Raw genomic sequence first — 133,799 nt, 5'->3', positions numbered from 1 at the left:
TGCCAGCTCTCTCAGCACTCGCAGGTGCATCCCGTCAGGGCCCATGGATTTATGAATGTCCAGCTTGGCCAAGTGGTCTCTGACCCGGTCCTCCTCAACTACGGGAAAGTCTTCCTCTCTCCCGACCTTCCCCCTTGCCTCCGGGGTATGGGATTCGTGAGGGATGGCTTTATCAGTGAAGACCGAAGAAAAGAAGGCATTCAGTAGCTCTGCCTTCTCTGTGTCTTCCACCACTAGGGCACCCGTCTCATTCATCAGTGGACCTATATTTTCCCTAGTTTTCCTTTTTCTGTTGATATACTGGAAAAATCCCTTCTTGTTGTCTTTAACTGCAGTGGCCAAGCGGAGTTCTGATTGAGCTTTGGCCCTTCTAATCTTCCCCCTGCATAGCTTTGTTATATCTTGATAATCCTCATAAGTTGCTAAGCCCCTTTTCCAGAGAATGTAAGCCGCCTTTTTTTTCCTGAGGTCCAGCCAAAGCTCTTTGTTTAGCCAGGCTGGCCTTCTTCCCCGTCGGCTCGTCTTTCGGGACATGGGGATGGCCTTCTCCTGTGCTTCTAAGAGCACCTGCTTGAAGTATGACCAGCCTTCCTGGGCACCTTTGCTCTTCAAAACTGCCTCCCAAGGGACACTCTCAACCATGCTCCTAAACAGGTTAAGGTCTGCCCTTCGGAAATCCAAGGTGGCAGTTCTGCTGGCTCCCCGCCTCGCTTCACCAAGAATTGAAAACTCTATCATTTCATGGTCACTCTGTCCAAGACGACCTCCGACCTTTACATCCCCCACAAGACCTTCTCTGTTAACAAACAGTAGGTCCAGTAGGGCACTTCCCCAGTTGGTTCCTTCACCAGCTGTGTTAGGAAGTCGTCTTCCACATGCTCCAGGAACCTCCGGGACTGTTCCCTCTCTGCTGTGTTATATTTCCAGCAGACATCTGGGAAGTTGAAGTCCCCCACAAGAACGAGGGCGAGCAATCGCGAGACCTCTGCCAGCTGCTTATAGAATATTTCATCGGCCCCTACATCCTGGTGGGGGGGTCTATAACGAACTCCCACCACAATGTCTGGCTTATTGGCCTCCCCCTTGATTCTTATCCATAAACGCTCAACAATGTCGTCATGCACATTGTTAAGTTCTTGGCATTCAAAACTGCCCCTGACATAGAGGGCCACCCCACCACCTCTCCTTCCTTGCCTAGCCCTTCTGAAGAGTTGGTAGCCGTCAATCACCGCACTCCAGTTGTGCGTTGTCTTCCCACCGCGTTTCTGTGATGGCAACTATGTCATAGTTTCCCCGCTGTACAACGGCCTCCAGCTCTTCCTGTTTGTTGCCCACGCTGCGTGCATTCCTGTAGATGCACTTCAGCTGGGCTAATTGCCTTGGACTTCACTGGGGGGACAAGCCCTTATTCCCACCTGTCCATGCTCAGACACTTCTGCAGTTGCCAACCCGTCACGGCTCCTCATGTCTTTGCTAGCACGTGGGTCATCTTCTCTCACCTCCGCTGCAACAACAGGCTGCAAGACCCTGCCAGCGCTTTTACCCACCAGCGCTGGCGTGCTGCTCCCAGGCACCGCTTTAGTCTCTGGTTACATCCCCGTCCCCCTGCAAACCTCCTTTAAAGCCCTTTTGGTGAGTCCTGCTAACTCCTGTCCCAGAATCCTTCTTCCCCGTTGGGTTAGGCTTTCCCCACCTGTTGCCAGCATGCCTGCTGTCCTGTGTATCGATCCATGGTCCAAGTAACCAAAGTTCTGCCGGTTGCACCAGTCTCGGAGCCAGGAGTTAATCTCCTGACTCTTCCTGTTTATCCCCTCATCAATCCCTGGGACAGAGGAGAACACTGCTTGTGCTCCTGATCCCTCAACCAGCCGTCCCAGGGCTCTGAAGTCTCTCTTCATTGCCCTTAGACTTCTGGTAGCTATCTCATCGTCACCTGCTTGAAATATCGGCAGTGGATAATAATCCGAGGGCTGAACCAGGGTAGGGAGTTTCCTCCATATGTCCTTGATCCTGGCCCCAGGGAGGCAGCTGACTTCCCTGTGGGATGGGTCCGGTCAACAGACAGGGCCCTCTGTTCCCCTCAGAAGGGAGTCACCCACTGCAATTACTCTCCTTTTTTTCTTGGTTGAGGAGGTCCTGAGTCGTGGGGGTGAGCGATTCGCCCTGTGTGACTCACACAATGGACAATCCTCCCCATCCTCATTTGCCGAGCCCTCCGATTCCAGAGCCCCAGTGACTACAACCCCTCTTTTCTCCCTTGGGGCTGTGGTGATGGTACAGGCAGTACGCCTTTCTGACTGTGGAGAGGTCTCTAGTGCAGACTGCCCGTCATCCCCATCCTCACTCGACTGGCCTTCCTCGTTCAGTACCTCATAGCTGTTGTTCAGAGGTACCGGGGGCGACAGGGGCGGCAAGGAGAGGGTTCGCCCACTGCCCCGACCATGAACTCGCCTCCTTTCGCTCCCTTCATTTAGGCTTCTGCCTCCTGCGTGGCAGGAGCAGGGTACAGGGGCCTCTAGATCCCGGCTGCTCCCTGCTGGGTGCTCCTGTTGCTGTTTGAAGGAGGGCAGAGCCTGGCTCCACCAGTCTGTTTCTTCCTCAGCCTCCCTAACGCTTCTTAACCTTTCGGCTTCCTCTCGCAGCTCCGCCGCCAGGCCGAGCAGCTCATTTACCTGTGCGCAACGTACGCAGCGGTTCTCATAGCTGCCTCCCGTTGTGGGGATACACCAGATACACCAGTCACGAGCTCCAAATACATCATGCGAGAGTCCAGCGCGGCACGCCGTCCCTCCTGCCCTGAGAGACTGTTCGAGCAGGTGGAGCCCAAAGTCATGGACTGAACGGACTCAGTGGACATTTTGGAGGGACGGCCCATAGGCTGAGGGAATGATACCTGGGTGTGTCTGTGTCTATATGTGTGAGAGAGGGAAAAGTGGTGGTGATTAACTGGGAAGTGTAAGATCTGGGCGTGACGTAGATGGTATAGAAAAAGGGGTGGATAACGTCCTGGTTGCAGTGCTTTGCTCCCACAAACACAGCCCGAAGCCGTTCCTTCCCGCACACCCTCCTGCAAACGGCCGCCGCTGAAACCCCGGTGGGGGCGATGCCTTTTGGCCACCCAGCGCTCACCTTCCGTCTGCCCCGACTCCCAAGGAGGCCCGTGGTCACGGGCAGCCTGGCCGGCAGGCGGCTGGGTGCCAGGACAAGGCGGAGGTGGCAGAAGCCCCCCAGCAAGGAGGGATGAGGGGTGCTGCAGCTCCCACCTTGGACCTGCAGCTTCCATGGCGAGGGGTGGTGAGCCAGGACGAGCTGCGAGTCCCAGAGTGGAAGTTTCAGGGGCGCTGGGCTGCAGAGGTGGTCGCAGGGGTGGGGTGCTGGGGCTGCGCTGGTGAGCCAGCATGATCCTCTCATCCAAACACTGCTTCTAACAGCTGCTGAACTGGAAGGGCTTGGCCTCCGCTCGCCCTCACACGAGGGACAGATGCACCTCCTCCGGCGGGTCACACTCTGGCACCACCGGCAGATCCCGGCGCATCCTCTGGTGGCAATTCAGGTGATGCTTCTGGCTGTAGGTCTTGCTGCACTCACTGCACTTGTAGGGCTTCTCCCCGGTGTGGACCTGCTGGTGGATGGTGAGGGCCTGCTTGTCGCTGAAGGGCTTGGGGCAGTGGGCGCAGGTGAATGGGTGCTCTTCACTGTGCATCCTCTGGTGGGTGGCGAGGATCTTCTTGTCCATGAAGGCCTTGGGGCAGCAGTCACGGGAGAAAGGGTGGTCCCCAGTATGGACCCACTGGTGTTTGGTGAGGGTCAGCTTGTCCTTGAAGGCCTTGGGGCAGTGGTCGCAGGTGAAGGGGCAAGTGTACCCTTCGCTGGGTTAAAAACTGGCTGGATGGCCGTGCCCAGAGAGTTGTGATCAATGGGGTGAAATCCTCTTGGCGGCTGGTCACCAGTGGTGTCCCTCAGGGCTCAGTTTTGGGGCCAGTTTTGTTTAATATCTTTATCAGTGATCTGGATGAGGGGATTGAGCGCGCCCTCAGTAAGTTTGCAGATGACACCAAGCTAGGTGGGAGTGTTGATCTGCTCGAGGGTAGGAAGGCTCTCCAGAGGGCCCTGGACAGGCTGGATCCATGGGCCAAGGCCAACTGTAGGAGGTTTAATAAGGCCAAGTGCCGGGTCCTGCACTTCGGTCACAACAACCCCAAGCAACACTACGGGCTTGGGGCAGAGTGGCTGGAAAGCTGCCCGGCAGAAAAGGACCTGGGGGTGCTGGTGGACGGCCAGCTTGACATGAGCCAGCAGTGTGCCCAGGTGGCCAAGAAGGCCAACAGCATTCTGGCTTGTATCGGGAACAGCGTGGCCAGCAGGAGCAGGGAAGGGATGGTGCCCCTGTACTGGGCACTGGTGAGGCCTCACCTCGAGCGCTGTGTTCAGTTCTGGGCCCCTCTGTACAAGAGGGACGTTGAGGTGCTGGAGCGTGTCCAGAGGAGAGCGACCAGGCTGGTGAGGGCTCTGGAGACCAGGGCATGTGAGGAGAGGCTGAGGGAGCTGGGCATGTTTAGCTTGGAGAAGAGGAGGCTGAGGGGAGACCTCATTGCCCTCTACAACTCCCTGAAAGGAGGGTGCAGAGAGGTGGGGGTTGGCCTCTTCTCCCAGGGGAATAATGACGGGACCAGAGGAAATGGGCTGAAGCTGCGGCAGGGGAGGTTCAGATCAGCTATTAGGAAGAATGACTTTACTGCAAGAGTGGTCAGGCACTGGGACAGCCTGCCCAGGGAGGGGGTTGGGTCACCATCCCTAGAGGCGTTGAAGAAACGTCTGGATTTGGTACTTCAGGGCGTGCTCTAGTGGCAGAGATCGTAGGGGTTTGGTCGGACTCGATGATCTCAACGGTCCTTTCCAACCATGGAGATTCTATGATCCTATGAAGCCACCACCAGTTTAGTAAATTGTTCAGGTTTAGCGGGTCACAGAGTCTCTAAGAAGGCCGCCCAGGTAGCAAACGGGGAAGTTGGGTATCTGGGTTTCAAGGTATCAAAGCACTTGCAGAAGAGAGAAAAGCGGCTGCATGCAGGGTGGCAGTGCCAAAAACTGAGACACAACTGAAGGCATGTTTGAGGATGGCTGGATTTGGTCGGGTTTGGATCCCAAAGTTTGTGCTAATAACTAAATCGCTATACAACGCCATCAAAGGACCCGGAGAATTCTTAGAACGGACCCTGGAGTGTTGGAGGCGCTTTGACGAAAGCAAGCAGCAGCTGATGGAAGCCCCATCCCAAGGCCTCCCAGACATGGCAAAGCCCTTCCAACTGTGTGATTCCTGCCTCGGTCCCTCCTCGGCAGCAGCCGTCACCCAGTGGTCTCTGCAGGCGGGCAGCAGTGGCAGTGATCCTGCGTGGGGAACTGCTCACACACCCTCCCTGCTCATTCTCCCCAAACTAAGACTGCAACTGCAGAGCTGCATCCTCCGAGAGCACGTTCCCAGCTCCGTGCTCCCTGTGTCAGTCGATCCCTTGCGTCCGCACCGGGAAGCGCAGGGTCTGTGTTGGCTGACTTCCTAAAGCTGCTCAGGGGTCAGGCTGTTGTCCCGAAGTGAGGGTTCTTCACCCGCTGTGCGAGGGCCAAACCACCCACTCAGTCGAGAGATTTGGTTTTATTTCAGTTCTGCAGAATCGCGTGCCGGGCATTTAACAACAGCCAGCACGCACAGGTTTCAAACCGCCCAATATTTATAGTGATAAAATACAGCTGATTGATTAATAATGATTCATTCATCACTCCGAACTACACATATGCATCTAAGCTCATGTTTAAAACATTTAGGGTTTAGGTTACCTGGTGAGCACGCTCATTATTCACAGAGGGTGTGTGTTTTAGCGTTACAATAGCCCAGGATTGCCTTGGGATACACTCTTGGCTCAACTTCGGTCCAGAAGTTGCATTTTTTGCTGTCTTATGGCTAAGTCGGCAACTGCAAAAGAACACGTAAGACACGTGGTTTCCTTTCACATCCTGCTCAAGGACAGGCACCTTCTGGGACGTCTCAACCACGTCCCAACCCAAACTGCTTGACAAATTTTTACCTTTGCTCTTTCAGCTTCACAAATGCCCTCTTTGTCTTGGATTGCTTCCCATTCTTCCCAGTTGCTTTTTTCTTCCGAGCTTACCTCTCTGTCTAGTTGAGCCCTATCGGGTCTGCTCAGTCCCTCCAGGTCTCGAGTCATGAGCGCGAGAACTGGCCCCTGCTGTCTAGTGCTGCTTCGTTGCGGCATCAACTCAGGCATTTCCTCGCGCGGCCGGATCATCTTCCAAGCCGTGTGCCGCGCAGTGTCACGAGCCCATCTCTAAGTCGCATCTCTTGATGGCCTGAGGTGTCAAGGGCCCACCAAGCTATGAATAATTCACCATTATTTTGCCAGTTCAGATCCACCTGGGCCACTTCAATCTTAGCAGCCCGATACACGTGCTGGCTGTTTTGATGTTGCTCAGTGGCTCGACTGTTGGGTATACGGGCATCTACGTGACGTACTTTTACAACCAGCTTCTCTATCTGGGCAGCAACATCTCGCCACAGTGGGGCAGCCCAGGTGGGTTTGCCTCTGCGCTGCCAGTTGCTCTGCTTCCACTGCTGTAACCGCCCCCAGAGCATTTGCCACCATCCGTGAATCGGTAAAAAGCGCTGGCCATTTCTCTCATTCAGCAATGTCTAAATTCACCTCTGCAAACCGGCTCAATTCACCTTGTCCTTCAGCGGCTTCTGCGACTCATTGTGTAGGACTCCACACAGCAGCCTTCCACCTCCGACGCTTCCCCACAATGTGACAGGACCCATCAGTGAACAGGCTCTTCTCATTTTCCGGTAATTTATTATAGAATGGGGCCTCTTCAGCACACGTCACCTCCTCTTCTGGTTATATTTTGAAATATTTGCCTTCTGGCCAGTAGTCCGTGATCGCTTCCAGAATTCCTGGGTGACCGGGGTTTCCCATTCGAGCCCGCTGTGTGATCAGCGCGACCCACTCACTCCAGGTAGCATCAGTTGCGTGACGTGTAGAGGGGACCCTCCCTTTGAACATCCAGCCCAGCACCGGCAGTCGGGGTGCCAAGAGGAGCTCTGCTTCGGTGCCAGCCGCTTCCAAAAAAGCTTGAACCCCTTTGTATCCTGCCCATCTCTCTTTCTCAGTTGGAGCATAGTGGCCGCGGATCCTCTGTATCCCCAACTCCAAAACCCCAGGGGCTGACCTCGAGTCTCCCCTGGTGCTTTTGGCCAGAGGCTCCAGGTAGGGCCGTTCTCCCCTTGCTCTGCCCGGACGGGCCCCAGTGCTGCCGCATGAACTATTTCCCGTTTAATGTGGTCAAAGGCTTGTCATTGCTCAGGGTCCAACGTAAAATTGTTTTTCTTCCAGGTCACTTGAAGGAGAGGGCTCACCATCAGACCGTAATCAGGAATATGCATCCTCCAAAAACCCACAATGCCCAAGAAAGCTTGTGTTTCCTTTATACTCATCAGTGGAGACAGATTTTGTTGATCACTCCCATTGGGATCTGATGGCTTCCATCTTGCCATTTTACTCCTAAAACCTAGATGTCCTGTGCAGGTCCCTTGACCTTACTTCATCTTATGGCAAAACCGAATTTTAGGAGGATTCCAACTATTTTATTCCCTTTCTCAAAAGCTTCTTCTGCTTTGTTCCCCCATATGATGATGTCATCAATGAACTGCCAAGGTTCCGGAGCTTCACCCTTCTCCAGTGCTGTCTGGATCAGTCCACGGCAAATGGCGGGGCTGTGTTTCCAGCCCTGAGACAGTCGATTCCAGGTGTACTGGACGCCTCTCCAGGTGAAAGCCAACTGTGGCCTGCACTCCGCTGCCAAAGGGATTGAGGAAAACACATTAGCGATACCGATTGTGGCATACCACTTGGCTGCCTTGGACTCCAGTTCATATTGGAGTTGTAGCACATCCAGCATGGCAGCGCGCAGCGGTGACGTGCCAGGCCATGGAACCCACACAGTCCAGTAAACCCGGTTGCCCCTTTCCTCCAGCTGGCCAGAGACGGGGCCCCTCTAGTTCTGATCATAGTATTTGCTACTCACTTCTTGCAAAAGTGACTTGCAAGTCCCTTCAAGAGGATCAGAAGCGAGATCAGGCCTTCTGCTCTGTCTGGGGAACTGCCCACTGGAAACTGGAGCGGCATTTCTCCTGGAAGAATCCCCTTTTGTGACTGTGTTCCTTACAACTCATGTACTTGTGCCTGTGGGGTCGAGGTAGGTTTTCCACTCCACTTCCTCATGTCCACTCCGTGGTCGCGTAGGTAAAACCACAGGGTGCCTTGTGGTGTGTACTCTCTGTGTCCTCTCTCTTGAGCAGAGGGATGCTTTGATGACACCAAACTGGGTGGGGAAGTGGACGCTTTGGAAGGGAGAGCCACCTTGCAAGAAGACCTGGATAGGCTGGAGAAGTGGGCTATCAAGAACCTTATGAAGTTCAACAAGGACAAGTGTAAGGTCTTGCACCTGGGAAAACATAATCCAGGAGTGCAGACCAGGCTGGGATCTACGCGGCTGTGGAAAGGGACCTGGGGGTCCTGGTGGACAACAAGCTCGACAGGAGTGAACAGTGTGCTGCTGTGTAGTTGGCTCCCAGCTGTGGCTGCGCACATGCTCAAGCGCACGTGATCCTCTGCAACGGTCTCTGCTCCCCACGGCAGACAAGCGGCCAGGCAGCACCTTCCTCTTCAGGACAAACGCAGCCCGAAGCCGTTCCTTCCCGCACACCCTCCTGCAAATGGCAGCTGCTGAACCCAGCATGGGGGCAATGCCTTTCGGCCACCCAGCGCTCACCACTCATCTGCACCGACTCCTGAGAAGGCCCATGGTCACGGGCAGCCAGGCCAGCAGGTGCCTGGGTGAGGTGGAGGCAGCAGAACCACTCCATCAAGGATGGTCGAGGGGTCCCGCAGCTCCACCCTCAGACCCGCAGCTCCCAAAGACGAGGGATGGTGAGCCAGGGGGAGCCGCAGGCACCTCAACAGCAGTTGCGTGGGGCACCAGGCCGTGGAGGTGGCCAGATGCTGGGGCTGCTGTGGGTGAGCTACCATGTTCCCCTCATCCAGAAAAGACTCAGAGCTGACTCACGAGAAGGGCTTTGACTCTGCTCGCTCCTGCACTGGGGACGGACCCCCTTCCACCCGCTGGCTGCCCTCTGGACATGCAGTCAGGCCCTGGTGCACCTTCTGGTGGCAATCCAGGTCCTGCTTCTGACTGCAGATCCTGCTGCACTCGCTGCACTTGTAAGGCTTCTCGATAGTGTTGTCCCCCTGCTGGAAGGTGAGGGCGTTCCTCTGTTTGAAGGTCTGAGGGCAGTGGGTGCAGGTAAATGGGCGCTCTCTGGTGTGGACACGTTGGTGGAAGGTGAGAGCATTCTTGTGCTTGAAGGTCTTGGGGCAGTGGGGGCAGGCGAAGGGGCGCTCCCCAGTGTGGACCCGCTGGTGGTCACTGAGGGTCTTCTTGTGCCTGAAGGCCTTGGGACAGAGGGCACAGGCAAAGGGGCGCTCCCCAGTGTGGACCAACTCATGGACGGTGAGGGCTGTCTTGTTTCTGAAGGCCTTGGAGCACTGGGAACAGGTGAAGGGGCGCTCCCCAGTGTGGACTCGCTGGTGGTTGGTGAGGGTCGTCTTGTCCTTGAAGGCCTTAGGGCAGTGGGTGCAGGCAAAGGGGCGCTCCCCGCTGTGGACCCGCTGGTGGATGGTGAGGGTCTTCTTGTCCCTGAAGGTCTTGGGACAGTGGGTACATGCGAAGGGGCGCTCCCCAGTGTGGACCCGCTGGTGGTCGGTGAGGGTCTTCTTGTCCTTGAAGGCCTTTGGGCAGTGGGTGCAGGTGAAGGGGCGCTCCCCAGTGTGGACCCGCTGGTGGATGGTGAGATCCATCTTGTTCCTGAAGGTCTTGGAGCAGCCAGCGCAGGCAAAGGGGCGTTCCCCAGTGTGGACCCGCTGGTGGACCATGAGTGTCTGCTTGTTCCTGAAGGCCTTGGGGCAGTGGGTGCAGGCAAAGGGGCGCTCCCCAGTGTGGACCCGCTGGTGAACGGTGAGGGCATTCTTGTGCCTGAAGGCCATGGGGCAGCTGGCACAGGCAAAGGGGCGCTCCCCGGTGTGGACTCGCTGGTGGATGGTGAGGGCCGTCTTTTTCCTGAAGGCCTTGGGGCAGCGGGCGCAGGCAAAGGGGCGCTCCCCAGTGTGGACCCGCTGGTGGTCAGTGAGGGCATTCTTGTGACTGAAGGTCATGGGGCAGTGGGAACAGATGAAGGGGCGCTCCCCGGTGTGGATGCGCTGGTGGCGGACCAGGTGGTACTTCTGCCTGAAGCGGTGGCTGCAGTGGCTGCAGGCGAAGGGCTTCTCACCGGTGTGTATGCGCCGGTGGATCAGCAGTTTATGCTTATGACTGAAGCGCTTTCCACAGTCGGCACATCCGAAGTGCTTCTCTCTGCCATGCACCTTCTGGTGTGTCACCAGGATCTGCTTCAGCTGAAACCGTTGGCCACACTGTGGGCAGGAGAAAGGCCACGCCACTGTGTGCATTTGTTGGTGCTTCTTCAGCCCCCACTTTTCCTGTGGCAAGGGGCACCTCAGGCCAAGGGGATGGTGCTGCGGAACCCGTCCAACCGGCCCCGCAGCCGCCTGGTACCCACCTGGCTCAGGGCTGCGGTGCCTCCGCCGCGCCCCAGGGCACTCTGGCACACACGGCGTCTCTTCTCGCTCCATCTTGCAGATGATCTCCGGCTTGACGGCGCACCAGCCTGTGCGGGCAAGAGAGAGAAGCACCCTCTCCCGCACTGCCGGCACAGCGGCACCGGCTCCCCCTGCCCACAGGCCCAGCATCTGCCCCCGCTCCGCTCCTCTCTCCTCACCCTGCCCGCACACGCCTTCGCACCCCCCTGCCCTGCGCCTCCAACGCCATCGTCAGCTTTATTCTACTCCGCTCTCTGCCATTCCTCTCCGCTCTCCTCAACACCACTCCAGCCCACTCTCTCTCCCAGCACCGCTCTCCACAGGAGGCTGCCGGGCAGGGGAAAACCTGCAATCCCAACCGCTCGGGCAGCGCTCGGGCAGCAACACCAACAGCAACAGCTGGCCTTTGGCTTTCAAGGGCTCCAGCTCAGCTCGAGAGGGCGATTCCAGCTCCAGCCCAGCCCGGCGGCACCGCACACAGTCCTCACCCAGCCAGGCCACCGCCTGGTAGTTCTCCAGCATCACCTCCCGGTAGAGCCGCCGCTGCCAGCCCGCCAGCTCGGCCCACTCCTCGGGGCAGAAGTAGATGGCCACGTCCTCGAACGTCACCGACATCTGCGGCAAGAAGCTGCAAGGCACGGCACCGTGACACCAGGCTTGGCCCGAGGCGCAGCGAGGACGGACGCTCCCTGCCAAGCACAGCGTTTGCAGGAAGAAATGAGGGGCAGAACTTCACTCACCTGCCAGCCGCTGCCTGCCCTTCCACCCACAGCCTCAAAACCCCCCGGGAAAGGGACCCACCGAAAGAGCGTCGCTCTCCTGCTTTAGCCCCAGCCAGAAACAAAGAACCACACTCGCTCCACACCCCCGAGGACCCGCTCGCTCCTCACCCTTTTACCAAAGGCTAAAAGGGGCCAGGCCGCTGCTCACTTATTCACCCCCCGTCCCCTGTTGCATGTGGAGGAGAATCAGAAATAAAAGGCAAAACTCGTTTAAACAGATGATTCAGCTGCATGCTAACGGTATTTAAGGTTCTATATTAAAAAGCACTTTGGTAAAAGTAAGACTAGCGAGCTGCATGGGGGAGGTATGGCAACATAGAGAAGTGTCAGAGCAGAAAAGACAATTGTCAAAACAAAGACAAAAGTGGGAAACATCAAACCAAGTTCATGGCAGACTAAAAGGTCATCTTTTCTACATTAGGAAGAACTTGCACACCCCGAGGAAGTTTCCGTAAGCCAAAGAAGACAAAAGGTTCCTGCTCTTTCCTGCATCCAAGCCTCACTGAGAGCCCTGACAGCATCTGTGTACCCAGCTTCCTTCCGGCTCCCGACTTCACACACACCTCAGCTGAGGCCCCTCTCCCTGATTTGGGGCCACTTCTTGGTCCCAGAATTACCATGTACCAAACACGGATGCTGGGGAAGAAGCAAGATGAAGGACCCGTACGGGACGACAGGAAAAGGGGCAACGGTCACAAACTGGAACACGGGAAATTCTGTCTGAACCTAAGGAAAAACTTCTTTCCCCTGAGGGTGGCAGAGCCCTGGCACAGGCTGCCCAGAGAGGTGGGGGAGTCTCCGTCTCTGGAGACATCCCAACCCCGCCTGGACGCGTTCCTGTGCCACCTGCTGTGGGTGACCCTGCTCTGGCCGGGGGTGGGATGGGATGGGCTCCAGAGGGCCCTTCTGACCCCGGCCAGTCTGGGATTCTGTGATACCGTGGAAGCAGACGGTGATGAATAAGCTCGACCAGTACAGCGAGACAAAACTCCAGATAACTTGGATGGAATCTTTCCTGCAAAACAGGAGATGGGGGAACAGCAGGACTAGGGATAACTACCAGGAAAGAACAAGGTGGAAGCGCCAGGCCTGCGATGTCCGGGTGGGACCGTTCTGCCTTGGAGGCCAGAAAGACAGTTTAGTGTGAGGTGGCACCTTCTGAGGAAGGAAAGACTCGGGACGGACATCAACGTTCTCTTCTGGGCAACGGTGACACGTCGCAGGTGGGACACAATTTGAGCCTCACGAGGCTTTAGGAAGTTCTCTTCCTCCCGCCGCTCCGTTTTACGAAGCGAGCCGTGCCGTGCTACGGCTAAGCCGGCGCCAGCGCTCGGCGAAGCTCAGGGCTCCCACCCCACACGGCTCTGCGCAGACACCAACCACCAACGCGCAGCCCGCGGGCGGGAAGGGGTGCGGGTTCCCCCAAACCGGGGACAGGACTTCGGACGCGTCGGGCGGCTGGTTTTAGGCCCCGGCCATGGGAAAGACGAGCGCTGGCAGAGGATGGCGGCCTGGGGAGGGCGCTGGCTTTCCCAGCCCCGGGAGAAAACTCCTTTTCCCCGTCACCGAGCTCACGGGCGCGGGGGAAGGCAAGCGGCCCCACCGGAGCGCTCGGCCAGGCCCCGGGCGGGCGGAGGGAAGGCGGCCCCGGGCAGCGCCCGCCGGCAGGAGACACCCCGGCGCCGGGCCGCGCTCCCCAGCTGAGCCCCGCCGGGGCACGACCGGCGAGAGGCGAGGCCGGGGACCCCCCCCCCGCCCCCGGGGCGACCCAGGGAGGTGACCCCGCCGGGCCCCGCCCGCCCCATCCCCGCCCCGCCGTACCTGCCCGCCGCCGCCGCCACGGCCACGGCCGCTCCGCCCAGCCCCAGAGCCCGCCGCCGGCCCGCCCCCTCTGCCCCTATTGGCCCGCCCGCCCCGCCGCTCCGCTCCCATTGGGCGAGGCGCCCGCTCGTCTCGGCCGCCCTCCCCTCCCCGGGAGTCACGTGACGGGAGGGGGGCGGGGCTCCGTGTGGAGCCGGTGGGTCCCGGCCGTTCGTTGCCGGGAGAAGCCGAACGGCCCGGAACGCCTCGGGAACCGGCCCCGCTCCGCAAAGGCCGCCCGGCCTGGCCCCGCCGCCGCCGGTCTCCCCTGGGGCGGCGGTTCCCAGCGCTCCCGTTCAGCCTCGCTCCCACCCTCGCCCCGCAAAGCGCCGCTCGGGCTCGGCCGCCCCCGCAGAAACGAGCGTGCCCCGGCTTTGTCTTTTTTTCGGCGCGGAAAAAGCCCGCCGCAGGGTGTTTCTGGAACTTTCCTCGCCTTGATGTGTGTGAAGCAAACTCTTCACCGGCCCCCCCCGTGTCGCGGCAGGCGCTGAGGTGCCCCGTGCCCGCCGCGGGGTGACAGCGCACGGGGGGTCCGCGCTGTGTCCCACCTCCCGAGAAACGGCGCTTGGAAGCTCTCCGGACCCTACATCCAGAGCGCGTGGCGCCCCTGGCATTTAGACGCCTCTTGGTGGAGCCAGGAGCCAAGTGATTTTTGTGCACCCTCAGCGAGTTTGCCGATGACACCAAGCTGTGCGGAGCGGTCAATACGCTGGAGGGAAGGGATGCCATCCAGGGGGACCTGGACGGGCTGGAGAGATGGGCCCATGCCAACCTCGTGAAGTTCAACAAGGCCAAAGGCACCTGGGTCCGGCACCTGGGTCGCGGCAATCCCAGGCACAAATCCAGGTTGGGCGGAGAATGGCTTGAGAGCAGCCCTGAGGAGAAGGACTTGGGGGTGCTGGTGGGCGAGAAGCTCAACACGAGCAGGCAATGCGCACTCGCAGCCCAGAAAGCCAACCACATCCTGGGCTGCATCAGGAGAAGAGTGGCCAGCAGGGCGAGGGAAGGGATTCTGCCCCTCTGCTCCGCTCTGGGGAGACCCCACCTGGAGTCCTGCGTCCAGCTCTGGAGTCCTCAGCACAAGAAGGACATGGACCTGTTGTAACCAGTCCAGCAGAGGGACATGAAGATGATCAGAGGGCTGGAGCCCCTCTGCTGTGGGGACAGGCTGAGAGAGCTGGGGGGGTTCAGCCTGGAGAAGAGAAGGCTCCGGGGAGACCTTCCAGCCCCTTCCAGTCCCTCAAGGGGGCCTAGAGGAAGGATGGGGAGGGACTCTGGATCAGGGAGTGTAATGATAGGACATGGGGGAACGGCTTCAAACTGAAAGAAGGTAGATTTAGACTGGAAATCGGGAAGAAAGTCTTTACTGTGAGGGGGGTGAGCCCCTGGCCCAGGTTGCCCAGAGAAGCTGTGGCTGCCCCATCCCTGGAGGGGTTCAAGGCCAGGCTGGATGAGGCTTTGAGCAGCCTGGGCTGGTGGGAGGTGTCCCTGCCCATGGCAGGGGGGGTTGGAACTAGATGATCTTTAAGGTCCCTTCCAACCCGAACCGTTCTGTGATTCCTGTGGGGGCTCTGTCTGGGTTCCCAAATCCATTCTGGCTGAGGTTGAGAGCACGACCTTCTGCGGCGTGGAGACCATAGCTAAGCTCCTTCGGAGAGGGTGACGACCACCAACAGAACTCACCTGTTGAGTTGGCAGAGCTTCAGTTCCTTCCTGCATGCCCTTCCCCACGCCCGGCTACACCCCACGCTGTCTGACACCCACACGCTGTTCGCCCGCCCGGTGCCCGGTGAGCTCCCTGAGGCTTCATTTTAAGGGCATGGCCGCCATTGCCCTGGCCAGGTGCATCCTCATCAATGTCTCTCTCTGGAGCTGCCGGCTCCGGAAACCCCCCTGTACACGGAGATCTGCAGCTCCGGTTCTGGCCAGGCAGGTTTCCTGGACGAGTCGGCAGCCTTTCCGTGCTCTCCTGTGCAAACTGCCGTGCAAACTGCTGCGCGCCCTGACTGTCGTGCCGTGCCCTGTTCGCCCGGTCTGTTCGCCCACCCATGGAGCCTGCCCTTGTCGTGGTGCTCCCAGGTGACATCCACCCGCTGCTTGCTTATTCAGCTGACTCCCAAAAGGCTTCTTTCATGAGGGGGGAGCGGTCCCAGCGAGTACGCCTCCTTTAGACCTGCCGCCGGGGGTGCTGGCTCCCCCCACGCCTCCTCAGCAGCCCACCCACAAGCTGCCGGTTTCTGGCACAGGCTGGCTGCTTCCCCTGGCTTCAACAAGCCCCCAGAAGAGCCCTTTGCCAGCCCTTTTTGCCGCGATTTCCTTCCCCAGTGTGGACTTACCTGCACTGGAGCTGGTCTCCTCGGTGAGGAATTAACTCCCTGCTTCCCCTCGTCAGGCGGGTGTTCAGCCACGTCCAGGAAAGCAGGGCTCCACCGCGCGTAACGGTTACTTGGGAAGGCAAACTCCACGACTCCGAATGTCCCCGCTTTCCTTCTTCTTCTTCCCATTTTATACGCTGAGCGTGACGTCAATACGGCATGGAATATTCCTCCGGTCATTTGCGGTCAGCTGTCCTGGCTGTGTCTCCTCCCACGTTCCCGCGCACCCCCAGCCCGCTCGCTGGCGGGGTGGTGTGAGGAGCAGAAAAGGCCCCGATTGCTTGGGGACAACCCAAACCACCAGTGCGCTATCACGCTATTCCCATCCCAAATCCCAAAGAGAGCACTATACCTCTACATATAGGATGTGGGTGCCCGCCAGAAACAGCCGTGGGAATGCAGGCACCTTTCCATGCCTTCATCAGTGGGGATGCGCCCGCCCACCCACCCAGTTGCGGGATGCAAACACCCAGCAGGACAACTGCCAGATAACTGCCGTCAGGACGCAGCACAGTGCAGCGAGCTGTGCCTCTCCGGAACAGCCACGGCCTTTCCCTTTCAAATATTCCACCATTTTATCAGAGTCGTGCCGTTGTTCGGGGGTGAAGTCCCAGAGCACCGGGAGTGAGGAGTGCCCTGGATCCCTGCCCATGCTGTCCCTCGTGCCGTGCCGCCCCTGACGATCCAGCCTCGGGGCACAGCTCTGGATGGTGGTCTTAAATAGTTGTGTAACCCCAAACAAGACCCGAAGCCCATTCAGGAGACACAGCAGGGGGATCGTGCTGGTTTGAGCACCCCAAGGACAAACAAAGTTCTGAAAAGCCGTTGTACCTGGCCCGGAGGAGGAAAGGGAGGCGAAAGATCTGGGGAAAGCATCGCCCCCTGTTTCCCACCTAGATTGGGTGCGATCGTTAATAAATCCCGAGAGGTGGTGCCCGAGGTACGGGCAGGACAGCAATGCCGCATAAACAGCCCAACATAACCATCTGAACGGTGCTGTTATTGTATCATAAAGTTATGTTATTGTATCATAAATTGATATTACACAGGACAGCAAGATTATAATCCCGATCCCTCTCCCAGAGGCGACAAACAGCACCGTGGGGGGTTTACAGGGCATACAAGAATGTACGTAACACAGACATGAGAACAAACAAAGCAACGCTGTGACCAGTGACTATTTAACTAATACAATAAATACATACAAGAAATTTCATTTTAACATGCTCTGGTCAGATCTGTTGTTATCTCAAGCCTTCGAGCGCCTCGTTGGGCATCAAAACGGACTGTCATGGTTTTGCCTCAGCCGGCAACAAAGAGCCACGCGGCCGCTCTCTCACCCCCACACACCAGTGGCGGAGAATTGAAACAAAAAGGCAAAACTCATCAGTTGAGATAAAAGTAGTTTAACAGAACAGCAAAGGGAAAACAATAATATTGATAGAGGAATGTACAAACACGATTACGGCACCACCGCTCACCCACCAGACCCAGGACGCCCCAGCCCGCTCCAAGCAGCTGTACGGAATACCCATGTCCCATGCCAGTTCCTTGGGAAAATTAACCCTATCCCCAAGGGAACCAGGAGAGCAACACAAATCATGGGTTGCACCGATTTAAAGGTCTTTCCATTCCAATCCCCAGCCCGGGGCCCTTTGGGCCAGGTTACGGGGTTTGACGTTGCAGGGAAATCCTCCCCTTGCTCCCACCCGGCTCCAACAAGGGGCTCCTGCTCGAGTAATTCCCGTAACACGCAACTCAAGTCCCGGGTTTAACTTTACTCCCCGGTTCTCCGCCTCCTCTGCCCCAGCACAGTCGCACCCGGCTCGGTGCAAAGGGGAGAAATAGCAACGAAAATAGGATTTTTGGCAGCTCCTGACAGCAGGAGCCTCCAGTACCCAAGAAGAGCACTTACATTTCCTTACACTTTAGTTTTCTATTATTATTTCTTTTTCATTATTAAGGTATATTCATCCCAACCCACCAGTTTCGCCCTCACTGTTACCCTCCCCGGGCTCTGCAGCCCTGCCGGCGGCTGCTCCTGCTGTACGGCCGCTCTCCCGTGTGCCAGCCCGTATCGGCTGCAGCTCGGCCTCGCCGTGCTCCAGCGCTGAGGAGCGGGGCCAGGCGCATCTCCCGGGCCAGGGGCCGGCCCTGCCTCCCGCCTCATTTGAAGTCCCTGCTGTCCCGGCAGCTGGCAGAGCCCCGCTCCCCGCCGGCGCTGCCGGCAGAGGGTGGCCGTGCCCAGGACACGCCTGGCCTTTGGTCCATCTCCTGGAGGATGCAGAGCACCTGCTTGTGCCCCCGTGCCATCCCTGGGCAGCTCGGACACCCCCAGGCACCCAAGTGGCACTAAACACCCAGGTGGGGGCAACTGAACAGCGCGGCAGTTCTCCTCCAGTGGCTGCGATGGCAGGTCTATGGTGACTGTGATGGCAGCTCTGCAGTGACTGCGAAGGGCTTGGCCTCCGCCCGCCCTCACACTGGGGACAGACCTTCCCCCTGTTGCTGCCCACCCTCCACCACTGTCGGAAGGCTCCGATTCACCTGCTCGTGTAAATGCAGATCGTGCATCTGGTTGAAGGTCTTGGGGCACTTGTAGGGCTTCTCATCAGCATGGACCAGCTGGTGGGTGATGAGGGACTTCTTGTGCTTGAAGGCCTCGGGGCAGAGGGTGCAGGCGAAGGGGCACTCCCCAGTATGGATGCGTTGGTGGACTACCAGGGTCTTCTTTCGCTTGAAAGCCTTGGTGCAGTGGGCGCAGGTGAAGGGGCGCTCCTCGGTGTGCACCCGCTCATGGACTATGAGGGTCTGCTTGTCCTTGAAGGCCTTGGGGCACTGGGTGCAGGCAAAGGGGCGCTCCCCGGTGTGGACCCGCTGGTGGTTGGTGAGGGTCTGCTTGTCTCTGAAGGCCTTGGGGCACTGGGTGCAGGCGAAGGGGCGCTCCCCGGTGTGGACCCGCTGGTGGATGGTGAGGTTCCTCTTGTCCCTGAAGGTCTTGGGGCAGCTGGTGCAGGCAAAGGGGCGCTCCCCGGTGTGGATCCACTGGTGTTCAGTGAGGGTCTTCTTGTCCCTGAAGGCTTTAGGGCAGTGGGCACAGGCAAAGGGGCGCTCCCCAGTGTGGACCCGCTGGTGTTCAGTGAGGGCATGCTTGTCCCTGAAGACTTTGGGGCAGTGGGCGCAGGCAAAGGGGCGCTCCCCAGTGTGCACCCGCTGGTGCATGATGAGAGTCTGCTTGTACATAAAGCTCTTGGGACAGCGGGTGCAGGCGAAGGGGCGCTCCCCAGTGTGGATCCGCTGGTGGATGGTGAGCTCTGTCTTGTTCCTGAAGCTCTTGTGGCAGTGGGCACAGGTGAAGCGGCACTCCCCGGTGTGGACCTGCTCATGGATGGTGAGGCCATTCTTGTCTCTGAAGGCCATGGGGCAGCGGGTGCAGGCGAAGGGGCGCTCCCCGGTGTGGACGCTCTGGTGGCGGACCAAGTGGTACTTTCGCCTGAAGCAGTGGCCGCAGTGGCTGCAGGTGAAGGGCTTCACGTCAGTGTGCACTCGCTGGTGGCTCAGCAGCTGATGCTTCTGAGCGAAGTGCTTCCCACAGTCAGTGCAGCCAAAGGGCTTCTCCCCGCTGTGCACCTTCTGGTGGGACGCCAGGATGTGCTTCAGCCGAAAGCTGCGGCCACACTGCTGGCAGGAGAAGGGCCGTGCACCTGTGTGTATCTGCTGGTGATTCTTCAGGTCCCAGCTCTTCTTGAAGCTCTTCCCACACTCAGTGCAGGTGTGGGGTCTGTTGGGGGCTGGGGGGCCAGAGGGGGGTCGGGCTGACAGCAGCTTTGCTGAGATGCCTCCCCTCCGCTTCCCGCCTCGCTGAGGAATCCCCGGGAGCAGGGTGGTGGGGTCTGGCAGCCCCCTGGGGACCTCCCCATCCTCCCTCCACATCGGGACATCACCGTCTGCTGGGGAGGAGAGGTCGGGGTCACTGCCGGGGATGGCATGGACACATGGGACCCCTCCCCACGGGCAGTGGCACGCGCAGCCCAGCAGCCCCCCACCCTCCCTGGGGCACGGAGCAGCCGGGGCCAAGGGGATGGTGCTGCCGGAACCCCCCAAGCTCCCACGCAGCCGCCTGGTACCCACCTGGCTCAGGGCTGCGGTGCCTCCGCCGCGCCCCAGGGCACTCTGGCACACACGGCGTCTCTTCTCGCTCCATCTTGCAGATGATCTCCGGCTTGACGGCGCACCAGCCTGTGCGGGCAAGAGAGAGAAGCACCCTCTCCCGCACTGCCGGCACAGCGGCACCGGCTCCCCCTGCCCACAGGCCCAGCATCTGCCCCCGCTCCGCTCCTCTCTCCTCACCCTGCCCGCACACGCCTTCGCACCCCCCTGCCCTGCGCCTCCAACGCCATCGTCAGCTTTATTCTACTCCGCTCTCTGCCATTCCTCTCCGCTCTCCTCAACACCACTCCAGCCCACTCTCTCTCCCAGCACCGCTCTCCACAGGAGGCTGCCGGGCAGGGGAAAACCTGCAATCCCAACCGCTCGGGCAGCGCTCGGGCAGCAACAGCAACAGCAACAGCTGGCCTTTGGCTTTCAAGGGCTCCAGCTCAGCTCGAGAGGGCGATTCCAGCTCCAGCCCAGCCCGGCGGCACCGCACACAGTCCTCACCCAGCCAGGCCACCGCCTGGTAGTTCTCCAGCATCACCTCCCGGTAGAGCCGCCGCTGCCAGCCCGCCAGCTCGGCCCACTCCTCGGGGCAGAAGTAGATGGCCACGTCCTCGAACGTCACCGACATCTGCGGCAAGAAGCACGCCCGCCTCAGCGCCTTCCCCCGCACACTCGCCCAGCGCCTCTGCCCAAATCCTGCCGCTGCTGCCCCACGCCACCAACCGCGGCAACGCCAGCCCCTGGCGTCCCCGCAGCCGGGGCGCGTGGGGAGCGCGCGGGCTGCCACGGCTGCAGCTCTGCACAACCTCAGCAAGGGCAGAGCAGGGCGAGCAGACGGGTTGATGGGGAGCGCCGGGGCGGGCGCCCCCTCGCCCTCACCCCCACCTTGCCGCAGCAGCCTGGAGCCCGGCGCGCCGCTGGCTCTCCACGGGGAGACGGAGGCCCGCACAAGGCCTTCTCCGGGGAGATGCAGGTGGGATGCTCCGCGTTCCGCAGCAGATGCCCGCCCGGCACCAGCCGCAGCGGCGCAGCGAGGACGGACGCTCCCTGCCAAGCACAGCGTTTGCAGGAAGAAATGAGGGGCAGAACTTCACTTACCTGGCAACGACCCAGAGCCTGAAATACTACTTGACCCAAAGAGCGTCGCCCAGGGAGCCCGGCGGCGCAGCGCAGAGGTGACAATGAATATACAGTTTTGGGGAGGTCCTGAGAGCACCCAGATCAGACACAATGCACGGCATTTGCGCAGCAGCATCGGGCCCGAAAGTGACAGGCCTGGGCAGGAGGAAGTGGGTTTCTCCACTTCCGGGGCGCCGGGCTCCGGGGCGGGGACGGGGGGTCCGTCGGGGCTGCGGGGCGGCCGGCGGAGGGCAGAGGCCGTCGGGGCCGGGGTCCCCTCCCGGGGTCCCAGCCGGGGGACCCCGCGGCAGCCGCCGCCCCCCGCCCCTACCTGCGCCGGGGCCGCGCCGCCAGCCCGGCCGGGCCGCGGGCACGGAGAGAGGCGGCCCCGGCAGCCGCCCGCCGCCTCAGCCCGGGAGGGCCGCCCGCCGCCGGGGCAGCACGGGAGGTGTAGTCCTGCCGCTCCGCCCCGCTCGGCCCGGCCCGGCACCGGGCGGCGGGTGCCCCCCCGCGTCCCCATCGGCGGGGCTGCGGGTGCTCCCCTCACACCCCAAACCCCGCAGAGGCGGGTGCCCCCCCCCGTGCCCCAAAGGCCCAAAGGCTGGGAGGGGGGTTCCTCCCGTGCCCCCCCCGGCTGTGGGATGCGGGTGCCCCCCTTATATCCCTCGCTGCAAGGCTGCGGGTGCCCCCCGATGACCTCACCTGTGGGATGCGGGTGCCCCCCTTATGTCCCCCGCTGCAAGGCTTCGGGTTTTCTCCCCCGGTGGCCCCACCCTGGTTGTGTCGGCCTAAGAGGGTTGGCTCTGGAACTACAGACTGTTGCACGCCCAGGGCCTTCACGCAGCTTTCTTTCAGCTCGAGCAATTGGCTTCCCCCTTCCAAGCATGCGTACCATCGCCCAGCTGCGCCCTTCTGGGCTACTCCCTCGGGAGGGCAGGATCCATTTAGGATTGAGTTTGAGACGAGGAAAGGGCCCTGCACTGTATCATCATCAGGCGTGCGCGTCTTCTCAGCCTCTTGAACCGCTCCTGTGAGGGAAAGGACCCCCTTTTCCCAATCCGAATACCATCGCTCAGTCTCCTTAAATGCAGCGGAAGAGAAGAATAAAGTCGTCGCGGTCCCCTCAGTCCCTTTTGAACACGCCGCAGTACGAAGCACGGGTGACAAACCCCCACTCCGCCCTTAACGGATCTCACAGGTGCAACGCGCTTAGCCTCTGATAAGTCCCGAGTTCATCCTTCGGGATCTTGTGGACCTCCGTATGCTGCGGAGTCCAGTCCCATTCCCTGTTCTTCTCAAGCAAGTCATACGAACAGCGGGCAGTCACTGGGAGCTCTGTCGTATGCCGGTATGATACCCAGCGACCCAAAGGACTTAGGAGCTGCTGTAACTTTCTCTTCTTACCCGGTGTCCGCCCCTTCTCCGTAGCTGACAGGGTATCATCGGGTACCGCAACTGCTGCAGCTTCCCACCAAGCTCCTAGAAATTTAATTTCTTGTCCGGGACCCTGATATTTGGAAGGCAGAATTCAGAGTCCAGAGTGGCATCAGCCACTTGCCCTACCTGTTCTTGGCTATTTGACCCAACGCGGATGTCATCTATGTAGTGATATATACGGCTGCCTGATGGCACCTCCACCGCGTTGAGAAGTTTGGCCAAGGCCTTATGGGCAATACTGGGGCAGAGTTTATATCCTTGGAGGAGTTGGTTAAAGGTGTCTTGTATTCCTGCCCAAGTGATGGCAACCTAGGGCTTATCTTCTTTCCTTAGAGGAATCATAAAACACATGTCCTTAACCTCTAGGGCGGCCATACGTGGGCGGGCGGCTGCCTGTACTGCTGTTACTTTTTAGGTTATGTTTTGGACAGCAGCAGTTAACGGTGGGGTGTTACTGTTCAACCTCACGGAATCACGGAATCACGAAACGGTAGGGGTTGGAAGGGACCTTTGGAGATCACTCAGTCCAACCTCCCTGCCAGAGCAGGTTCAACTAGAGCAGGTTGCGCAGGAACGCGTCCAGGCAGGTTTTGCGTATCTCAAGCAGGAGACTCCACAGCCTCTCTTGGCAGCCTGTGCCAGGGCTCTGCCACCCTCAAAGCGAAGAATTTTTTCCTTATATTCAGACGGAATTTCCTGTGTTCCAGTTTGTGACCATTGCCCCCTGTCCTCTTGCTGGGCTCCACTGAAAAGAGCCTGGCCCCATCCTCTTAACACCCCCCTGTAGATATTGATAATCATTCGTGAGATCCCCTCTCAGTCTTCTCTTCTCCAGACTAAACAGCCCCAGGGCTCTCAGCTTTTCCTCATCAGAGAGACGTTCCCTTCCCTTGATCATCTTCGTAGCCCTCCACTGGACTCTCTCCAGTAGTTCCTTGTCTTTCTGGAACTGGGGAGCCCAGAACTGGACACGGTACTCACTAGGGCTGAGTCGAGGGGGAGGATGACCTCCCTCAACCTGCTGGCCACGGTCTTTTTAATGCATCCAAGGATACCATTGGCTGGAGGAATTGGGGTTGTTCAGCCTGGAGAAAAGGAGGCTGAGGGGAGATCTTATCGCTCTCTGCAGCTCCCTGAAAGCAGGGCGTAGCCAGGGGGGGTCGGTCTCTTCTCCCGAGGAACGGGCGATGGGACAAGAGGAAACAGCCTCAAGTTGCGCCAGGGGAGGTTTAGGATGGATATGAGGAAAAATTTCTTCACCGAAAGTGTTGTCAAGCGTTGGAAGAGGCCGCCCAGGGCAGTGGTGGAGTCGCCATCCCTGGGGGTATTTAAAAGCCAGGCAGACGTGGTGCTGAGGGACATGGGTTGGTGGTGGGCTTGGCAATGTTAGACTGATGGTTGGAGTCGATGATCTTAAAGGTCTCTTCCAACCTAGACGATTCTATAATTCCATGATCCATGGACACATTGCTGGCTCATCGTCAACTTGCTGTCCACCAGGACTTCCAAGTCCCTCTCTACAGAGCTGCTTTCCAGATCAACCCCTGACCTGTACTGGTGTGTGGGGTTACTCCTCCCTAGGTGTAGGACCCTACACTTGCCCTTGTTAAACTTCATTATGTTCCTCTCCGCCCAACTCTTTAACCTGTCCAGGTCTTGCTGAATGGTGGCACAGCCTTCTGGTGTGTCAGCCACTCCTCCCAGTTTTGCGTCATCAGCAAACTCACCGAAGGTACACTCTGTCCCCTCATCCAGGTCACTGATGAACAAGTTGAACAAGACCGGACCCAGTACTGACCCCTAGGGAACGCCGCTGGTCACAGGCCTCCAACTAGACTCTGCGCTGCTGATCACAGCTCTCTCAGCTCTGCCATTCAGCCAGTTCTCCATCCACCCCGCTGTCTACTCACCTAACCCACACTTCCTAACCCTAACTATTAGGATGTTATGGGAGACAGCGTCAAAAGCCTTGCTGAAGTCAAGGCAGACAATGTCCACTGCTCTCCCCTCATCTACCCAGCCAGTCATGCCATCAGAGAAGGCTGTCAGATTGTCCAAGCGTGATTTCCCCTGGGTGAATCCATGATGACAACTCCCGATGGCCTTTTTTTTCTTCTACATGCTTAGAGATGACATCCGGGATCAGCTGTTCCATCACCTTTCCAGGGATGGGGGTGAGGCTGATTGGCCTGTAGCTTCCCAGGTCCTCCTTCCTGCCCTTTTTGAAGACTGGCATGATGTTGGCTTTCCTCCAGTCCTCAGGCACCTCACCTGTTCTCCAGGACCTTTCAAAGGTGATGGAGAGTGGCCAAGCAATAACATCTGCCAGCTCCCTCAGCATTCATGGGTGCATCCTATCAGGGCCCATGAATTTGTGGTGCTCTAACCCGATCGTCCTCAACCAAGGGAAAATCTGCCTTTCTCCAGACTCTCTCTCTTACCTCCAGGGTCTGGGATTCCTGAGGTCCAGCCTTAGCAGTAAAGACTGTAGCAAAGAAGACATTTAGTAACTCTGTGTTCTCTGCATCCTCCATCACCAGGGCACCTACCTCATACCTACCACCGTCCATGTTGCTAACAAAGATGTTAAGCAGTACAGGTCCCGGCACTGACCCCTGAGGAACACCACTCGTCACTGGTCGCCACTTGGGACATTGAGTCATTGACCGCAGATCTTTGAGTGCAGCCATCCAACCAATTTCTTATCCACCGAGAGGTCCATCCATCAAATCCATGTCTATCCACTTTAGAGACAAGGGTGTCATGCAGGACAGCACAAGTCCAGGTAGGTGATGTCAGGTGCTCTTCCCTTATCCACCAACGCTGTAATGCTGTCATAGAAGGCTACCAAATTGGTCAGGCACAATTTGCCCTTAGTGAAGCCATGTTGGCTGTCACCAGTCACCTCCTTATTTTCCATGTGCCTTAGCAGAGTTTCCAGGAGAATCTACTCCATGATCTTGCTGGGGCACAGGGTTGAGACTGACAACTGACCAGCCTGTAGTTCCCTGCGTCTTCCTTTTTTCCCTTTTTAAAAATAAGGGTTAAGTTTCCCCTTTTCCAGTCAGTGGGAACTTCACTGGATTGCCGTGACTTCTCAAATATGATGGGTAGTGGCTTAGCAATCTCATCCACCAGTTCCCTCAGGACCCACGGACTTGTGCACCTTCTGGTTCCTTAGATGGTCTTGCACCTGATCTTTACCTGCAGTGGGTGATTCTTCATTCTCACACCTCGCGCCGTTGAGCACACTTGAGCACATGGACCTGTTGGAGCACATTCGAAGGAGGCCATGAAGATGATGAGAGGGCTGGAGCACCTCTGCTATGAAGACAGGCTGAGAGAGTTGGGATTGTTCAGCCTCGAGAAGAGCAGGCTCAGGGGAGACCTTATAGCCTCTTCCAGTACCCAGAGTTTTAGTACAGGGCGTAGTAGGAGAAGCAAAGAGAAGTCTGACTAAACCATTCTTAGTGACTTTTGGAAATAAGAGTGCACGGGCAAGATCTGTGTCTCCTGGGGAGAGACCTGTTGCAGGCTCTGGATGTGGACACCATGTGACAGGAGTCACCAGTGAACAGGCCCTTCTGAATTTCTTCTCATTTTCCGGTAATTTATTATAGAATGGGGCCTCTTCAGCACACGTCACGGCCTCTTCAGCACACGTCACCTCCTCTTCTGGTTATATTTTGAAATATTTGCCTTCTGGCCAGTAGTCCGTGATCGCTTCCAGAATTCCTGGGTGACCGGGGCTTCCCATTCGAGCCCGCTGTGTGATCAGCGCGACCCACTCACTCCAGGTAGCATCAGTTGCGTGACGTGTAGAGGGGACCCTCCCTTTGAACATCCAGCCCAGCACCGGCAGTCGGGGTGCCAAGAGGAGCTCTGCTTCGGCGCCAGCCGCTTCCAAAAAAGCTTGAACCCCTTTGTATCCTGCCCATCTCTCTTTCTCAGTTGGAGCATAGCGGCCTCGGATCCTCTGTATCCCCGACTCCAAAACCCCAGGGGCTGACCTTGAGTCTCCCCTGGTGCTTTTGGCCAGAGGCTCCAGGTAGGGCCGTTCTCCCCAGCTGCGCTGTAGAGCACGTTTCTAACATCTTGTCCTGCCCTGAGGGGCCCCACCAGTGCTGCTGCGTGAACTATTTCCTGTTTAATTTGATCTGAGGCTCGTCGTTTCTCAGGGCCCCACGTGAAATTGTTCTTCTTCCAAGTCACTTGGTAGAGAGAGCGCTCACAATCAGAGCGTGATTTGGAACGTGCATCCAGCCGAAAGCAGGAGAGTATCAAAGATGGAGCAAAGTGGTGGCGAGTAAGTGGCGAGGGCAGGCCCTGGGCACGAAGGAGCCGGCGTGGGATCATGGGGGGGGGCGGGGGGGGAAATGTCCTGGTTTCGGCGGGGACGGGGTTAATTTTCAGCAGAGGCTGGGAGGGGACCCAGCCGGGGGAGGGCTGACCCGAGCTGGCCAAGGGGATATTTCCTGCTGTGTGATGTCAGGCTCGGTACGGAGCTGGGGGAGGTGGCGGGGGTGGGGGAGGGAATGGCTGCTCGGGAGGAGGCGGGGAATCGGGTGGGGAGCGAATTGCACGGCGCATCACTCGTTTTGCATATCCTTTAATCAGCATTGTTGTTGTTTTCCTCTTTCATTTGCTATTCTCTTAAAGTGTCTTGATCTCAGCCCACGGGGTTTGACCTTTTTCTTCCGATTCTCCTCCGCGTTCGACCGGCGGGGGGAGTGAGCGAGCCGCCGCCTGCTTCTTTGTTGCTGGCTAAGATTAAACCGCGACAGCGACAGCGACAGCCACAGCGACACCGTTTCGGTCGGTCCTTTTCCCGGGGGGGTGGGAGGCTGTGGCTGGAAGGGCAGGCAGCGGCTGGCAGGGAAGTGAAGTTCTGCCCCTCATTTCTTCCTGCAAACGCTGTGCTTGGCAGGGAGCGTCCGTCCTCGCTGCGCCGCTGCGGCTGGTGCCGGGCGGGCATCTGCTGCGGAACGCGGAGCATCCCACCTGCATCTCCCCGGAGAAGGCCTTGTGCGGGCCTCCGTCTCCCCGTGGAGAGCCAGCGGCGCGCCGGGCTCCAGGCTGCTGCGGCAAGGTGGGGGTGAGGGCGAGGGGGCGCCCGCCCCGGCGCTCCCCATCAACCCGTCTGCTCGCCCTGCTCTGCCCTTGCTGAGGTTGTGCAGAGCTGCAGCCGTGGCAGCCCGCGCGCTCCCCACGCGCCCCGGCTGCGGGGACGCCAGGGGCTGGCGTTGCCGCGGTTGGTGGCGTGGGGCAGCAGCGGCAGGATTTGGGCAGAGGCGCTGGGCGAGTGTGCGGGGGAAGGCGCTGAGGCGGGCGTGCTTCTTGCCGCAGATGTCGGTGACGTTCGAGGACGTGGCCATCTACTTCTGCCCCGAGGAGTGGGCCGAGCTGGCGGGCTGGCAGCGGCGGCTCTACCGGGAGGTGATGCTGGAGAACTACCAGGCGGTGGCCTGGCTGGGTGAGGACTGTGTGCGGTGCCGCCGGGCTGGGCTGGAGCTGGAATCGCCCTCTCGAGCTGAGCTGGAGCCCTTGAAAGCCAAAGGCCAGCTGTTGCTGTTGCTGTTGGTGTTGCTGCCCGAGCGCTGCCCGAGCGGTTGGGATTGCAGGTTTTCCCCTGCCCGGCAGCCTCCTGTGGAGAGCGGTGCTGGGAGAGAGAGTGGGCTGGAGTGGTGTTGAGGAGAGCGGAGAGGAATGGCAGAGAGCGGAGTAGAATAAAGCTGACGATGGCGTTGGAGGCGCAGGGCAGGGGGGTGCGAAGGCGTGTGCGGGCAGGGTGAGGAGAGAGGAGCGGAGCGGGGGCAGATGCTGGGCCTGTGGGCAGGGGGAGCCGGTGCCGCTGTGCCGGCAGTGCGGGAGAGGGTGCTTCTCTCTCTTGCCCGCACAGGCTGGTGCGCCGTCAAGCCGGAGATCATCTGCAAGATGGAGCGAGAAGAGACGCCGTGTGTGCCAGAGTGCCCTGGGGCGCGGCGGAGGCACCGCAGCCCTGAGCCAGGTGGGTACCAGGCGGCTGCGTGGGAGCTTGGGGGGTTCCGGCAGCACCATCCCCTTGGCCCCGGCTGCTCCGTGCCCCAGGGAGGGTGGGGGGCTGCTGGGCTGCGCGTGCCACTGCCCGTGGGGAGGGGTCCCATGTGTCCGTGCCATCCCCGGCAGTGACCCCGACCTCTCCTCCCCAGCAGACGGTGACGTCCCGATGCGGAGGGAGGATGGGGAGGTCCCCAGGGGGCTGCCAGACCCCACCACCCTGCTCCCGGGGATTCCTCAGCGAGGTGGGAGGCGGAGGGGAGGCATCTCAGCAAAGCTGCTGTCAGCCCGACCCCCCTCTGGCCCCCCGGGCCCGAAGGGACCCCACACCTGCGCCATGTGTGGGAAGAGCTTCCGCAAGAGCCAGGACCAGAAGAAGCTCCAGCAGACGCACGTGGCAGCGCAGCCCTTCTGCTGCCGGCAGTGCACCCGCCAGTTTCAGCTGAAGCAGAACCTGGTGTCCCACCAGAAGGGGCACGGTGGGGAGAAGCCCTTCAGCTGCGCCGAATGCGGGAAGCGCTTCATTCAGAAGCATCACCTGCTGAGCCACCAAGGCATTCACACCGGCGAGAAGCCCTTCGCCTGCAGCCACTGCGGCCGCCGCTTCAGGCAGAAGTACCACCTGATCCGCCACCAGAGCATCCACACTGGCGAGCGCCCCTTCGCCTGTTCCCGATGCTCCATGGCCTTCAGGGAGAAGACGGCCCTCACCATCCACCAACGGATGCACACCGGGGAGCGCCCCTTCGCCTGCACCCACTGCTCCAAGGCCTTCAGGGACAAGCAGACCCTCACCAACCACCAGCGGGTCCACACTGGGGAGCGCCCCTTTGCCTGCACCCACTGCCCCAAGAGCTTCAAGGACAAGATGGCCCTCACCGTCCACCAGAGCATCCACACAGAGGAGCGCCCCTTTGCCTGCACCCAGTGCCCCAAGGCCTTCAAGGACAGGAGGACCCTCAGTGACCACCTGCGGATCCACACTGGGGAGCGCCCCTTTGCTTGTTCCCACTGCCCCAAGGCCTTCAAGGACAGGAAGACCCTCAGAGATCACCAGCGGGTCCATACTGGGGAGCGCCCCTTTGCCTGCGTCTGCTGCCCCAAGGCCTTCAAGAACAAGAAGGCCCTCACCGAGCACCAGCTGGCCCACACCGGGGAGCGCCCCTTCGCCTGCACCCGCTGCCCCAAGGCCTTTGGAAACAAGAAGGCCCTCAGTGACCACCAGCGGGTCCACACCGGGGAGCGCCCCTTCACCTGCACCCGCTGCCCCATGGCCTTCAGGTGCAAGATGTCACTTATCGACCACCAGCGGGTCCACACCGGGGAGCGCCCCTTTGCCTGCGCCCACTGCTCCAAGACGTTCAAGCACAGGAAGGCCCTCACTGTCCACCAGCGGGTCCATACTGGTGAGCGCCCCTTTGCCTGCACCTACTGCCCCATGGCCTTCAGAGACAAGCAGACCCTCACCATCCACCAGCGGCTCCACACCGGCGAGAAGCCCTACAAGTGCGGCGAGTGCGGCAAGACCTACAGCCGTAAGGAAGGCCTGAAATGCCACCGTCGGGTGCACCAGGGCCCGCCGGCCGTGCCGGAGGGTGGACGTTGCGAGGAGGGCAGTTCGTCCCTGGCAGAAGGGGTGAGTGGAGACCAAGACCTTCCCGTTCAGCAGCTGTGAGAAGCAGTTTCGGGATGAGGGGATCATGCTGGCTCGCCTGTGCCCCCCCAGCACCCCCAGCCTGCGGCCACCTCTGCAGCCCGACACCCCTGAAACTGCCACCCGTCTGCGTGGAAGCTGTGGGTCCGGGGTAAAAGCTGCAGGACCCCTCGTCCCTCCCTGACTGGGGGTTTCTGCTGCCTCCGCCTTGTCCTGGCACCCAGCCGCCTGCCGGCCAGGCTGCCCGTGACCCCGGGCCTTCCCGGGAGCGGGTGCAGACGGAGGGTGAGCGCTGGGTGGCCAAAAGGCATCGCCCCCACCCCGGGTTCAGCGGCTGCCGTTTGCAGGAGGGTGTGCGGGAAGGAAGGGCTTCGGGCTGCGTTTGTCCTGGGGAGGAAAGCGGTGCCCGGGAGCTTGCCTGCTGCGGGGAGCAGAGACCGGCGCGGAGCATCACGCGTGTTTGAGGACCCGTGTAGCCACGGCTGGGAGCCAGCTCCGTCAGACACCTGCGGTGGCCTCGATGAAGTAAAAAGCATCGTGTTTTACACTTCTGTTATGGTTTGAGAAAACCCATAACAATTTGTTGTCGTTTAGACAATTATTCTATCACCCGATGACCCCTCCCCACACGGAAAGGGGAATCGGGGAAAGCAAGGAAACACAAGGGTTGAAATATAAATAGATTTAATAGGATAAGACTAAATAATTAACAATAATACTAAAGAACCAGTATTAATCCCGATACTAACATAAGATATACAAGAATTATATTCAGCCAATTCTATCAGCAGGAGCTGTGCGCTCCCAGCAGGGGACGGTAAACGTCGGACCCTGCGAGCGCTGCGGCTTCAGGAGGAAGGGAAGGGCTCAGGGCTCCGGCACCGGGGCAAGGAATTTCTCTGGACCGCCGCCATCAAGGGAAAGAGAAACTACACCGCAAACTTTCTAATTTGTGTAGAATGTGACGTTCATGGTATGAAATAACCCTGTTGGCCAGCCTGGATCAAATGCCCAGGCCTTGCTCCTCCTCATCCCTGCACCTGGCAAGGCTCGAAAACACTGAGACCTTGAATCCCAGAGAGCCTAGCTGGCTATAAAGTAAATATTTTCACAAATTCAGACACTAGAGTCTTCCAAAAGTGGAGTTTTCCCCAGCATTAGAAGAGAAATTAGTCCTGTGTCGCTCCACCCAGGGTAACTTCGTAGTTTAAGCAGTGTTCACACCTTTATAAAAGCTTTTGGAAAGCAGCATGCAAGAGGTGTGGGCTGATGTGTTCCTGCAGGCAGCAAAGGTGCCGTTGTGTCACCTGAGGGGGCTTGTGGGTGACCCACACACCCACCAGTAGGTGTCTGCATGTGGGTGCCTCAGCTGCCACCATATGGTCACCAGGGACCTGCCACCGCGGTCACCGGAGAGTTGCCATCGCAGCCACTGGAGGAGAACTGCCGCACTGTTCAGTTGCCCCCACCTGGGTGTTTAGTGCCACTTGGGTGCCCGGGGGTGTCCGAGCTGCCCAGGGATGGCACGGGGGCACAGGCAGGTGCTCTGCATCCTCCAGGAGATGGACCCAAGGCCAGGCGTGTCCTGGGCACGGCCAACCTCTGCCGGCAGCGCTGGCGGGGAGCGGGGCTCTGCCAGCTGCCGGGACAGCAGGGACTTCAAATGAGGCGGGAGGCAGGGCCGGCCCCTGGCCCGGGAGATGCGCCTGGCCCCGCTCCTCAGCGCTGGAGTCCGGGACACGGGGGCTCCGCGCTCCCACACCACCCGAGGTGCCAGAGCTCGGCTGGAAACAGGCCGGGTTGGCACCGCTGGCCACGCTGCCGGCACCACGCTGTCCCCGAGAGCTGTGCAGCGGGTTGTTGTGCCGTGGGGTCTGGCGTACGGACCCTCCTTTGCTCATCTGCTGCCTCTTCATGCTTTAGTGTCTGTCGTGGTTTAACCCCGTCCGGCAACGAAGCAGCACCCGGCCCCCGACTCGCTGCCCTCCCAGAGGGACGGGGGGAATCGGAAGGGTAAAAGTGAGAGTGAGATCTCGTGGGTTGAGATAAATACAGTTTAATATTTAATAGGAAAAGAAAAAAAAAACAACACACAGAGTGGGAAATAGAACCCAAGAAAGAGAAGTGATGGAAATGAAAACAACTGCTCACCACTAACCAACCGTTGCCCAGCAGCCGCCCTCCCACACTGTCCCCCCAGTTTTGTGGCTGCACACGACGCCCCGTGCTCTGGGATATCCCTTGGTCGAGGGGCTCAGCTGTCCCGGCTGCGTCCCCCCCAGCTCCTTGTGCCCCCCAGGCTGCTCGCTGGCGGCAGGGCTGAGGAGCAGAAGAGCCCTTGGCGCTGTGCGAGCGCTGCTGGGCGATAACGAACACGTCCCGGGGTGATGGACGCCGTTTGCAGCACAAACCCGAAACGCGGCCCCGTCCCAGCTGCCGAGGAGGAACTGGACTCTGTCCCAGCCACAGCCGGGCCATTATCCCCCGGGGCCATCGCCAGCCTGCGGGGACGGGGAGCAGAGTGCGGCCCCCCCCAGGACCACGCTTGCGTGGCCGACCCCGAGGGGCCGTCGCCAGCCTCCGAGGATGCCGCTCCGCCGGCAGGGAATGGGGGAAGCGGGGACAGCTGAGTCGTGGTCCTGGCGCTGGTGGTCCCCAGCACAGACAGCGCCCCCCAGTCCTGCATGCAGCGCCCCCCCACTCACCCCCCAGAGGAGTTACCCCCAGCACTGCCGCCCAAAGACACCAGGGCACCCGCATCCCTGTGGGAGGGGGCGTGGGGGGGCACCCATCTCCCTGCAGCCTGGCTGGGGGGTGCACAGCCAGGTGGGGGCACAGGAGGGCACCTGTATTCCTGTGAATGTGGTGGGGGGCACCCGCTTCCCTGGCACCCCAATGCAGGTGGGGGCGGCGGGGCAGCAGGCCCGCAGCACGGGGATGGGCGCTGCTCCCCACAGAGCTGCCGAGGGGTCCCGGTGCTCCCCCAGTGCCCGGTGCCCCCCCCCGCCCCCCAGTGCTCCCCAGATGCCCAGTGCTCTCCCCTGCCCGGCCTTTCCCTGTCTCCCCTCGGGGTCCCCATGCCAACATACACGCTGCTCCGTGTCCCACCTGCCCAGGCCCCCCTGGATCTGGCCCTGCCACCACCGGCACTGGGAAGGGATCAGCTCACCCCAGGATGAGCGCTCAGACCCCCCGGGACACCCCTGCACGGCATCCTCCTGCTCTTCCTTCTGGGGAGGAAGAATGCCAAACACCAGTATAGGTTAGGGGCGGACATGCTGGGAAGCAGCTCTGAGGAGAAGGACCTGGGGGTCCTGGTAGACAGCAAATTATCCATGAGCCAGCAGTGTGCCCTTGTCGCCAAGAAGGCCAATGGCATCCTGGGCTGCATAGGGAAGACTGTGGCCAGTAGGTCGAGGGAGGTCACTCTCCCCCTCTGCTCTGCACTGGTGAGGCCACAACTGGAGTACTGTGTCCAGTTCTGGGCTCCCCAGTTCAAGAGGGACAGGGAACTACTGGAGCGAGTCCAGCGAAGGGCAACCAAGATGATTATGGGACTGGAGCACCTCCCTTATGAGGAAAGGCTGAGAGAGCTGGGACTCTTCCGCCTGGAGAAGAGAAGGTTGAGGGGGGACCTGATTAATGTTTACAAGTATCTAAAGGGTGGGTTTAAGGAGGACGGAGCCAGGCTCTTTTCAATGGTTCCCAGCGACAGGACAAGGGGCAATGGGCACAAGCTGGAACATAGGAAGTTCCGTTCAAATACACGGAAAAACTTCTTTACGGTGAGGGCGACAGAGCCCTGGGACAGGCTGCCCAGGGAGGGTGTGGAGTCCCCTTCTCTGGAGACTTTCAAGCCCCGCCTGGACGCAGCCCTGAGTGACGTGCTCTGGGCAATCCTGCTTTAGCAGGGGAGTGGGACGAGGTGATCTCTAGGGGTCACTTCCAGCTCTGAAGATTCCGTGATTCCGTGATTCCGTGATTCTTGGGTACCCCTGGCCAATTTGGGTGCTGTCAGGAGCTTCCAAAACCCCTATTTTCATTGCTGTTCCTCACCTTTGCACCGAGCTGGCCACCTCTGTGGGCGACTGCGCTGGGGGAGAGGAGGCAGAGAAGTTTTCCCATCAGCTTTTTCAAAACTTCGTTTTTCAATCAGACAGGAGCACAAATCCACCCGTGCCCGAAGTTTCCCTGTGTTCCCCTAAAGGGCTGGAGTCGGGGTTGGTGGCCGTGTCAGCCAAAGCCCGGCTCTCAGGTTTGGCTTCAGGCGTGCCAAGGCACCTTGATGTTTCAGGGGTGCCCAGGGCATGGGAGGGGGGGGGCTGCTGAGCTGGTGGGGGGGCTGTGAGGCCCCGGTGGGTGTCGAGGGCTGCCCCCTCCCGCTGCCCCGGCCGGAGACTGCTGCAGGGGTTGGTGCAATAGGGACCAGCAGGTGTCCCCCAGGTGCTGAGGTGCAGAGGGATGCTCCAGGGAGGCGCTGAGGGACACGGGATGAGGCAAATGCTGCGTCTCCCCCCAGGAATCCCCAGCCCCCCTTGCAGCATCCCAGCCCCCTGTGGCGCCGGGCACAGGCACCCCCGCGCTCGCTGCCCTCTCCTGCAGGGGCACCGGGCAGGGCTGGGGCAGGCAGGCGGGGGTATGGCCGGGTGCCCGTCCCCCGCCTGACGCAGACCCCCTCCTGCCTCATCCCCGTGGCTGCGAGGCTTTCCCGGACACCGGCTCCCTCCCACGGGTCTCAGCTCCCCCAGACACAGTCGGTCGGAGTCTGACAATCCGTCGGTCTGACGGTCGCTCCTTACAATACACGAAACCATTAAATTCCTCGCGGTGTATTAGACACCCCAAAAGGGATAGCAATGAATGCCCCAGTGCGTGCAACGAACGCCGCGACCAGGACCAAAGCCCAATATGTCCCTTCAGTTGCCTGTGGGCCCGGACACCCTGATACCCCCAAGCCCCGCTGGCGCTGGCAAGAAGGTATGTCACCTTCTCTGGCAAAAATCCTCCGCTCTGGGACTGCCAGGTGGAAACTGGTTGTAAGGACTAACTTGGGCACTAGCCGTACTCTCGCTCTGTCCATCTATCGGGAAGGACCCATGCCACACAAGCGGTGGGATTGTAATCCAAGGGATTTACGGAAGGGGCGTCAGGAAGCCCCAACACAAGTTGGACAGTGGATGGAATCAGTAGTCGGGCTAGGAACCACTCCAAAACAAAAGAAGCATCAGAAGAAGCATGGCCAGAGGCTCGAGGGAGGGGATTCTGCCCCTCTGCTCCGCTCTGGGGAGACCCCACCTGGAATCCTGCGTCCAGCTCTGGAGTCCTCAGCACAAGAAGGACATGGACCTGTTGGAGCGGGGCCAGCGGAGGGATGCAAAGATGATCCGAGGACTGGAGCCCCTCTGCTGCGGGGACAGGCTGAGAGAGCTGGGGGGGTTCAGCCTGGAGAAGAGAAGGCTCCGTGGAGACCTTCCAGCCCCTTCCAGTCCCTCAAGGGGCTCCAGGAAAGCTGGGGAGGGACTCTGGAGCAGGGAGGGGAGCCATGGGACGAGGGGGAAGGGTTTTGCACTGACAGAGGGGAGACTGAGATGAGATGTGAGGCAGAAATTGTTGGCTGTGAGGGGGGTGAGCCCCTGGCCCAGGTTGCCCAGAGAAGCTGTGGCTGCCCCATCCCTGGAGGGGTTCAAGGCCAGGTTGGACGGGGCTTGGAGCAACCTGGGCTGGTGGGAGGTGTCCCTGCCCAGGGCAGGGGTGGCACTGGGGGGGCTGTAAGGTCTCTTCTAACCTGCACCATTCTATGATTCTATGAAAACTGACAGGGCGTTCTGGAACTAGACCTGCAACTGTCAGCCTTAGCCAACGCTACGTCTGGTAGCCTGCGGCTCTTAAGCAACCAACTGCAACAGACCAGTAAAGTGACCCTCCAAACCGAGCCGTATCGGATTTGATGCTCCTAAAGGAGAGAGGCGTGTGTGGCGTCCTGGACCTGTCGGTAGACGGGGGCTGTATCCACCCCCGAACCTATCGGTGCCGCTCAAGGACCAGATCAACAAGATGACGGAGGTGGCAAGGGACTCAGAGGCGACTGTTGCGGCATTAGGAGCTCACGGGCTGGGGAAACTGGTTTTGACACGTTCCGGTTTTCTTCGTCAGGGTGACCAACTAGCCTCCTCCAATCTTTGATAATCATTATAGTTGTGATTACTATGATTTGCATTACAGTGAGCTGCATCTAGCACACAATGGCGGGATCTGTATCGATCGTGGAATATTCTCCCTTAAAATCTGTCTGTGTAGTTGATGCCCCGATACAACCTTAAGGCCTCGGCGACGGGGGGGCACACTCATCCCTGCGGGTGTCGGGGGGGTGTCCTGGTTTAAGGTAAAACAGAACCAACTTTCTGTTTGGTGATTGTACTTTTTAGCTAAGCCTCTTCTAACTGACCGACCTCGGAAATTAACAGCACGTTGTGCAGAAACCGTTCGCTCCCGGAGAGATAACACATGATTGTTCTAATTTATGCCAGGTAATGGTATGCGGAGAGGCTCTGGCTTATACTTATTGCTATAACAACCAAGGTCAGCTCGCTGTTATGTGCCACGGCTGAGGGTCGGCAGCGGAGAAGCGCAGAGGGGTCGCACCTGCGGGGAGGAGCAGACGGGGCAGGTGACCCCAAACTGCCCCACGGGGTATTCCAGCCCACCCGCATCACGCTCACTACAAAAGCTGAGGGACGAAAGGATCGGCCTCTTTCTTTCACGGCTGGCGTCCCGGGAGGACTCTGTCTGTTCCGCTGCCTTTGATCCCGATCCGTGCATTCCTGACTCCAGATCTGGAATCCAGCTCCTGTCCATCACTGGGTCCATTCTGGGACTTCCCCAGTGCCTGCCGGTGACGCGATCGACATCCCGGGAGCTTGGCACGGTTTTGTATGTATTTTATGTATTTAATTATTTTCTCCTTCTTCTTCTTCTTATTCTTATTATTGTTATTATTGTTGTTGTTGTTATTATTATTGTTATTATTATTGTTGTTATTATTATTATTTTATTAACTTATCAATATTTTCATTAGATCAGTTGAGGTTTTTTCCTAACCCAAAAATCTCTTTCTCTCTATCCCGACTGCCCTTGGAGACAGGGGGAAGGGAGAGCATCTGTTGATGGCTTCAGCGGTCAGTGCGGCCCAGACCCCGACAGGGGGGCGCCCACATCCCCGCTGGCCTTTGGGGGGGCACCCGCATCCCCGCGGGTGGGGTAATCGGGGGGGGGGAGCACCCGCAGCCTTGCAGCGAGGGATATAAGGGGGGCACCCGCATCCCACCGCCGGGGGGGGCACGGGAGGAACCCCCCTCCCAGCCTTTGGGGCGCGCGGGGGGGGGCACCCGCCTCTGCGGGGTTTGGGGTGTGAGGGGAGCACCCGCAGCCCCGCGGGAGGGCGGCGGGGGGCGCCCGCCCCCCCGTGCCGAGCCGAGCCGAGCCGAGCCGAGCCGAGCCGAGCGGGGCCGAGCCGAGCCGAGCCGAGCGGGGCCGAGCCGAGCCGAGCCGAGCCGAGCCGAGCCGAACCGGGCCGAGCCGAGCCGAGCCGAGCCGAGCCGAGCCGAGCGGGGCCGAGCCGAGCCGAGCCGAGCCGAGCCGAACCGGGCCGAGCCGAGCCGAGCCGAGCCGAGCCGAGCCGAGCGGGGCCGAGCGGGGCCGAGCCGAGCCGAACCGGGCCGAGCCGAGCCGAGCCGAGCCGAGCGGGGCCGAGCGGGGCGGAGCGGCAGGACTACACCTCCCGTGCTGCCCCGGCGGCGGGCGGCCCTCCCGGGCTGAGGCGGCGGGCGGCTGCCGGGGCCGCCTCTCTCCGTGCCGGCGGCGCAGGTAGGGGCGGGGGGCGGCGGCTGCCGCGGGGTCCCCCGGCTGGGACCCCGGGAGGGGACCCCGGCCCCGACGGCCTCTGCCCTCCGCCGGCCGCCCCGCAGCCCCGACGGACCCCCCGCCCCGGAGCCCGGCGCTTCCCGGGTGCGGCTCCCCCCCGTCTCCCTGGTGCCCCCCCGGTGCCCGGTGCTCGCCGCCGCCCGGCCTTTCCCTGTCTCCCCGCGGGGCCCCTGTGCCAACACGGACGCGCTGCTCCGTGTCCCACCGCCCGCACCCCCCGGATCCGGCCCTGCCGACACCGGCGCTGGGAAGGGCTCGGCTCAGCCCGGGCCAGGTACTGAGACCCCCCCGGGGCAGCCCCGCGCATCGTCCCGCTGCTCTTCTTGGGGACTGCAGGCCGATTTCTGTGCTGTCAGGAACTTCCAGAAATCCTATTTCCCTTGCTATTTCTCCCCTTTGCACCGAGCCGGGTGCCACTGTGGGGGACGCTCTTTGGGGGGTCCTTTTCCCGGGGGGGTGGGAGGCTGTGGCTGGAAGGGCAGGCAGCGGCTGGCAGGTGAGTGAAGTTCTGCCCCTCATTTCTTCCTGCAAACGCTGTGCTTGGCAGGGAGCGTCCGTCCTCGCTGCGCCTCGGGCCAAGCCTGGTGTCACGGTGCCGTGCCTTGCAGCTTCTTGCCGCAGATGTCGGTGACGTTCGAGGACGTGGCCATCTACTTCTGCCCCGAGGAGTGGGCCGAGCTGGCGGGCTGGCAGCGGCGGCTCTACCGGGAGGTGATGCTGGAGAACTACCAGGCGGTGGCCTGGCTGGGTGAGGACTGTGTGCGGTGCCGCCGGGCTGGGCTGGAGCTGGAATCGCCCTCTCGAGCTGAGCTGGAGCCCTTGAAAGCCAAAGGCCAGCTGTTGCTGTTGCTGTTGCTGCCCGAGCGCTGCCCGAGCGGTTGGGATTGCAGGTTTTCCCCTGCCCGGCAGCCTCCTGTGGAGAGCGGTGCTGGGAGAGAGAGTGGGCTGGAGTGGTGTTGAGGAGAGCGGAGAGGAATGGCAGAGAGCGGAGGAGAATAAAGCTGACGATGGCGTTGGAGGCGCAGGGCAGGGGGGTGCGAAGGCGTGTGCGGGCAGGGTGAGGAGAGAGGAGCGGAGCGGGGGCAGATGCTGGGCCTGTGGGCAGGGGGAGCCGGTGCCGCTGTGCCGGCAGTGCGGGAGAGGGTGCTTCTCTCTCTTGCCCGCACAGGCTGGTGCGCCGTCAAGCCGGAGATCATCTGCAAGATGGAGCGAGAAGAGACGCCGTGTGTGCCAGAGTGCCCTGGGGCGCGGCGGAGGCACCGCAGCCCTGAGCCAGGTGGGTACCAGGCGGCTGCGTGGGAGCTTGGGGGGTTCCGGCAGCACCATCCCCTTGGCCCCGGCTGCTCCGTGCCCCAGGGAGGGTGGGGGGCTGCTGGGCTGCGCGTGCCACTGCCCGTGGGGAGGGGTCCCATGTGTCCATGCCATCCCCGGCAGTGACCCCGACCTCTCCTCCCCAGCAGACGGTGACGTCCCGATGCGGAGGGAGGATGGGGAGGTCCCCGGGGGGCTGCCAGACCCCACCACCCTGCTCCCGGGGATGCCTGAGCAGGATGGGAGGCAGTGGCAGGTCCTCCCGGCAAAGCTACTGCTGGCCCAGCCTCTCCATGGCCCTGCAGCCCCCAACAGACGCCACACCTGCACCGAGAGTGCGAAGAGCTTCAGCAAGATGCAGGACCTGAAGAATCACCAGCAGACGCACATGGCGGCACGGCCCTTCTCCTGCCGGCAGTGCGGCCGCCGCTTTCGGCTGAAGCAGTTCCTGGTGTCCCACCAGAAGTTGCACGGTGGGGAGAAGCCCTTCAGCTGTGCCGACTGTGGCAAGTGCTTCGCTCAGAAGCATCACCTGCTGATCCATCGGCGCATACACACCGGCGAGAAGCCCTTCACCTGCAGCCACTGCGGCCACCACTTCAGGCAGAAGTACCACCTGGTCCGCCACCAGAGCATCCACACCGGGGAGCGCCCCTTCATCTGTTCCCACTGCCCCATGACCTTCAGGCAAAAGACGGCCCTCACCATCCACCAACGGGTGCACACCGGGGAGCGCCCCTTTGCCTGCTCCCATTGCCCCATGGCCTTCAGGGCCAAGAAGACCCTGACTGTCCACCAGCGGGTCCACACTGGGGAGCGCCCCTTTGCCTGCACCCACTGCCCCAAGGTCTTCAAGAGCCAGACGGCTCTCACTGTCCACCAGAGCATCCACACCGGGGAGCGCCCCTTCGCCTGTGACCGCTGCCCCAAGGCATTCAGGGAGAAGAACACCCTCACCGTTCACCAGCGGGTCCACACTGGGGAGCGCCCCTTTGCTTGCGCTCGCTGCCCCAAGTCGTTCAAGGACAAGAGGGGCCTCACCGAGCACCAGCAGGTCCACACCGAAGAGCGACCCTTCACCTGCACCCACTGCCCCAAGGCCTTCAGGCACAAACAGTCCCTCGCCGTCCACCAGCGGGTCCACAGCGAGGAACGCCCCTTCTCCTGCGACAGCTGTCCCAAGGCCTTCAAAGACAAGAAGGCCCTCACCATCCACCAGCGGGTGCACACTGGGGAGCGTCCCTTCACCTGCGCCCACTGCCCCAAGGCCTTCAAGGACAAGAAGACCCTCACTGACCACCAGCTGGTCCACACCAGGGAGCGCCCTTTTGCCTGCACTTACTGTCCTGAGGCCTTCAGCAACCAGTCAGCCCTCATCATCCACGAGAGCATCCACACTGGGGAGCGCCCCTTCGCCTGCACCCACTGTCCCAAGGCCTTCAAGGACAAGAGGACCCTCACCGGCCACCAACGCATCCACTCTGGGGAGCGCCCCTTTGCCTGCCCCCACTGCCCCAAGGCCTTCAGGAACAAGACGGCCCTCACCGTCCACCAGCGGGTCCACACTGGGGAGCGCCCGTTCGCCTGCGCCTACTGCCCCAAGGCCTTCAAGCAGAAGCATGCCCTCACCAGACACCAGCGGGTCCACATTGGGGAGTGCCCCTTCGCCTGCGACCGCTGCCCCAAGGCCTTCAAGGACAAGTTGACCCTCACCAAACACCAGTGGGTCCATACTGGGGACCACCCTTTCTCCCGTGACTGCTGCCCCAAGGCCTTCATGGACAAGAAGATCCTCGCCACCCACCAGAGGATGCACAGTGAAGAGCACCCATTCACCTGCGCCCACTGCCCCAAGCCCTTCAGCGACAAGCAGGCCCTCACCATCCACCAGCAGGTCCACACCGGGGAGAAGCCCTACAAGTGCAGTGCGTGCAGCAAGACCTACAGCCAGAAGCATCACCTGAATTGCCACCAGAGGATGCGCCGGGATCTGCCGGTGGTGCCAGAGTGTGACCCGCCGGAGGAGGTGCATCTGTCCCTCGTGTGAGGGCGAGCGGAGGCCAAGCCCTTCCAGTTCAGCAGCTGTTAGAAGCAGTGTTTGGATGAGAGGATCATGCTGGCTCACCAGCGCAGCCCCAGCACCCCACCCCTGCGACCACCTCTGCAGCCCAGCGCCCCTGAAACTTCCACTCTGGGACTCGCAGCTCGTCCTGGCTCACCACCCCTCGCCATGGAAGCTGCAGGTCCAAGGTGGGAGCTGCAGCACCCCTCATCCCTCCTTGCTGGGGGGCTTCTGCCACCTCCGCCTTGTCCTGGCACCCAGCCGCCTGCCGGCCAGGCTGCCCGTGACCACGGGCCTCCTTGGGAGTCGGGGCAGACGGAGGGTGAGCGCTGGGTGGCCAAAAGGCATCGCCCCCACCGGGGTTTCAGCGGCGGCCGTTTGCAGGAGGGTGTGCGGGAAGGAACGGCTTCGGGCTGTGTTTGTGGGAGCAAAGCACTGCAACCAGGACGTTATCCACCCCTTTTTCTATACCATCTACGTCACGCCCAGATCTTACACTTCCCAGTTAATCACCACCACTTTTCCCTCTCTCACACATATAGACACAGACACACCCAGGTATCATTCCCTCAGCCTATGGGCCGTCCCTCCAAAATGTCCACTGAGTCCGTTCAGTCCATGACTTTGGGCTCCACCTGCTCGAACAGTCTCTCAGGGCAGGAGGGACGGCGTGCCGCGCTGGACTCTCGCATGATGTATTTGGAGCTCGTGACTGGTGTATCTGGTGTATCCCCACAACGGGAGGCAGCTATGAGAACCGCTGCGTACGTTGCGCACAGGTAAATGAGCTGCTTGGCCTGGCGGCGGAGCTGCGAGAGGAAGCCGAAAGGTTAAGAAGCGTTAGGGAGGCTGAGGAAGAAACAGACTGGTGGAGCCAGGCTCTGCCCTCCTTCAAACAGCAACAGGAGCACCCAGCAGGGAGCAGCCGGGATCTAGAGGCCCCTGTACCCTGCTCCTGCCACGCAGGAGGCAGAAGCCTAAATGAAGGGAGTGAAAGGAGGCGAGTTCATGGTCGGGGCAGTGGGCGAACCCTCTCCTTGCCCCCCCTGTCGCCCCCGGTACCTCTGAACAACAGCTATGAGGTACTGACCGAGGAAGGCCAGTCGAGTCAGGATGGGGATGACGGGCAGTCTGCACTAGAGACCTCTCCGCAGTCAGAAAGGCGTACTGCCTGTACCATCACCACAGCCCCAAGGGAGAAAAGAGGGGTTGTAGTCACTGGGGCTCTGGAATCGGAGGGCTCGGCAAATGAGGATGGGGAGGATTGTCCATCGTGTGAGTCACACAGGGCGAATCGCTCACCCCCACGACTCAGGACCTCCTCAACCAAGAAAAAAAGGAGAGTAATTGCAGTGGGTGACTCCCTTCTGAGGGGAACAGAGGGCCCTGTCTGTCGACCGGACCCATCCCACAGGGAAGTCAGCTGCCTCCCTGGGGCCAGGATCAAGGACATATGGAGGAAACTCCCTACCCTGGTTCGGCCCTCGGATTATTATCCACTGCCGATATTTCAAGCAGGTGACGATGAGATAGCTACCAGAAGTCTAAGGGCAATGAAGAGAGACTTCAGAGCCCTGGGACGGCTGGTTGAGGGATCAGGAGCACAAGCAGTGTTCTCCTCTATCCCAGGGATTGATGAGGGGATAAACAGGAAGAGTCAGGAGATTAACTCCTGGCTCCGAGACTGGTGCAACCGGCAGAACTTTGGTTACTTGGACCATGGATCGATACACAGGACAGCAGGCATGCTGGCAACAGGTGGGGAAAGCCTAACCCCACGGGGAAGAAGGATTCTGGGACAGGAGTTAGCAGGACTCATCAAAAGGGCTTTAAAGGAGGTTTGCAGGGGGACGGGGATGTAACCAGAGACTAAAGTGGTGCCTGGGAGCAGCACGCCAGCGCTGGTGGGTAAAAGCGCTGGCAGGGTCTTGCAGCCTGTTGTTGCAGCGGAGGTGGGAGAAGATGACCCACGTGCTAGCAAAGACACGAGGAGCCGTGACGGGTTGGCAACTGCAGAAGTGTCTGAGCATGGACAGGTGGGAATAAGGGCTTGTCCCCCCAGTGAAGTCCAAGGCAATTAGCCCAGCTGAAGTGCATCTACAGGAATGCACGCAGCGTGGGCAACAAACAGGAAGAGCTGGAGGCCGTTGTACAGCAGGGAAACTATGACATAGTTGCCATCACAGAAACGCGGTGGGAAGACAACGCACAACTGGAGTGCGGTGATTGACGGCTACCAACTCTTCAGAAGGGCTAGGCAAGGAAGGAGAGGTGGTGGGGTGGCCCTCTATGTCAGGGGCAGTTTTGAATGCCAAGAACTTAACAATGTGCATGACGACATTGTTGAGCGTTTATGGATAAGAATCAAGGGGGAGGCCAATAAGCCAGACATTGTGGTGGGAGTTCGTTATAGACCCCCCCACCAGGATGTAGGGGCCGATGAAATATTCTATAAGCAGCTGGCAGAGGTCTCGCGATTGCTCGCCCTCGTTCTTGTGGGGGACTTCAACTTCCCAGATGTCTGCTGGAAATATAACACAGCAGAGAGGGAACAGTCCCGGAGGTTCCTGGAGCGTGTGGAAGACGACTTCCTAACACAGCCGGTGAAGGAACCAACTAGGGGAAGTGCCCTACTGGACCTACTGTTTGTTAACAGAGAAGGTCTTGTGGGGGATGTAAAGGTCGGAGGTCGTCTTGGACAGAGTGACCATGAAATGATAGAGTTTTCAATTCTTGGTGAAGCGAGGCGGGGAGCCAGCAGAACTGCCACCTTGGATTTCCGAAGGGCAGACCTTAACCTGTTTAGGAGCATGGTTGAGAGTGTCCCTTGGGAGGCAGTTTTGAAGAGCAAAGGTGCCCAGGAAGGCTGGTCATACTTCAAGCAGGTGCTCTTAGAAGCACAGGAGAAGGCCATCCCCATGTCCCGAAAGATGAGCCGACGGGGAAGAAGGCCAGCCTGGCTAAATAGAGAGCTTTGGCTGGACCTCAGGATAAAAATGGAAGGTTTACATTCTCTGGAAAAAGGGATTGGCAACTTATGAGGATTATCAAGATATAACAAAGCTATGCAGGGGGAAGATTAGAAGGGCCAAAGCTCAATCAGAACTCAGCTTGGCCACTGCAGTTAAAGACAACAAGAAGGGATTTTTCCAGTATATCAACAGAAAAAGGAAAACTAGGGAAAATATAGGTCCACTGATGAATGAGACGGGTGCCCTAGTGGTGGAAGACACAGAGAAGGCAGAGCTACTGAATGCCTTCTTTTCTTCGGTCTTCACTGATAAGCCGTCCCTCACGAATCCCATACCCCGGAGGCAAGGGGGAAGGTCGGGAGAGAGGAAGACTTTCCCTTAGTTGAGGAGGACCGGGTCAGAGACCACTTGGCCAAGCTGGACATTCATAAATCCATGGGCCCTGACGGGATGCACCTGCGAGTGCTGAGAGAGCTGGCAGATGTTGTCGCTAGACCGCTCTCCATTGTCTTTGCAAGGTCATGGGGAACAGGAGAGGTGCCTGAGGACTGGAGGAAGGCTGACATCACTCCAATCTTCAAAAAGGGCAGGAAGGAGGAGCCAGGGAACTACAGGCCGGTTAGTCTCACCTCTGTCCCTGGGAAGGTAATGGAGCGACTCATCCTGGATGTCGTCTCCAAACACGTAGAGGAACAGGAAGTCACTGGAAGCGGTCAACATGGATTTACCAAGGGCAAATCATGCCTGACCAATCTGATAGCTTTCTATGATGTTATAACGGGTTGGCTGGATGAGGGGAGAGCCGTAGGTGTCATCTACCTTGACCTTAGCAAGGCTTTTGACACTGTCTCCCATAACATCCTCATTAGGAAGCTGAGGAAGTATGGGCTAGATGAGGTGACGGTGAGGTGGATCGAGAGCTGGCTGAGTGACAGAACTCAGAGGGTTGTGATCAGCAGCACAGAGTCCAGTTGGAGGCCTGTCCCCAGTGGTGTCCCCCAGGGGTCAATACTTGGTCCAATTTTGTTCAATATATTCATTAATGACCTAGATGAGGGGACAGAGTGTATCCTCAGCAAGTTTGCTGATGATACCAAGCTGGGAGGGGTGGCCGACACTCCAGAGGGCCGTGCTGCCATCCAGCGTGACCTGGACAGGCTGGAGAGCTGGGCAGAGAAGAACCTCAGGAGGTTCAACAAAAGCAAGTCTAGGGTCCTGCACATGGGAAGGAAGAAGGCTAAGCACCAGTATAGGTTAGGGGTGGACCTGCTGGGAAGCAGCTCTGAGGAGAAGGACCTGGGGGTCCTAGTAGACAGCAAATTATCCATGAGCCAGCAGTGTGCCCTTGTCGCCAAGAAGGCCAATGGCATCCTGGGCTGCATAGGGAAGACTGTGGCTAGTAGGTCGAGGGAGCTCATCCTCCCCCTCTACTCTGCACTGGTGAGGCCACAACTGGAGTACTGTGTCCAGTTCTGGGCTCCCCAGTTCAAGAGGGACAGGGAACTGCTGGAGAGAGTCCAGCGTAGGGCAACCAAGATGATTATGGGACTGGAGCACCTCCCTTATGAGGAAAGGCTGAAAGAGCTGGGACTGTTTAGCCTGGAGAAGAGAAGGTTGATGGGGGGACCTGATTAATGTTTACAAGTACCTAAAGGGTGGGTTGAAGGAGGACGGAGCCAGGCTCTTTTCAATGGTTCCCAGTGACAGGACAAGGGGCAATGGGCACAAGCTGGAACATAGGAAGTTCCGTTCAAATACACGGAAAAACTTCTTTATGGTGAGGGCGACAGAGCACTGGAACAGGCTGCCCAGGGAGGGTGTGGAGTCCCCTTCTCTGGAGACTTTCAAGACCCGCCTGGACGCAGCCCTGAGGGATGTGCTTTAGGCAATCCTGCTCTAGCAGGGGAGTTGGACTAGATGATCTCTAGAGGTCCCTCCCAACTCTGAAGATTCCGTGATTCCGTGAACTGCCACCTTGGATTTCCGAAGGGCAAACTTTGGCCTGTTAGGAGCATGGTTGAGGGTGTCCCTTGGGGGACAGTCCTGAAGGGCAAAGGTGCCCAGGAAGGCTGGTGTTACTTCAAGGTGGAACTCTTAAAAGCACAGGAGAAGGCCATTCCCAAGTCCCAAAAAACGAGCAGACAGGGAAGAAGACCAGCCTGGCTAAACAGAGAGCTTTGGCTGGACCTCAGGACAAAAAGGAAAGTTTATGATCTTTGGAAAAGGGGGTTGGCTACTTATGACAAATACCAAGCTGTAGTGAAGCTCTGCAGGGCAAAAATCAGAAGGGCCAAAGCTCAAGCAGAACTCATCTTGGCCACCACGGTTAAAGATAACAGGAAGAGGTTCTCTCAGTATATCAATAGAAGAAGGAAGACTAGGGAAAACGTAGGCCCACTAATGAATGAGATGGGCGCCCTAGTGGTGGAAGACACAGAGAAGGCAGAGCTACTGAATGCCTTCTTTGCTTCAGTCTTCACTGCTAAAGCTGTCCCTCATGAATCCCAGGCCCTGGAGGCAAGGGGGAAGGTCTGGAGAGAGGAAGAGTTTTCCCCAGTAGAGGAAGATCAGGTTAGAGACCACTTGGCCAAACTGGACATCCAAAAGTCCATGGGCCCTGATGAGATGCACCCACGAGTGCTGGGAGAGCTGGCAAATGTTATTGCTTGGCCACTCTCCATCATCTTTGAAAGGTCATGGGGAACAGGAGAGGTGCCTGAGGACCGGAGGAAGGCCAATATCACTCCAGTCTTCAAACAGGGCAGGAAGGAGGGCCCAGGGAACTACAGACCAGTTAGTCTCACCTCCGTCCCTGGGAAGGTAGTGGAGTGACTCGTTCTGGATGTCATATCCAATCACGTTCAAGAGCAGGAAGTTATTGGAAGTGGTCAACATGGATTTACCAAGGGTAAATCATGCTTGACCAATCCCATGGCCTTCTATGATGTTATAACAGGTTGGCTGGATGAGGGCAGAGTAGCAGATGTCATCTACCTTGACCTCAGCAAGGCTTTCGACACTGTCTCTCATAACATCCTCCTTCGGAAACTGAGGAAGTGTGGACTAGATGAGGGGAGAGTGAGGTGGGTTGAGAGCTGGCTGTGTGACAGGACTCAGAGGGTCGTGATTAATGGAGCAGGGTCGAGTTGGAGGCCTGTAACCAGTGGTGTCCCCCAGGGGTCAATACTTGGACCAGTATTGTTTAACGTATTCATCAACGACCTGGACGAGGGGACAGAGTGTACGCTCAGCAAGTTCGCTGATGATACCAAACTGGGTGGGGTGGCTGACACCCCAGAGGGCCGTGCTGCCATCCAGCGTGACCTGGACAGGCTGGAAAGCTGGGCAGAGAAGAACCTCAGGAAGTTCAACAAGGACAAGCATAGGGTCCTGCACCTGGGGAGGAAGAACGTCAGGCACCAGCATAGGTTAGGGGCGGACCTGCTGGAAAGCAGCTCTGAGGAGAAGGATCTGGGGGTCTTGGTAGACAGTCAGTTATCCGTGAGGCAGCAGTGTGCCCTTGTCGCCAAGAAGGCCAATGGAATTCTGGGCTGCGTAGGGAAGAGTGTGGCCAGCAGGTCGAGGGAGCTCATCCTCCCCCTCTGCTCTGCCCTGGTGAGGCCACAACTGGAGTATTGTGTCCAGTTCTGGGCTCCCCAGTTCAAGAGGGACAGGGAACTGCTGGAGAGAGTCCAGCGGAGGGCAACAAAGATGATGGAGGGGTTGGAGCATCTCCCTGATGAGGGAAGGCTGAGAGAGCTGGGACTCTTTAGCCTGGAGAAGAGAAGGCCGAGGGGAGACCTTATTAACGTTGACAAGTATCTGAAGGGTGGGTTGAAGGAGGATGGAGCCAGACTCTTTTCGGTGGTTCCCAGTGACAGGACGAGGGGTAACGGGCACAAGCGGGAACATAGGAAGTTCCCATCAAATATGAGGAAAAACTTCTTTACGGTGAGGGCGACAGAGCCCTGGGACAGGCTGCCCAGGGAGGGTGTGGAGTCCCCTTCTCTGGAGACTTTCAAGCCCCGCCTGGACGCAGCCCTGAGTGACGTGCTCTGGGCAATCCTGCTTTAGCAGGGGGGTGGGACGAGGTGATCTCTAGGGGTCCCTTCCAGCTCTGAAAAATTCCGTGATTCCATGGTGCGGCCCATGCCCACCATCTGCACGGCACACATGGGCTGCATCGTGCGCACCCCCAGCCCGCTCGCTGGCGGGGTGGTGTGAGGAGCAGAAAAGGCCCCGATTGCTTGGGGACAACCCAAACCACCAGTGCGCTATCACGCTATTCCCATCCCAAATCCCAAACACAGCACTACGCCACTACATGTAGGGTGTGGGTGCTCCCCCCAACCCCAGTGGCCGTGTGGGTGCCCCCCCCAAACAGCTGTGGGCATGTTGGTGCCTTTCCGTGCCTTCCTCAGTGGTGGTGCGCGGGCCCCCCCCCCCCAGCTGTGGGATGCAGGTGCCTTCCTGCAGTGACGCAGGTGTTCCCCCCATAACCCCAACCGCGGACATGTGTGTGCACCTCCCCATGCCCCCACCCACAGTGATGTAGGTGCCCACCACACCCCCAGCTGCGGGGATGCGGCTGCCCCTCCTGCCCCCTCCAGCTGTGGGATGTGGGTGCCCCCCTGCACCCGCTGCAGGGATGCGGGTACCCCCCGATGACCTACTCATGGGGACATGGGTGCCCCCCGTGCCCCCACGCACAGGGATGTGGGTGCCCTGCGCTGCTGGGACAGGGAGAGGGTGGTCGTGCCGAGGACCCGTCTGGCCCTGGGTCCGTTTCCAGGAGAACGTGGGGCACCTGCTTGTACCCCCGTGCCACCCCTGAGTAGCACCGACACCCTCACGCGCCCCAAGTGGCATTAAACACCCAGGCGTGGGCAACTGAACGGTGGCAACTCCCCAGTGACTGCGGTGGCTCCCCAGGCACCCGCGTGCAAACACCTACTCGTGGGTGTCCGGGTCACCCTCCAGCCCCATCAGGCGACACAACGGCACCTTCGCTCCCCGCTGTCCCGGTCCCAGCGGGGATGGGGTTAATTTTCCCAAGGAGCTGGGCCGGGACACGGCTGGGTTGGCTGACCCGAACTAGCCACAGGGGTGTGGGGTGGGTGGCCGCGCTTACACTGGCGGGGAGGGGGGCGGGAATGGCAGCCCAGGAGCCGCCTGGGCTTCGGGCTCGGTGGGTGAGCGGGGGTGCTTTAATGGTGTTTTGTCTGTGCCTCTGTCGGTGTTATTTGTGCTGTTTTCCTCTTTCCTTCACTGTTCTGTTAAACCGCCTTTATCTCAACCTGGGAGTTTTGCCTCTTCCTTCCGACTCTCCCCCACATCCCGTCGCTGGGTGCGGGGAGTGAGCGAAAAGACCACCTGGTTCTTTCTTGCTGGCTGGGGCTCAACCACGACAGATGGGCCGTGGGGCTGGGCCGTGGGGCTGGGCCGGGATGCGCAGCTGGGCTGAACTGTAAGGCTGGGCGGTGGGGACAAGATGGGATGGGATGGGCAGGTTGTTGGGAACGGAATGAATCTTAATTAGTGCAATCATGTGCTTCCGTCAGCTGGATTTGCGAAGCCTCAGGGCACAAGCTGTAACCTATTGTACCACGAGCGGGCAGGGGGGCGAGGGGGGGATTCTGCCCCTCTGCTCCGCTCTGTGAGACCCCCCTGCAGTGCTGCCTCCAGCGCTGGGGCCTCAGCACAGGAGAGACACGGAGCTGTTGGAGCGGGGCCAGAGGAGGCCCCGGAGATGCTGGGAGGGCTGGAGCCCCTCTGCTGTGGGGACAGGCTGAGAGAGCTGGGGGGGTTCAGCCTGGAGAAGAGAAGGCTCCGGGGAGACCTTCCAGCCCCTTCCAGTCCCTCAAGGGGCTCCAGGAAAGCTGGGGAGGGACTCTGGAGCAGGGAGGGGAGCCATGGGACGAGGGGGAAGGGTTTTGCACTGACAGAGGGGAGACTGAGATGAGATGTGAGGCAGAAATTGTTGGCTGTGAGGGGGGTGAGCCCCTGGCCCAGGTTGCCCAGAGAAGCTGTGGCTGCCCCATCCCTGGAGGGGTTCAAGGCCAGGTTGGCCGGGGCTTGGAGCAACCTGGGCTTGCTGTCCCAAAGCGGGGTGGTTTACCCAGCGTGCAGACCCCAGTGTACCCAGAGAGCAGAGGTATTATCTGTTTATTTCACTTCTGCAGAGATGGGCGCTAGGTGGTAATCCACAAAGCTGGCACACCGGCCTAAAAACTCTTGGGAATATTTCTATGGTTCAAAACGCAGAAATACACACCCTGAATTATAATTATTGGTTAGTACCTTATCTTAACAATTTCCAGCGGTTAGTATAGTCTCTCGCTTCCATTTAAAGGTACAAGGTCCTTTAATTGATGTGCGTGTGCTCCAGCACCGTGGGGGAGGCGAGTCCAATTCGGTCTCCAATTGAGTTGGTGGTGGCCATCTCCCACTGCCACCTTTACCCTTCCCCCCAGTTACTGCAGATTTTTGTTGACTTTATGCCTTATTCATCAGCTGTCAGCCGGTTTTCAGGTGGTTGTGGCACCATCTGTGGCAGGATGTTCCTTATTATCAGCCTCCTGTTCTTCTTCAAGGGTACATTCATTCGCAAGTCAATCAGTTTCCAGCTTATTTCCGTCTTGTTTATACCAAGTGTCCAGCTTGACGGGGCCTTGGGACCTTTTTACCGCTCTTTATTGTCACTTAATGAGGGATGGCACCTTCTACATTTTACCTTTTTAAAAGTACATTCTGCCTTGGGCTAGATGAGGTGACGGTGGGGTGGATCGAGAGCTGGCTGAGTGACAGAGCTCAGAGGGTTGTGATCAGCGGCACAGAGTCCAGTTGGAGGCCTGTCCCCAGTGGTGTCCCCCAGGGGTCAATACTTGGTCCAATTTTGTTCAATATATTCATTAATGACCTAGATGAGGGGACAGAGTGTATCCTCAGCAAGTTTGCTGATGATACCAAGCTGGGAGGGGTGGCCAACACTCCAGAGGGCCGTGCTGCCATCCAGCGTGACCTGGACAGGCTGGAGAGCTGGGCAGAGAAGAACCTCAGGAGGTTCAACAAAAGCAAGTCTAGGGTCCTGCACCTGGGGAGGAAGAAGGCTAAGCACCAGTACAGGTTAGGGGTGGACCTGCTGGGAAGTAGTTCTGAGGAGAAGGACCTGGGGGTCCTGGTAGACAGTAAATTATCCATGAGCCAACAATGTGCCCTTGTTGCCAAAAAGGCCAATGGCATCCTGGGCTGCATAGGGAAGAGTGTGGCCAGTAGGTCGAGGGAGCTCATCCTCCCCCTCTACTCTGCACTGGTGAGGCCACAACTGGAATATTGTGTCCAGTTCTGGGCTCCCCAGTTCAAGAGGGATGGGGAACTGCTGGAGCGGGTCCAGCGAAGGGCAACTAAGATGATGGAGGGACTGGAGCACCTCCCTTATGAGGAAAGGCTGAGAGAGCTGGGACTCTTCAGCCTGGAGAAGAGAAGGCCGAGGGGAGACATTATGGCGTACGAGTATCTAAAGGGTGGGCTGAAGGAGGATGGAGCCAGACTCTGAAGTTTCTCTGTGTGTGTGTGTGATTCTTGAAGTACATCAGTCCGGTGGGACGTGTCCCTGCCCTGGGCAGGGGGGTGGAACTGGATGATCTTTAAGGTCCCTTCCAACCCAAACCGTGCCGTGATTGTACGAACCGGAGAGGTCACAGAATCACGGAATCTTCAGAGTTGGAAGTGACCCCTAGAGATCACCTCGTCCCACTCCCCTGCTAAAGCAGGATTGCCCAGAGCACGTCACTCAGGGCTGCGTCCAGGCGGGTCTTGAAAGTCTCCAGAGAAGGGGACTCCACACCCTCCCTGGGCAGCCTGTCCCAGGGCTCTGTCGCCCTCACTGTAAAGAAGTTTTTCCGTGTATTTGAACGGAACTTCCTATGTTCCAGCTTGTGCCCATTGCCCCTTGTCCTGTCACTGGGAACCATTGAAAAGAGCCTGGCTCCGTCCTCCTTAAACCCACCCTTTAGATACTTGTAAACATTAATCAGGTCCCCCCTCAACCTTCTCTTCTCCAGGCTAAAGAGTCCCAGCTCTCTCAGCCTTTCCTCATAAGGGAGGTGCTCCAGTCCCATAATCATCTTGGTTGCCCTTCGCTGGACTCGCTCCAGCAGTTCCCTGTCCCTCTTGAACTGGGGAGCCCAGAACTGGACACAGTACTCCAGTTGTGGCCTCACCAGTGCAGAGCAGAGGGGGAGAGTGACCTCCCTCGACCTGCTGGCCACACTCTTCCCTACGCAGCCCAGGATGCCATTGGCCTTCTTGGCGACAAGGGCACACTGCTGGCTCATGGATAATTTGCTGTCTACTACAATCTACTGTCTACTACAGGTCGTTCCAACGGCACGCAGCTCATGCCCCGGGACTGACACGAGCGCGCGGGTAAGGGCTTGTTTTACCGACGGGGGAGAACATCACCCGAAACCGCTGCGATACCCCGACGCCGGCCGCGCCGCGCCCTTCCCGTTGCCGGCGGGTGGCGCCCCACGTCCTGGCCGTGGAAAAAAGCCCATTTGGGCCACTAATTACCGGCGAGGGCATTTACGAGCCGAAGCCACGCCAGACCCCGGCGGAACCTGACGGACGGATCGTCATGTGACCCCCCCCGGGGACACGTGACCGGGTGCGCCGCAGCGGGTGATGCCAGACTCGGGGGGGGGGCGGGGTCAGGTGACTCCCGGGAAGGGCGGTCGAGACGAGCGTCCGCCTCGCCCAATGGGAGCGGAGCGGCGGGGCGGGCCGGCCAATAGGGGCCGAGGGGGGCGGGCCGGCGGCGGGCGGAGCGGCCGTGGCGGCGGCGGGCAGGTACGGCGCGGCCGGCGGGCGGGGTCCCCCTGGGTCGCCCCGGGGATGGGGGTTCCCCGGCCGCGTCCCGGCGATGCGGCGCTCGGCGGAGCCCGGCCCGGGGGCGTCTCCTGCCGGCGGGCGCTGCGCGGGGCCGCCTTCCCTCCGCCCGCCCGGGGCCTGGCCCAGCGCTCCGGCGGGGCCGCCTGCCCTCCCCCGCGCCCACCCCCCGCCGATGCGGGGTCGCCCCCGGCAGCGGGCGCGGGGCCGAGTCCGGGCGGGTTCGAGTCTGGCCGGGCGGGAGACGCCGCGGCCCCTCTGGGTGTCCTCGGCCCGAGCTCCGCCGCTCTCGGCGCAAAGGGGTTTTTTCCTCCTGTCCGTAGGGAATTTCCTCTGCTCCAGTTTGTGCCCGGCAATATCACCCCCCCCCGGCCACCTCCCCCAGCTCCGCGCTGGCCCCGACGTCACACGGCACGGAGTAGCCCCTTGGCCAGCTCGGGTCAGCCCTCCCCCGGCTGGGTCCCCTCCCAGCCTCTGCTGGAGATTAACCCCGTCCCCGCCGGACCCAGGACGTTTCCCCCCCCCCCCGCCCCGATCCCACGCCGGCTCCTTCGTGCCCAGGGCTTGCCCTCGCCACTTACTCGCCACCACTTTGCCCTGTCTCCGGGGAGCGGCGGAGGGAGCTGGGGGTGTTCAGCCTGGAGAAAAGGGGGCTGAGGGGAGACCTCCTCGCTCTCCACAGCTCCCTGAAAGGAGGGGGTAGCTGGGGGGGTCGGGCTCTTCTCCCAAGGAACAGGCCATGGGACAAGGGGAAACGGCCTCAAGTTGCGCCAGGGGAGGTTTAGGATGGATATTACGAAAATTTCTTCACTGAAAGGGCTGTCAAGCGTTGGAAGAGGCTGCCCAGGGCAGTGGGGGAGTCGCCGTCCCTGGGGGGGTTTAAAGCCGGGCAGACGTGGCGCTTAAAGATCTGGTTTAGTGATGGTTTTTGTCAGAGTCAGGTTGATGGTAGGACTCGATGATCTCAAAGGTCCCTTCCAACCCGGGCGATTCTGTGATTCTATATACGCACACATGCAGACACAGCTGTCGTTCCCTCCGTCCGTGGGCCATCCCTCCACAGTGTCTGTTGAGTTCATTCAGCCCGTGGCTTTGGGCTCCCTCTGTCAGAACAGTCTCTCAGGGCAGGAGGGATGGCGTGTGGCGTTGGGATGTTACACACGGTATCCGGAGCTCGTGGCTGGTGTATCTGCTGGTGCCCACGGTCCGTGGGTTGAAGATGTCCATCTCCAGGAGGTTGCTGGGCGCCAACTGCCGAAGCCAGTTCTGGTCCCGTCACCACGGCAAGTTTCCTCGGTTTCATCAAAGCTGTAAAGTCATTCTTCGGGGTCACTTGGTAGAGAGGGTTACACTCGGAGTGTGATTTGGAATGTGCATCCAGCCGAAAGCAGGAGAGTATCAAAGACGGGGCAAAGTGGTGGTGAGTAAGTGGCGAGGGCAGGCCCTGGGCACGAAGGAGCCGGCGTGGGATCAGGGGTGGGAAATGTCCTGGGTTTGGCGGGGACGGGGTTAATTTTCAGCAGACCCCAGCCGGGGGAGGGCTGACCCGAGCTGGCCAAGGGGCTACTCCGTGCCATGTGATGAAGTGGCCAAGGAGCTGCTCCATACCATGTGACATCATTCCCAGTATAGAGCTGGGGTGGGGGAGGGACTTAGAATCATAGAACGTGTTGGGTTGGAAGGGACCTCTAAAGGCCACCTAGTCCAGCCCCCTGCAGTCAGCAGGGACATCTTCAACTGGATCAGGTCGCTCAGAGCCCCATCCAGCCTGGCCTTGAATGTCTCCAGGGATGGGGCCTCCACCACCTCCTGGGCAACCTGGGCCAGTGTCTCACCACCCTCGGTGTAAAGAACTTCTTCCTCATGGCTGATCTAACCCTGCCCTGCTCTAGTTGAAACCATCGCCCCTCGGCCTGTCGCTCCATGCCCTGTCAAACAGCCCCTTCCCAGCTTTCCTGGAGCCCCTTGAGGGACTGGACGGGGCTGGAAGGTCTCCCCAGAGCCTTCTCTTCTCCAGGCTGAACACCCCCAACGCTCTCAGCCTGTCCCCACAGCAGAGGGGCTCCAGCCCTCGGATCATCTTCATGGCCCTCCGCTGGACCCGCTCCAACAGGTCCATGTCCTTCGTGTGCTGAGGGCTCCGGAGCTGGACACAGCACTCCAGGTGGGTCTCACGAGAGCAGAGTAGAGGGGGAGAATCCCCTCTCTGGATCTGCTGGCCACGGTTCTTCTGACGCAGCCCAGGATGGGACTGGCCTTCGGGGCTGCGAGCGCACATTGCTGGTTCCTGTCCGGCTTGTCATCCACGAGTACCCCCAAGTCCTGCTCGGGAGCGGGCTGGGCAGCGGGTGGGGAGCGAATGGCGGGGGGGGGCCCTGGCTTTGCTGCTTCTTTCCGCGGAGTCTCTGCTGTTTTCCTCTGCCCTTGGCTGCTCTCTGCAAGAGGCTCGATGCCAGCCCGGGGCTTTGGCCTTTTTCTGCCGCTGCTGCTGCCCTTTCCCCCGGGGGAGGGCAGGTGACTGAGCCGGCGGCCGCCTGGTCCTTTGTTGCCGGCTGGGGCTGAGCCCCGACAGCGACCCTCTTTGGGCAGCTTTTGCTTTCCCCGGGAAACTCTCTTTCTCTCCCCCAAGGGCTTCTTGCCCTTTTGGCCCTCGGTACAAGGGTGAGGAGCGAGCGGGTCCTCGGGGGGAGGGAGCGAGCAGCCGCCCGGTCCTTTGTGTCTGGCTGGGGCTAAAGCAGGAGAGCGACGCTCTTTGGGGGGTCCTTTTCCCGGGGGGGTGGGAGGCTGTGGGTGCAAGGGCAGGCAGCGGCTGGCAGGGAAGTGAAGTTCTGCCCCTCATTTCTTCCTGCAAACGCTGTGCTTGGCAGGGAGCGTCCGTCCTCGCTGCGCCGCTGCGGCTGGTGCCGGGCGGGCATCTGCTGCGGAACGCGGAGCATCCCACCTGCATCTCCCCGGAGAAGGCCTTGTGCGGGCCTCCGTCTCCCCGTGGAGAGCCAGCGGCGCGCCGGGCTCCAGGCTGCTGCGGCAAGGTGGGGGTGAGGGCGAGGGGGCGCCCGCCCCGGCGCTCCCCATCAACCCGTCTGCTCGCCCTGCTCTGCCCTTGCTGAGGTTGTGCAGAGCTGCAGCCGTGGCAGCCCGCGCGCTCCCCACGCGCCCCGGCTGCGGGGACGCCAGGGGCTGGCGTTGCCGCGGTTGGTGGCGTGGGGCAGCAGCGGCAGGATTTGGGCAGAGGCGCTGGGCGAGTGTGCGGGGGAAGGCGCTGAGGCGGGCGTGCTTCTTGCCGCAGATGTCGGTGACGTTCGAGGACGTGGCCATCTACTTCTGCCCCGAGGAGTGGGCCGAGCTGGCGGGCTGGCAGCGGCGGCTCTACCGGGAGGTGATGCTGGAGAACTACCAGGCGGTGGCCTGGCTGGGTGAGGACTGTGTGCGGTGCCGCCGGGCTGGGCTGGAGCTGGAATCGCCCTCTCGAGCTGAGCTGGAGCCCTTGAAAGCCAAAGGCCAGCTGTTGCTGTTGCTGTTGCTGCCCGAGCGCTGCCCGAGCGGTTGGGATTGCAGGTTTTCCCCTGCCCGGCAGCCTCCTGTGGAGAGCGGTGCTGGGAGAGAGAGTGGGCTGGAGTGGTGTTGAGGAGAGCGGAGAGGAATGGCAGAGAGCGGAGTAGAATAAAGCTGACGATGGCGTTGGAGGCGCAGGGCAGGGGGGTGCGAAGGCGTGTGCGGGCAGGGTGAGGAGAGAGGAGCGGAGCGGGGGCAGATGCTGGGCCTGTGGGCAGGGGGAGCCGGTGCCGCTGTGCCGGCAGTGCGGGAGAGGGTGCTTCTCTCTCTTGCCCGCACAGGCTGGTGCGCCGTCAAGCCGGAGATCATCTGCAAGATGGAGCGAGAAGAGACGCCGTGTGTGCCAGAGTGCCCTGGGGCGCGGCGGAGGCACCGCAGCCCTGAGCCAGGTGGGTACCAGGCGGCTGCGTGGGAGCTTGGGGGGTTCCGGCAGCACCATCCCCTTGGCCCCGGCTGCTCCGTGCCCCAGGGAGGGTGGGGGGCTGCTGGGCTGCGCGTGCCACTGCCCGTGGGGAGGGGTCCCATGTGTCCGTGCCATCCCCGGCAGTGACCCCGACCTCTCCTCCCCAGCAGACGGTGACGTCCCGATGTGGAGGGGGGATGGGGAGGTCCCCGGGGGGCTGCCAGACCATGAGCGGGGTGGAAGACAGTCCGGGGGCCTCCCAGCCAAGGTACTGCCAACTCGGGCCCCCCGCACCCCTCTGGCCAGCAAGAGACCCCACGCCTGCGCCAAGTGTGGGAAGAGCTTCGGCAAGATCCAGGACCTGAAGAAGCACCAGCAGACGCACACGGCGGCACGGCCCTTCTCCTGCCGGCAGTGCGGCCGCCGCTTTCGGCTGAAGCAGTTCCTGGTGTCCCACCAGAAAGTGCACATCGGGAAGAAGCCCTTTGGCTGCACAGAATGCGGGAAGCGCTATGCTCAGAAGCGTGACCTGCTGAGCCACCAGCGAGTGCACTCTGGCGAGAAGCCCTTTGCCTGTGGCCGCTGTGGCCGCTGTTTTATCCGCAAGAACAGCCTGGTCCGCCACCAGCGGGTCCACATGGGGGATGACCCATTGCCCTGCAACAGCTGCCCCAAGGCCTTCGGGTATGAACAGAGCCACACCAAACACCTGTGGGTCCACAGCGGGGAGCGCCCGTTCGCCTGCGCCCACTGCCCCAAGGCCTTCAAGGACAAGAAGACCCTCACCAACCACCAGCATGTCCACACTGGGGAGCGTCGCTTCACCTGCGCCCACTGCCCCAAGGCCTTCAGGGACCGGTCGGGCCTCACCGTCCACCAGCGGCTCCACACCGGGGAGCGCCCCTTCGCCTGCATCCGCTGCCCCAAGGCCTTCAGGGACCGGTCGGGCCTCACCGTCCACCAGCGCGTCCACACTGAGGAGCGCCCCTTTGCCTGCGACAGCTGCCCCAAGACATTCAAGGAGAAACAGAAGCTCACCGTCCACCAGCGTGTCCACACTGGGGAGCTCCCGTTCACCTGCCCCCACTGCCCCAAGGCCTACACGGGCAAACAGGCGCTCACCAGACACCAGCGAGTTCACACCGGGGAGCTCCCCTTTCCCTGCACCCAGTGCCCCAAGGCCTTCAGGGAGCAGTCGACCCTCAGCGCCCACAAGCAGATCCACACCGGCGAGCGCCCTTTCGCCTGTGCCCAGTGTCCCAAGGCCTTCACTCTGAAGAATTCCCTCACCAGGCACCAGCAGGTCCACACCACGGCGCGCCCGTTCGCGTGCAGCAGCTGCTCGAAGACCTTCAAGTACAAGCAGTCCCTCACCGTCCACGAGCGGGTCCACACTGGGGAGCTCCCCTTTGCCTGCGACCGTTGCCCCAAGGCCTTCAGGCAGAAGAGGGTCCTCACCAAACACCAGCGAGTCCACACCGGGGAGCGCCCCTTCGCCTGTGACCGCTGCCCCAAGGCCTTCAGGCACAAGCCGTCCCTCACCGTTCACCAGCGGGTCCACACCGGGGAGCGCCCCTTCGCCTGCTCCCGCTGCCCCGAGGCCTTCAGGGACATGTCAGCCCTCACCAAACACCAGCGGGTCCACGCCGGCGAGAAGCCCTGAAAGCGCAGCGGGTGCGGTAAGGCTTACAGAGAGAAGCAAAGCCTGAGTCGCCACCAGCGCGTGCACCGGGGCTCCCCGGCGGTGCCTGACGGCAGCCTGCAGAACGGGGGAGGTCCGTCCCCATGGAGGGGGCAGGCGGAGGCCAAGCCCTCCCAGTGATGCAGGTGGGAGAAGCAGTGTTGGAACCAGGGGGTCGTGCTGGCTGACCAGCACACCCACGGGAGCCCCAGCCCACAACCCAGCACCCGCCGCGTCTGCTGCTGAGGGGCCTGCGGCTCGCCCTGGATCGCCGTCCCTCGCCGTGGGAGCTGTGGGTCCCCTCATCCCTCCTTGCCGGGGAGTTTCTGCCGCCTCCGCCTTGTCCTGGCACCCAGCCGCCTGCCGGCCAGGCCGCCCGTGACCACGGGCCTTCCCGGGAGCGGGTGCAGACGGAGGGTGAGCGCTGGGTGGCCAAAAGGCATCGCCCCCACCCCGGGTTCAGCGGCGGCCGTTTGCAGGAGGGTGTGCGGGAAGGAAGGGCTTCGGGCTGCGTTTGTCCTGAGGAGGAAAGCGGTGCCCGGGAGCTTGCCTGCTGCGGGGAGCAGAGACCGGCGCGGAGCATCACGCGTGTTTGAGGACCCGTGTAGCCACGGCTGGGAGCCAGCTCCGTCAGACACCTGCGGTGGCCTCGATGAAGTAAAAAGCATCGTGTCTGTGTAAGCGGTGGCTTCAAGTGGTTCCTTTAAGCAGTGTCCGCACCTTTATAAAAGCTTTTGGGAAGGACCACGCAAGTGGTGTGGGCCATGCAAGAATCAGAAGAAAAAGGCAAAACTTGTGGCTTGAGATAAAGAGCCTTGTCTAACAGAACAGCAAAGGAAAAAGGAAAGCACCAACAATAATACTGATAGAGGAATATAAAACCCGTGATTAACACACAGCTGCTCACCAACGGAACCCAGCCTGTCCCCCAGCGGCGATTCCTGCCCACCTGCCCTGCTATTGAATACCTGTTTGGCTGGAGTGGGTCAGCCGACCTGGCTGTGACCCTCTAATTCCAGGCTACTGGCCCCATTATCCCGGCATCGGAGCAGCCAGGGGACAACGTGCTTGCCTGGATAGTGGCTGAAATCTTTTTGCGTATCTCGCAGCTCGCTCAGGGAGAGGGATCGGGTGATTATCTCTGGTTCTACCTCTTCCTCCTGTTCTTACAACGGCCCTGGTTTGTGTCATCTCTTACGAAGAGAACTGAAGCCCGTTCAAGAGACACAGCAGCAGGATCATGCAGGCACCTGAGGATAAATAAAATTCTTAAAAGCTGCCGTGCCTGGCCAGAAGGAAAAAAGGCAGGCAGAAGATCTGGGGAAAGTATCCTCCGTTGTTTCCCACCTGGACTGGGTGCGATTATTAATAAATTCCGAGAGGTGGCACCCGAGGAACGGGCAGGACAGCAATGCCACATGCACGTACCAACTGAACCTCACAAACAGTGCTGTTATCATAAGTCGACATTACACAGGACAGCAAAATGAGGATCCCGATCCCTCTCCCAGAGGTGCTCAACAGCACTGCCAGGAATACACAGAGCACGTAAGAATTCACGGAACGCAACCATGGGGACAAACAAAGCAATGTTGTGACCAGTGGCTATTTAACTAATATAATAAATGCATATAACGAATTTGTTCTAACACACTCTGGTCAGATCTGTCGCTGTCTCAACCTGTCGCAGAGCGCCACGCGTTGGGTGCCAAAAAGGACTGTCATGCTTTATCCCCCCTGGCAGGAGAGAAGCAGGCGGCTGTGCACTCACTCTCCCCTCCGCGCCCCAGCTGGATGGGGAGGAGAATCAGAAGAAAAAGGCAAAACTCGTGGGTTGGGGTAAAGACAGTTTAAGACAACAGCGAAGGAAAGAGGAAAACAACAAAAATAATACTGATAAAAGTATCCAAAAATGAGTAAGGCACAACCACTCACCGACCTTGACCGGCTGGCTCCCCCAGCTCTGTAATGAGCATAATGTCACACGGTGTGGAATATCCCTTGCTCAGCTTGAGTCAGCCCTCTCCCAGCTGTGTCCCTTCCCAGCTTCTCGTAGAAATTAACCCTACTGCAGCCAAAACCAGGACAACACCCAGCCCTGCAGACGACCACCCAGTCTGAGAGTCCCCAACAGCCTCCCGCAACCCCACTATCATATATACATCCTCGTTCACCGCAGTCCCCCTTCCTATCCTTTGATATCGTACAGAGAATCGCTGCCCTAGTCCACGGCCCACCCCTGTAGAGTGTCCGCGAACGCCCACGGAGTTCATCTGGTGCGTGGCTTTGGCCTCCCTCTGTTCTGGCGGCCACCCAGGGCAGGAGAGGTGGGGTGCTGCGAGGAGTCGCTGGGCGCCGAAGCCAGCTCAGGTGGGGTCACTGCTGCGCCGGCACCGCTTCGTGGGAGGCTTCTCCTCCACCCGTGCGGGTGGTTCCTGCGACAGCGATCCCTACACCACGCCACTCACACCACGAGTTGCACCGATTTAAAGGTCTTTCCGTTCCAATCCCCGGCCCGGGGCCCTTTGGGCCAGGTTACGGGGTTTGACGTTGCAGGGAACTCCTCCCCTTGCTCCCACCCGGCTCCAGCAAGGGGCTCCTGCTCGAGTAATTCCCGTAACACGCAACTCAAGTCCCGGGTTTAACTTTACTCCCCAGTTCTCCGCCTCCTCTGCCCCAGCACAGTCGCACCCGGCTCGGTGCAAAGGGGAGAAATAGCAACGAAAATAGGATTTTTGGCAGCTCCTGTCAGCACAAAAACTGGTACCCAGGAAGCGCAGGAGGGCGATGTGCAGGGGTGTCCCTGGCGGGGAGGGGGGTCTGAGCACCCACCTCGGGTTGAGTCCAGCCCTTCTGGTGTTGGCAGGGCCCGATGCAGGGGACCGTGGGCAGGTGGGACACAGAAGCGTGTCTGTTGGCGCAGGGACCCCGCGGGGACACAGGGAGAGGCCGGGCAGGGCCAAGCATCGGGCACTGGGGAATAACCGGGGTGGCGGGGGCGTCCAGCGGGATGGGGGACGACTGGGGAGGGCAGGGGACCGGTTGTCAGGGTATCCCCTCCTGGGGGTCCCTTTCATGGCTGGGGGGCACAAGGAGCTGGCGGGGGCGACACACAGCAGGGGCAGCTGATACCCCTGGCCAAGGGAAATCCCAGACCACGGGGTGTCGTGCTCAGCAGCAAAACTGGGAGCGGGGCGGCTGCTCGGAACAGGCTGGGCATCGGTCGGTTGGTGGTGAGCAATTGTTTGCATTTCCAACATTTCTCTTCCACGGAATCTATTTCCCTCTGACTGTTATTTTTTTTCTTTCTCTTTTCCTTCCACTTTTGTTTTCTATTATTATTTCTTTTTAATTATTAAAATATATTCATCTCACGAGTGAGTTTCTCACTTTTACCCTTCCGATTCCCCCCGTCCCTCTGGGAGGGCAGCGAGTCGGGGGCCGGGTGCTGCTTCGTTGCCGGACGGGGTTAAACCACGACAGACACTAAAGCATGAAGAGGCAGCAGATGAGCAAAGGAGGGTCCGTACGCCAGACCCCACGGCACGACAACCCACACAGCTCTCGGGGACAGCGTGGTGCCGGCAGCGTGGCCAGCGGTGCCAACCCGGCCTGTTTCCAGCCGAGCTCTGGCACCTCGGGTGGTGTGGGAGCGCGGAGCCCCCGTGTCCCGGACTCCAGCGCTGAGGAGCGGGGCCAGGCGCATCTCCCGGGCCAGGGGCCGGCCCTGCCTCCCGCCTCATTTGAAGTCCCTGCTGTCCCGGCAGCTGGCAGAGCCCCGCTCCCCGCCAGCGCTGCCGGCAGAGGGTGGCCGTGCCCAGGACCTGCCTGGCCTTGGGTCCATCTCCTGGAGGATGCAGAGCACCTGCCTGTGCCCCCGTGCCATCCCTGGGCAGCTCGGACACCCTCGGGCACCCCAAATGGCATTGAACACGAGGAGGAACTTCTTTCCCCTGAGGGTGGCAGAGCCCTGGCACAGGCTGCCCAGAGAGGTGGGGGAGTCTCCGTCTCTGGGGACATCCCAACCCCGCCTGGACGCGTCCCTGTGCCACCTGCTGTGGGTGACCCTGCTCTGGCCGGGGGTGGGACAGGATGGGCTCCAGACGGCCCTTCCAACCCCATGATTCTGTGATTCTCTGGAACACCCAGGTGAGGGCCACTGAATGGTGTGCCAGCTCCGCAGTGACTGCGGTGGCAGCTTCCCCATGGCAGTGGTGGCACACCACGCACCCGCGTGCAGACACCTGCTCGTGGCTGGCTGTGACACCCACAAGCCCCATCAGGCAATGGAACGGCACCTTTGCTCCCCGCAGGAACACATCAGCCCACACCACTTGCGTGGTCCTTCCCAAAAGCTTTTATAAAGGTGCGGACACTGCTTAAAGGAACCGCTTGAAGCCACCGCTTACACAGACACGATGCTTTTTACTTCATCGAGGCCACCGCAGGTGTCTGACGGAGCTGGCTCCCAGCCGTGGCTACACGGGTCCTCAAACACGCGTGATGCTCCGCGCCGGTCTCTGCTCCCCGCAGCAGGCAAGCTCCCGGGCACCGCTTTCCTCCCCAGGACAAACGCAGCCCGAAGCCCTTCCTTCCCGCACACCCTCCTGCAAACGGCAGCCGCTGAACCCGGGGTGGGGGCGATGCCTTTTGGCCACCCAGCGCTCACCCTCCGTCTGCACCCGCTCCCGGGAAGGCCCGTGGTCACGGGCGGCCTGGCCGGCAAGCAGCTGGCTGCCAGACGAAGGCAGAGGTGGCAGAAAGCCCCTGGTAAGAAGGGACAAGGGGTCCCAAAACCACTTCTCTCAGCTGCTGCACTGTAAGGGTTTGGCCTCCACCCACTCCCCTGGCAGGGATGGACACCCTCGCTAACGCTCGCTGCCCTCCGGAACCACTGGCGGGCCACAGTGCGCCCGCTGATGTCTCTTCAGGTGCTGCTTCTGGCTGTAGGACTTGCCACAATTGCTGCACTTGTACGGTTTCTCCCCGGTGTGGACCCACTGGTGGTCGTTGAGGGCGTGCTTGTCCCTGAAGGCCTTGGGGCACTGGCTGCAGGTGAAGGGGCGCTCCCCGTTGTGGACCCACTGGTGGATGGTGAGGGACTTCTTATCTCTGAAGGCCTTGGGGCAGCGGCTGCAAGCAAAGGGGCGCTCCCCAGTGTGGACCCGTTGGTGGATGGTGAGGGCCTTCTTCTCCCTGAAGACCTTGGGGCAGCTGGTGCAGGCAAAGGGGCGCTCCCCGGTGTGGACCCGCTGGTGGTCGGTGAGGGTCTTCTTGTCCCTGAAGGCCTTGGGACAGCGGGCACAGGCAAATGGACGCTCTCCAGTGTGGACCCGCTGGTGGATAGTGAGGGAATGCTTGTCCCTGAAGGTCTTGGGGCAACGGCTGCAGGTGAAGGGGCGCTCCCCCGTGTGGACCCGCTGGTGGACAGTGACGGCATGCTTGTCCCTGAAGGCCTTGTGGCAGCAGGGGCAGGTGAAGGGGTGCTCCCCGTCATGGATCCGCTGGTGGAGAGTGAGGGACTTTTTGTGCCAGAAGGCCTTGGGGCAGCGGGTGCAGGGGAACGGGCGCTCATCAATGTGGACCTGCTGGTGGCGCAGCAGGTTGTTCTTGTGGCCAAAACAGTGGCCACAGTGGCTGCAGGTGAAGGGCTTCTCACCGGTGTGCACTCGCTGGTGGCTCAGCAGGTGATGCTTCTGAGAAAAGCGCTTGCCACAGTTGACACAGCCGAAGCGCTTCTCCCCACCGTGCACCTTCTGGTGCGACACCAGGAACTTCTTCAGCCGAAAGCGGCGGCCGCACTGCCGGCAGGAGAAGCGTCGTGCCACCGTGTGCATCTGCTGGTGCTTCTTCAGGTCCTGGACCTTACTGAAGCTCTTCCCACACTCGGCGCAAGTGTGGGGGCTCTTGGGGGCCGTGGGTTTGCATGGGAGTTGGGCAAGCAGCAGATTAGCCTTAAGGACCCGCGACCGCTTTCTGTCCTGCTCAGGCATCCCCGGGAGCAGGGCTGTGGGTGTGATCAGGACATCTGGGACACCACTGACCTCCCTCTGCACCGGGACATCACCGTCTGCTGGGGAGGAGAGGTCGGGGTCACTGCCGGGGATGGCATGGACACATGGGACCCCTCCCCACGGGCAGTGGCACGCGCAGCCCAGCAGCCCCCCACCCTCCCTGGGGCACGGAGCAGCCGGGGCCAAGGGGATGGTGCTGCCGGAACCCCCCAAGCTCCCACGCAGCCGCCTGGTACCCACCTGGCTCAGGGCTGCGGTGCCTCCGCCGCGCCCCAGGGCACTCTGGCACACACGGCGTCTCTTCTCGCTCCATCTTGCAGATGATCTCCGGCTTGACGGCGCACCAGCCTGTGCGGGCAAGAGAGAGAAGCACCCTCTCCCGCACTGCCGGCACAGCGGCACCGGCTCCCCCTGCCCACAGGCCCAGCATCTGCCCCCGCTCCGCTCCTCTCTCCTCACCCTGCCCGCACACGCCTTCGCACCCCCCTGCCCTGCGCCTCCAACGCCATCGTCAGCTTTATTCTACTCCGCTCTCTGCCATTCCTCTCCGCTCTCCTCAACACCACTCCAGCCCACTCTCTCTCCCAGCACCGCTCTCCACAGGAGGCTGCCGGGCAGGGGAAAACCTGCAATCCCAACCGCTCGGGCAGCGCTCGGGCAGCAACAGCAACAGCAACAGCTGGCCTTTGGCTTTCAAGGGCTCCAGCTCAGCTCGAGAGGGCGATTCCAGCTCCAGCCCAGCCCGGCGGCACCGCACACAGTCCTCACCCAGCCAGGCCACCGCCTGGTAGTTCTCCAGCATCACCTCCCGGTAGAGCCGCCGCTGCCAGCCCGCCAGCTCGGCCCACTCCTCGGGGCAGAAGTAGATGGCCACGTCCTCGAACGCCACCGACATCTGCGGCAAGAAGCACGCCCGCCTCAGCGCCTTCCCCCGCACACTCGCCCAGCGCCTCTGCCCAAATCCTGCCGCTGCTGCCCCACGCCACCAACCGCGGCAACGCCAGCCCCTGGCGTCCCCGCAGCCGGGGCGCGTGGGGAGCGCGCGGGCTGCCACGGCTGCAGCTCTGCACAACCTCAGCAAGGGCAGAGCAGGGCGAGCAGACGGGTTGATGGGGAGCGCCGGGGCGGGCGCCCCCTCGCCCTCACCCCCACCTTGCCGCAGCAGCCTGGAGCCCGGCGCGCCGCTGGCTCTCCACGGGGAGACGGAGGCCCGCACAAGGCCTTCTCCGGGGAGATGCAGGTGGGATGCTCCGCGTTCCGCAGCAGATGCCCGCCCGGCACCAGCCGCAGCGGCACAGCGAGGACGGACGCTCCCTGCCAAGCACAGCGTTTGCAGGAAGAAATGAGGGGCAGAACTTCACTTCCCTGCCAGCCGCTGCCTGCCCTTGCACCCACAGCCTCCCACCCCCCCGGGAAAAGGACCCCCCAAAGAGCGTCGCTCTCCTGCTTTAGCCCCAGCCAGACACAAAGGACCGGGCGGCTGCTCGCTCCCTCCCCCCGAGGACCCGCTCGCTCCTCACCCTTGTACCGAGGGCCAAAAGGGCAAGAAGCCCTTGGGGGAGAGGAAGAGAGTTTCCCGGGGAAAGCAAAAGCTGCCCAAAGAGGGTCGCTGTCGGGGCTCAGCCCCAGCCGGCAACAAAGGACCAGGCGGCCGCCGGCTCAGTCACCTGCCCTCCCCCGGGGGAAAGGGCAGCAGCAGCGGCAGAAAAAGGCCAAAGCCCCGGGCTGGCATCGAGCCTCTTGCAGAGAGCAGCCAAGGGCAGAGGAAAACAGCAGAGACTCCGCGGAAAGAAGCAGCAAAGCCAGGGCCCCCCCCCGCCATTCGCTCCCCACCCGCTGCCCAGCCCGCTCCCGAGCGGCGAGTCCCTCCCCCACCCCGGCCACCTCCCCCAGCTCCGCGCTGGCCCCGACGTCACACGGCACGGAGTAGCCCCTTGGCCAGCTCGGGTCAGCCCTCCCCCGGCTGGGTCCCCTCCCAGCCCCTGCTGGAGATTAACCCCGTCCCCGCCGGACCCAGGACGTTTCCCCCCCCCCGCCCCGATCCCACGCCGGCTCCTTCGTGCCCAGGGCCTGCCCTCGCCACTTACTCGCCACCGCTTTGCCCCGTCTCTGGGCGTAGAACTCCGATTATCTTTCTCCGTCGGGCATAAATCTGCTACCGTCCACGTAGAGTTCCAAATCCAGTTTTCAACGGTTCATCTTTTAAACCGGGTGAGCTGGCGTAGACCTGCCCAAGGTGGCCAGGCAATCTGCGGCAAAGGTTCTCGTTCCGCTGTGGGTCACCGAGCGGCTGGATGTCATCTGGACACCACCTTCCGTTACGTCTGCCGCATTCACGGAAATGGCCTGGTATTTTCCCAATCGGCTGGGAGAAATCCAGAGATGTCCCTTCTTATTTAGAACGGACGCCGCTGCACGTGGGACCAACGCCGCTCTAGGCTGCCCCAAGGGGAGTTTTCGTGCTTCTTGAATCAGCAAAGCCGCAGCCGCCCCGATGCAGAGGCACGCAGGCCAGCCTTTACTTACCTCATCAAGGTGCTTTGAAAAGGAAGCCACTGGTCTCTCCCAACTTCCAAGCGTTTGGGTCACCACTCCGGAGCCCACCTGCTGTCTTTTGTGGTCACACAGTTGGAAGGGCTTTGCCATGTCTGGGAGGCCTTGGGATGGGGCTTCCATCAGCTGCTGCTTGCTTTCGTCAAAGCGCCTCCAACACTCCAGGGTCCGTTCTAAGAATTCTCTGGGTCCTTTGATGGCGTTGTATAGCGATTTAGTTATTAGCACAAACTTTGGGATCCAAACCCGACCAAATCCAGCCATCCTCAAACATGCCTTCAGTTGTGTCTCAGTTTTTGGCACTGCCACCCTGCATGCAGCCGCTTTTCTCTCTTCTGCAAGTGCTTTGATACCTTGAAACCCAGATACCCAACTTCCCCGTTTGCTACCTGGGCCGCCTTCTTAGAGACTCTGTGACCCGCTAAACCTGAACAATTTACTAAACTGGTGGTGGCTTCAATGCAGGTCTTTTCTGCAGCAGCCCCTATTAGTAGATCCCCTACCTGCTGCAACAGCATTACACCGATTCCTTCCTCACGCTGTGCGTGTGACCACCACACCTTGTAATTAGCACTTCCCCATTGCTCTGATTCCTTTGCCAACAGGTACCCACCAGGGTAGGGCTGGCTTTGAATCCCTCAGGGAGCCCAGTCCAGCCCAGCTCCGCCTTTCTTCCCATCATGGAACTTTCCCATTCAAAGGCAGATTGTTCTGGAACACAAAAGAAAGGCTCTTTCAAGTCCAGAACAGTAAATAAGCATTTGTTTCAGATCCGGAGGCCAGCAGGGTGTAAGCATTCGGCACAGCAGGGTGTATAGCCACAGGTACTTGGGGGGTGGCTCTGAAACCCTGTCCTAGTCTATACTCTTGAGAGCGAGTTTCTTCACTGGTAAAGCAGCAATATTCAATTCAGGTTGGCGTTCTCCAAGTAGTCCGTACTCTACAAAAGTATTTATCAAGGGCTCCAGACCTTTGCGGGCTTCCCGTCTAACAGGCTGTTGATTTACCCCCACCGGCTTTACCCCTGGTCTAAGTTCGATTTTAATTGGGGTTACAGTTTTTGCTTTACCTGGTTTCTTTGCAGCCCACGCCAAAGGGATTACCACGTTCAGTACCGTAGCTGGGATGTTGTTCTCAGGCTCCTCCAAAGTCTCATCCGTCAGCAAGCGGATTGGAGCCTCCCAAGCCGTCTCACAAGGGATGTGCAGCTGCACAGAGTTCTCAGAAAAGGTTACTCGGGCATTCGTTTGACGGAACGAATCTCGTCCTAGTGACGGAAGGGGGCGTTCCGGCACGTAGGGACACTCACGAGTCAACTTAGTGCCTCCAGTTGTACTCCCGAGGTTGCAAGAATGGCCACAGAGCTCTTTGCTGTTGCCCCAAGAGTTGGGATTGCAGTTTTACTTAAGGGTCCTTTACAACCAGTCGCTACCCAATGAGTTGCTCCACTATCCATCAGGAAATCTGTTCTTTCACTCCCCGGCTTTATTGGAACCAGGGGATCCACTGGGGATGCATTAATGTCCCCCCACGCACCACGCTGTGGCCTTCGTTCCTTATCTGAATCCTCTAAGACTCGTGTCCCCTGATCGATTCTTTCTCTTCCCTGTAGGGACACCCATTTTTCCAGTGCTCTTCAGTGCCCAAAAGAACAGGTAAGACACACGTTTCGTTTCACATCCTATTCAAGGTTAGGTACCGTCTGCGATGTCTCAACCTGAACTGCGCGATGAACGTTTTTGTTCTTTCAAGGCCACCTTTTTACCTGTGCTGAGGACGGAGGCGGGGCAGCTCCAGGCTCTGCTGCGTCGTGCTGTGTGCTGGTTTAGATGCCAGCCTTTGGGATGCTCGGAATATTCGACAGTCGGCAATTATATATAGCTGTAATGGCAATTATACAGCTGCTTAACTTGGTTTTGAATTTTGGAAGCCTTTATAAAATCACCTGGGAGAATGACGTTTATGGAATCACGGGATTTTTCAGAGCTGGAAGGGACCTCTAGAGATCACCTCGTCCCACTCCCCTGCTAAAGCAGGATTGCCCAGAGCACGTCACTCAGGGCTGCGTCCAGGCGGGGCTTGAAAGTCTCCAGAGAAGGGGACTCCACACCCTCCCTGGGCAGCCTGTCCCAGGGCTCTGTCGCCCTCACCGTAAAGAAGTTTTTTCCTCATATTTGATGGGAACTTCCTGTGTTCCAGCTTGTGCCCGTTACCCCTCGTCCTGTCACTGGGAACCGCCGAAAAGAGTCTGGCTCCATCCTCCTTCAACCCACCCTTTAGGTACTTGTCAACGTTAATAAGGTCTCCCCTCGGCCTTCTCTTCTCCAGGCTGAAGAGTCCCAGCTCCCTCAGCCTTCCCTCATCAGGGAGGTGCTCCAACCCCTCCGTCATCTTCGTTGCCCTCTAGGGAAGCCGTTTAGGCAAGCCAACGCTCATTCAAAGTGATTCTGTAAACAAACTGTAAAAATAACGTTTGCTGGGACCAAAGATAGAAACTGAACAACCAGCCAACGTAAAACCCTGAGGTGGTGGTTACACTTAACGAGCTGAGAATACCTCTCCTTACCAGAGAGAAGAGAGCTGACAAGTAGTCCCTGGGCTTCCCCCACCGCAGAAAGGATTCTAGACAAAGCTGTTGAAATAGTTGTAAATCCGTTTACATCAGGAGTACCCTTATTTGTTTGTGCTATGGGGTGAGTAATCTTGAAAAGTTACTCCTGGAAATGGATGGAAAGAGAACTTCTAACTTCCTAGTGGGTACCAGAGGGGGTTTTTTAATGACCTGCAGAGGGTTTTGGGGGCCTTTTTGTTTGTTTGGGGTTTTTTTGTGGGTTTTTTTTGCCTTTTTTGTTTGGTTGGTTTTTACTGCCACCTATTTAAAGCAGATTTGGAATCTGGGAGAGTACTTTTAAGTATTCTCTCCACCCTCCTCCTGGGGAAATAACACACTGAAAACGCCTTTGTTTCCTGCCACCCCTTTGGGATGTAGAAAAGTGGTTTTACGTGTTTTCACGGGACAGAGCGGAGATTTAGATTACTCCCATCACCCCACAACAAACATTCTGTAAATCAGACTTTTTACTGTCCCACTCTGTCTTCTTCAGAGAAACTTCTCCGCAGGGGAAGCGCTTCCCTCAGCTGACTCGCTTCTCTGCCCGACTTTGCGCTTGTAGAGCTTGAAAGCCCAGCAGGACGCCTGGCCTTCGAGAGCAGGGAAGGGGCTGATGAACCAGACGGCGCAGAAAACGGCAGCAGCCTTAGATGGGTTTTCTGCTCTTGATGTAGCTGTTCCCGTGCTGTCCTCTGTCCCTGCCTCCACCGCGCTCGATGAGATTTTCCACAATTCCGTAGACCTCTACGCTTCTTTCTTTCTTCCTTCCTTCCCCCTTGTCGTAGCAGGTGAGACATCCCGCTCTCGCTGCCCGTTCTTTGGTTTTGTTTGGGCGTTCTGTAGGTGTGCTTTTGGGTTTTTGTTGTTGTTGTTGTTATTCAATTTTTTTTAATGTCAAGGGCTTCTCTGTTAACCTGCTTCATAGAAGAGTTTTGACCTGGGAATACCTTAGCAATGGAAGAGTGATGGGTTGTTTGCACCTTTTTCACGTCACAGTCTTTTCATCTAAGCCTTGGACATGTCGGCTGAGTCAAATTCCTTCCCTGTTCCAAGAGCTACCTGAATACCACTTAGATTTTCTTTTTTTTTATTTTATTCTTACAGTGCATTAATTCAAAATTTCTGTTTTTTTCAAAGATAATCTGAAGCATTTTTGAGTCTGCTTTCTGAGGTATCTGGACTGGACTCCGGATCAAAACGCCGGTGCTTCCTAGAAATAAGGTAAAGGCAGCGTCTTTGATGTTCTCCTTAATCCTCTGTCATTTCTCTTGGATTTTTACATAGTCAAGGTTGGAAAAACAAAAAAAAAAAAAAGAGGGTTTATTGCTTCAATGTTTACTGTAACTAGCTCTTGTGGGGAACCTGGTGTAGGATTTTTTGTTTGCTTTTTCGCTTCAGCGTTCAGTCAGTACCTTCCCCCCTCCCAGCCCCCGTTTGCAATTTCTCTCGAGTAACTTCTATCTTTCCTCACTTGTCCTTCAGTGCCGGCTTGGATAGGGCAGGGAATCTGTGGAAGGAATCGGACATTAGGAGGTGGCGAGTGGGCTGGTGAGTCCTCTCTGCACCACTCCTTCGGCATTTGTGCAGGTTCTCTTAGAGGAATGCACCCTTCCAGCATCCGCAGAGGATAACCTGGCCCAGAGCGGGTCAGGCAAGATGATGGTTCTCCTCTGGCTGTCGTAGCCGTAGAGAACTAGTTTTCCTGGCTCTTCCTTTTCTTTATTATTGCTGTTCCCAGCAATCTTTCCGAGGAGGAGCCTCCTCTCTGTGTCCAACCCCTTTCCTTGGCTCAAGCGAGGCAGGTCTCTTACCTGCTAACGGTACTTTAAGGTCACTTGCCGGTCACCATAAATCGTCTCTCGAACCCCCGGTTCCCTCAGGTACTTGAGACCTTCTTCCATGCCCGTCCATTTGCTTGGGCAGCATTCGATGTCGTCCTTAAAGGGATACCTGCCCTTTGCAGCTGCCGGCAGTCGCCTCCAGAGACTGAGACTGTTTGTTTTTCTCCCAAACTCCATCTTTGACCAGGTTTCCCCAACTGCCCGGCTTTTCCACCACCTAAATCTATGGAATGAGCTCCATTATCCCCAAGCAACCAGGGGATAAGTGTCTCCTCTTCTTGATGACTTAAGTACTTCCTCATATTTCGCAAATCCTTCACAGAGAAGGATTTAACGATTATCATAGAATCATTTAGGTTGGAAAAGACCCTCGGGATCGTCGAGCCCAGCCACCGACCCCACTCTACAGAGTTCTCCCCTGCACCACATCCCCCAACACCGCATCTAAACCACTCCTAAACACATTCAGGGATGGCGACTCCACCACCTCCCTGGGCAGCCTGTTCCCATGTCCGACCACTCTTTCCGTAAAGAATTTTTTCCTAATGTCTGGTCTAAACCTCCCCTGCTGCAGCTTGAACCCATTCCCTCTTGTTCTAGCGCTAATTACCTGTGAGAAGAAACCGGCGCCAGCCTCTCTACAACGGCCTTTCAAGGAGTTGTAGAGAGCGATGAGGTCTCCCCTCAGCCTCCTCTTCCTCAAACTAAACAGTCCCAGCTCCTTCAGTCGCTCCTCGTCAGATTTATTCTCCAGGCCCTTCACCAGCTTCGTTGCCCTCCTCTGCGCTCGCTCCAGCACCTCGAGATCTCTCTCGTATTGAGGTGCCCAAAACCGGACACAATACTCCAGGGGTGGCCTCACCAGTGCTGAGTACGGGGGGACAATCCCCTCCCTCCTGCTGCGGGTCCTGCACATCCTGCATTTCAAGGTACTGGAATAGCACCGATGTGCCAGCAGGTCCTATACGGAGCTGGGTTCCAAAGCAGTGGGGAGAGGGGTGGTCTGGGGGCCAAGGTGTCCAGAAAGACAGAGGCACCACAGTAGTAACCCCCATCAGCAGGGACAGTTTCCTTGGCAAGGGTGGCCGCAGCCTTCGGGGACACTGCGCTGATCCAGGGACAGGCTGAGCGAGTGACTTTAAAGGAAAGCCCGTGGGCAGGAAGGTGACAGAGAACGCGTCTCTGCTCCCAGAGGGGCAGGATCCCCGTGTGAAGGCACAGGAGGGATGTGGGAAGGGGCGCGCGTACAGGGATGTCCCGGAGGGGATCTTCTGGGCTGTACATTCCTACCCTGACATCGCCATCCAGGTAAGTCCTAAAATAACTGGAAAAGGAAGAAGATGCGTCAAAGTATTTTGCCTTAAACAAGCTGGTTAAAGCAGTGGTACGTAGCAGCCTGCCACGTGCTAGGAAAGATCTTTTTGGACCCAATGCACGAGCCTTGTTATCTCTGCATCTGAGTCCCCCTCCTGCGTTGACACTGCCCAAGAAGGACCCTCTCCGTCTTCATCAGAGGAACCCTCTGCTGTCTGCCATGAGCTGGTCTTTGTCGTAAGAAGCAGGGGAAGGAGCCGATCTCCTTTTCTGCTTCCCGGTCACCGGGGCACCTGGTACCGGCTCTGCTGCAGTTTGAAGAGCAGGTTGGGGGGAGCCTGGGCAGTGGTTTGCGTCTGTGCCGGCTGGGAATTGGCCCATGGGATCTGAGCAGCAGCAATGCACGTCACGCCATACCCCCTCCGGCTCCCATGTTTAACACAAACCCACCCCTGCAACGTATTCAGGAGAAGCAGCAACACAATCACGATCTTCGGAAAGCAGCGTTCGTTTTCTAAAGAGCCCAGAAGGTTTCCATCCCCTGGCTCTTTGGCATAAGCATGGAAGGGCAAGATAAGCCTTCCCCGGGTGAAACCAAAAGCGTAATCGGCAACAGAATCCATCACGTGATGCCCAAAATATGCAGGTACAGCCGTTATCCAAGTCACCGTATCATACACCGGGATGCCAACCCGTACAAAAACAGCCCCTTGCAACCACCGCATACGAACACAAAGAGCCAGAAAACCACGCAACGTATTCAGTAAGTTCGGCAACGTCGTGCCTATTAACGTCAAAGGAAGCTCTCTAAGGGCACGATCCAACATTCCGCGGAGGAACAACATTCCCTGGGCAAGCTGGAAGCTCACGCCCCACATCGGGCGCAAATAAACCTGTCACGGTTTGGGTCAGGTTGGCCAATGACAAGCCCACAGACGCTCTCCCCCACCTCTCGCTCCAAGGACAGAAGAAGAAGACAGAGAAAGAGATTTATGAGTTTATAAAAAACTAAGCTACTTTAATGAAAAACTGATAATAAAACCAAAGAGGAAAAAATGAAATAGATGCAATAGATATAAACATATACAAAACCATATCAAGCTCCCAGGGAGATGTTACCGGCTGGCACTGGGGAAGTTCTAGAGGGGACTCAGTGACGAGTAGGAAAGGGATTCTAGTTCTACCTTCAAGAACACACGGATCGGGATCAAAGGTAGATGAACTGACAGGGTCCCCCTCAGCTGTCAGGCACTGAAGAGAGAAAGCCACTGAAAAAGCAGACAGCGAAGAAGAAGCCCAGACCCTTTGCTCCCTCAGCTTTTATACTGAGCATGGCAGCTGGGCTGGGACACTGCATTGGTCAGTTTTGTTCACCAACCCGTCCCCTCCTCCCCACAGGTGTGACCCCTCCATGGGGTAAACAACCCAGGCACAGAATCACAGGATCGTAGGGTTGGCAGGGCCCTCTGGAGCCCATCCCGTCCCACCCCTGGCCAGAGCAGGGTCACCCACAGCAGGTGGCACAGGGACGCGTCCAGGCGGGGTTGGGATGTCTCCAGAGACGGAGACTCCCCCACCTCTCTGGGCAGCCTGTGCCAGGGCTCTGCCACCCTCAGGGCAAAGAAGTTCCTCCTCGTGTTGAGGTGGAACTTCCCATGGTCAAGTTTGTGCCCGTTACCCCTTGTCCTGTCCCCGGGCACCACTGAGAAGAGCCTGGCCCCATCCTCCTGACACCCCCCCTTTCAGTATTTGTCAGCGTTGATAAGATCCCCCTCAGCCGTCTTTTTTCCAGCCTGAAAAGCCCCAGATCCCTCAGCCTTTCTCCATCAGAGAGGTGTTCCAGCCCCTCAGCATCTCAGTGGCCCTTTGCTGTCCCCTCTCCAGCAGTTCCCTGGCCTGTGGCAATCAGCTGCCCCTAATTGCCACAGTAACGAGTATAAGCAGGAGCCTCTCGCGGAGCAGAAGATGACTCTGCTCCACCCCGAACCAGGACGCTCCCCATCGCTCCCTCTCCCTCACTCCAGCCAGGCAGGTCTCTCCCCTGCTGACAGTATTTTACGGTCACATGAACATCTGTTTTTGTCTTGACCAGTTAACACAGCTTTCTCTCCCAGTTTGTTAAACAAACCCATTCTCAAAGGCACACAAGGAAATCCGTTTTATGTTGACCTAAGCTGTCCTCCCACCCATTAACTGCAGGTAGCGGTGGACAAATTAGTGACTGACGTGCTCTCAAGAAGCAAAATTTTAGTCCTGAGTGAAGCTTATTGAATAGTTCGTATTCTCCTGGTCTTGGTCTCCTGCATTCCCGCCTCTGCTGTGTGCTGGTGGGACGCAGTATCTGCAACAGCGTCAGACACAAAGCAGTTGAGGCACTCGACTCTCTGGGAATGCAGAGAATTAATCATAGAATCATAGAATGTGTTGGGTCGGAAGGGACCTCTAAAGGCCATCTAGTCCTTTAAAGCAGGGACATCTTCAACTAGATCAGGTCGCTCAGAGCCTCGTCCAGCCTGGCCTTGAATGTCTCCAGGGATGGGGCCTCCACCCCCTCTCTGGGCAACCTGGGCCAGTGTCTCACCACCCTCGGTGTAAAGAATTCATGTGCAGTTCTTAAGAGCCTTGGCTAGGGTCCTCAAAAGGAATGGGGTTTTGATGTTACAGCATTTGCTCGATTGATGACGAGGTCTGGCAGCAGCAATACTCCTGCAGCAGGAGACATGCAGCGTTTCAGACTGTCGCGGTTTGACCCCAGCCGGCAGCTAGAACCACGCAGCCACTCACGCAGTTCTCCCCCAGTGGGATGGGGAGGAGAATTGGAAGACTAAAAGTGAGGAAAAACTCGTGGGTAGAGATAAAGACAGTTTAATCATAGAATCATAGAATCATAGGGTTGGAAGGGACCTCTGGAGATCATCTAGTCCCACCCCCTGCCGGAGCAGGTAGAGAAAAAGCCACGGATAGAAGCAAAGCAAAACAGGGAATTAATTCCCTGCTTCCCCTCGTCAGGCGGGTGTTCAGCCACGTCCAGGAAAGCAGGGCTCCACCGCGCGTAACGGTTACTTGGGAAGGCAAACTCCACGACTCCGAATGTCCCCGCTTTCCTTCTTCTTCTTCCCATTTTGTACGCTGAGCGTGACGTCATACGGCATGGAATATTCCTCCGGTCATTTGCGGTCAGCTGTCCTGGCTGTGTCTCCTCCCACGTTCCCGCGCACCCCCAGCCCGCTCGCTGGCGGGGTGGTGTGAGGAGCAGAAAAGGCCCCGATTGCTTGGGGACAACCCAAACCACCAGTGCGCTATCACGCTATTCCCATCCCAAATCCCAAACACAGCACTACGCCACTACATGTAGGGTGTGGGTGCTCCCCCCAACCCCAGTGGCCGTGTGGGTGCCCCCCCCAAACAGCTGTGGGCATGTTGGTGCCTTTCCGTGCCTTCCTCAGTGGTGGTGCGCGGGCCCCCCCCCCCCCAGCTGTGGGATGCAGGTGCCTTCCTGCAGTGACGCAGGTGTTCCCCCCATAACCCCAGCTGTGGAGATGGGGGTGCTCCCCCCCCATACCCTCAACTGCGGGCATGTGTGTGCACCCACCCCCCCACACCCACCCCCCCAACACCAGCGATTTAGGGACCCGCCACACCCAGCTGTGGGGATGTGGCTGCCCCCTCCAGCTGTGGGACGTGGGTGCTCCCCCGCCCAGTGCAGGGATGCGGGTGCCACCCAGACGACCCACTCAGGGGGATGAGGTGTCTCAACCCCCCCCACCCACAGGTACGTGGGTGCCCTGCCCTGCCGGGAGAGGGAGAGGGTGGCCGTGCCTAGGACCCGCCTGGCCCTGGGTCCCTCTCTGCGGGGATGCGGGACACCTGGCTGCGCCCCTGGGCCATCCCTGAGCACGTCTGGCACCCCCGGGCACCCCAGGTGGCCTTAAACACTCAGGGGGGGCAACTGAAAGATGCGGCACTTCTCTGGTGCCTGCGATGGCAGGTCCCTTGTCACCGCGACGGCAGGTCCCCGCCGCCACCTCTCGGAATTTATTAATAATGGCACCCAATCCAGGCGGGAAACAGGGTGGGGGGGATACTTGCCCCACGTTTTTTTTTTTTTGCCTCCCTTTTCTCCTTCTGGCCGGGCACAACAGCTTTGGAGAATTTGGGATATTCGATACCGGGGCGGGCGGGCAGGAATCTCCGCCGGGGAGCAGCTGTTCACTAATCGGGTTTTGTGTATTCCTCTATCAGTATTATTGATGTTCCTCTGCTTTTCCCTTTGCTGTTCTGCTAAACTCAGGCCACGAGTTTCGCCTTTTTCTTCCAACTCTCCCCCGATCCCGCCGATGGCAGGTGGGGAGGTGAAAGAAAGAGCACGTGGTTATTTATTGCTGGCTGGGGCTAAACCGCGATACTCGCAGTAACGCGCCGGCCCACGCCGCTTGCGCGGTTCTTCCCAAAAGCTGTTTTACAGGTGTGAACACTGCTTTAAGAAGTGTAAGACAAAATGCTTATTATTTAACTAACGCCAGTGCAGGCGTTTGATGGAGGTGGCTCCCAGCCGTGGCTGCTGCGCATCCTCAAACGCGCGTGATGCTCCGCGCCGGTCTCTGCTCCCCGCAGCAGGCAAGCTCCCGGGCACCGCTTTCCTCCTCAGGACAAACCCGAAGCCGTTCCTTCCCGCGCACCCTCCTGCAAAAGGCAGATGCTGAACCCGGGGCGGGGGGGTTGCCTTTCGGACGCCCAGCGCTCACCCTCCGTCTGCACCCGCTCCCGAGAAGGCCCGTGGTCACGGGCGGCCCGGCCGGCAGGCGGCTGGGTGCCAGGGCGAGGTGGAGGTGGCAACAACAGCCCGAGCAGGAGGGACGAGGGGTGCTGCAGCTCCCACCTCAGACTCTCAGCGTCCACGGAGAGGGGCGGCGAGCCAGGACGAGCTGCGGGCCCCGGCACAGGAGTTTCAGGGGTGCCGGGCGGCGGAGGCGGTCGCAGGCTGGGGGTGCTGGGGGTGCACTGGTGAGCCACCATGGTGCCTTCATCCCGAAACTGCTTCTCACAGGTGTCACAGTGGAAGGGCTGGGCCTCCGCCTGTCCCCCCGGCTGCGGCCGGACCCCCTCCTCCTGCTGGCCACACTCTAGCGCTGCCGGCGGTCCCTGGTGCTTCTGCTGGTGGCGACTCAGGCCGTTCTTCCAGACATAGGTCTTGCCACACTCGCTGCACTTGTAGGGCTTGTGACCGGTGTGGATGCGCTGGTGGACGGTGAAGGCGCTCCTGTGCTTGAAGGCCTTGGGGCAGTGGGTGCAGGCAAAGGGGCGCTCCCCGGTGTGGACCCGCTGGTGGATGGTGAGGATCTGCTTGTCCCTGAAGGCCTTGGGGCAGTGGGGGCAGGCGAAGGGGCGCTCCCCGAGGTGGATGCGTTGGTGGATGGTGAGGGCCTGCTTCTGCTTGAACGTCTTGGGGCAGTGGGCGCAGAGGAAGGGGCGCTCCCCGTTGTGCACCCGCTGGTGGACAGTGAGGGCCTGCTTCTGCTTGAAGGCCTTGGGGCAGTGGGCGCAGGCGAAGGGGCGCTCCCCGGTGTGGACCCGCTGGTGGACGGTGAGGGCCTGCTTCTGCTTGAAGGCCTTGGGGCAGGAGGGGCAGGCATATGGGCGCTCTACGCTGTGGACCAGCTGGTGGACTCTGAGGGTCTTCTTCTTCTTGAAGGCCATGGGGCAGTGGGCGCAGGTGAAGGGGCGCTCCCCGCTGTGAACCCGCTGGTGGATGGTGAGGGTCCTCTTGTCCTTGAAGGCCTTGGGGCAGTTGGCGCAGGCAAAGGGGTGCTCCCCAGTATGGACCCACTGGTGGATGGTGAGGGACTTCTTGTCCTTGAAGGCCTTGGGGCAGTGGGGGCAGGCGAAGGGGCACTCGACGGTGTGGACACGCTGGTGGACAGTGAGGGTCTTTTTGTCCTTGAAGGCCTTGGGGCAGCGGTCACAGGCGAAGGGGCGCTCCTCGGTGTGGACCAGCTGGTGGGTGGTGAGGGCCGTCTTATCCTTGAAGGCCTTGGGGCAGCGGGGGCAGGCAAATGGACGCTCCCCGGTGTGGACCCGCTGGTGGACGGTGAGGGCCTGCTTGCGCCTAAAGGCCTTGGGGCAGCGGTCACAGCGGAAGGGGCGCTCCCCGGTGTGGCCACGCTCATGGATGGTGAGGATCTGCTTGTCCCCAAAGGCCATGGGGCAGCGGGTGCAGGCAAATGGGAGTTCCCTGGTGTGGACCCACTGGTGGCTGACCAGGTGGTACTTCTGCCTGAAGCGGTGGCCGCAGTGGCTGCAGGTGAAGGGCTTCTCGCCGGTGTGCACACGCCGATGGATCAGCAGGCGATCCCTCTGAGCGAAGCACTTGCCACAGTCAACACAGCTGAAGGGCTTCTCCCCACCGTGCACCTTCTGGTGGGACACCAGGAACTGCTTCAGCCGAAAGTGGCGGCCGCACTGCCGGCAGGAGAAGGGCCGTGCCGCCGTGTGCGACTGCTGGTGATTCTTCAGGTCCTGCATCTTGCCGAAGCTCTTCCCACACTTGGCGCAGGCGTGGGGTCTCTTGGGGGCTGGTGGGCTGTGGAGTGGCCGAGCCGGCAGTACCTTGGCTGGGAGGCCCCCGGACTGTCTTCCACCCCGCTCAGGCATCCCCGGGAGCAGGGTGGTGGGGTCTGGCAGCCCCCCGGGGACCTCCCCATCCTCCCTCCGCATCGGGACGTCACCGTCTGCTGGGGAGGAGAGGTCGGGGTCACTGCCGGGGATGGCATGGACACATGGGACCCCTCCCCACGGGCAGTGGCACGCGCAGCCCAGCAGCCCCCCACCCTCCCTGGGGCACGGAGCAGCCGGGGCCAAGGGGATGGTGCTGCCGGAACCCCCCAAGCTCCCACGCAGCCGCCTGGTACCCACCTGGCTCAGGGCTGCGGTGCCTCCGCCGCGCCCCAGGGCACTCTGGCACACACGGCGTCTCTTCTCGCTCCATCTTGCAGATGATCTCCGGCTTGACGGCGCACCAGCCTGTGCGGGCAAGAGAGAGAAGCACCCTCTCCCGCACTGCCGGCACAGCGGCACCGGCTCCCCCTGCCCACAGGCCCAGCATCTGCCCCCGCTCCGCTCCTCTCTCCTCACCCTGCCCGCACACGCCTTCGCACCCCCCTGCCCTGCGCCTCCAACGCCATCGTCAGCTTTATTCTACTCCGCTCTCTGCCATTCCTCTCCGCTCTCCTCAACACCACTCCAGCCCACTCTCTCTCCCAGCACCGCTCTCCACAGGAGGCTGCCGGGCAGGGGAAAACCTGCAATCCCAACCGCTCGGGCAGCGCTCGGGCAGCAACAGCAACAGCAACAGCTGGCCTTTGGCTTTCAAGGGCTCCAGCTCAGCTCGAGAGGGCGATTCCAGCTCCAGCCCAGCCCGGCGGCACCGCACACAGTCCTCACCCAGCCAGGCCACCGCCTGGTAGTTCTCCAGCATCACCTCCCGGTAGAGCCGCCGCTGCCAGCCCGCCAGCTCGGCCCACTCCTCGGGGCAGAAGTAGATGGCCACGTCCTCGAACGTCACCGACATCTGCGGCAAGAAGCTGCAAGGCACGGCACCGTGACACCAGGCTTGGCCCGAGGCGCAGCGAGGACGGACGCTCCCTGCCAAGCACAGCGTTTGCAGGAAGAAATGAGGGGCAGAACTTCACTCACCTGCCAGCCGCTGCCTGCCCTTCCAGCCACAGCCTCCCACCCCCCCGGGAAAAGGACCCCCCAAAGAGCGTCCCCCACAGTGGCACCCGGCTCGGTGCAAAGGGGAGAAATAGCAAGGGAAATAGGATTTCTGGAAGTTCCTGACAGCACAGAAATCGGCCTGCAGTCCCCAAGAAGAGCAGCGGGACGATGCGCGGGGCTGCCCCGGGGGGGTCTCAGTACCTGGCCCGGGCTGAGCCGAGCCCTTCCCAGCGCCGGTGTCGGCAGGGCCGGATCCGGGGGGTGCGGGCGGTGGGACACGGAGCAGCGCGTCCGTGTTGGCACAGGGGCCCCGCGGGGAGACGGGGAAAGGCCGGGCGGCGGCGAGCACCGGGCACCGGGGGGGCACCAGGGAGACGGGGGGGAGCCGCACCCGGGAAGCGCCGGGCTCCGGGGCGGGGGGTCCGTCGGGGCTGCGGGGCGGCCGGCGGAGGGCAGAGGCCGTCGGGGCCGGGGTCCCCTCCCGGGGTCCCAGCCGGGGGACCCCGCGGCAGCCGCCGCCCCCCGCCCCTACCTGCGCCGCCGGCACGGAGAGAGGCGGCCCCGGCAGCCGCCCGCCGCCTCAGCCCGGGAGGGCCGCCCGCCGCCGGGGCAGCACGGGAGGTGTAGTCCTGCCGCTCGGCCCCGCTCGGCCCCGCTCGGCTCGGCTCGGCTCGGCTCGGCCCGGTTCGGCTCGGCTCGGCTCGGCTCGGCTCGGCTCGGCTCGGCCCGGTTCGGCTCGGCTCGGCTCGGCTCGGCCCCGCTCGGCTCGGCTCGGCTCGGCTCGGCCCGGTTCGGCTCGGCTCGGCCCCGCTCGGCCCCGCTCGGCTCGGCTCGGCTCGGCTCGGCTCGGCTCGGCCCGGTTCGGCTCGGCTCGGCTCGGCTCGGCTCGGCTCGGCCCGGTTCGGCTCGGCTCGGCTCGGCTCGGCCCCGCTCGGCTCGGCTCGGCTCGGCTCGGCCCGGTTCGGCTCGGCTCGGCCCCGCTCGGCTCGGCTCGGCTCGGCTCGGCTCGGCTCGGCCCGGTTCGGCTCGGCTCGGCTCGGCTCGGCTCGGCCCGGTTCGGCTCGGCTCGGCCCCGCTCGGCTCGGCTCGGCTCGGCTCGGCTCGGCACGGGGGGGCGGGCGCCCCCCGCCGCCCTCCCGCGGGGCTGCGGGTGCTCCCCTCACACCCCAAACCCCGCAGAGGCGGGTGCCCCCCCCCGCGCCCCAAAGGCTGGGAGGGGGGTTCCTCCCGTGCCCCCCCCGGCTGTGGGATGCGGGTGCCCCCCTCGCCCCCCCGCTGCAAGGCTGCGGGTGCTCCCCCCCCCCGATGACCCCACCCGCGGGGATGCGGGTGCCGCCAGACACCGGTGATCAACGGGGTCAAGATGCTAAACGGAATCAGCGCTACTCGCCCGACTCAAGTTTTCTCTAAGCTTTACAAATGCCGACCCAAAAGGTGCGGTTCACTCACTAAATAAGACGCGGGCTCCCAGCCTGCAGCAGTTCGTAGACTCACAGAACCATGGAATTGTTTTGGTTGGGAGAGACGTTTTAGACCACGGAGTCCAACCGTTAGCCCAGCCCTGCCGAGCCCACCACCACCCCACGTCCCTCGGCACCGCGTCTGCCCGGCTTTTGAATCCCCCCAGGGATGGCGACTCCACCACCGCCCTGGGCAGCCTCTTCCAACGCTTGACGACCCTTTCCGGGAAGAAATTTTTCCCCATATCCATCCTAAACCTCCCCTGGCGCAACTTGAGGCCGTTTCCCCTTGTCCCATGGCCTGTTCCTTGGGAGAAGAGCCCGACCCCCCCTGGCTACCCCCTCCTTTCAGGGAGCTGTGGAGAGCGAGAAGGTCTCCCCTCAGCCTCCTCTTCTCCAGGCTGAACACCCCCAGCTCCCTCCGCCGCTCCTCACCAGACTCCTGCTCCAGACCCCTCACCAGCTCCGGTGCCCTTCTCCGGACACGCTCCACGTGTCTTTCTTGGCGTGAGGGGCCCAAATCTGGACACAGCCCTCGAGGTGGGGCCTCACCAGTGCCCAGGACAGGGGGACCATCACTGCCCCACTCCTGCTGGCCACACAATTCCCAGTACAAACCAGGATGCTGGTGGCCTTCTTGGCCACCTGGGCACGCTGCTGGCTCATATTCAGCCACTGTCGACCAACACGCCCAGGTCCTTTTCCACCGGGCAGCTCTCCAGCCACTCTGCCCCCAGCCTGGAGCGTCCATGGGGTTGTTGTGACCCAAGAGCAGGACCCGGCACTTGTCCCTGTTGACCCTCACACCGTTGGCCTCGGCCCATTGATCCAGTCTGTCCAGATCCCTCGTTAGAGCCTTCCTACCCTCCAGCAGTGTTGTCTACAACACCTACAACACCTACAACACCTACCGCCCAGCCTGGTGTTGTCTACAAACTGACTGAGGCTGCACTCGATCCCCTGCCCGGGTCGTTGATAGAGATGTTAAAGAGAACTGGCCCCGACGCCGAGCCCTGGGGAACACCGCTGTAACTGGCCACCAACTGGATCGAGCTCCGTTCCCCACCGCTCTCTGGGCACGGCTCCCCAGCCAGTTTTTTACCCAGCGAAGAGCGCTCCTGTCCAAGCCACGAGCAGCCAGGTTCTCCAGGAGAATGCTGTGGGAAACGGTGTCAAAGCCTTCACTAAAGTCCAGGTAAACAACATCCACAGCCTTTCCCTCGCCCACGGAGGGGGTAACCGTAGAAGGAGATCAGGTTTGTCAAGCAGGACCTGCCTTTCACGAACCCATGCTGACTGGGCCTGATCACCTGGTCGCCCCATACGCGATGCGTGAGGACACTCAAGGTGACCTGCTCCATAACCTTCCCCTGCGCTGAGGTCAGGCTGAGGGGCCTGGAATTCCCCAGGTCCTCCCTGTGGCCCTTCTTGTAGATGGGCGTCACACTTGCTAACCTCCAGTCAACTGGGACCTCCCCGGTGAGCCAGGGCTGCTGAGAAGTGACGGGAAGCGGCTCGGTGACCGCTTGGCGAATTTCCGTGGGGCAGGTCCAGACCCGGGGTGAAGGTCCCCAGCTGCAGACCTGCTGCTCCCAGGAGGACCAACTCCACTTGCCCTCCGGTGGGGCTCCATTTATGACCTCGTGGAATCTGGTCTCTGGTCACGTTTGTCCTCATTGGCAGAGGGGCCTTTACTTCCTTCTCCTTGGTGCCGTGTGGGTTGGGTGGCCCAAACCCCAAACTGCAACTTCTAGGTTTTGGAGTGGTTTTGGTGCTATCCGGGGGGGTTGCACCTGCCACAACCCCCACCCACAGGGATGCGGGTGCCCTGGTGTCTTTGGGCGGCAGCGCTGGGGGTAACTCCTCTGGGGGGTGAGGGGGGGGGCGCTGCATGCAGGACTGGGGGGCGCTGTCTGTGCTGGGGACCACCAGCGCCAGGACCACGACTCAGCTGTCCCCGCTTCCCCCATTCCTTGCCGGCGGAGCGGCATCCTCGGAGGCTGGCGACGGCCCCTCGGGGTCGGCCACGCAAGCGTGGTCCTGGGGGGGGCCGCACTCTGCTCCCCGTCCCCGCAGGCTGGCGATGGCCCCGGGGGATAATGGCCCGGCTGTGGCTGGGACAGAGTCCAGTTCCTCCTCGGCAGCTGGGACGGGGCCGCGTTTCGGGTTTGTGCTGCAAACGGCGTCCATCACCCCGGGACGTGTTCGTTATCGGCCAGCAGCGCTCGCACAGCGCCAAGGGCTCTTCTGCTCCTCAGCCCTGCCGCCAGCGAGCAGCCTGGGGGGCACAAGGAGCTGGGGGGGACGCAGCCGGGACAGCTGAGCCCCTCGACCAAGGGATATCCCAGAGCACGGGGCGTCGTGCGCAGCCACAAAACTGGGGGGGAGAAGGGGGGGGGCAGCCGCTGGGGACTGGCTGGGCATCGGTCGGTTGGTGGTGAGCAACTGTTTTCATCTCTGTCGCGGCTGGGGCCGGAGTGGCCACTAAATGAAGGACAGACGCTCCCTTTTGATCTCTCTCTCCCTTCCCAGAAGAGAAGGGAGAGAAAATAAGGGAGGGAGACTGATGGGTTGAAAAAGAAAACTAAAGCTACTTTAATGGAACATTAATAATAAGAAGAAAAGGGAATAATATTAAAAAGAAGAAAATAATGAAATATATACAATATATACGTACCAGTATCAAGCTCCCGGGATGTCGATCGCGTCACCGGCAGGCACTGGGGAAGTCCCAGAATGGACCCAGTGATGGACAGGAGCTGGATTCCAGATCTGGAGTCAGGAATGCACGGATCGGGATCAAAGGCAGCGGAACAGACAGAGTCCTCCCGGGACGCCAGCCGTGAAAGAAAGAGGCCGATCCTTTCGTCCCTCAGCTTTTGTAGTGAGCGTGATGCGGGTGGGCTGGAATACCCCGTGGGGCAGTTTGGGGTCACCTGCCCCGTCTGCTCCTCCCCGCAGGTGCGACCCCTCTGCGCTTCTCCGCTGCCGACCCTCAGCCGTGGCACATAACAGCGAGCTGACCTTGGTTGTTATAGCAATAAGTATAAGCAAGAGCCTCTCCGCATACCATTCCTTGGTATTCACTGTAAACACCAGGCCTTATCAGTGCTAGCGCAGAAACTGCCTGAAAAACATGCGATTAATTTCAGAAACAGCCGTGAGTTAGAGGAGACTTATCTGAAAAGTAAAATTACCGAAAGGAAAATTGGTTCTGTTTTACCTCAAACCAGGACAATGTGCATCAATTTATTTTCTTGGATTTTATTTTCCTCTCGCTGTTTTTTTTTTTTTCTTTATCTTTTCCTTACAATTTTATTTTCATAATTATTATTTCTTTTTAATTATTAAACTCTATTTATCTCAACCCACGAGTTTCTTTCTCACTTTTACCCTTCCGATTCCCCCCGTCCCTCTGGGAGGGCAGCGAGTCGGGGGCCGGGTGCTGCTTCGTTGCCGGACGGGGTTAAACCACGACAGACACTAAAGCATGAAGAGGCAGCAGATGAGCAAAGGAGGGTCCGTACGCCAGACCCCACGGCACGACAACCCGCACAGCTCTCGGGGACAGCGTGGTGCCGGCAGCGTGGCCAGCGGTGCCAACCCGGCCTGTTTCCAGCCGAGCTCTGGCACCTCGGGTGGTGTGGGAGCGCGGAGCCCCCGTGTCCCGGAGGAAGCTTCCACGGCAGAGGTGCTGGGCCCAAACCGGAGACGATGGTGGGCTTTGGCCCGCAGCGTGGTGGGATCCTTCCCCGGCAGCTGGCTGGCTGGGGGCTGCCCCACGGAGCTGCGTCTGCCGGGGAGCGGAGCTGCTGTGCATTGGGGAAACTTCTTGCAGGCGCTGGTGCCTCTCCCAGGCGCTAGGCAGGAGCTGAAGCATTTCTTTTACGCTCTCCTTTCTTTGCATCCCCGTTGCAGGGTCTCAGCCCGCTCCCCTGTGCCTGCCCGGGCTCTGCAGCCCTGCCGGCGGCTGCTCCTGCTGTACGGCCGCTCTCCCGTGTGCCAGCCCGTATCGGCTGCGGCTCGGCCTCGCCGTGCTCCAGCGCTGAGGAGCGGGGCCAGGACAAGAGGTAACGGGCACAAACTTGACCATGGGAAGTTCCACCTCAACACGAGGAGGAACTTCTTTGCCCTGAGGGTGGCAGAGCCCTGGCACAGGCTGCCCAGAGAGGTGGGGGAGTCTCTGTCTCTGGAGACATCCCAACCCCGCCTGGACGCGTCCCTGTGCCACCTGCTGTGGGTGACCCTGCTCTGGCGGGGGGTGGGACGGGATGGGCTCCAGAGGGCCCTTCCAACCCCATGATTCTGTGATTCCATGATCTCCCGGGCCAGGGGCCGGCCCTGCCTCCCGCCTCATTTGAAGTCCCTGCTGTCCCGGCAGCTGGCAGAGCCCCGCTCCCCGCCGGCGCTGCCGGCAGAGGGTGGCCGTGCCCAGGGCCCTGGGTTCCTCTCCTGGAGGATGCAGGGCACCTGCCTGTGCCCCCGTGCCATCCCTGGGCAGCTCTGTCACCCCCAGGGCAGCCCACGTGGCATTGAAAACCCAGGCGAGGGCAACTGAGCGGTGCAGCTGCTCCCCCCGTGACTGCAATTACAGCCCCCCAGCGACTGCGGTGGCGGCTCCGTGGGAACTGGTACATAAGAGGTTAAAAATGCTCGTGTCCCCTTATCTCTTGGGTGAACCTCGTCGTTGGTGGAGATCCTCAAGGTCGAAGCAGAAGGAGGGAGTCCTGACAGTCCTGTTTAGCCAAAACACTGCAGGAACAAGCAGATAAACGCTTTCAGCACAGAACGAACGTTGAACTGTCTCAGACAAAGCCCTTTGCGGGACTCCAAAACCGACAAATATCAAAACTTACTCATAACGCCACAAGCTCCACTCACGGGGACGTGGGTGCCCCCCGTGCCCCCACGCACAGGGATGTGGGTGCCCTGCGCTGCTGGGACAGGGAGAGGGTGGTCGTGCCGAGGACCCGTCTGGCCCTGGGTCCGTTTCCAGGAGAACGTGGGGCACCTGCTTGTACCCCCGTGCCACCCCTGAGTAGCACCGACACCCTCACGCGCCCCAAGTGGCATTAAACACCCAGGCGCGGGCAACTGAACGGTGGCAGCTCCCCAGTGACTGCGGTGGCTCCCCAGGCACCCGCGTGCAAACACCTACTCGTGGGTGTCCGGGTCACCCTCCAGCCCCATCAGGCGACACAACGGCACCTTCGCTCCCCGCTGTCCCGGTCCCAGCGGGGATGGGGTTAATTTTCCCAAGGAGCTGGGCCGGGACACGGCTGGGTTGGCTGACCCGAACTAGCCACAGGGGTGTGGGGTGGGTGGCCGCGCTTACACTGGCGGGGAGGGGGGCGGGAATGGCAGCCCAGGAGCCGCCTGGCCTTGGGGCTCGGTGGGTGAGTGGGGGTCCGTTAGTGCGCTCGGGGGTCCGTTAGTGTGCTCGTGCTCCGTGTGTTCCCTGAACGCTGTTTATCAGGGAGAGGTATCGGGGTTGTCATTTTGCTGTCCTGTGTAACGTCGATGTACGACGCGATAACAGCGCTGTTCAGGCAGTTACGTGGGTGTTTGTATGCGGCATCGCCGTCCTGTGCGCGCCTGGGAAGCCACCTCTCGGGATTTATTAACGATCGCACCCAATCTAGGTGGGAAACAGGGGGCGATGCTTTCCCCAGATCTTTCGCCTCCCTTTCCTCCTCCGGGCCAGGTACAACGGCTTTTCAGAACTTTGTTTGTCCTTGGGGTGCTCAAACCAGCACGATCCCCCTGCTGTGTCTCCTGAATGGGCTTCGGGTCTTGTTTGGGGTTACACAACTATTTAAGACCACCATCCAGAGCTGTGCCCCGAGGCTGGATCGTCAGGGGCGGCACGGCACGAGGGACAGCATGGGCAGGGATCCAGGGAACTCCTCACTCCCGGTGCTCTGGGACTTCACCCCCGAACAACGGCACGACTCTGATAAAATGGTGGAATATTTGAAAGGGAAAGGCCGTGGCTGTTCCGGAGAGGCACAGCTCACCGCCCCGGGGGGGCCCTGGCCAATATTTACCAAACGCTGCTCGACATTGTGCGGCACCCCCAGGGGAAAGAGAGGGAAAACAGACCAAACCAGCCTGCGGCTATTGCAACCCCCGCGACAGCCACTGTGGCTACTGCAACCCCCCCGACAGACACTGCGGCTACTGCAACCCCCCTGACAGACACTGCGGCTACTGCAACCCCCCTGACAGCCACTGCGGCTACTGCAACCCCCGCGACAGCCACTGCGGCTACTGCAACCCCCGCGACAGCCACTGCGGCTACTGCAACCCCCGCGATAGACACTGCGGCTACTGCAACCCCCGCGACAGACACTGCGGCTACTGCAACCCCCCCGACAGCCACTGTGGCTACTGCAACCCCCACAACAGCCACTGTGGCTACTGCAACCCCCCCGACAGCCACTGCGGCTACTGCAACCCCCGCGACAGCCACTGCGGCTACTGCAACCCCCGCGATAGACACTGCGGCTACTGCAACCCCCGCGACAGACACTGCGGCTACTGCAACCCCCCCGACAGCCACTGCGGCTACTGCAACCCCCCCGACAGCCACTGCGGCTACTGCAACCCCCGCAACAAACACTGCGGCTACTGCAACCCCCGCGACAGACACTGTGGCTACTGCAACCCCTGTGACAGACAATGCGGCTACTGCAACCCCTGCAACAAACCCTGTGGCTACTGCAACCCCCCCGACAGACACTGCAGCTACTGCAACCCCCCCGACAGACACTGCGGCTACTGCAACCCCCCCGACAGCCACTGCGGCTACTGCAACCCCCGCAACAAACACTGCGGCTACTGCAACCCCCGCGACAGACACTGCGGCTACTGCAACCCCTGCAACAAACCCTGTGGCTACTGCAACCCCCCCGACAGACACTGCGGCTACTGCAACCCCCGCGACAGCCACTGCGGCTACTGCAACCCCCACGACAAACACTGCGGCTACTGCAACCCCTGCGACAGCCACTGCGGCTACTGCAACCCCCGCGACAGCCACTGCGGCTACTGCAACCCCCGCGATAGACACTGCGGCTACTGCAACCCCCCCGACAGCCACTGTGGCTACTGCAACCCCCCCGACAGCCACTGTGGCTACTGCAACTCCCCCGACAGACACTGCGGCTACTGCAACCCCTGCGACAGACACTGCGGCTACTGCAACCCCCGCGACAGACACTGCGGCTACTGCAACCCACACGACAGACACTGCGGCTACTGCAACTCCTGCAACAGCCACTGCGGCTACTGCAACCCCCCCGACAGACACTGCGGCTACTGCAACCCACACGACAGACACTGCGGCTACTGCAACCCCCCCGACAGACACTGCGGCTACTGCAACCCACACGACAGACACTGCGGCTACTGCAACCCACACGACAGACACTGTGGCTACTGCAACCCCCCCGACAGACACTGCGGCTACTGCAACCCCCCCGACAGACACTGCGGCTACTGCAACCCACACGACAGACACTGCGGCTACTGCAACCCCCCCAACAGCCACTGTGGCTACTGCAACCCCCGCGACAGACACTGTGGCTACTGCAACCCCTGTGACAGACACTGCGGCTACTGCAACCCCCCCGACAGACACTGCGGCTACTGCAACCCACACGACAGACACTGCGGCTACTGCAACCCCCCCAACAGCCACTGTGGCTACTGCAACCCCTGCGACAGACACTGCGGCTACTGCAACCCCTGTGACAGACACTGTGGCTACTGCAACCCCCCCGACAGCCACTGCGGCTACTGCAACCCCTGTGACAGCCACTGCGGCTACTGCAACCCCCCCAACAGCCACTGCGGCTACTGCAACCCCTGTGACAGCCACTGCGGCTACTGCAACCCCCGCGACAGCCACTGCGGCTACTGCAACCCCCGCGATAGACACTGCGGCTACTGCAACCCCCCCGACAGCCACTGTGGCTACTGCAACTCCCCCGACAGACACTGCGGCTACTGCAACCCCTGCGACAGACACTGCGGCTACTGCAACCCCCCCAACAGCCACTGCGGCTACTGCAACCCCTGCGACAGCCACTGCGGCTACTGCAACCCCCCCAACAGCCACTGCGGCTACTGCAACCCCTGCGACAGACACTGTGGCTACTGCAACCCCCGCGACAGCCACTGCGGCTACTGCAACCCCCGCGACAGCCACTGTGGCTACTGCAACCCCCACGACAAACACTGCGGCTACTGCAACCCCTGCGACAGACACTGCGGCTACTGCAACCCCCGCGACAGACACTGCGGCTACTGCAACCCCCCCGACAGACACTGCGGCTACTGCAACCCCCCCAACAGCCACTGCGGCTACTGCAACCCCTGCGACAGCCACTGCGGCTACTGCAACCCCCCCGACAGCCACTGCGGCTACTGCAACCCCCCCGACAGCCACTGCGGCTACTGCAACCCCTGCGACAGCCACTGCGGCTACTGCAACCGCCGCGACAGACACTGCGGCTACTGCAACCCCCGCGACAGCCACTGCGGCTACTGCAACCCCTGCGACAGCCACTGCGGCTACTGCAACCCCCCCAACAGACACTGCGGCTACTGCAACCCCTGCGACAGACACTGCGGCTACTGCAACCCCTGCGACAGCCACTGCGGCTACTGCAACCCCCGCGACAGACACTGCGGCTACTGCAACCCCCCCAACAGCCAATGCGGCTACTGCAACCCCTGTGACAGCCACTGCGGCTACTGCAGCCCCCGCGACAGACACTGCGGCTACTGCAACCCCCGCGACAGCCGGTGCGGCTACTGCAACCCCCCCGACAGACACTGCGGCTACTGCAACCCCCCCGACAGCCACTGCGGCTACTGCAACCCCTGCGACAGCCACTGCGGCTACTGCAACCCCCGCGACAGCCACTGCGGCTACTGCAACCCCCGCGACAGACACTGCAGCTACTGCAACCCCTGTGACAGACAATGCGGCTACTGCAACCCCTGCAACAAACCCTGTGGCTACTGCAACCCCCCCGACAGACACTGCGGCTACTGCAACACCTGCGACAGCCACTGCGGCTACTGCAACCCCCCCGACAGCCACTGCGGCTACTGCAACCCCCGCAACAAACACTGCGGCTACTGCAACCCCCGCGACAGCCACTGCGGCTACTGCAACCCCTGCAACAAACCCTGTGGCTACTGCAACCCCCCCGACAGCCACTGCGGCTACTGCAACCCCTGCGACAGCCACTGCGGCTACTGCAACCCCCGCGACAGCCACTGCGGCTACTGCAACCCCCCCGACAGCCACTGTGGCTACTGCAACCCCCCCGACAGCCACTGTGGCTACTGCAACTCCCCCGACAGACACTGCGGCTACTGCAACCCCTGCGACAGACACTGCGGCTACTGCAACCCACACGACAGACACTGCGGCTACTGCAACCCCCCCGACAGCCACTGTGGCTACTGCAACTCCCCCGACAGACACTGCGGCTACTGCAACCCCCGCGACAGACACTGCGGCTACTGCAACCCACACGACAGACACTGTGGCTACTGCAACCCACACGACAGACACTGTGGCTACTGCAACCCCTGCGACAGACACTGCGGCTACTGCAACCCCTGCGACAGACACTGCGGCTACTGCAACCCCTGCGACAGACACTGCGGCTACTGCAACCCCCCCGACAGCCACTGCGGCTACTGCAACCCCTGTGACAGACACTGCGGCTACTGCAACCCCCCCGACAGCCACTGTGGCTGAACCAGGGGACCAGCCCACGCCGGTGTCAGTCCCCCCTGTACAGAAGCAGAAACACCCCAAGGAATCAGTTCCCTCAGGGAGGGGTGACGATGAGCCAAGGGCCACCATGGGGACAGGAGGAAGAGGCAGAACCAGAGGTCATCACCCGATCCCTCTCCCTGAGCGAGCCGCGGGAGAGGCAGAAAGATTTCAGCCACCATCCGGGTGATCACATTGTCCCCCGGCTGCTCCGACGCCGGGATAACGGGGCCAGTAGCCTGGAATTCGAGGGCAGGGAAGCCAGGCAGCTGGGACCCCTGCCTAGGGAAGGGGGCATTGACAAGGCGACTGGGGAAAGGACACAAGCCCTCAGCCTCTGGAGGCCACTGCTGTCAGGGGCGAGTGAAAGGTGCCCCTTCAGTGAAGATCACGCACACAGGCACAGACTGGTTTGGGTGGGAAGGGACCTTACAGCCCCCCCAGTGCCACCCCTGCCCTGGGCAGGGACACCTCCCACCAGCCCAGGTTGCTCCAAGCCCCGTCCAACCTGGCCTTGAACCCCTCCAGGGATGGGGCAGCCACAGCTTCTCTGGGCAACCTGGGCCAGGGGCTCACCCCCCTCACAGCCAACAATTTCTGCCTCACATCTCATCTCAGTCTCCCCTCTGTCAGTGCAAAACCCTTCCCCCTCGTCCCATGGCTCCCCTCCCTGCTCCAGAGTCCCTCCCCAGCTTTCCTGGAGCCCCTTGAGGGACTGGAAGGGGCTGGAAGGTCTCCGCGGAGCCTTCTCTTCTCCAGGCTGAACCCCCCCAGCTCTCCCAGCCTGTTGTACGTCGTCCAAGCAAGTGGGCCACAATGGAGAGAGGTATCCGGGGGGGAACCCCCTGCTCGTGCCAGACCGGGGACGCACGGCAGAGCAGCGGGGACTGCGCCGTGTCCCCCACGCACGTCTCAAGCCGGAGCCCCTGTCAGGGCAGGGCACGGCGCCGCGACACCATGCTGGGCCCGAGGCGCAGCAAGGACGGATGGTCCCTGCCAAGCCCAGGATTTTGACAAATGAATCAGGGGCAGAACTTCACTTACCTGCCAGCCGCTGCGTGCCCTGCCACCCACAGCCTCAAACACCGCTGGGAAAAGGACCCCCCCACAGAGCATCGCTCTCCTGCTTTAGCCCCTGACGGCAACTAAGCCCCACGCGGCCGCTCGCTCCGCACTCCCCTGGTGTGATGGGAGAGGGAATGGGAAGGGTTAAAGTAAGAAAACTCACGGGTTGAGACAAAGACAGTTTCCCAGGTAAAGCAAAAGCCAGGCAGGCAAAAAACAAGGAATTCGCTCACTGCTTCCCGTCACAGGCGGGTGTTCAGCCATCCCCTGGATGGCCGGGCTCCGTCACGTGTAACGGTGACTTGGGAAGACAAAAGCCATCATGCCGAACGTCCCCTTCCCCCTTCCTTCTTCTTCCCCCAGCTTTATGTACTTTACGACGCCATACGGCACGGAATACGCCTTTGGTCATTTGGGGTCAGCTGTCCCGGCTGTGTCCCCTCCCAACGGCTTGCGTCCCCCCAGCCTGCTCGCTGGCGGGGCGGCGGGAGGAGCGGGAAAGGCCTTGACTCCCTTTGATCACTGCTCAGCGGTAATCATCCCTGTGTTACCAACGTTGTTTCCAGCAGAAATCCCAAATACAGCCCCATGCTCGCCACTACGAAGAAAAGAAACTCTACCCCAGCCCAAACCAAGACATTCTCCACCGCTTTTTCCCATGCCGTTCACGTCAGGCTCAGGTCCCGCACTACCCAGTACCTCCTCATGAAGATATCACCGCCCTAGTCCACGGCCCACCCCTGTAGAGTGTCCGCGAACGCCCACGGAGTTCATCTGGTGCGTGGCTTTGGCCTCCCTCTGTTCTGGGCCACCCAGGGCAGGAGAGGTGGGGTGCTGCGAGGAGTCGCTGGGCGCCGAAGCCAGCTCAGGTGGGGTCACTGCTGCGCCGGCACCGCTTTGTGGGAGGCTTCTCCTCCACCCGTGCGGGTGGTTCCTGCGACAGCGATCCCTACACCACGCCACTCGCACCACGAGTTGCACCGATTTAAAGGTCTTTCCGTTCCAATCCCCGGCCCGGGGCCCTTTGGGCCAGGTTACGGGGTTTGACGTTGCAGGGAACTCCTCCCCTTGCTCCCACCCGGCTCCAGCAAGGGGCTCCTGCTCGAGTAATTCCCGTAACACGCAACTCAAGTCCCGGGTTTAACTTTACTCCCCAGTTCTCCGCCTCCTCTGCCCCAGCACAGTCGCACCCGGCTCGGTGCAAAGGGGAGAAATAGCAACGAAAATAGGATTTTTGGCAGCTCCTGTCAGCACAAAAACTGGTACCCAGGAAGCGCAGGAGGGCGATGTGCAGGGGTGTCCCGGGGGGGGTCTGAGCATCCATCTCAAGTTGAGCCGAGCCCTTCCCAGCACCGGTGTCGGCAGGGCCGGATCCGGGGGGTGCGGGCGGTGGGACACGGAGCAGCGCGTCCGTGTTGGCACAGGGGCCCCGCGGGGAGACAGGGAAAGGCCGGGCGGCGGCGAGCACCGGGCACCAGGGGAGCACCGGGGTGGCAGGGGGACACCGGGCACCAGGGTCCTGGGGGGTGCGGCGGGACGGGGGGAAGCCAGAGGAGGGGAGGGAGAAGCCGTCGGGGCCGGGGTCGCCTCCCGGGGTCCCATTTGGGGGTTGCCCGCAGCCGGGGAGTGCCAGGACCCCTGTGGCAGCCCCGTGGGGGGCAGCACCCATCCCCGTGCCGCAGGCCCACTGCCCCCCGCCCCTACCTGCACCGGGGACCATGGGGATGTGGGTGTCCCCCCCACACACACCCACGGGAATGCAGGTGCCCTTCCATGCGGGGATGTGGGTGCTCCCCCCCCATACACTCACCTGCGGAGATTTGGGTGCCCCCCACGCCCCTCCCACAGGGATGCGGGTGCCCTGGTGTGTTTGGGCGGCAGCGCTGGGGGTAACTCCTCTGCGGAGGGGGGGCTGCACGCAGGCGTGGGGTCGCTGCCTGTGCCGGGGACCGTCGGCGCCAGGATCCCGGTGTCCCGGGGGAAGCTTCCACGGCCGAGGCGCTGGACCCAAACTGGAGACACGCCGGACCCCCGCAGGCTGCGGCACGTCCCTCGGCGCGGGACGGCCTGCCAGGGCCAGCAGAAATAAGAAGCAAAATTGCACCAGCCAAAAACGTCCCGTACGGGTTTTCACTTTTTATTAGTTTTTAGATTAGAAAAAGAAAAGACTGGAGCTATAAATACACGTACGTGGTCCTTGCCCGCTGCATCTCAGGGGCTCACTCGGGGTATTCTCACACGTCACCTCAGCCACGAGCAGTCCCTGCTACCCAGCAGCAGTAACCCCCCCCCCAGCCCAGCACTCCCCCCCACCCCACACGGTCAGGAAGGGGTTAACCCTCCCACCACCCCGGGGGGCAGCTGCAGCAAGAGGCATTGCCCCCATTTTACAGATGGGGAAACTGAGGCAAGGAAGCGATGAGCGTCACCTCGCGCCACGCGGAGATCGCCCAGGGCCTCTCGCCTCCACGGCCCCTCCAGAAACGCCCCTCTCGCAGGAACAACGGCCAAGGGAAGGGGTTTGCCCAGGAACAACCCGAATCCCACCCCGGGCCCCGCAGCGTCCCCTTCATCCGCACTATAAAAGACTCATTTTTCACCAAAGCCCCTTTCCAAGGCGAGCGCCAGGCGAGGACGGGTTTGCGGCATCAGGATCGCCGCGCAGACGGGGCCGGGGCCGGTCCCTTCCCATCAGCCCGCGCCGGAGATGCCAACAGAGGAACCGACGGGCACAGCAATTCCCTGGAGAATTAAAGAGGGGCTGGGGGTGCACCCCTGCCCGGCCCCTCCAGCCCGCAGCTCCCACGCCACGGCACCGCCAAAGGAGCCTGGGCTGCAAAAGGGAAAAAAAAAAAAGCCTTTTGCCATCCGTTTCCCAGCTCTGGTGGGAGCGCGGCGAGGAGTCACCGGGAGCGGTGCCAGCCCCGGGGGGAGGCACCCAACGGGGGAATAAACCCGGGGACGCGGCAGGGGCTGGCCGGGGAAGGGAGGATTCCAAAAACAAGGCTTGGTAAAGTGTGACGGGATTTGTGGGAAACAAAAGTGGGGGGGGTGCCGAGCCGCCCCCGGGGCCGGGGTCCGCCATCCCGCATCACGGCAGAGGGCTGTGCCTGGGGGGGGGAAGGGCTGAGCTGTCGGCTCTTCTCCAAGTCCAGCCTCTACGTGTCGGATGGGGACGAGGAGAAACGAGGACCCTCAGCTCCAGAATCGCCCCTTTCCAACTGGCCGCTGAACTGGGGTCCCACGGCGCGGGGGGATGGCAGGGAGGCGCCCGAGCCAGGCTGGATGCAGCACCGGGGGCAGAAAACCCAGCGAGGGCACGGCCCAGCGCCGGCGGGGAGGGACAAGGCGACCCCAGTCTTCACACCTGCCCTGGAGATTCGCTTTTAGGTGGTTTCTAAACAGCAAAAGAGACAGCGGCTCTGGGGTGGCGGACGACGAAGGCCCCCCCCCGCCCCCCAACCAGAGCACGGCCCCGCTCAGCCCGAGTCCCAGCCCAGCTGCGTGTCCCCGCAAGCGGCCGCTGGCCCCAGCTCTGCCGAAAGCCGGCAGCATCCCCGGCCAGCGCCTCCTCCCCGGGGACCCGGGGCTCCACCGCGGCACCAGACAGCCGAGAAAACAACCGGCCCCGACCCGCCATCGGCCCCACAGCGGGGCCGAGTCTCTACTGATGGTCTCGTTCCTCCTGTCACTGCTCCAGCCATGGGGACGTGCGCCGGGCAGGACACCGGGCTCTCCCCCGCTGCCGCCAGCCTTCCTACTTGTACTTGGCCAAGGCTTCCAGCGGCACCGGGAGCTGGGCGCAGGACATGAGGAGCGGGTGCATGGGGAGGAAGGGGTTGAAGGACTCTCCCTCCCGGCAGCAGGAGAGGATCCTCTCCTCCGTGTGCGCGCCCTGGTGCACCGTCAGCTCCTTCTTGTGGCTGAAGATCTTGCCGCACTCGGTGCAGGGGTAGACCCGCTCCACCGTGTGGGTGAGGTGGTGGGTCCGCAGGTTGCCCTTGTACTTGAAGCTCTTCCCGCACTCCAGGCAGGTGAAGGGACGCTCGCCCGTGTGGATGCGCTTGTGCTTCATCAGCGTGGTCTTCAGGTTGAAGGTCTTGCCGCACTCAGGACAGACGAAGGGGCGCTCGCCCGTGTGGATGCGCTGGTGGGTGATGAGGGTGCCCTTGCGGTTGAAGCTCTTCCCGCACTCGGTGCAGGTGAAGGGCTTCTCGCCGGTGTGGATGCGCTGGTGCTTGATGAGCTCGCCGTTGTGGCTGAAGCACTTGCCGCAGTCGGCGCAGGCGAAGGGGCGCTCGCCGGTGTGGATGCGCTGGTGCCGCGTCAGGTCACCGTTGCGGCTGAAGCTCTTGCCGCACTCGGAGCAGCCAAAGGGCCGGTCGCCGATGTGGATCTTCTGGTGGAGGATGAACGTCTTCTTGGCGCAGAAGCCCTTGCCGCACTCGGCGCAGATGAAGGGGCGCTCGCCGCGGTGGATCTTCTGGTGGGTGATGAAGTTGGCCTTGCGGTTGAAGCTCTTGCCGCACTCGGTGCAGGAGAAGGGCTTCTCGCCCGTGTGGATGCGCTGGTGCAGGATGAAGGTCTGCTTGGAGCAGAAGCTCTTGCCGCAGACGGTGCACTCGAAGGGCTTCTCGCCCGTGTGGATGCGCTGGTGCCGCATCAGGTCGCCCTTCTGGCTGAAGCTCTTGCCGCAGACGGTGCAGGCGAAGGGCTTCTCCCCGGTGTGCACCCGCAGGTGGGTGATGAGGTTCCCCCGGTGCTGGAAGCTCTTCCCGCACTCGCTGCAGGCGAAGGGACGCTCGGCCGCGTTGCTGCGGGGATGCCGCGCCGGCTGGGTGCCGGGGGCCGCGGCGCTGCCCACCCCGCAGGCGGACTGGGGGTTCTGCCCAGCGCTGCTCACCGGCCCCACCGGAGCCCTGGCCTTCTCCAGGCAGAGCCCCCGGGGCTCGGTGGCGGCCCACGGCCCCCCAGGCGCCGCCGGACTGCACCGGAGCTCAGCCACGGCACCCGACGCCTGCCGCACCGTCCACTGGCTGACGCGGGGCCCGAGGGAGCCCCCCGAGGCAGCCCCCAGGCTCTTCCCCAGCTCAGCCACCTCCGGTTTCGCCTCCTCCGGCTCCTCCTTGGGACACCGCTCGCCGTCCCCATCTGCCAAGAGAAGGGGAGCCGTGCCGTAACCTGCCGCAGCTCCGGAGCCCTCCCTGGAGACCCCCACGGCCGCACCCGCCCCCTCCCCGCAGCCCCACTCCCTTTTTGGGACATCTCTGACGCGTGTTCCCACGTGCTGGGCTCGCGCAGAGCTGCACCCATCGAGGTGGGCACGGGGCAGCTGCGGCACCGAGGTGGCCGGGGACCTCCAACCCGCTCCCCCCGTCACCGGGGCACCAGCACCTCTCCCTGCCCCGGCACCGCCGTGGGACTGGCCGGGAGCTGCAGGGTCCCGGCTCCGGGGGTCCCAGCGCATCCGGGTGACGGAGAAGCTGGATGGAGCCACCTTGTCCTCGGCACCCAGTCAGGTCCCACATCTCCCTTGGAGCCACCGCCAGGTCCCAGAGCACCCAAAGGCGCCACGTACCATCTCTTCTCCAAAGCAAAAACTGCAGACGTGCCCCCACAGCTTGGGCCTGAGAGTCCCTTTTGTGCCGCAGGGGCAACTCAGAGCCCCCCGGGAGACCCCGAGATGGGTGGCGCCAGCGCAGGGCGAGCGGGAGCAGCGAGGGCAGCGAGGCCAGCACGGGGCTGGGATTTCCTGACGCAGGAGGGTGGGGGACGATGCAAAAACCCGGGGGATTTGCAGCCGTGGGGGTCCATTTGGGGTCCGTTTGGGGAGCTCGGGGCAGGGGATCACGGGCTGCCCCCCCAGCACTGCCAACCGCCCCAGCGCGCACTGCGGGGAGCAAGCAGGGACGGCATCACTGCCAGGGAGCCCGGGGAGGTGCTCGGACCCCTCGTGCAAGACGTGCAAATCGTGCAAGGATTTCTGGCTGCCGAGGCTGCCTGGACAAGCAGAGTCACAGAGTCACAGACTGGTTTGGGTGGGAAGGGACCTTAAAGCCCACCCAGCGCCACCCCCTGCCCTGGGCAGGGACACCTCCCACCAGCCCAGGTTGCTCCAAGCCCCGTCCAACCTGGCCTTGAACCCCTCCAGGGATGGGGCAGCCACAGCTTCTCTGGGCAACCTGGGCCAGGGGCTCACCCCCCTCACAGCCAACAATTTCTGCCTCACATCTCATCTCAGTCTCCCCTCTGTCAGTGCAAAACCCTTCCCCCTCGTCCCATGGCTCCCCTCCCTGCTCCAGAGTCCCTCCCCAGCTTTCCTGGAGCCCCTTGAGGGACTGGAAGGGGCTGGAAGGTCTCCGCGGAGCCTTCTCTTCTCCAGGCTGAACCCCCCCAGCTCTCCCAGCGACACACGACGAGCAGCTCTCCTGGACGGCTGGCAGTGGCACCGGGGGTCCCTCCCCGCGGCTTTCTGCCGAGGGCACCACCGAAGGCTCGGGTCCCCTTTGGGAGCCGTTCCCAGCCCAGCCTGGCAGTGCCTGCCCCATCCACTGGCCTCTGGATGAAGCTTTCGGCTTCCATTGGCCTCCAAAAGCCTTGCTCGAGCCCGGCAGCAGCCGCTGCCCCCCCGGCCACCCCCTCCAGAGCTCCCTCAGGAGCCGCGAGGACATTTCAGCTGAGCCCAACCGCCCGGACGACGCTTCTGCATCCCCTTCCGCAGGAACCGGCCCATTTCGGGTACGCAGGGCAGGACCCCCCAGCCCTCGGCAGGCTGACCTGCCCCCGCACGCCGCGTGGCCGCCGAGGAGCCTTCCCTTGCCGCGCACCCAGCGTGCCGGGGCGCGTGTCCCCACGCCTCCCTCCCCTCACCCCCCCGCCACCCCCGGAGCCGCCCCGGTGCTCACCCCGGTGCTCTCCTGCGCCGCCGCGGTGGCCGGCAGCCCCTGGGTCACCCAGAGCGCGGGGACATCCGATGAGCGGCTCCTCCTCCGGCTCCACCTTCACGATGATCTCGGGCTTGGCGTCGCCTGCGGGCGGAGAGCGCGGGGCTGCGGCGGGCGCAGGCCGTGCCAGAGGGGCCGCGGGACGGCTCTCCACCCGGCTGGCAGCGCCGCCGGCGGGAAGGGCAGCGCTGGGCTCTCGTGGGACTCCCACGGAGTCTCTCCATCCCCAGGGTGGCACGGGACAGAGTGCCACCATCCTCAGGGTGGCGTGGGACACTGTCACCATCCCCCGGGTGGCATGGGAGAGTGTCACCACCCCCAGGCTGGTATGGGACAGAGTGTCACCAGGCCTGGGTGGCATGGGACAGTGTCACCATCCCCTGGGTGGCATCGGACTGACTGTCACCATCCCCAGGGTGGCATGGAACAGTGTCACCATGTCCCAGAGTGGCACAGGACAGAGTGTCACCATCCTAGGGTTGGTGTGGGACAGTGTCCCATGCCCCAGGTGGCATGGGACAGTGTCACCACCCCCAGGGTGGCATGAGATAGAGTGTTACCATCCCCAGGCTGGCATGAGACAGTGTCACCACCCCCACGGTGGCACAAGAGAGAGTGTCACCATCCCCAGGGTGGTATAGGACAGAGCGTCACCATGCCCGCGTGGCGTGGGACAGTGTGACCATCTCCAGGGTGGCATGGGACAGCGTCACCATCACCTCGGTGGCATGTAACAGAGTGTCACCATCCCCGGGGTGGTGTGGGACACTGTCACCACGCCCTGGGTGGCACAGGACAGCGTTACCATGCCCTGGGCGGCAAGGAACAAAGTGTCAGCACCCCCAGGGTGGCACGGGACAGAGTGCCACCATCCTCAGGGTGGCGTGGGACACTGTCACCATCCCCCAGGTGGCACAGGACAGTTTCACCACCCCCAGGTGGCATGGGACAACGTCACCACCCCCAGGGTGGCACGGGAGACTGTCACCGTCCCCTGGGTGACATGGGACAGCCGCCTCCGACAGCCCCGGCAGGCAGCATTTGCGGGCAGGCAGCGCGGGCAGCAGCCCCCCACGGCAGCGGGGGCACGGAGGGATGAAACGACCCCGCGGGCAGGTGGCAGCGGGGGGGGACACCAAGGCGGGGGCGCGGCTCTTCCATGCCCCGGTGCCCAGCCGCGTGCCCTCGGCCAAACCCGTCTCCCACCCGGCACTCACCTCCCCCGCGCCGCCGGCTGTGACGTGTCCCCCCCCCAGGACCCCCAGCCCCACTCACAGGCAGCGGGGTGGTGGGGGACGTCCCCCTGCGGGTCACCGGGGCAGAACCCGCCGTACGCCTCGTCCTCGGTCTCGCTTTTAACGACCGTCTCTGCCTTGATGCCTGTGGGAGCAAAGGCACAGCCCGCGCGGCCGCTCGGGGACGGACCAAGCCCTCGGGGACGTCCCCACCATCTGCCCCTGCTGGCACCCAGCCCTCGGGGACGTCCCCACGCTCTGCCCCTGCTGGCACCCAGCCCTCGGGGACGTCCCCACGCTCTGCTCCTGCTGGCACCCAGCCCTTGGGGATGTCCCCACGCTCTGCCCCTGCTGGCACCCAGCCCTTGGGGACGTCCCCACCATCTGCCCCTGCTGACCCCCAGCCCTTGGGGTCGTCCCCACCATCTGCCCCTGCTGGCACCCAGCCCTCGGGGACGTCCCCACGCTCTGCCCCATGCCGGCACCCAGCCCTCGGGGACGTCCGCACGCTCTGCCCGTGCCGGCACCCAGCCCTCGGGGACGTCCGCACGCTCTGCCCGTGCCGGCACCGTCTCCGGTCCCCACCCTTCAGTCCCAGGTGCCCAGGAGCTCCCTGCAGCCACCGGCCACCCCCCAGTGCGGGGACACCTTATCCCCAGGGAAACCAGGGGGTGCCCCAGCCGCAGAACCGGGGGGACCCGAAACACCCCCAGTTATTAAATGTTTGTAAGGCAAGAAAAGGAACCGCTCCTTTTCCTCCAGAGGGGAACATTCCCAGTTCCCAAACGGCGCTGGGCACGCCCTGCCGCAGCAACGCTCCCTGCTGCGACGGCCTCTCCCACGTCCCCACGCGGATGTCACCCGGAGACGGGACGTCACCCGGAGCGGTCCGTACGGGACAGGGGACTCCAGCCCGGGGGTCTCACCAAGCTCCCAGCCGTCCCCCGGCCGCCCCCTCTGCTCACCGGCGCTGGGGTGGCTGGGGACGCTGGGGACAGCGGGGAGGGTGGCACCCAGGCCCTGGGGACAGCTGATGTAGGACTCGTCCTCCGGCTCCGTTTTCACCGCGATCTCACACTTCACTCCGGCCCAGCCCTTTCCTGAGGAAGACGAAGCCGATTTTGGGCTCCTGGGCGGCCCGGCGGTGCCACCATGGATGCCACGCTCCCTCCGCAGCCCTGCGCCGGGCACGGGGGCACGAAACCGCCCCCTGGGTACTATGGGGGGGGGGAAGCAGGGGACCAAGCCACAGACCCCCACCCAGCCGTGGGCAGCGATGGCTTGTCCCTCCCTGCTGCCCAAGGAGGACCCTCACCCAGCCGAAACCATCCCGGTGCCGGGCACGGCGTCCCCCACACCAACACCCTGCCTGGCTCCGCGGGAGGCGGCAGCTCGGAGCAGGGGGGGTCTCAGGGCCTCGGGAGGGGGGGGCTGGGAAGTCGCCGCGGTGCCAGGGCAGCCGGGTCCCGGCGGCAGCTTTCGGCAGCCTCACCTGTGCCGCAGGTGCTGGGCGTCCCCCGGAGCGCGGCGTCCTGGGGACCCCCCCCAAACGGCTTCTCCTCTCGCTCCATCGCCGGGGGGGTCCCGGGGCTCCCTCCCGAAGAACCTGCCCGAGGGAGGGGAGAGTCTCTTTCCAGCCTCCCCCGGTGCCCGGGAGCGCCCGCAGACACACGGATGCTCCGGAGGACGCCGACCTCCGGGTTCCCGGCTCCAGGCTGTGCCGATGCCCCCTCCTCCATCCCATCCCCAGACCCCCATCACGCCCCCCCCACCTCCCAGCCCAGCAGTGGGGCTGAGGACGGCGCGGGGGCCGCACGACGCATGGCGGCACAGGCTGGGCACCAGGTCACCCCGTCGTCACCCAAATCACCAACCCCCAGACGCTCCTTCCAGCCCCGCGACGGCGATGGGGGGCCGGCAGTGGAACGGGGGCAGAGCGAAGGGGAATCTCCGAGGAACAGGGATTTAGGGGGGAAACGGCGCAGAAAAGGGCTGCTCGTCCCCGGGGCGGGGGGCAGCCACAGGAGGGGAGGCTCGGCAGAGCCCACGGCAGCACCGGCGCCCGCAGGGAGACGCGGCAGCCCCCAGCCTTCGCCGGGAAGGAGGGGAGAGGTGCCGCAGGCGCCGAGCCGTGTCCACCATCCACACGCGATTGTTGCCAGACCCGGACACCTCACCGGGACGGTCAGTGCCGCGCGCGGGGACACCGGCAGCAACACGGACGGGGCGCTCCGTGGGCACCCGCTGCTGACAAAGCACCCCACGAGCAGCTGCCCATTCCCGAGGTTTCCTACCCCACGGTTTCCTTGCCCCGAACACGGGCGGCAAGTGCTGCCGGAGAGGGCGCAAGCCCAGAGCTCCCTGGCTCCCTGCCCGCCCGACGGGGTCCCTCGGCCGGGGACCGGCAACTCGGCCCCGAGAGACCGGGATTAATCCCGGGATTAAATTGGGAATGGGCTTAGCAACGCTCCTGCTCGCTCTGCGTGGCAAGCGCTGGCCCCCGCAGCGCTGCCGCGAGGGACAGGCGGCCTCCCTGTCCCCCCGGGCTTGTTGCCAGCCCCCCGGGACCCACAGCCCCCACTGCCGCTGGCTGCCACGCAGGACAAAGGCAAGCATCGCACCAAAGCCACCGGCCACGCCGAGGCCTGAGACCGAGGGGTGACAGGGGCAGGTGGGTGCCACCGTCCCCCCATCACGAGCTCCGTCTCGCCTGTCCCCAAACACCCGCTGCCCCCCCGCACCGACCCCCCGACAGCGGCTCCGTCCCCACCGGCGCTTCGGGGACTCGGGCCACAAGCGCGGGCAGGTCTCCGCCCACCGCAGCCCCCTCCGACACGGGGGTCACCGGAGCAGCCCCGGCTGGGCTGGGGGGATGGGGGCTGCCCACCCTGCTCCTCCTCCTCCTCCTCCTGCCTGCTCTAAGGACGGGGACGGGGTCCTGCCCAGGGACCCCCGCCAGCGCCTGGGGCCGGGAGGGCACGTAGCGGGGTGCGGATGGCGGCAGGAACAGGGGGCTGGGGGGGTTGTTGGGGTTCGGTTGTTTCCGAGCAGGAGAGGTTGGCTCTCTCCCGCCGTGCGCGGGAGCAGGACCAGCCCCATCCCGCCCCCCGGTGCCCCCCAACCAGGGAATTTCGGGATGAGCTTGGGCAGGAGCCAGCCGGAGCCTGCACCGCTTCCACCTCAGCCGCGTCCTTGAAACCACAATAACTCCCCCCCGTCCCATCGCGCCGCTCCTCCCAGGCCCGGGGGAAAAGCAAACGGTGCCATCCCCGCGCCCACGGCACAGCCCCCTCCCCGGCCTGGGACCCCCGGGCTCCCGGAGAGAGCAGAGTGGGGGCGAGCGCCGCTCCCTGCCCCGTCACCCCACGGCTCCCCGCACCCTGTACGGAACCGCGGCAGAAGTTCCTGCGGTCGGAGGCTGCCGGCAGAGCCGCCGCGGGGCTCGGCTCGGGAAAGGGCCGGTACCATGGGGCTGTTGGCTCGTACCGGCCCCCGCTCCTGACCCAAACGGCTCATTAAATGGCTACCGCTTGGGCAGAGCCAGCCCTGGGGGTCGCGAGCCATGCGACGGCAAGTGCCGTCCTGCTTTATGAGGGTTTATTTTCCAGGTCTGATGGCGGACACTTCCGAGAACAAGACGAGCGTCCCTGGTCCTGGGGGCCCTGCACGGGCACCCACCAGCACCCTGCAAAGAAATCGCCCGGGGGGTCTCGGGGTGGGGGGGTGGGTCTAGCGGGTGCCGGAGCAGCGGGTGCTCCGCAGGCCCCTGGGCAGTTGGGGTGCTGGGGGTGACACCCCACACACACTTTCCCGCGGGACACGGGGCTGGGAACGGCAGCCCCATCCCTCACCCTGCCCCACGGCGGTGCTGGAGGTACCCCTCCTCCGGGGGGCCGGCACCCCCCACACCCCCCCGCGCCGCCACCTGCGCGTCCCCCTCCCCAGCCCGGCCAGCAGCAGCAGCCCCCACGACCACCCCAGCTACTGGGATGGCTGGAACTCGGGCTCTTTTTTTGGGGGGTCGGAGGGGTACGGGGGTGCTCAGCCCCAGGGGGCAGCCAGACACCCGCAGCGCCGTCCCCAGCAGCATCCCAGTCCCCCACCCACCGGGGGAAGGGGACACGGTGGGGGGGTGGCCGGGCCTGGCAGCCCCCCCCATGGCGTCCCCATCCCCGACTCACCCCCCCCCCCCCCCCCAGGCTGTCCCCCAGGCTGTCCCCGCTGTACTCCCCAGACCGGTGTCCACCCTCCTGGTGACCCCCAACTGCCCCACTGCCCCCCCCCCCCCCCCACTCCTGTCCCAGTGTCGTCCCCCCCCCGGTGCACCCCACCTGTCTCGGTGTCCCGCCTGTCCCGGTGCCCCCACCCCGCCCCACTGTCCCCCCTCCCGACTCCCCCCCTGTTTTTCCCGGTGCCCCCCCACCTGTCCCGGTGCCCCCCTCCCGCTGACCCTCGCTTTTCCCGGTGCTCCCCCCCCCCCCGACCTGTCCCGCTGTCCCCTCTCCCGGTGCCCCCCCTCCCCCGCCCCACTGTCCCCCCTCCCGACTCCCCCCCGCCTGTCCCGGTGCCCCCCTCCCGCTGCTCCCCGCTTTTCCCGGTGCTTCCCCCACGCCCCCCCCCCGCTTTTCCCGGTGCCCCCCTCCCGCTACCCCCCGCCTGTCCCGGTGCCCCCACCCGCTGCCCCCCGCTTTTCCCGGTGCTCCCCCCACCCCCACCCCCCGCTTTTCCCGGTGCCCCCCTCCCGCTGCTCCCCGCTTTTCCCGGTGTTCCCCCCACACCCCCCCCCCGCTTTTCCCGCTGCCCCCCTCCCGCTGCCCCCCGCCTGTCCCGGTGCCCCCTCCCGCTGCCCCCGGCCCGGCCCCGCGCTCACCGCGGCGCTCAGAGGGGCGGCGGACCGGGCATCGCCGCCGATGGCCGCCGGCCGCAGGAGCGCACCGGGGCGGGCGGCGCACGGGGCGAGGCAGACAAAGGGCTCCCGCCCGCTGCCTGCCGGGAGCTGTAGTCCGGCCCCCCCCCGCCCCCGGACCTGCCGGCCGCCCCCCCCCCCACACCCCGCCACGCGCCGGGCCCCCCCCGGACCGGGATGCCCCGGTGTACCTGGACCGGGATGATCCTTCCTCCCCCGATTGGGATGCTCCGGTGTCCCCAAAACTGGGATGCGCCGATGTCCCCTGGGACAGGATGCTCCGGTGTCCCTGAACTGGGATGCGCCGCTGTTCCCCAGACCGGGATTCTCTGATCTCTTCTGGACCAGGACGCTCCTGTCTCCCCCAGACCAGGATGCTCCTTTGTCCCCGGACTGGGACGCTCCGTTCCCCCCAAGACTGGGATGCTCCAGTGTCCCTGAACCAGGATGCACCGTTGTTCCTCAGACCAGGATGCTCCGATGTCCCTGGACCAGGATGCTCCTTTGTCTCCGGATTGGGACGCTCCGGTCTCCCCAAAACTGGCATGCACCGATGTCCCCTGGGCCAGGATGCTCCGGTGTCCCTGAACTGGGATGCACCGTTGTTCCCCAGACCAGGATGCTCCGATGTCCCCTGGGACAGGATGCTGCTTTGTCTCCGGATTGGGACGCTCTGGTCTCCCTAAGACTGGGATGCTCCAGTGTCCCTGAACCGGGATGCGCCGTTGTTCCCCAGACCAGGATGCTCCGATGTACCTGGACCGGGATGCTCCTTTGTCTCCGGATTGGGACGCTCCGGTCTCCCCAAAACTGGCATGCACCGATGTCCCCTGGGCCAGGATGCTCCGGTGTCCCTGAACTGGGATGCACCGTTGTTCCCCAGACCAGGATGCTCCGATGTCCCCTGGGACAGGATGCTGCTTTGTCTCCGGATTGGGACGCTCTGGTCTCCCTAAGACTGGGATGCTCCAGTGTCCCTGAACCGGGATGCGCCGTTGTTCCCCAGACCAGGATGCTCCGATGTACCTGGACCGGGATGCTCCTTTGTCCCCGGATTGGGATGCTCTGGTCTCCCCAAGACTGGGATGCTCCAGTGTCCCTGAACCGGGATGCACCGTTGTTCCCCAGACCGGGATTCTGTGATCTCTTCCGGACTGGGACGCTCCTGTCTCCCCCAGGCTGGGATGCCCTGATGTACGTGGACTGGGATGCTCCTTTCTCCCCGGATTGGGATGCTCCGGTCTCCCCAAGACTGGGATGCTCCAGTGTCCCTGAACCAGGATGCACCGTTGTTCCTCAGACCAGGATGCTCCTTTGTCTCCGGATTGGGACGCTCCGGTCTCCCCAAAACTGGCATGCACCGATGTCCCCTGGGCCAGGATGCTCCGGTGTCCCTGAACTGGGATGTGCCGTTGTTCCCCAGACCAGGATGCTCCGGTCTCCCCAAGACTGGGATGCTCCAGTGTCCCTGAACCAGGATGCACCGTTGTTCCTCAGACCAGGATGCTCCGATGTCCCTGGACCAGGATGCTCCTTTGTCTCCGGATTGGGACGCTCCGGTCTCCCCAAAACTGGCATGCACCGATGTCCCCTGGGCCAGGATGCTCCGGTGTCCCTGAACTGGGATGTGCCGTTGTTCCCCAGACCGGGATTCTCTGATCTCTTCTGGACCAGGACGCTCCTGTCTCCCCCAGACCAGGATGCTCCGATGTCCCCTGGGCCAGGATGCTCCTTTGTCCCCGGATTGGGACGCTCCGGTCTCCCCAAGACTGGGATGCTCCAGTGTCCCTGAACCAGGATGCACCATTGTTCCCCAGACCAGGATGCTCCGATGTCCCTGGACCAGGATGCTCCTTTGTCTCCGGATTGGGATGCTCCGGTCTCCCCAAGACTGGGATGCTCCAGTGTCCCCCAGGCCAGGATGCTCTGGTGGCCCCTGGACCAGGATGCTCTGATCTCCGCCGGGGCAAGATGCTCCATTGATCCCTGGATGCGGATGCTCCAGTGTCCCCTGGACGGGGACGCTCTGCTGTCCCCCAGACTGGGATGCTCCAGTGTCCCTGGACCAGGATGTTCCAGTGTCCCCCGAGCTGGCATGTTCCACTGTCCTCCAGACCGGGATGCTCTGATTTTCCCTGAGCCAGCATGTTCTGGTGGCCCCCGAGCCAGGATGCTCTGCCGTCCCCCCCGGCCAGGATGCTCCGGTTTTCCCTGGGCCGGGATGTTCCGGTGTCTCCCAGAGCGGGATGCTCTGTGGGGTGGCCTGTGGGGTGCAGCCCGGTACACCCTGGAGCGGCCGGTCCCACTGGGGGCAGGGCGCGTTACTGGGACCATGATACAGTCGTGTGGGAAAACCCGTTCTGACAACGCACAGCTCGCGGAGGAGCCCGCAGGTGAGGAACCGCCGCAGGATAAGGGGACACGGGGACACGGGGACAGGGGGACACGGGGACGTGGGTGCGATGGAGCAGCCGGGGGAGGCGGGCGGGGAAGCTGCGCTGCTCAGTGTCGGAGCTGCCAGGAAGGGGTGCGGGGCCGGGGGTCGCAGGGTGCTGGGTCTGGGCGCCAGCGAGGGCAGAGGGAGAGACCCGCGGTGGGACGGGACACGGGGGACGTGCCACCTGCTTGTCACCCACCCGACAGCGGGGCTGGGGGCAGCCTCGACAGGGGCAGGCGGCAGAGGAGCCAGTGGGCAGGAGCGTGGGATGTGGCGCTTGGAGAAGCCGGGACCAGCCCGGAGATGGCAAAGGGCTCGACACCCCGAGTCCCTCAACCCCCTCCCTCCCTCTGCACCCCTCGGCTCGGCGCCGGAGCCAGGGTGGGCTCCGGAGCAGCCGGGGCGTCTGGAAAGGGATTGCAGAGGGGGGAAATGGCCACCCCGGCTGCGGAGGGAGGAGCGGGAGCAGGACCCGAGGCAGAGGATGCCCGTCCCGTCGACGCTGCAACGCCGAAGGCGGCGGAGCCTTCGCCTCCCACGAGCGCCGAGCGTTTAAATCCAGGTTTCGTGAGCGGGCAGCCTCTGCCACGGGAGCGCACGGGGAGGACGGGAGCAGGGCTGGGCGACGCGACGCCGACGGCAGCGCAGGACCGCGGGGCACGGGCAGGACAGCACGGTCACCACGCGGCTCCCGGAGCCAGAGGGGGCAAGCGCAGGGGTTCCCAGGGCCAGCGCTGGCCCCCCTGGGGTCGCCCCAGTACAAGTGCTGGCTGCGATGCGGGAATTCCAGGGAATTAACATAGAATGGGATAATAAAGCACAGCACAGGGCGGAACGGGGATAGTTCAGCTGGAAGGGACCTGCGGCCACCGTCCCGTCCAACGGCACCTCGGCCACCCGCCCCTCGGGGACCAACACGTTGGGGGCTCCCCGGGCAAGGTCGGGGTAAGACTGGGCAGGAGGAGGAGGAGGAGGAGGAGGAGGAGGAGGAGGAGGATGCCCAGGAACTGCGGTTTCCCTTCTGCCGTACCTTGGCTTTTCCCTGCCGGGCTCCTCTCCGCTCCCGGAGCAGGCGCGGCACTGCCGGCAGGGCGCTGCGGTGGCACCGGCACCCGCTCAACCAAACCCACGCTCCTGCCGGGAGAAACCGGGAGAAACCGGGAGAAACCCCCCCGCCCGGCCCGCTGCGAGGACACCACTGCTGGGTGCTGCTCGAGGGAAAAGCCACCGGCCACCAACCGAACCGGGTGGCCACACTCCCCAAAACTGAAGTAGGCGGCGCGGGGACAGGCCGAGCGCCCGGGATGGCTCAAGTCCTTGGTTGCCGGCGCAGATGGCACCCCCACCTCCTGCCCCTCCCCACGCGGATGTTCACCCTCCGCCTCCAGATGTTGCAGAGGGCACAGCAGGTTGCCATCACGCCGGTGGCACTGGCCACCATGGTGTCCAGCTGGTTGTGCGGGCAGCGCCAGCGGGGGCTTCAGCTCCACCACCTGCCGGCAGCTGAGTTTCCACTTCGGTGGCCTCAATAAAGCGTCACCAGCCAGGCCGGGGGGGTCGGCAGGGTTGTCCCCCCCCCTCGCCTTGAGTAACCGCGGGCACCGACGCACCGTTGGGAATAACGTCCCCCCACTCGCCCACCACGTTGTGCCCGACCCCGTCCGCACCTCGGCGCCCCGGAGGCGGCAGCGCTGCCCACGCCAGCGCTCGGGAGCCCCCCCAGTGCCCCCCCAGCCCCGCGCCAGCGCCCACCACGGCCTGCGGCCCCCCCCGGCTCCTTCCTGCCCCCTCCCCGGCACAGGACGAGACCAGACTCCAGGGCTCCCGGACTCCAGGGCTCCCATCGCTCTCTTCTGCCTTTAAATACAGACAAGGAGACACCCGGCAGGCGGGGGCAGGGCACTGGTGGGACTGGGAGAACTGGGAAGCGCCCAGGAGGGATATTTTCAAAGCTGAAAAACAGAGAAGGGCCCGGGAGGGATTTCTCGAGGTCCGAAGGGGAGGGGAGCGCAGGGCGCGCAGGTCCTGGAGGGCGCGGGGTGCCGAGCCCCGGAGAGGAGGAAGAGGAGGAGGAGGAAGGCGGGTGCCAGCCAAAGCCGTGTCCTTGGGGGGCAGGGTGAGGACCCTCCTGCCCCTCCGCGCGGGGACAAGCCCCCTCCCGCGCTCCAGAGCGTCCGCCGCTACTGCTGGCAGCCGGCCGGGTCGTCGCCGTCCCCGAGGGTCCCCCCGTCCCCCTCGCCGTGGCCCCGCTGGTGCAGCAGCAGCTTCCCCTTGGAGCTGAAGCCCAGGCGGCACTGGGGGCAGGCGAAGGTCCTGTAGCGCCGGTGGAGCTTCTTGTGGGTGATGAGGTTGGCCTTGTTGCGGAAGGACTTGTCGCACTGGGGGCAGGCGAAGGGCCGCTCGCCCGTGTGGACGCGCTGGTGCAGCACCAGGTTGCCGCTGCGGCTGAAGCCGCGGCCGCAGTCGGGGCAGGTGTGGGAGCGCTCCTGCGCGTGGCTGCGCTGGTGGATGAGCAGGCTCTCCTTCCAGCTGAAGCTGCGGTCGCAGCGCCCGCAGAGGAAGGGTCTGTCCTCCCGGTGGGCCGCCCGGTGCCGGCTGAGGCTGGCCTCGTCCTCGAAGCGTTTCTGGCACTCGGGGCACTGGCGGCGCGGGTCGCCGGCGTGCTCCTTGCGGTGCGCCTGCAGGTCGCGCTTGTGGCGGAAGCTGTCCCCGCAGAGCGGGCAGGAGTAGCCGCCCTCGCCGCCGTGGCTGGCCCGGTGCCGCAGCAGGTCGCCTTTCAAGCAGAAGGTGCTGCCGCAATCGGCGCAGTCGTACCGGTGTCGGCCCCGGTGCTTCTTGTGCGTCAGGAGGTTGCAGTGGTGGCGGAAAGCTTTGCCGCAGGCGCCGCACCGGTGGGAGGGCGCCAGGGCCGGGTGCTCGCCCTGGTGCGCGCTCAGCCCGGCTTCATCCTCGAAGCTCTGCCCGCAGGTGCCGCAGATGAGCGGCCCCCGGCCCCCCGTCACCTCCAGCGGCAGCTCCGGGGGGTCGTCCCCGGCCCAGGCCCCCGGTTCCGCCTCGCACCAGCCGGGGCAGAGCGCGGGGTACCCCGACTCCTCGGCCGAAGACGCCGAGGGGACCCAGCGTCCCCGCTCCTCGTCCTCAGACAGGTCCTCGCCCGCCGTCCCGCCCCAGGGAGCTGTCGGGAACAGGGGGGACATTAATGGCAGGGGGGTGTCCCGGCGTGGGGGCGCAGACCTGTGACAGTCCCCGTGCCCGCGGGACCGGCCCGTCGCCCGCCGCAGCCTCCCCTCGCCCCGGCAGCGCCGACGGGACAAGGTGGGGACACCCAAACCCCCCCCGGCGAGGACGTCAGACGGGACCCCGGCACGGTGGGGGTCCGGCTGGGGGCAGCCGCCTCGTGCCACGCACACGGCTTCCGTCTCTAACTTATCAAACCGGCACTGGTTTCCCAGCCCGGGGTCCCCGGCCACGCGGGGGGGTCCCCGCGGTCACTCACGGGTGGCAGAGGCGTCAGGAGCTCCGCCGTCCCCCCCGCGCAGCTCCTCCCCGGGCTCCATTTTGTAGATGAGCCTGGAGTCGGGGCCTGTGGGGGAGAGAGAAACCTCAGCACCCACCCGAGCCACCCGCAGGGCGTCACCGGCACCGGGGGGGGGGCACGCGCCCGGGGGACGCCGGCTGCGGGAGCAGCGGGGACAGGGGGCTGCCGGGGTCCGCGGGAGGGAGCTGCCGGTGCCAGCCCCGGCGGCGGCAGCGAACCGGGGCGCAGCGGGGTGGGGAGCAGCGGGGCTGGGGGTACCTGGAGCCGTCAGTCCTCACACACCGGGGCCGGACCGGGGTGGGCAGCGGGCAGGCTGCTGCCCCGCTCCGCCTGCAGAGACGGCAGGTCGCGTCTGCCCTCCCCCGCGCAGAGGGGATCAGGCTGCGGACCCCCGGCTGAGCCGCCGGACCCCCCGGCTGAGCCTCCAGACCCTCCGGCGGAGCCTCCGGACCCCCAGGCTGAGACTCCGGACTCCCAGCCTGAGCCTTCGGACCCCCGGGCTGAGCCTCCAGACCCCCAGGCTGACACTGCGGACCCCTGGCTGAACCTCTGGACCCCCAGACAGAGCCTCCAGACCCCCAGGCTGAGACTCTGGTCTCCCAGGCTGAGCCCCCAGACCCCTGCCTGAGCCTCCGGACCCCCAATTCAGCCTCCAGACTCTCCGGCTGAGCTTCCGCACCCCCAGGCTGAGCTTCTGGGCGCCCGGTACGAACCTCTGGACCCCCGGTAATGAGCCTTCAGGGCCCCAGGTTGAACCTCTGGACCCCTGGCTGAGCCTCCGACCCCCGGGTTGAGCCTCTGGGTGCCCGGTATGACCCTTTGGACCCCCAGGGTGAACCTCTGGACCCCCAGCTGAGCCTCCAGACCCCCAGGCTCAGCCTCTGGGTGCTCAGTATGAGCCTTCAGACCCCCAGGGTAAACCTCTGGACCCCTGGCTGAGCCTCCAGACCCCCAGGCTCAGCCTCCAGACCCCTGGGCTGAGCCTCGGGGTGCCCGGTATGACCCTTCGGACCCCCAGGGTGAACCTCTGGACCCCTAGCTCAGCCTCCGGACCCCCAGGCTCAGCCTCTGGGTGCTCAGTATGAGCCTCCGGACCCCCAGGCTGAACCTCCGGACCCCCAGCTGAGCCTCCGGAGGCCCAACCTGAGCCTCCAGACCCCGCAGCTGAACCCCCGTCCCCCCTCCCAGCCCCGGGGGCTCCCCCCTTACCCAAGCTGGCGACCAGATCATAGTTGTCCATCATGACCTCCCGGTAGAGTTCCCGTTGCCACGCGGCCAGCAAGACCCACTCCTCGGGGGAGAAGTAGATGGCCACGTCCTCGAAAGTCACGGCGCCCTGGAAAACACGAGGGACAAGGTGTGGGAGGGGGGGGTGTGTGTGGGGGGGGCGCTTAGGGGGACCCCCAGCACCGTCCCCTGGCTGGACCCCACGGTTTAAAGGGTGGGGGGGGGGGGGGGGCTGCAGTCACGGTCACTGGATGCTGCCGAAACCGGGATGCTGGGGCCGGGAAGCGGCGGGGGGGGGGCGGCGGGGGGCCGGGCGGGGGGGTTCCCCCCCCGCCCGGCCCCCCGCCGCCCCCCCCCCCGCCGCTTCCCGGCCCCGGTAGGGGGGGGGGGGGTGGTCCCCGCTCGGTCTCACCCGCTGCATCTCTGCCCGGGGCCGGGGGCGGGGGGGGGGGGGGGGGGGGGGGGGCGTGGGGAACGGCCACGGGGGAGGATGCGGAGGTTCCCCGGTGCCGAGCGCCGAGATGGCGCCGGCGGAGTCACGGTCGGGGCGGGCCCGGAAGGGGAGGGAGGGGGTGGGAACGCAGCGACCGGCCGGGGCCGAGCACCGGGAGCACCGGGAGCACCGGGAGCGTCGGCACCGGGAGCACCGGGAGCATCGGCACCGGGAACATTGGGCACAGGGTACCGGGAGCACTGGGAATATTGGGCACCGGGAGCATCAGCACCGGGAGCATCGGGCACAGGGAGCATCAGAACCGGGCACCGGCAGCACCGGGAGCATCGGCACCGGGTACCGGGAGCACTGGGAGCACCGGGAGCATCGGCACTGGGAGCATTGGGTACGGGGAGCATCGGCACTGGGCACCGGGAGCACTGGGAGCGTTGGGCATCGGGAACATCGGCACCGGTTATAGGGAGCACCGGGCACCGGGAGCATCAGCACTGGGTACCGGGAGCAGTGGGCACGGGGAGCACTGGGCACTGGGAACCGGCAGCATTGGGCACTGGGAGAACTGGGCACCGGGAGCATCAGCACCGGGCACCGGCAGCACAGGGAGCATCGGCACCCGGAGCACCAGGTACCAGGAGCATCGGCACCGGGCACCAGCAGCACCGGGAGCATCGGCGCCGGGTACCGGAAGCACTGGGAGTGTTGGGTGCCGGGAGCATCGGCACCGGTTATAGGGAGCACCATGCACTGGGAGCACTGGGCCCTGGGCGCGGGCAGCACCGAGAGCATCGGCACTGGGAGCACTGGGAGAACTGGGCACTGGGAGCATTGGCACCGGTTATAGGGAACACCAGGAACCGGGAGCACTGGGAGAACTGGGCGCTGGGAGCATCAGTACTGGGCACAGGCAGCACCGGGCACCGGTAGCATCGGCACTGGGCACCGGGACCACTGGGCACAGGGAGCACTGGAATAACTGGGCACCGGGAGCATCGAGCACCCTGGGGTGGCCTGTGGCTCATTGGGGTGACCTGTGGCATATTGTGGTGGCCTGTGGCACATCGGGGTGACCTGCAGCACCCCAAGGTGAGCCTGCGGCACATTTGGGGTGACCTGTGGCACATTGGGGTGAGCCTGGGGCACCCTGGGGTGGCCTGTGGCACATCGGGGTGACCTGCAGCACCCTGGCATGAGCCTGCGGCACGTGGCGTGTCCGCGCTCCCCGGGCCGTCGCAAGCGTCGCATCTGGGGACGGCTGAGGGACAAACCCTGCTGCCGGGGGGTGGCAGGGAGACGCTCCGTGGCACTGACGGCACCTGGCGACCTCCCAAGACCCGGGGCCGGAGCCGCCGGCGCTGGGGGCTACCGATGGGCCCCCCCCCGGGAGCCGCTGCAGCCTGGCACGTCCGCAGCGGGGACGGCATAGGACCACGGGGCATCCCACGGGCACCTCCGTTACTGCCGGGGGGTCGGGACAGCGGGAGGGTAAACAGGGACGAAGCCACGTCGCCGGGACGAACAGGACAGACCCCGTGGGTCAGGGAAGCCCCAAAGCTCCCGGTGCCCCGCGGTGCCCGGGCTGCAGGGCACGGCCCCCATCTCGCCGGCAGCGCCCTCCGAACGCCCCGGTGGGAGACGCCTTTGGGGTGGGGGGAAGCACCCCGGGGGCAGCGCCGTCTCTCGTCCCTCGTCCCGGGCAGCACCGTGAGCTACGTACAACCTCCCCCCTGCCACCCCCGCTGCCCCCCTCCCTCCCGCGGCACCGCTTTGGGACTCTCCTGGGCCCGGGGCAGATGTGACAGAGCGCGGGGACGTCGCCCGCGCCAGGGGCAGGAGCCCAGAGCGTCCCCCCGGCACGGGGGTGGCACAGGAGGGGACTGTCCCCTCCCCGGGGCACAGTCCTTGCCCCAGGAGAGGGGCTCAGAGCCACGGGGACCGGGGGCCGCCGCGCTGGGACGGGCACCCACGGAGCCACCTCGTCCCAGCCCAGCCCCGGAGCCCGGAGGTGCCCACAGCCGCCTCGGCCGGCTGGGAGCTGGAAGGGCCACTGGCCCCCTCCCTGCTGGGAGCCAGGGGAGGAGAGACGAGCTCTGCTCTGCCCCACGGATCCCCTCCCGCAGCCTCGCCGGGGCTTTTCCAGCGTTCCTCGCCGGGTGAGCCCGCGGAGTCCGGCTCCAAACCCAGCCCGGAGAGCGGGGACTCCCTGGGGACGGACGGGGCTGGTCCAGGAACGGTGGCATCCAAGGGACGCAGCCCGGGAGAGCATCCTTGGCGAGGGGGTGGCCCAGGGCAAGGGTTAGGGGGCACGGCGTGGCCCCCACCCCGAGCATCCTTGGCCCCCCTGCCTCCCCGCTGCCCTCCCCTTCGCTGCGGTCGCTCACCGTCAACCCTATTGCTATAGGACACGGACACCCCCAGCCCCTACGGCCCCCCCAGCCCCGGGCAGCCCCCGCCACCGGGCAGGGCGAGGTGCCGCAGGATCCGTCCCCCCTGCTCCGGGCAAGGCCCCGGCGCACGCCGACCTCCCGCCCACGGCATGGTGCCTGCCGGGAGCGCGCCCGGGGCGGCCTCGGCCACCAGGGCCATCCGCAGGGGGCTCCCCGTCCCCAGCACCGCTCCCAGTGGCACGCCGGCCCGCCGAGCTGGCACCGCTTCATGGCCAGGGCCAGCCCGGCCAGCGCCTCGGTGGCCGCAATGGGGCTACCAGCCTCCAACTCACCATCCTCCTCCTCCTCTTCCTCCCGCTCTCCGCTCACAGCCCCTGCGTCCCGCGGTGAGCAATCCTCGCCCACGGCCGGCTCTGCCGCGTCCATGCTGACCAAGTTCCGGGAATTCCCGCTCGTCGATGAAAGGTGGCCGCGGCACGTCCGCCAGCGGCGGCAGCTCAGCCTCCCGCCGCTCCGGCAGCACCGGGTGGAAGCCGGCTTTCCCGAAGCAGCTCCGCACCGTGGCCCCCCTGCGCAGGAGGTAGACGGCGTCCGGCAGCGTCACCCGGCCGGCGATCTCAGCCACCCGCCCTGCCTGGGCCGGCGCCGGGTCCCGCACCGCCCTGGCCAGCACCAGCGCCCGGTCGTGGCCCTTCAGGTTGGGGATGACGCCGTGGCCATGGGCTGGGTGATGCCGGAGGTGTTGGGGTGGGGGGGAAGAAAACCAGCCTGACGGCCCCCAGCTTGGGCGGCAGCTCAGGGGGGTGGGGGGCTGCGGCCCACCAAGAGCAGGACCCTGCGGCGGTGAAGGGACAGAGGGCACCCTCAGTGAGTTCACCGATGACACGAAGCTGGGGAGGTGGCTGACACACCGGGAGGCCGTGCCGCCATCGGAGAGCCCTGGCCAGGCTGGAGAGCTGGGCGGAGAGGAGCCTTGTGGAATTCAACCAGGCAAGTGTCGGGTGCTGCCCCTGGGGAGGAATAACCAACCCCCCGCACCAGGACAGGTTGGGGGGGACCCGCTGGAGAGCAGCTCGGTGGGAAGAGACCTGGGAGTCCTGGGGGACAACGGGATGACCACGAGACAGCAATGGGCCCTGGTGGCCGAGAAGGCCAATGGCATCCTGGGGGGCATCAAGAAGAGCGTGGCCGGCAGGTGGAGGGAGGTCATCCTCCCCCTCTGCTCTGCCCTGGGGAGGCCGCGTCTGGGGGGGTCCAGTTCTGGGCTCCCCGGTTCAAGAGGGGCAGGGAACTGCTGGAGAGGGGACAGCAAAGGGCTACCGAGATGCTGAGGGGCTGGAACACCTCTCTGATGGAGAAAGGCTGAGGGATTTGGGGCTCTTCAGGCTGGAAAAAAGACGGCTGAGGGGGATCTTATCAACGCTGATAAATACTGAAAGGGGGGGTGTCAGGAGGATGGGGCCAGGCTCTTCTCAGTGGTGCCCGGGGACAGGACAAGGGGTAACGGGCACAAACTTGACCATGGGAAGTTCCACCTCAACACGAGGAGGAACTTCTTTCCCCTGAGGGTGGCACAGGCTGCCCAGAGAGGTGGGGGAGTCTCCGTCTCTGGAGACATCCCAACCCCGCCTGGACGCGTCCCTGTGCCACCTGCTGTGGGTGACCCTGCTCTGGCCGGGGGTGGGACGGGATGGGCTCCAGGGGTCCCTCCAACCCTACGATCCTGTGATTCTGTGCCGGCGAAGCTCCTGGTCCCACCGCAGGACCCACTCCTGGAGGACACACGCTGTCACCAAGGCGTTGGCCGAGCTGGCGTAGGTGACCGGCAGCACACGCGGGTCCTTGGGCAGCCACCACGGCCACCGGCTCCTGCCCACCCCCAGCGAGCGCCGCTTCTCCGTGCCGTTGAGGTTGGTGCAGCAGAGGACAGAGACGCGGACCCTCTTGCCACCCAGCTCCGGGAGGTCCCAGGGGTCTGCGCCCGCCCGGGGTAGCCGCAGTACAGCAGCCCCGTCTCCGCCGTGCTGACGATGCCCTGGGGCCAGTAGCCGGCCAGGAGGGGGGGCAGCACCTCACTCACCCAGCTCTGGGTGCTGCCAATGTCCGTCTCCACCTTCTCGCCCTCCTGCCGCTTGAAGACGACGTTGTGGCGGCTCTCCCAGCGACGCCACCAGCCCTCGGTGGCCTCCGAGTCCCGGCCCGAGCTCCGGGCCAGCTCCCGCGCTTTGGCTTCAGGATGGGCCCCGAGAGGCGCTCGCCGCGGGCCAGCGCCGGCCACGACCAGGCGAAGAGAGCGTCCTCCGCCTCCCGCCTTTGCCCTCCCGCCGGCGCTTGCGCAGGGGGTTGGCGTCGGCGCGCCAGTGGGCCAGGAGCTGCTCCCGGCGCCGGCCGATCTGCCCGCGTGGCTCTTGGAGGTGCCGAAGAGCTTGGCCACGCTGGAGGGGGAGGCGGGGGGGGCGACTCCAGCGCCTGCAGCAGCTTCGCCCGCCCGACCAGGCTGAGCTCCTTCCTCTTGGAAACGGCGTCGGGGCAGCCGGAGAGACGGTGCCGGGGGGACTCCGCTGCCAGAGACGTCCTTGGCCGGGCTCTGGGGCAGGCACAGAGCCCCACTGCCCTCGCCCCCTCTCCCCAGAGCCCCTCCTCGCCCCCCAGCTCCTGCAAAGACGCCTGCAAGGACCATCCTGCCCTCAGCTCCCCGGGAGGGGGGTGAATAACGCTGTCCCCACTCCCAAATGGGGAAACTGAGGCACGTGGGCAGCTGGGGAGAGGCAGACGCGGGTCTCTGAGCCGCTGCCGGGAGCCCCCGGCCCCTCCGGCACAGTGAGGAGAGCCGTGGCGCCGGACGCCTGCCCCACCAGCCCCCCAGGCCACCAGGGCTGGGGGTGGCAGCCCCCCCCAGGCAGCCGGCTCTGCCAGCACCGGGGCCCGGCACGGCACCCCGGCAGTGCTCCTGCGGGCAGGGCTTCGCATCCCGCACCGGGATGTGCGCGGGAAGGCGGGGAAGGGGCCGAGGAGGCGAGCCGGGGGCTCACCGCGGGACGGAGAGCTGGGGGGTCAGGTCGGGAGGTGCTCGGAGCCGCGGCACCGCGGATGTGCCCCCGCTCCCCACGCCTGCGCCGGCTTCGCATGGTTTGCCGCCGTCCTGCCCTGGCCGTGGACCTGCCTCGGCGCTACGGCCCCGCCGGGGATCCCGGGGTGCGCCTGTCCCACGCCACCGCCTGTCCCACGCCACCGCCTGTCCCACACCACTGTGTCTGTCCCACACCGCCACCTGTCCCACAACGCGCCTGTCCCACAACACCGCCTGTCCCATGCCACCGCCTGTCCCACACCACTGCGTCTGTCCCACACCACCGCCTGTCCCACGCCACCGCCTGTCCCATGCCACCGCCTGTCCCACAATGCGCCTGTCCCACACCACCGCCTGTCCCACAATGCGCCTGTCCCACACCACCGCCTGTCCCATGCCACCGCCTGTCCCATGCCACCGCGCCTGTCCCATGCCACTGCCTGTCCCACGCCACACCTGTCCCACACCACCACGCCTGTCCCACGCCACTGCCTGTCCCATGCCACCGCCTGTCCCACACCACTGCGCCTGTCCCACACCGCGCCTGTCCCACGCCACTGCCCGTCCCACACCACCGCCCGTCCCACGCCACTGCCTGTCCCACACCACCGCACCTGTCCCACACCACCGCCTGTCCCACACCACCGCCTGTCCCACACCACCGCCTGTCCCACACCGCCACCTGTCCCACGCCACCGCCTGTCCCACACTGCGCCTGTCCCACACCGCCACCTGTCCCACACCACTGTGCCTGTCCCACACCGCCGCCTGTCCCACAACGCACCTGTCCCACACCACCGCACCTGTCCCACGCCACCGCCTGTCCCATGTCACCACCTGTCCCACACTGCGCCTGTCCCACGCCACCGCCTGTCCCACACCACTGCCTGTCCCACACCACCACACCTGTCCCACGCCACTGCCTGTCCCATGTCACCGCCTGTCCCACACTGCGCCTGTCCCACACTGCGCCTGTCCCACGCCACCGCCTGTCCCACGCCATCCTGAGCCGGGGGAGACCACTCCAGGAGAGGGGACGGCGGTGAATGCCGGGGCAGGGCAGGGTGGGCAGCGGGGGCCGGCGTGCCGCTCACCTCTGCCGGGGGCCGGTGGGCTCCCTCCAGCCGGGGGGGTCCCGCGGGTGCGGCTCTTCCCCTCGCTCCAGCTTCGGGACGATCTCCGGCCCGGGGCCGGCCGAGCCTGCTCCGGGGAGAGAAGGGCAGCGCCGATGTCCCCGGGGGGAGTGGGGGGATCCCCCTCCATCCCACGGCCCCCGACGCAGCAGCCGGGCACCCCCGCGGCCCCCACGGGCGGCCGCACCGCTTGCCCCGGCCTCTCCCTCCTCGCTGTCCTGCTCGGGCGCTTTGGGGAGACGCCGGGTGCCTCGTGCTCGGCATGGGGGGAGCTGCCCGGGGCAGGGCAGAGCCATGGGGCAGCCCCCGCAGCACCCGGCCCCCTCCTCGCCCCCCCCCCGAGACACCCCTCTGCCACGTCCCAGCCACATCTTGGTCCCCCGGCCACCACCACCACCCGGCTCCTTCCCACAGTCCCGGCTCCTGGAGGGGCTGTTGAACAGCGGCCCCCCAAAATGGGACCAGAAGCAGAGGTGGGGGTCAGGGGGCAGCTGGATGTGGGGCACAAAACATCCCCCCGGCCCTGGGATAGGGTGGGGTGGGATGGGGAAGGGGTTGGGGATGGGGGTGGGATGGGGTTTGGGATGAGTTGGGGATGGGGTGGAATGGGATGGGGATGGGATGGGGATGGGGGTAGAGATGGGGGTGGGATGGGATGGGGTATGGGATGGGGATGGGACGGGATGGGGAAGGGGAAGGGGTTGGGGATGGGGATGGGGGGTCTCTTACCCAGGGAGGCGATGAGCTGGTAGTTCTCCATCAGCGCCTCCCCGCAGAGCCCCCTCTGCCACCCCGCCAGCCCCACACCTCCTCCGCCGGGCAGCAGACGGCCACGTCCTCCAAGGTCACCGCGAAACAGCCTGCGAGGGGGGCGAGGGGGGGATTCTGCCCCTCTGCTCCACTCTGGGGAGACCCCCCTGCAGTGCTGCCTCCAGCGCTGGGGCCTCAGCACAGGAGAGACACGGAGCTGTTGGAGCGGGGCCAGAGGAGGCCCCGGAGCTGCTGGGAGGGCTGGAGCCCCTCTGCTGTGGGGACAGGCTGGGAGAGCTGGGGGGGTTCAGCCTGGAGAAGAGAAGGCTCCGCGGAGACCTTCCAGCCCCTTCCAGTCCCTCAAGGGGCTCCAGGAAAGCTGGGGAGGGACTCTGGAGCAGGGAGGGGAGCCATGGGACGAGGGGGAAGGGTTTTGCACTGACAGAGGGGAGACTGAGATGAGATGTGAGGCAGAAATTGTTTGCTGTGAGGGGGGTGAGCCCCTGGCCCAGGTTGCCCAGAGAAGCTGTGGCTGCCCCATCCCTGGAGGGGTTCAAGGCCAGGTTGGACGGGGCTTGGAGCAACCTGGGCTGGTGGGAGGTGTCCCTGCCCAGGGCAGGGGTGGCACTGGGGGGGCTTTAAGGTCCCTTCCCACCCAAACCAGTCTGGGATTCTGTGGTCTCTGTGAAACAGCCCCAGGATCCACGTGCCTCCCCGAGGAGGGACGCTGCCGTTCAGGCTGGCACCGAAAGGGAGAATAACTCACCTGCCCACGGGTCAAACATCGGGAAGCGCCGGGTGGGAGCAGAGGGAGCTGTAACAGGAGGGAAATGAATGACCCCGGGGGCCCCGGGCTGCACAGGAGGCAAAAATCCTGCGAGGCTCACAGAAAGGAGCAGAAACTGCCGCGGGGTCCCGGGCAGCAGGAGAGCGGGGTTTGGGGCAGAATGTGGGAGAAACGGGTGTCCTGAGGGGCTTTTATGCTGAGTTCTGCCCCTCCGGAGCAGGAGCGGGTGGGGGAGAGGAGCAAAGGGGCGCAGGAGGGGGGAGGCGGGTGCTGTGGGAGACCCCAAGCACCCACGGAGCGGGTTCCCACGCCTCCGCCACGCGTCCCGCAGGGTGACGGACCCGCCGGCCGCAGGGACGAGCCCGGGGAGTCCCTGGCCACCCCGCAGCAGGGGCAGGAGCCACCCCGGCTCCCCCTGCGGCACCCATGGGTCTCCGGCCGGCGACGAGGGCGAACCGTGGCAGGAACTCGCGTGGGCAGGACGAACCCGAGGGTTCCCTCTCACCGCAGGCAGGGAAGGGACGAGCTCCTGCGAGGTCCCGCTGCTGCGCAGGGGGAAGCGTGGAGAAACGTAAATAAATCCGGGAGGAAAACTGATGAGAAATCCAGCAAAGGCCTGGGTTGCAGCGGGGCAGGTTTGACCAGGATGGAGGGGGCCCCGCTCCCCCGCGTCGGGCAGCGCGCGATGGGTGGCCGGCACGCAGCCGAGATGACGGCGTTGCCGGGACCGCGAACGAAGCGGCGACCGACACCGCGCTGCCGGCACATGCACCCTCCTGGCGACGGCTCGCCCCACGCCACCACCCGTCCCGGCGTTCCCGGCGCTAAATTAAACTAATCCCTGAAATTATAGATCTAAGGCTGGTGGAGAGACAATTGAACCTGCGGGAACGACCGCGGCACGGGGAGAGCGGGAGCCCTTCCCTGGGACAGCCCTGGGGCCACCACGGGTGCCGGACGCCGTAACGTGCCGGGCAGCCGTCCCTGCTGCCCGGGGGGGAGCACGGGCCAGGCTGAGCCCCTGCCCCCCCATTACAAACCCATCCCTCCTTCTCCCGGCGCCGCGGGCGGCTCTCGGCTGCTGCCGCTCCTGCCTCTCCCGGCTGGGCCAAGGGCTGGCGGTGCCGGGACCACCACCCCACGGCGGGGCTTGCACCGTCTGCGTTCAAGGCAAGGCCTTTGGGGTCTCCCCGCCCTCGACGGGTCGCACGGAGAGGCACCCCTTCCCCTGCCGGCCTCTGAGACCTTCACCCCCCGACGGATCCTCACCCCCCACGGCACAGCCCCCAGAAGGCCAGCGCCAGCATCGCCCCTTTGGGGAGCGGGGGGCTGTGCCCGGCGCGGGGGAGCCCAGGGCTGCTGCGGAGCTCAGAGCAGCGCCGGCAGCGGGGGCTGGCGGGGTTTTTCCCCGGAGAGCTGCGGGCGGAGGCGGCCGGGGCCCGGCGGGCAGAGCCTGGCCATGCACGGGCGCTGCCGAGCTGCAGGCAGAGCCGCTCCGGGCACCGGGAGCGCAGCAAAATCCCCAGGTTGGAGAGAAGCCAGAGAGGAGCCCAGCAGATGGGGAAGCCGTCAGCGCCCCCGGCGCGGAGATCGCTCCCCTCGGCACCGCGCGGGAGGCGCCAAGTGAAGGATTTTCCTGGCACAGGGAGCCAAGAGATGCTCCCTGCGGCCCCCAGCCCTGCAGGCACAGGCACCACTGCCCCACTGCGTCCCGCATCCATGGGCTGGGAACCACTGCCCCACTGCATCCCACATCCATGGTCTGGGAACCACTGCCCCACTGCATCCCGCATCCATGGGCTGGGAATCACTGCCCCACTGCATCCATGGGCTGGGAACCACTGCCCCACTGCATCCCGCATCCATACGCTGGGAACCACTGCCCCACTGCATCCCACATCCATGCCCTGGGAACCACTGCCCCACTGCATCCCAAATCCATGGGCTGGGAACCACTGCCCCACTGCATCCATGGGCTGGGAATCACTGCCCCACTGCATCCCGCATCCATGCCCTGGGAACCACTGCCCCACTGCATCCATGCCCTGGGAACCACTGCCCCACTGCATCCCAAATCCATGCCCTGGGAACCACTGCCCCACTGCATCCCGCATCCATGGGCTGGGAACCACTGCCCCACTGCATCCCACATCCATGGGCTGGGAACCACTGCCCCACTGCGTCCTGCATCCACACACTGGGAACCACTGCCCCACTGCATCCCACATCCATGCCCTGGGAACCACTGCCCCACTGCATCCCACATCCATGGGCTGGGAACCACTGCCCCACTGCGTCCTGCATCCACACACTGGGAACCACTGCCCCACTGCATCCCACATCCATGCCCTGGGAACCACTGCCCCACTGCGTCCCACATCCATGGGCTGGGATCCACTGCCCCACTGCGTCCCACATCCATGGGCTGGGATCCACTGCCCCACTGCGTCACACATCCATGGGCTGGGAACCACTGCCCCACTGCATCCCGCATCCATGGGCTGGGAACCACTGCCCCACTGCGTCCCGCATCCATACACTGGGAACCACTGCCCCACTGCATCCCACATCCATGGGCTGGGAACCACTGCCCCACTGCATCCCAAATCCATGGGCTGGGAACCACTGCCCCACTGCATCCCAAATCCATGGGCTGGGATCCCTGGATGGGGGGGTCCGGGCGGGACATCGCTCATCCTGTCGCCACGCAGCGCGCGCGGCCCCAGGGGGGTCCAGACCCCCCGTCCACCGGGGAACGGCGGTGACACCAGCCGTGCTCGCGTGGGACGGCAGCAGCGCCGCCACGTGCACAACGGCTCCGGTCCCCTCCTCCCCGGGGGGGGGTCCGTGGTCCATATGCTGCCCTACTTCACACCGGCCCCCCCCGCCCCGCGCTCCGCTCCCGGGGCAGCCGGAGCTTCCCGAGGGCTGGCAGATGTGCCATGGCCTGGAAACGTTCTTCCTCCGGCCGTGACCCGCAGCACCCGCGCCGCGCCGCGGGGGCAGGATCGGGCATTGCCATTTTCCCGGGTTTCCATCACCAGGCCGGGCGGTTTCGGCGCACTTGGGGTACGAGGAATTTCAGAGCCGGCAGCACGGAGGATGGCGCGGAGCGCCCGGGGACATATCGCAAGCGTTCGCGCTCGTGTGAGATCATCGAGAAGGAGCAAAACCGCCCCCCCCCGGGTTCTGCAGGCGGCCTCATGTCTCCCCATCTGCTTGTGCCCCCCCTCCCCGTGCTCCGGAGCTGTTAGGCAGGGCGAGAAGGCTCCGGGAGGAACTGGGGCAGTCGGATCAGGAGAAGCCGGTGCTGGGGCACCGCGGGAGCATTTCCAGGCCAGCGCTGAGGCGGTGGTGGTGGTGGTGGGGGGCGGGGGGGACACACACGCTGGTGATTATTCCACAGCCGCTTCCCCTCTCGCCGGTTTTCTGTGCCACCCCCGAGCGCGACACACGCCGCGGCCCCGGGTGGCTTTTTTGGGATGCCCTAGTTGCGCCGTCGTCCCGCAACGTGCCGGGCGTACACGTGGTTCGGCCGCCGGTAAGCAGGCCAGGAGCCGGGCACGCGCCGAGCACGGGACCGCAAAAGGAAGGGGGGGAGTGGGGGGGGGGGGGCTCGCTCGGACCCGAGCGTTCTATTGTGCTTTGCGACTCAAAAAATCATGAAAAGTCCCAAACTCACTTTCTTCTTTCTTTGCCATTCGGAACGAGTTGACGAGGCCGGCAGACTTTTTCCCAATTATGTTTCTGGGCTGCGAGCGGCGCTGGAAGGGCCGGGGGAGGTTAGGACAGCGAAGAGGGTCCGTCATCCTCTCCTCAGTCCCCTCGAGGACACGGATTTCGGGGTCTACGCTTCCCTAGCGCTACAAATGACAGGGATGACTTCGCCGTGCACCCAGCGCGGAAGGAGAAGGCGAGGCCGGACGCGGCTCGCCCTGGTCGGCGTGGAGCGGGGTCTCCGGGCGGCCGGTTTGCAGAGCCTTTGTCACCCAGAAGGACCCGCAGGCTCTCGCTGGTGACGGGGCCGGGGGCTGGAAAGGACATTTCCTCCGATTTTCTGATTTGGTGAAGAAACGGACCGTCACCAGGTGAACCGGGAGAAATCCATCTCCGGGAGGTCGGCGGGACGGGGCTGTGATGCCGCCGAGCTCAGGGAGGAGCTGGAGCTGCTCGGCTCTGCCAGGGCCTCGGGTGGAGACGCTCCCGTTTGCTCCGAGACAGCAGCCGACGCGCAGACCCCCTCCAGCGCAGACCCCCTCCAGCGCAGACCCTCGCCTCGGCACGCCGGCGCGCATCCCCGCGGATCACGCGTCTCCCCCAGGCAGCCGCGACAGGCAGAGGCACCGCCGTCCCTACACCGGCCGCGGTACAAAGCAACCGCCCTTACACACACACACACACAAAAAAATAAATTAAAATCAGTGAAACAACCCCGAAGGGAAGCAAACACGGACAGCGACGTGTCAGTTCAAAAACGGTCCCCGCGCTCCACCGTGAGCTTTGCCGGGCAGCAGCCCCCCCGTTCGCCAGGGACACTGCACAGCCCTGCGACACCAGCGCGGACAGGGAGAGGAGCTGCTCCGGGGGCTCAGGGTGCCCTTCCCGCAGCGACATTCCAGCTTTCCCGAAGAAAATCCAGTTACCAAAGCAGCCGGTGCCCAGGGATGCTGGAAGCACCGACACTGTTTCTCCCTGGCACCCACCTCACCCCAGGAACAACATCCACTAGGACTTCCCTGTGCAGAACTCTCCCAGTCTTTGAGGAAAAATACCCCAAACAACAAAATTTTAAAAAAATTTCATGACAAATGGCCCCCCATTCGCATTATTTCGGCATTGCCAGGGTTAATCATAGAATCACAGGCTGGTTTGGGTGGGAAGGGACCTTAAAGCCCCCCCAGTGCCACCCCCTGCCCTGGGCAGGGACACCTCCCACCAGCCCAGGTTGCTCCAAGCCCCGGCCAACCTGCCCTTGAACCCCTCCAGGGATGGGGCAGCCACAGCTTCTCTGGGCAACCTGGGCCAGGGGCTCACCCCCCTCACAGCCAACAATTTCTGCCTCACATCTCATCTCAGTCTCCCCTCTGTCAGTGCAAAACCCTTCCCCCTCGTCCCATGGCTCCCCTCCCTGCTCCAGAGTCCCTCCCCAGCTTTCCTGGAGCCCCTCGAGGGACTGGAAGGGGCTGGAAGGTCTCCGCGGAGCCTTCTCTTCTCCAGGCTGAACCCCCCCAGCTCTCCCAGCCTGTCCCCACAGCAGAGGGGCTCCAGCCCTCCCAGCATCTCCGGGGCCTCCTCTGGAGCAGAGCCCCCGCGAGGTCTCCCCCTCCCCGTGCTCCCACAGCCGGGAGGCAGCACCTCCGTCGCCGTGACAGGGGACAACGCTCGGTGGGACTGGCTGCGGCTGTAAGGAAGACACAGGGGGTGGCAGAGCCTGCGGTGCCCAGTCCCTCTTCTCGGGATGGGGAAAGGCACGTCTCACACGGGGACCTGAGCTCTGCGCCGCTTCACGCCGGGTACGAGAGCAGAAAGAGAGGAGGACGGTGTCGCAGCCAGCAACAAAAATAGATCAACTGAATGAAAAACTGCTCAGTTGTTTCAAAACTCTTTGTGGGCTATTTTTAGCCAAAGACCACATTTCCCTGCCACCCACACTGACGGGATCTCAATTAACCTTTGTGTAATTAGCTTTCCCCAGCAGACGAGCTGTCATTCCATGAACACCAATACGGGAATAAAGGGCCCACCTCGGAGGGACGCCGCCGAGCACCGCATCCACGGATGCGTCACCTCCTCCTGCTCGGGAGCGCGGTGGAGACGCCGCAGCTCGTCACGGCGCCCGCGGGGCCAGCAAAGCAGCGAGATCCCGGTGCGTCGGCCGAGAGCTGATGCACAAGGACACCTCGTCAGGCAGAAGGGCTGACTCCGGAGGATGCAAAGTCCGGAAGAAAAAACACCCCAGACTCGGACAGTTTGAAGGAAGTAGCTCTTGACTACTCATAGAATCACAAAATCACAGAAGCACAGAATCGCCCGGGCTGGAGGGGACCTTTCAGATCATCGAGTCCAACCTTCAACCCAATGCTGACAAAACCCACCACTACCCCACGTCCCTCAGCACCGCGTTGGCCCGGCTTTTAAATGCCCCCAGGGATGGCGACTCCCCCACCGCCCTGGGCAGCCTGTTCCAACGCTTGACAGCCCTTTCCAGGAATAAATGTTTCCTCATATCCATCCTAAACCTCCCCTGGCACAACTCGAGGCCATTTCCCCTTGTCCCATGGCCTGTTCCTTGGGAGAAGAGACCAACCCCCCCTGGCTGCCCCCTCCTTTCAGGTAGGTAGTTGCTCAGTCACGCTCAGAGAAGACCCTAAAAAGACACAGTGACCACAACCCTCGGTGCCACAGGGGCAGAGGTTTAGGAAGGTTCAATCTCCATCCTACGTCACAGAATCCCAGACTGGCCGGGGTCAGAAGGGCCCTCTGGAGCCCATCCCGTCCCACCCCCGGCCAGAGCAGGGTCACCCACAGCAGGTGGCACAGGGACGCGTCCAGGCGGGATTGGGATGTCTCCAGAGACGGAGACTCCCCCACCTCTCTGGGCAGCCTGTGCCAGGGCTCTGCCACCCTCAGGGGAAAGAAGTTCCTCCTCGTGTTGAGGTGGAACTTCCCATGGTCAAGTTTGTGCCCGTTACCCCTTGTCCTGTCCCCGGGCACCACTGAGAAGAGCCTGGCCCCATCCTCCTGACACCCCCCCTTTCAGTATTTATCAGCGTTGATAAGATCCCCCTCAGCCGTCTTTTTTCCAGCCTGAAGAGCCCCAAATCCCTCAGCCTTTCTCCATCAGAGAGGTGTTCCAGCCCCTCAGCATCTCGGTAGCCCTTTGCTGTCCCCTCTCCGGCAGTTCCCTGTCCCTCTTGAACCGGGGAGCCCAGAACTGGACCCAGCGCTCCAGACGCGACCTCCCCAGGGCAGAGCAGAGGGGGAGGATGACCTCCCTCCACCTGCTGGCCACAGTCCACACAAAGAAACTTCCCTCTGGAATTCCTGACGGAGCCTCCCCAGCCGTAAGCGTTCCTTTACCCAAACGGCGTGGGCAAAGCTAAGGGCAGGCTCTGCCCAAGGCGAAGGCGGCGTCCCCTGGGATCTGCAGGGAGAAAGGGGCAGGTTTAGCAGCGTCCGCACCCAAGGGTTGAGCGGGGTCGATCCCGCCGCGGGGACGAGGGTCTGTGCCGTGCAACAGAGGAGCCGCGGGTGCACCCGAGACGCTACAGCCTGGGGCAGCCGACACGGGGAAAGCTGGACTTGCGGGGAGGGGAAGGCTGGGCTTTTAAAACCACTCATCCTGTTTTCTCCAGTGGCGCTCGGGTGATTTAGTAGCTGCCCTTCCCCGAAGCAGCCCTCTGCGCCTTAAAAGGAAACATCCCTTCAGCGAAACACAGAATCCGGGCCCCAAAAAGAAGCATAAACTCATAAAAGGCCTGAGTAATGGAAGATTTTTCTCTTCAAAGAAAGAAACAGCTGGCGGAAGAGATGAGGGAGTTTACAGGGCCATTGTGTGTTTTGTTATTCTTTTGATTACAAGGTTTTTGACAGCAGTTACGGAACAGGCAGGAAAAAAAAAAAAACAAAACCCTGCATCTGGTGTGAAAGCACCAGCTGGAGCGATTCAAACCCTCCTGCGAAGGGGGAGAGCTGAGACCCGCAGCAACCGCCGAGGGATGGGCTCCAACGGGCGGCGTTGAAGGAGACGGTAAAGCTCAGCTTCACGCCTCCGCGCTTTAAAAGCGCCTGGTGCACACGGCGAGGCGGCAAAGGCAAAGGAAAATCAACCCTGTTTCACAGCGAGCAGGAGCGAAGCGCAGCCCCTCGGGTCGAAAGAGGATCGGGATAAAGGGATGGTTTGGGACCAAGAGACGTTGGGCGAGACAGGGCAAATAACCCCATTTCTGCTCGGCGGTTCCCAGGAGGCTGCTTTAATTTCGAAGGGGGGTGACAGCAAACAAGTTTTTTCTCCTAAACAAGGACGAGGTCTTCCGCTACGAAAAACCGGGACAAAAGGTCTCACAAGAAACACAGCAGAGCTGTGGAAACATGTTTGAAGCTTTCCAGACACGTCCAGTCCCTTCGTATTTGCTTTTCACGAGTTGCAGCACAACCCAGCCCCTTCGTAACTGAAATCTTCAAAACACATTCCTTCCCCTCCGGCCTGCTCCAACGGCGGCCCTGGCCCCTGGCCGCCACGGCCAAGGGAATGCCGGACAACGGCTCAAGGCCAGCCCTGCAGAGGTTTGTTTTGAAATGCCAGCCCTGCTGAATTCCCCTGCTCTGCGGGGATGGCACTCGCCCCTGACTCACCGGGGAGAGGCCCCGGGGGCAGCCGGCTGACGCGAAACCGGTCTCCGGAGACATCCACCAGCGCTTTCTTGGCAGGGAGATCTCCCGGGAGGGAAGAGGGTGGCACCCGCATTGCCAGGAAGCCACACGGCACACCACTTCTCCGGTTTCTCGCGTTGTCGGAAACGCTGAGGAAACGTACGACTGCTCCCTGCCCCATCGGAACGGGTGAGCAGCCGCCGGGGCACGTCCAGGAGACAGGTCAGGGGCATGGGAGGAGGTCAAAAAACCAACGCGGATGTCAGGAGTCAGCCGAGGCAGAGGGAGAACAGGAGGGAACGTCCCTGCACCGCCGTTTCACTCCGTGCTCGCCCAATCCTTCAGCAGGGCAAGCACTCCTGGGCCCCTTCTCCCAAAGGGGACTGGCTGGAACAGCCTCCACGCGAGGAACAGCTGGCTGGAGGCTTCCGCTTCGGGGAAGGAGTCGTCAGGAAGGCGATGGAGCTCTGCTAAGTCACAAGCGGCTGGAGAGGGCGCAGGAAGATCGCCTGCCTCTGCACCGTCTCTCCAGCACAGGACCGGGGGCCACCAGAGGCAAGCAGGACCCCATCGCAAAACTCAGGGTCCAGAGGAGAGCGATGCGTTCGGGGGCGAGAACCTCACTGCAGGCTAATAACGGCGCAGAAGCGAGTATCTGTGAGTAAATCTCACCTCTCCGAAAGCCAGAGGGACGTCCAATGCACCTCCAGCAACGCTGTGAGCAGCCGCTTGCGCGGAGTGTTTTGGTACCTCCGGCCTCCGCCTTTAGAAGGGACGGCCTTCCAGAGGCTGCGGAGCTGCTGCCGCTCCTCCAGAGAACCGGCTTATCCCAAAGGCCGGGTCTGTCTCGGGCTCCAGCACAGGGAGGATCTCTCCAGTTCTTGCCACCACCAGACAATATATCCTCTATGAACAGGAAGCTTTTCAGATTGTCTCCTTAAAAAAAAAAAACAAAAAAAAAACCCAGAATCATAGAACCGTAGGGATGGAAGGGCCCTCTGGAGCCCATCCCGTCCCACCCCCGGCCAGAGCAGGGTCACCCACAGCAGGTGGCACAGGAATGCGTCCAGGCGGGGTTGGGATGTCTCCAGGGACGGAGACTCCCCCACCTCTCTGGGCAGCCTGTGCCAGGGCTCTGCCACCCTCAGGGCAAAGAAGTTCCTCCTCGTGTTGAGGTGGAACTGCCCATGGTCAAGTTTGTGCCCGTTACCCCTTGTCCTGTCCCCGGGCACCACTGAGAAGAGCCTGGCCCCATCCTCCTGACACCCCCCCTTTGAATGAATGAGAGATGTTTGCCTGGTTCACCCTCACGGTCGTGATAACGGCATCGCCGTGCTCTTCAGGGGCAGAAGTAACTCAGCTCGGCACGTGCCACAAGCGCTGAATTCTCTCATCCTTTCCCCGCTGGGACACACCGTAACAGCGCACGGAGAAGCTCCTGCGGGCGAGCGTTCTGGGATGTGTCTGGAAGGGATGCCCGCGCCCGTCGGGCCCGAAGGTGAGGGCGAACTGCTGAGGGACAGCGTGGGAGCACGACCAGGGGGCTCAAGATAATCTTCCTACCCCCCGCACTGCTGATCCAGGAGATGCTGAGTCACAGAATCGCCCGGGCTGGAGGGGACCTTTCAGATCATCGAGTCCAACCTTCAACCCAACGCTGACAAAACCCATCGCTACCCCACGTCCCTCGGCACCGCGTCGGCCCGGCTTTTAAATCCCCCCAGGGATGGCGACTCCCCCACTGCCCTGGGCAGCCTCTTCCAACGCTTGACAGCCCTTTCCGGGAAGAAATCTTTCCTAGTCTCCATCCCAAACCTCCCCTGGCGCACTTGAAGCCGTTTCCTCTTGTCTCATCGCCTTTTCCTTGGGAGAAGAGCCCGACACCCCACACACACACCCACCCTCCTTTTGGGGACCCAGACGGCCCCATCGTGTGTCTGCTCGGACCGACGGTGTGCGCAGGCTCTGAACCACAAACCCGCCGCACTGTAACACACCATTTGCTGCTCTACGCAAATCCCCCCCCCAGCCCGATTCCAGGCATAAAACCTGCAGGATGAGACACCCCCGGCCACAGCCTCCCTGACCTCCGCAGGCCTGAGCGGCTCCACCGAGCTATCGGGTGTATCCGGCCACCTCAGCCGTTTCCTCAGTTCCCGTTTTCCTCCTGCCTCTCCTTTGGCAGAAGCAGGTTCCTCAGCGCCGCCAGCTCTGCCCCGGCGAGAGGAAGCACCTCCTCCGCTCTCCCACGGCCATTTGTCACCTGCCCCGCACTCTGCATGTGGCTGATAACTTAATCCGTTATGAAACATAAACACCCCCTCAGAAGTTTTGTTTCAAAGGCTCCTTTGATTCCAGACATCCTCGTGCGGTTTCCTTTTATAGAGACCGAGGAATTTTTCCTTTGAAACTAGAGCAGTTTTCCGAGCCCTCGGTGAGGCCGAGTCGATAACTCTGCAGGAGCTGCGATGGCAAACGCTCCCGTACTCCGGGAGCGCACCGGGGTCACACAGGGGATCGCTGTTTCTGCATCTCAGGGCTTAAAATCCTGCCAAACACAGCTTTGACTCCGTATTACCAATAAAATGGCAAATGCGATGCTTTCCACAGCCAAGCAGGTTTAGGGTGAGCTTCTGTCGCTGCCCAGATGCGCCTCAACCTCCCACTGGGGAACGGTCACATCCCCAGTCAGCCCGACGCTCCGCATCCACGCCTGGCGAAACCGTTCTGCTTCTGAAAGCTCCTTGTGCCCTTCTGTGTCACCTGTGACGGCACCTGGCCTGCCCACCACCTCCCTTCGGGCCTGCTGGGGCTCTGGCTTTTGCAGAGGAGCTCTTACTCCTCCAAAACCATGAGCATCCCTGGACTCGCACAAAGTTTTCTCAAGAGACGCCCCTGACCTTCCTCAAGGCCGTGACTACAGCCATCCTACAGAGAGCCCCATAAAGCTCTCCTGTATAGGCACAGAATCACAGGCTGGTTTGGGTGGGAAGGGACCTTAAAGATCATCCCGTTCCACCCCCCTGCCCCGGGCAGGGACACCTCCCACCAGCCCAGGTTGCTCCAAGCCCCGTCCAACCTGGCCTTGAACCCCTCCAGGGATGGGGCAGCCACAGCTTCTCTGGGCAACCTGGGCCAGGGGCTCACCCCCCTCACAGCCAACAATTTCTGCCTCACATCTCATCTCAGTCTCCCCTCTGTCAGTGCAAAACCCTTCCCCCTCGTCCCATGGCTCCCCTCCCTGCTCCAGAGTCCC

At 62.6% G+C, this 133,799-nt stretch overlaps 6 protein-coding genes, 1 long non-coding RNA gene and 2 pseudogenes across 28 annotated transcripts in view; 2 read left to right on the top strand and 7 right to left on the bottom strand.

The window, feature by feature from the left end:
- Positions 1 to 2,668: 2,668 nt before the first annotated feature.
- Positions 2,669 to 4,098, bottom strand: LOC141738517 (uncharacterized; annotated as a pseudogene).
- A 1,537-nt stretch (positions 4,099 to 5,635) lies between these two features.
- LOC141738508 (uncharacterized) lies at positions 5,636 to 21,451 on the bottom strand. 6 transcript variants are annotated; one of them, XM_074573777.1, is made up of 5 exons: positions 20,785 to 20,820; positions 20,401 to 20,527; positions 19,873 to 19,980; positions 18,364 to 19,691; positions 5,636 to 10,490 (listed from the first exon to the last, which is right to left on the bottom strand). In XM_074573777.1, the coding sequence occupies exons 2-5, from the start codon at positions 20,525 to 20,527 to the stop codon at positions 9,132 to 9,134; spliced, it is 2,922 nt and encodes a 973-aa protein (XP_074429878.1). In that variant the 5' UTR covers positions 20,785 to 20,820; the 3' UTR covers positions 5,636 to 9,131. The 6 variants fall into 6 exon arrangements, 5 of the variants coding, with proteins under 5 accessions (XP_074429878.1, XP_074429877.1, XP_074429876.1 ...); XR_012585407.1 differs by lacking the exons at positions 18,364 to 19,691; positions 19,873 to 19,980; positions 20,401 to 20,527; positions 20,785 to 20,820 and adding exons at positions 11,213 to 11,413; positions 12,567 to 13,233 and having other exon boundaries at positions 5,636 to 5,968; positions 6,081 to 10,792; XM_074573776.1 differs by lacking the exons at positions 18,364 to 19,691; positions 19,873 to 19,980; positions 20,401 to 20,527; positions 20,785 to 20,820 and adding exons at positions 10,685 to 10,792; positions 11,213 to 11,413; positions 13,328 to 13,372 and having other exon boundaries at positions 5,636 to 10,604.
- A 5,862-nt stretch (positions 21,452 to 27,313) lies between these two features.
- LOC141738198 (uncharacterized) lies at positions 27,314 to 42,221 on the top strand (annotated as a pseudogene).
- Positions 42,222 to 53,220: 10,999 nt separating this feature from the next.
- Positions 53,221 to 62,542, top strand: LOC141738506 (uncharacterized). Of its 5 annotated transcripts, XM_074573771.1 has the most exons (7): positions 53,221 to 53,260; positions 55,317 to 55,463; positions 56,167 to 56,328; positions 56,586 to 56,712; positions 57,133 to 57,240; positions 57,425 to 58,725; positions 58,807 to 62,542. In XM_074573771.1, exons 4-7 carry the CDS (start codon positions 56,586 to 56,588, stop codon positions 58,915 to 58,917), a joined length of 1,647 nt encoding a protein of 548 aa, XP_074429872.1. In that variant the 5' UTR covers positions 53,221 to 53,260; positions 55,317 to 55,463; positions 56,167 to 56,328; the 3' UTR covers positions 58,918 to 62,542. The 5 variants fall into 5 exon arrangements, with proteins under 5 accessions (XP_074429872.1, XP_074429869.1, XP_074429871.1 ...); XM_074573768.1 differs by having other exon boundaries at positions 57,425 to 62,539; XM_074573766.1 differs by lacking the exon at positions 53,221 to 53,260 and adding an exon at positions 53,896 to 54,719 and having other exon boundaries at positions 57,422 to 62,540.
- Positions 62,543 to 63,275: 733 nt separating this feature from the next.
- LOC141738515 (uncharacterized) lies at positions 63,276 to 66,800 on the bottom strand. 3 transcript variants are annotated; one of them, XR_012585408.1, is made up of 6 exons: positions 66,783 to 66,800; positions 66,102 to 66,263; positions 65,718 to 65,844; positions 65,190 to 65,297; positions 63,488 to 65,005; positions 63,276 to 63,339 (listed from the first exon to the last, which is right to left on the bottom strand). XR_012585408.1 is itself a non-coding variant. In XM_074573794.1 (5 exons), the coding sequence occupies exons 3-5, from the start codon at positions 65,842 to 65,844 to the stop codon at positions 63,804 to 63,806; spliced, it is 1,440 nt and encodes a 479-aa protein (XP_074429895.1). In that variant the 5' UTR covers positions 66,102 to 66,263; positions 66,783 to 66,789; the 3' UTR covers positions 63,285 to 63,803. The 3 variants fall into 3 exon arrangements, 2 of the variants coding, with proteins under 2 accessions (XP_074429895.1, XP_074429894.1); XM_074573794.1 differs by having other exon boundaries at positions 63,285 to 65,008; positions 66,783 to 66,789; XM_074573793.1 differs by lacking the exon at positions 66,783 to 66,800 and having other exon boundaries at positions 63,285 to 65,005; positions 66,102 to 66,230.
- A 9,317-nt stretch (positions 66,801 to 76,117) lies between these two features.
- LOC141738502 (uncharacterized) lies at positions 76,118 to 94,154 on the bottom strand. 8 transcript variants are annotated; one of them, XM_074573756.1, is made up of 6 exons: positions 94,005 to 94,154; positions 85,119 to 85,568; positions 80,709 to 80,909; positions 80,181 to 80,288; positions 78,148 to 79,996; positions 76,897 to 77,951 (listed from the first exon to the last, which is right to left on the bottom strand). In XM_074573756.1, exons 3-6 carry the CDS (start codon positions 80,833 to 80,835, stop codon positions 77,840 to 77,842), a joined length of 2,196 nt encoding a protein of 731 aa, XP_074429857.1. In that variant the 5' UTR covers positions 80,836 to 80,909; positions 85,119 to 85,568; positions 94,005 to 94,154; the 3' UTR covers positions 76,897 to 77,839. The 8 variants fall into 8 exon arrangements, with proteins under 8 accessions (XP_074429861.1, XP_074429854.1, XP_074429858.1 ...); XM_074573755.1 differs by lacking the exon at positions 94,005 to 94,154 and having other exon boundaries at positions 85,119 to 86,884; XM_074573754.1 differs by lacking the exon at positions 94,005 to 94,154 and having other exon boundaries at positions 78,148 to 79,999; positions 85,119 to 85,252.
- Positions 94,155 to 95,428: 1,274 nt separating this feature from the next.
- Positions 95,429 to 114,059, bottom strand: LOC141738510 (uncharacterized). 4 transcript variants are annotated; one of them, XM_074573784.1, is made up of 6 exons: positions 114,005 to 114,059; positions 113,575 to 113,701; positions 112,324 to 112,410; positions 111,067 to 112,002; positions 105,969 to 105,976; positions 95,429 to 98,106 (listed from the first exon to the last, which is right to left on the bottom strand). In XM_074573784.1, exons 1-6 carry the CDS (start codon positions 114,011 to 114,013, stop codon positions 97,063 to 97,065), a joined length of 2,211 nt encoding a protein of 736 aa, XP_074429885.1. In that variant the 5' UTR covers positions 114,014 to 114,059; the 3' UTR covers positions 95,429 to 97,062. The 4 variants fall into 4 exon arrangements, with proteins under 4 accessions (XP_074429885.1, XP_074429882.1, XP_074429883.1 ...); XM_074573781.1 differs by lacking the exons at positions 105,969 to 105,976; positions 111,067 to 112,002; positions 112,324 to 112,410; positions 113,575 to 113,701; positions 114,005 to 114,059 and adding exons at positions 100,211 to 100,333; positions 101,525 to 101,629; positions 102,450 to 102,584; positions 102,977 to 103,090; positions 106,582 to 106,948 and having other exon boundaries at positions 95,429 to 98,456; XM_074573782.1 differs by lacking the exons at positions 105,969 to 105,976; positions 111,067 to 112,002; positions 112,324 to 112,410; positions 113,575 to 113,701; positions 114,005 to 114,059 and adding exons at positions 100,211 to 100,333; positions 101,525 to 101,629; positions 102,450 to 102,584; positions 102,977 to 103,090; positions 106,355 to 106,427 and having other exon boundaries at positions 95,429 to 98,456.
- A 2,690-nt stretch (positions 114,060 to 116,749) lies between these two features.
- Positions 116,750 to 121,393, bottom strand: LOC141738197 (uncharacterized). Its single transcript, XM_074573390.1, has 3 exons — positions 121,363 to 121,393; positions 120,595 to 120,700; positions 116,750 to 118,991 (listed from the first exon to the last, which is right to left on the bottom strand). Exons 1-3 carry the CDS (start codon positions 121,391 to 121,393, stop codon positions 118,220 to 118,222), a joined length of 909 nt encoding a protein of 302 aa, XP_074429491.1. The 3' UTR covers positions 116,750 to 118,219.
- A 6,162-nt stretch (positions 121,394 to 127,555) lies between these two features.
- The window catches only part of LOC141738523 (uncharacterized), a 7,497-nt gene continuing 1,253 nt past the window's right edge, over positions 127,556 to 133,799 (bottom strand). Inside the window, exon 2 of the long non-coding RNA XR_012585409.1 lies at positions 127,556 to 131,479. This is a non-coding gene — a long non-coding RNA (uncharacterized LOC141738523). The remainder of the gene's footprint in view (positions 131,480 to 133,799) is intronic.

This window comes from Larus michahellis, chromosome 2 (genome assembly GCF_964199755.1).
Source record: "Larus michahellis chromosome 2, bLarMic1.1, whole genome shotgun sequence".
In the NCBI taxonomy this organism is placed as follows: Eukaryota; Metazoa; Chordata; class Aves; order Charadriiformes; family Laridae; genus Larus; species Larus michahellis.
The sequence above is the reverse complement of the archived record's forward strand: the minus strand, read 5'-3'. Positions and strand labels throughout refer to the sequence as shown.

Excerpts from the sequence above, each read along its gene's own strand:
- LOC141738508 (XM_074573777.1), bottom strand. The coding sequence starts at position 20,527 with ATGTCGGTGACGTTCGAGGACGTGGCCATCTACTTCTGCCCCGAGGAG. Across the intron at positions 19,981-20,400 it reads CCAGGCGGTGGCCTGGCTGG|GCTGGTGCGCCGTCAAGCCG; the intron begins GTGAGGACTGTG and ends TTGCCCGCACAG. Across the intron at positions 19,692-19,872 it reads GCACCGCAGCCCTGAGCCAG|CAGACGGTGATGTCCCGATG; the intron begins GTGGGTACCAGG and ends TCTCCTCCCCAG.
- LOC141738506 (XM_074573766.1), top strand. The coding sequence starts at position 54,669 with ATGTGCATCCAGCCGAAAGCAGGAGAGTATCAAAGACGGGGCAAAGTG. Across the intron at positions 54,720-55,316 it reads AAAGACGGGGCAAAGTGGTG|GCTGAACACCCCCAACGCTC; the intron begins GTGAGTAAGTGG and ends TCTCTTCTCCAG. Across the intron at positions 55,464-56,166 it reads AGCTGGACACAGCACTCCAG|GGAGCGTCCGTCCTCGCTGC; the intron begins GTGGGTCTCACG and ends TGTGCTTGGCAG.
- LOC141738515 (XM_074573794.1), bottom strand. The coding sequence starts at position 65,844 with ATGTCGGTGGCGTTCGAGGACGTGGCCATCTACTTCTGCCCCGAGGAG. Across the intron at positions 65,298-65,717 it reads CCAGGCGGTGGCCTGGCTGG|GCTGGTGCGCCGTCAAGCCG; the intron begins GTGAGGACTGTG and ends TTGCCCGCACAG. Across the intron at positions 65,009-65,189 it reads GCACCGCAGCCCTGAGCCAG|CAGACGGTGATGTCCCGGTG; the intron begins GTGGGTACCAGG and ends TCTCCTCCCCAG.
- LOC141738502 (XM_074573760.1), bottom strand. The coding sequence starts at position 80,835 with ATGTCGGTGACGTTCGAGGACGTGGCCATCTACTTCTGCCCCGAGGAG. Across the intron at positions 80,289-80,708 it reads CCAGGCGGTGGCCTGGCTGG|GCTGGTGCGCCGTCAAGCCG; the intron begins GTGAGGACTGTG and ends TTGCCCGCACAG. Across the intron at positions 80,000-80,180 it reads GCACCGCAGCCCTGAGCCAG|CAGACGGTGACGTCCCGATG; the intron begins GTGGGTACCAGG and ends TCTCCTCCCCAG.
- LOC141738510 (XM_074573784.1), bottom strand. Across the intron at positions 112,411-113,574 it reads TGATCTGGTCGCCAGCTTGG|GCCCCGACTCCAGGCTCATC; the intron begins GTAAGGGGGGAG and ends TCTCCCCCACAG. Across the intron at positions 112,003-112,323 it reads TCCTGACGCCTCTGCCACCC|CTCCCTGGGGCGGGACGGCG; the intron begins GTGAGTGACCGC and ends TGTTCCCGACAG.
- LOC141738197 (XM_074573390.1), bottom strand. The coding sequence starts at position 121,393 with ATGGAGAACTACCAGCTCATCGCCTCCCTGG. Across the intron at positions 120,701-121,362 it reads CCAGCTCATCGCCTCCCTGG|GCTCGGCCGGCCCCGGGCCG; the intron begins GTAAGAGACCCC and ends TCCCCGGAGCAG. Across the intron at positions 118,992-120,594 it reads CCCACCGGCCCCCGGCAGAG|CGGAGTCCCCCCGGCACCGT; the intron begins GTGAGCGGCACG and ends CGTCTCTGGCAG.